Source organism: Pholis gunnellus, assembly GCF_910591455.1.
Source record: "Pholis gunnellus genome assembly, chromosome: 11".
Classification (NCBI taxonomy): Eukaryota; Metazoa; Chordata; class Actinopteri; order Perciformes; family Pholidae; genus Pholis; species Pholis gunnellus.
In genome coordinates, this window is record NC_136538.1 from 23737019 (window position 1) to 23879655 (window position 142637).

Sequence of the window (142637 nt, forward strand, 5' to 3'; positions counted from 1 at the left end):
TCAAGTGTTTAAATTTGGTCTTGGGTCCGACACAGTTCTGAGTCAAAGACTAATTACAGTTTAGTTGAAATATGCCTTTAATCTTACCCTTTTATTTTATGCACTCCTCACCAAAATGAATTGACACTTGAAGATTGCAGGTTGCTACTTCAGTAAAATTTCCATTTTAAATGAGACTCAAACAAATATCCTCTGAATAATTTTCCATTTTAATATTTAAACTCATTAAATATCAGTTGAAATGGCTTTTAATGTCCTTTGTGGCCAAAGGTACTCATATCAACACTTGCTAACATTAAGCTAATGCTAACTCTTACTGGTGAATTAAAAATAAACACAGGAGCGTGCACGCTAGGATGCTAATGCTACATTGTCCGTTCTCTTCGTACGTCAGTTATATACAGTCACCACACATTGTGCTGGCAGAATGCAGCCAAAAATTGGATCGCCGTGTATTATTCTTCATTAATTGGGTAAAATATCAAAGGTTCTCAGAAAGCAGTTTCATGCATTCATGCAAAAAATCAAATGTGAAGACGTGACAATCTCAATATCATTTTGTTTCATTAAATTTACGAGCAGATACGTTTATAGCTTTTGCATAAACATTGTAATAGAGGTGTGTACTATGAATGTAAATGTGCCATAGATAAACATATATATAACTGTTCAGATATACCACAATGAAAAGCTGTAGTAACAAGTTTATATTGCAAAGAGCAAAACCATATCAACAGCATCTGATCATTGATTATCACAAACACTCCTACACACACACACACACACACACACACACACACACACACACACACACACACAAACACACACACCCCTCCAGGTGGGCTTAAATCCTTAACAGGAAACAGGATGAAGCATTGAGCTCCAGCTGACTGTGTGTTTGTTTGTTTTCATAGGAGACAGAGTTGTTGGACCTGACCATCGTAAAAGATGTCAGAACGGGGAGAAGCACCAAAACACCCAAGGTACCTGATCACCTGATTACCTGCTGTTCACTTCTTTTGTACCTCGTAGTATTCATATCATATCATATACTATCATATGTGTTATTGAATGATCTCTTTAGGTGTGTTGTTTGAAAGGCACTCTATAGAAAATAAAGAATATGATATATATTGTTCAGCCGCTATCCAGCTGACTGTTGTTTTAAAAGGATTCTCAATCATGATCACAGTGGCTGCCTCTCAAATTTCCAATTATCCTCTGTTCCTTTCACTACCTCCGCATTAATTTTGTCATCCAGAAATTGATGTTCATGTGGTAACGTCGCAGAAGAAAACCTCCTCAAAAGCTGGAGGATTCCTCCTCACTCAGACTTGTCAGTTTGGGCAGAGGAGGGTAAACGTGTTGTGATCACTCCCACATTCTTAAAGAAAGATAAGGGACAACATGACAACATGCCGTGGATTATACGGGGTGTATATGTTGTCTTAATTCCAGTACAGAACAAAAACAAGTCAAAGCAGTTGGAATTATTTCCACTAATACAAGTTATATACAAAGGCAGGCTTACAGTAGCACTACCTTGACATTGATATTCGGGGGATTATATATATTTTATAAAATTTCATTGGATAAAAGGTGCCTGAGATTGTTTTGTACATTCATAACAAAATAAATGTTGTGTATTGAACATAATGGATAGTGCAGGGCCAACACTATGTGTGCACATTGGCAGTTTTCCACATGAAATGGCACATGCCAACTTAAACTGACAGCCTCTTCAGCCAAGAAGCAAAATACCACGTGTAGCATTAGCATCGTGAAACAACATATTCATCACATATGTTTCAGATGTCTTGTCAAGACTGATTATCGCCCACATAAACACGAACAGACAGCAGATTCAAATGATTTTATGTTTAACCGCCAGCGTGGCCTTTTAGCCGACGGCTTTGTTATTCTGTGTCGTCCAATAGGAGGCCAAGCTGCGGGAGCTGCTGGATGTGGGGAACCTGGTCGGCCGGCTTGAGAACCGCATGGTCACAGTGGTTACGGCCTCAGACCTCGTGAACGTCAACCAGCTGAACTTCATCGCTTCACAGGAGGACGAAGCCAAGGTGTGAAACTCACCACAGTGATGATGATGATGATGATGATGATGATGATGATGATGATGATGATGATGATGATGATGATGATGATGATGCAAATGAGTGTCTGATTTCGGTAGGTGTGGTGTGAGGAACTGTTTTCTCTGTCTTCCAACCTGCTGAGCCTCAATCTCAACAGAGATCACAGTCTATTAAAAGCGTGAGTAAACACACACACACACACACACACACACACACACACACACACACACACACACACACACAGACACTTTATCTTTAGTCTATTTGTACTGTCTGAGTATCCAAAGCCTCATATGTCATCTTCCTCTGTCCTGCATACACCGTCGTCCTGCTGCCTGAAATACTAACTAGATGTAGATTAAATGTTTGTTAATCCGCCGCTGAAAATAATCCCCAACAAATGCACAATTTCCTCCTGTTTTAGTAACGTTTGCTGAAAACTGCAATGCCCAGTATTTTTTTCAACAATAAAGCTAAATATTTGTGACCCATTTCTAAAGATTTACATCTTCAGTCAGAACAAAACAACCTGGACTAATGCATTGTTGGTAATGATCGTTTTAAGAGGAGCATCATTCGTTCATTTTAAGGTCTTTACTCACCCGGGGCGAATAAAGGCATCAACCAATCAAGTTGTTCCGAACGTGTTGAGTTACGTCTTTAAACAGAGGCTCAGTAGTCCCGAACCAATGCTGCAAACTTCATTAGTCCTTTCGTTCTTACCTTTCACAATAAAAGTCCTAGACATATAATATTCGGAGGGGAGTATTTTGCATTTTCGTGTTGTTTATTCGTCACGTCCCCGATGTGTGAAGGCGTTTAATGGGACCTTTTGTTTTTATTTTATATATACTCGTCAAGTTGCTTCAGATTTTAAGTAAATTTGTTTCATGGTTTCAGATTAAGAGACTGCAGACATACATTTGATGAAAACATTGAAGTCTACGTTCACCATCGTTTTGCACTTGGATCAGAAAACGTTGTAACATTCAGCTCCGAACTTGTGCGCTCTCTTTGTTTCAGGTACGTCAGGTTAACTCTCCATCCGAACGCAGAGGGGAGGATTCCTGTCAAGAAGTGAGCTCCCTGATTATCATTACCTTCCTAATCTTTAATCAATGGCTCTGTGTTAACGTTGAGGCACATGTTACAGTAGATGGTCTAGAAGATGTGAGAAAATAGCCCGAGGAAATCTGTAGAGACGCGCACAAACTGAAACTCTGCTCTTTCCTGTCCCTTGCTTCCAAAAATACACCTAATTCCATGTGCACTTGGGAAAGCAAAAACAGGGACAGGATTCATGAAGGTGCTTAATTCAGCACTGACCTGGTAATCAACCGCTGCCAGAGCATGAGATGGGATGATTTCCTTCAGTTATGGAGGAAAGCTGTACTTTAGAAGCAAAGCTGCTGCAGAATTAAGGTCAGCCGATATATCTTGGAAGTCGAGGTGAAGTTCTTAAGAACGCCAGGATGGTTTCGAAAGTTCGGGGAGTTGAAGGAGAGAGTTTTGGGGATGTTGAGAAGCAACGACTTCCATGTTGTCATCGTAAAACATTTGTTTAAAGGGACATTTTGAGAGAGCAGGAGGCTCGTGGGGTAAGTTGAGTACCTGTTGGGGAGTTAGAGGAGTACGTTTTGGGGTGGTTAATTAGAGGGAGGAGATATTTTAGGAAGTCAAAATGTACGTTTCGTATGAGTTGATAATGTTGTGATGTCACTGTCTGTTACAGCATTGTTCGACTGTTTTCGTCAGACAGAAAGAGAGTAGAGAATGCGCTGGAGAACTGCAGACTGCCCTACGGACGGGTAAACACTTCAAATCAGTTTGTGTTGTTATTAGTGGCAGTAAATACAGAAAGGAGTTCATTGTTTAAATATAAACTATGGTTACATGCTTTAAAAAGCCTTCCTTTTGGACACAGTCTCTTCAAACTCTGTCTTTCATTTTTCTCCATTTTCTATTTTGTGTCGAAGCTTCTATCTGATGCTTTTTGTCCAGAATGAGTCAGTGCATGGAGGGCTGGAACGAACTCAAATATCTGGGTCATCAAGTTTTCGAAGCAACCAGTGAAAAGCAGAAAAGTCTGATTCCCTGCTCACGCCGAGTCTCACATTTAATATTCCTGTGAGCACAGAACGCTTCATTTAAACGGAGGAGAGTTGGGGGAAATAAATCAAAGATGGAGGAGGAAAGTTTGATTATTTTCAAGGTATAAAAATATTTTACAGAAAGTAGGAAGAGGAGATGTTGGAAGCTGTCACACTGTCTTTGACGCTGGCAGTTTCCGTTCTTGCTAATTAAAAGCTGTGCTTGTGTTAATGTTCGTGTCCTACATATCTGACAGGGGGACAGTATCAAACTGGAGGACTTAACGCTGGAAGTTTACAGGAGCTTTTTGGACAGTCTGTGTCCTCGTCCTGAGCTCAGCAACATCTTCAAACTGCAGTAAGTATTTAGAAAATCTCCATGTTTACAGCTACCGTCACTGACCTCTGATCAGCTCAAAGACTTCATGTTAAACAAGCTGCTCTGCTTCTTTTCTTTTTTTAAAGTGTGTTGTTATTTGCTTCGGGCCAATTTCTTTGATATGAGAAGGATGATGAATAATGATTCATCTCCTGTCCCACTTGTACACAGAGAGGGATTAAAGAGAGAAGCAGTGTTTAACTTTGGAGTGGTAATCACAGTATTAGCTCGTATTATGCTCAGCGAATTATTGATTAATCAATCGATTATTTTCAATGTCTATTAGTCTATGAAATGTCCTTAGAGCTGAGTCCTCATCTTTTGCTTCATCGGTTTGAATAAAAACAGTTTAAACACACAAAGAGATTCAGTTTATGTTGATCAGAGTTTTAAAAAACCTGCAAATCCTTCCAACGACGACATGGTTCAGCTCTAATTCAAACAACATCATCTTAATCCCCTCTAATGAACGAGGTCCATTCATTTATCAAAACATGTGAATCAGCTTCACTGCCCTTAGCTTGCACTAATCTCTTTACATGTGGTTTAATTAACGAAGAAAGAAATAGCACGTGGACATACTGCAACTGTACTGGATCTCTATATGCTTCAGTGCCTTTGTAAGGATCATGTCAGGCGTTTCGCAGACTTCCTGTTGTACCCTGTGACCCCTCTGTTCTGTAGAGGATGGGGCGACGGGACGCTGTCACTCGATCAGATGACAGAGTTCATCAACAACAAGCAGAGAGACCCGAGGCTGAATGAGATCCTCTACCCGCCTCTTCGTCCTGCACAGACACTCGCTCTGATGGAGAGGTACCAAGACGACCAGGCACAGCTGAAGCAAGGTGCACACACACACACACACACACACACACACACACACACGCACTGTCTGGAGGATATTTGCTATTTTTCCACTGTATTCCTAAATAACTTGATGCCATTAGCTAGTCAGCTGCGTTTGCCAGCAACGTGTATTGTTCTACATGCGTTGGTACCAGAATACTCTTCCAACCCGCCCACACACCCGCAGAGGGTAAACCGCTCAAATAAGCTTGAGGTGCTCACATTTGTGTCGGATCCTGCCAGAAGAAAAATTGGCAACAACTTGAAATCCTTCACCACGTCTTTCATGATTTTATTTAATTTTTTTTACTACCTGTGAAATAGAATAGATATATTTTTGCACATTAATGAAGTCCAAATGAAGCTGGCAAAGATTGTTAGAAACTACTTTGGAACAAATGTGATTTAGGAAATGCCTCGTAGTGGTAATTTAGTGTCTCCACAAAATGATTTCACTGTTAAACGATAAGTGTTGATGTAAATGTTTATACTAGGCATGAAGAGAGTGTCAAGAAGAACCACTGCGTCGCTCATCTGTTGCAAGGATCATAGTGTATTAAAGGTCCTGTAGTTGTAAGAAATTATAATATTTAGCATTATGCATTATAAGTACTGTTAAAATGCAGTACAATGTGAATATAAGTGGCCATTGTTTTCTTTGAGTAAAGTGAAATTAAAACACATGAAACTCGTTTTAAATTTAATTTTTACTTTACTTAAAACAAGAAATGACCACTTACAGTAACTTATACTCTCATTATACTGCATTCTACATGATTATCATGCATAATAAAAAGATTATAATGTATTACAGCTATTGGAGTTATGACACACTATGACCCTTGCAAAAAAAAGATGTCAGTGAGTGACCAGCAAATATGAAGTAATATGATACCTGACCTTATAAGTCATCATAAAAAGCTTTATAGTGTGTTGTGATTATTGCTACAAAGCATGTGAATGTTTATGAGTGCTTGTATCTATAATTATACAGTGCTTGTAATTATAACAAGTTATGAGTGTGTGTATAATGCGTTATAGAAAGTGTTTCTCCCCTTTATGTCCTAATAATGTGTGTTTGTTACGTAGGCGTCATCACTCTCCAGGCGTTGTCCAGTTATCTGTCCAGTGACGAGAACGGAGTCATCCCACCAGAAAAACTGGATCAGTCTGAAGACATGAGCTACCCGCTGTCTCACTACATCATCAACTCATCACATAACACCTACCTTACAGGTACACACACACACACACACACACACACACACACACACACACAAAATGAAGTCCGTTCCACTGTCCAAGGATTTTTACAGGTGTGAGCGGACGGTTGAAGACATCCATCCAAGAAAATGAAGTGTGGGCAGACAGCAGCAGTTAATTTTATTTTAAATTTTGTATTATTCGTTGTGACGAGATGCCAGTTTGAATTCTGTAAATACTGTAAAAGCTGTCAGGGGAACATAAAGCTCCACTCTGTGAGCTGTTGTGCCCTTTTCGGATGGTGAAAACACATTTCTTCTGTGTTTATACTCCCTGACAATGTGGACCAGAGGCAGCCCTGCAGTTAACTCCGTCATAATGTCTTGTGCTTCAGCGGGCCAGCTGGCGGGGAGCTCCTCGGTGGAGATGTACAGGCAGGTTCTTCTGGCCGGGTGCCGCTGTGTGGAGTTAGACGTGTGGAAAGGACGAACTGCTGAGGAGGAACCCGTCATCACACACGGGTTCACCATGACGTCGGAAATCCCATTCAAGGTTTGTGTGTGTGCACATTGAAGCGTCAAAAGTCCTGCATGCTTCCTGTTAATATGGAGTCAATGTAGCAGCTTGTTGCCCATTGAACGTGTAAACCATTTTAGGTTAGTTGCTCACATGGACAACTTATCCATTGATTTCCAAAACAAAGCACACATTTCATCCAGAAAACTATCAGAAATGTTTGTAGTATGCTTTTGTCTTTTCTTCTGCCTACTCTCACTCATCATCTCACAACCCCACAGATGTATCTAGTGACCCCTTGAAGGGAGCTCGACCCCTATGTTTGGAATCACTGCAATAAAGTTGCTAAGAGTTTCAGGCTCCAGGGATCTTGGTTGCACACATTTCCCATCTTTTTCTTCCCTCATTTAATCTCGCTCCTGTCCATTCTAATAAAGGCATAAAACTCCTACAACAAAAAATCACCGGCCATCTGGCACAGATCGTCTGCTGTTCAAGAGATCGAAATGAAGTTCTGTTTACTGCTACTTTTCTTGGTACAGATGTAATTTCTTTTTTTTGTTTTGCATTTTCCAGGAAGTGATTGAAGCTATTGCAGAGTGTGCCTTCAAGACGTCACCTTTCCCTGTCATACTCTCCTTTGAGAACCACGTGGACTCGTAAGAATCTCTGTCATTATTGATTTGTTGATATATATATATGATCCATATAGATGGATTACAATGTAACATGTTTATCTATCTATCTATCTCTCTATATCTCTCTCTCTCTATCTATTTATCTATCCTTCTATCTATCCATCAGTTTGAAGCAGCAGGCAAAAATGGCTGAATATTGTCAATCTATTTTCGGAGATGCTCTGTTGATTGACCCTCTGGACAAATACCCTGTAAGTAACACACACACACACACACAGGACAAATGTTAAATATTTAATATTTACGTCTAATTATGTGTCCTTAGCTAGAGTAGGTTGTATGTTTGGATTATATTACTGGAGTGAATATCTTTTTTTTAATTTTGATATTTCAGTTAACCAGCAGAAATTAGCTTGAAGTCGTTAACAGCTTCTGCTAGTTTTTGCTAGCTAGCTGTTACCATGGGGGATGTGACGTGAGCTTGATGGAGCTGATTGAGGAGTTTTAATTTATCTATTTCTATCCATTTATTGTAAAACATGTCCTTTGTATATTAGTTGTTCACTTTAAATCCTAAGTTTGCACACAGCCCACACTACCTTTCCCCGCTAGATAGCTAACTCACATGGCACATTTCACACTGTATGTATTCATCAAATCTATGGATTTATTTGGTAAATTAATGGGTTATGTCTGTTTATGATATGGTAAAATGTTTGTTTCTATCTGCATATCACATGGAAAATACAGCCTGAGCAGATAACCCAAATATTTCCTTTTAATCCCCTATTAATACCTGTTAATTCCCGTTAATTCCCATTGAAATGATCCACCTTTGAATATTCCTGGAATCTTACAACCCTGTTCTAAACAGCAACTATCGATTGTGCTCTCATCTCCATCATGTCTGTTTGTAGCTGGAGTCTGGCGTCCCCCTGCCCAGTCCTCAGGAGCTGATGGGCAAAATTCTCATCAAGAACAAGAAATCCCACAAACCCTCCAATAACACGGACACCAAGCGACTGACGGACCAACCTGCCAATCAGAGCAACGAACCAGTGTCTCCTAGCAACATCACGGGAGGTAAGACACAAAGACAAAAGGACTTCTTGTTTTTCAGCCTAGAAATCATGTGAAATGTTTTCAGCTGTGACACACCGACGGTCTTTGTATGAAAACACATAACAAGCCGTAATGACTGGTGTTTTCTCAGGCTACAGGAACTGATGGCTGGACACTATTGTTACCAAAGAGCATTCAGGCTTTCATATAGTAGCACTAATTGTTTCTTTGTGTGGATCTTTAGAACTACATCTACACGCAGCGGACACGTATGTCCTCGCAAATATGAGTCACCACCAAATTAGCTCCAGTTTGAAAAGGTACAACGATGGCGCTGAAGCTTTGCCACCGAGGATTTGCATACAGAGATTCAGACAGCCGAGTTTATTTTTACATATTTATTGAACAAATCAAAGGAGAGAGGGAGAGAGACAAGAACAATTTAGAGAAAGAGGTCGAAATGTGACAAATATCACACACTTATTCAAAAGAATGGCAGTTACAGAGTCTGTCTGACTGCATCTTATAAAAACATGTTTTCAATTGAAGTTAAACCATGAAAATCAGCAAAAGTCTAATGCTATGATTACTCTACAAAAGGATTTCCTGGATTCAGAGGTCTCCTCAGAAGTGCCTTTGTCAGTGGACACGCATAATGTCCGTCAGGACTTTGGCCAAAGTGACAACCCCGCTCCTCCTGCTCACACTGGTGTCTTTGCTTTTCTTCTGCAGCTCATCGCACCTCATCAGGGATGTCTCAGTAATGAGCAGGACATCCCAGAAGAGGTCGGAAGCTCAGAACAGCAATTAGACAGCAGTGCAGGAGGAAATTAGGTTTAGCCTTATTGACACGTCTGGCGCGTGACATCGTGAAAACAGGTCTGGGGCCGAGAGCCCAGTCGTACACAAAGAGCAGACTAGTCGCTGCGCTGAAGTACGTACTCATACGCCGGCCGTGACCCAGTCGGTGAGCACTTGAGTGGGCTGAATAATCACCTGCAGAGCAGCTAAAGCAGTGGGTTGTTTACAGAACTACAGGCATCAGTTTGGTTTGTATTCTGATGTTTGGTGTATTTTCTACTTACAATCTAGCACAGATTATTGAGTTTGTCTGTATTACTCAGATATGTTACATTCATGTCTCCTGTTGGTTCATTGTTGGTTTGATTTTAATGTCTGCCTGAAGAAGAAATCATGCATACTGACAGAAAGTTTCTTATGTTTCTACAGAGGAAATATTTAACCAGTTTCAGGGCTCGACAGTAAGGGTTGCCTTTGTCATTGTCTCGTTAGACACTTGTCCTTTTTAAAACACATGAAAGCTTCAAAATCCACATGATTGGTATTTATTTACTGATGTATTTTATATTGTACATGAACATTAAAATCTCAAAAAACACATTGACTTCGAGACGAGGGAACACAGGTTTTAGGACTCATTCCTGCAGCGCTCTGTTGCAGTTCGGTGTCTGGATGATAATCTATAACACATTTGATCAGCTGTTTACTTACCCTACGTTTTCCCCATAGTTTTTATTTCTGATTCACCACCTTTAGGCTGCGTCTCAAGTGTGTATCTGATTGGTGTGTTCTGTACAGTGAGTGAGTGAAAAACCTTGTATTCCGACTTGTAATCAGTTATCTTGTGCACACAGTGTCAGCTGAACACACAGGGTCAGATTTCTTTTACTGCTCTTTGATGCTTGGAAAACAGAAGAAGGGTGACGAGACGATGAGGATGAAGAATTGTTTAACTTTAATTTTAACAGAGATCGAGGCTGAGAGTGAGGAAGAGGATGATGACGAAGATGATGATGGTAAAAAGGTCAGTGGTGACGTCACACAAAGCGGAGGGGCGGTCGCCCACGCTGCTGTCGCCATTTGTTGGTGTTTACAAGTGCTTCATTGTTTTGTTTATTCTTTATGCCATTGTCATCGTTAATCTTTTATGTCCCTTACTGTTATTGTCGGTAACACTAGCTGTCATCTGTGCTTTGTTTTTGCTGTTGTCTCCGCAGTGCGTTGCTGTCATTGCTTATTCTTACTGTGTGTTGTTGTTGCTATCTTGCTTTCTTGTCCTTAGTGTTCGCGGTGGGCCTGAGCTTCAGCCACACACGCGATGATGGCTCACTGTTTACTGGTTTGATCTGAGGCCAATTATTGTGTCATGATGGTTAAAAAATGATGAAAATTGTTGCAGCCATCGTCCTTTTTTACTCCACGTATTCTTTCCTTGTCAAAACGTGGAGCCTACATTACCCACAATGCAACTCGACCACAGACAGTTAGGTCAGAGGTTTAGTTGCATTATGCCGGTAGCGCATGAGGAGCGGGCTACAGAGGTCTGGCTAGCTCACTTCTGTCTAACTCCAGGTTGTGGTTTTTTCTAGTCTTCAGCGCCAACTGATGCTGACTCAAGTGACATCACATGAGGCAATTTATCAGATTTTGTGCAGCTTCCTCTGTAGCCACAAAAGGCTTAACACATTTTTTTCACATCAGGTTTGCAGTAGTGCTCCACAAGTGTTAAATCGGCAGAGTTCCCCTTTAAGTTTACAACAACAAAACAAGACACAATCTGGTGAAACTAAGAAGCAAACTGCTTGTAAAAAATGTCTCTTGTGTTTACACGCAATCCACCACAGAGGAGAACAGAGTAGGACGAAAACAAATGCAAACAATAACAAGAAAACTAGGCCTGCCGTGAGGTCTTGTTATGAGAGATCAGTGTGTTTGCACATTGTGTGTGTGTGTGTGTGTGTGTGTGTGTGTGTGTGTGTGTGTGTGTGAATGTCATGTTGTTTCGTTGGTATTTCTGCTCACTGATGCTGCTGCTTTTTGTCACTGAGTGCTGAAAACTCCTGACTACAGTTTGTTGGAGTACAAAACCAAAACAATGAAAAATGTGTTTCTGTTAAACCTGCTCCTCTGTTCCTTCCCCACATGTGTCCAGTATACATGTTTTGTGGAAATAATGCAGCCATCAGACCATTAAACCACCGCGTTTAACATGTGAAACTTTACCCTTAACCTGTGTTCTTGTTGTTATTTGTTCCAGGGCTCAGCGGAGCGGGAGGCTGTGGCTACAGAGGAAATGTCGACTCTGGTAAACTACGTCCAGCCAACCAAGTTCAACTCCTTCGAAGCATCCAAGAGTAAGAAAAGCAGATCAGAACGCAACACTTTGATACACACTCTCATTGGGCCTCGTGCAGCAGCATTTTCCTACATTTCCTTTCTCTTAATATTCTGTGAAAAGAAAAAAATTCCCCAGAGACCCCCCGTGTTAAAATGTCCAACTTTACAGCCGAAATGAACATGTTTACAGCCTGGTAAACAGGTTTGGTCTCTATAGACGAGACCTATGGGTGACATCACAGAGGCTGTGCCCATATTTCATACAGTCTGTTTGTTTGTTTTCGTCAAATTATGGATACAAACAAAAATAAAAATAAATTTGTTTTGCTATCCCTTCCTGCATGAGGCCCAAATTTAGATATTCCTCCGTCTGCAAGACAATCCTTGGAACAGTACTCCCACAAAAGCTGCTAAATCCTTCAATTTCATTTCATGCCTCACTTCTCTCTTTATACACGGATCAACATTTCACGTCTTAGAGGATATTCTTTGATTAAAATGTACAATGATTGAGCAGCTGTTCCTCTGTCGCTGGTCTTAGTGTGTCTTGAAAATGTCATTTTGACCTTTAGCATGTTTTAACACGAGGCATGCAAAGTTTGGCTCGTTGCTTTTTTACCACGGAAGCATAAAAATGACAGAAATACAGAAAATGTTGCTGAAAATGTCTCTGTGTGTGTGTGTGTGTGTGTGTGTGTGTGTGTGTAGAGGCAGCCCGCTGTTACCACATGTCCTCTTTCGTGGAGACCAAAGCTTTGGAGCACCTCACAAAGTCACCAGTGGAGTTTGTGGAGTATCCTTGGCAACGGTTACCGCAGCTACACCACACCATGGCAACCGCTTCTATACTTTCTGTTCCTCTTTTGATGCTTTTGCTTTTTGTACAAACCTCCAAAAATGTGTCTCAGGCACTCAGTTTTAATACGAATTTTAATTACAGCAGTTCTCTCTGTTAAAGTCTCTCTACCAGTGTGTACCAGGCATACACATTTACATTCAATATGATGTAATAATGAAACACATGTATGAGTCGTTGTAATATCTATACTAAGACATATTAGAAATGTACATTTTTTGTAATGATTCTTTGAAATACAACAGTGTCTTTGGCAGATATTGCACAACAGGTTAGAAAATGATTTAACCGACTCTATAATTGTTCTTAACCGCACGTTAACCAGATATAATAAATCACAGCTGAGTCGTATTTATCCAAAAGGAACCAGAGTCGACTCGTCCAACTTCATGCCGCAGCTCTTCTGGAACGCTGGCTGTCAGCTGGTGGCTCTCAACTACCAGACTATAGGTGAGGATGAGTATATGGGTGTCAACATGTTATGCAGCACACCAGTGACTCTAAACCTTTTCTTAAAGGTTGCATGTATCTACAGGCTGTAACCAGTTCAACCACAGTGTGATTGTTGAGGGCCTAACCTCTGGTTGGGATCTAATAAGTAAAGCAGCGGGTATTTTACTGTTACCTCTGTCACACAGGACTCTTCTGGGTGATTCAGTGCTAAAAGTGTTCTGTTCGGGCCAGTGGTGATATTGAAACACTTGCCCATGATCATGACCGGTTATTGAATCACTGCACCATCGTGGCTGAATTGACCCTGAAACAATAATGAATATTCATATTTCATATTTAATGAATTCAAAGTGTCAAAGCTCTGATTTTGAGCAGACATTAGTGGCATGGTAATATTATTCCAGTGACTGGATGTTCTTTGCTCATTTGGACCCATAATTGATGCGTCTCTTATTTATTTTTTTAATTGCATCAATCAAAGGTCTTTCATTCAGTGTCAGGACATTCAGTGCTCTGTAGCTCACAACAAGATGAAGATCCAAACACGTTTACGTACCTTTCCTTTTATTTAACCAATGAACCAGAGTTGGTTTATCTCAGTTGTGAATTGGTTGTACCCGAAACTTAAACTTGTTTGTTCCAGATTTGTCCATGCAGCTGAACCTCTTCATGTTCGAGTACAACGGTCGATGTGGCTACAGACTGAAGCCGGAGTTCATGAGACGACCGGACAAACACTTTGACCCGTTCACAGAAAACACGGTGGACGGCATCGTAGCCAACACCCTCTCTGTGAAGGTACAACGGCACAACGTTCCTTTAGCTACAGCCCTGAGAATGCTTCTGTGATTGCAGCATCTTACAACTTATGCTTGTGTACAATTCTTTGTATTCATTGCGTTATGTATAATGTAAACGTGTCCCTCCTGTAGTATATTAAATCACTGACACACGTTTGTATCCGTCTGTGCACGTCTCTGTGCATTGCAGGTGATTTCAGGCCAGTTTCTGACTGAACGGCGGGTGGGTGTGTATGTGGAGGTGGACATGTTTGGACTTCCTGCGGACACCAGGAGGAAAGCGCTGAAGACCAAAACCTCTCAGAACAACAACGCCGTCAACCCAGTGTGGGACGAGGAGCCGATCGTCTTCAAGAAGGTGAGAAGAACGTGTGTTGAGTGATTCATCTGATCTCACGCCACCGCTGTCTAATCAAACGGTGTGACGACTTTCTGACAGGTGATTCTTCCAACGCTGGCCTCTCTGAGAATCGCTGCTTTTGAGGAAGGAGGGAAGTTTATCGGTCATCGGATTATTCCAGTTTCTGCCATAAGACCAGGTAGTTATTTCAGTCACATTTCTTTCTTTCGTCTGTAAGTGCAGCTCTATGCTAGAAAACTAAACAGACATTAATTGATTAAAACTGTCAAGACTTTCCTGAACTGGAATTGTGATAAATTGTATTATATCTCAACTTCATTGTCTTTTGCCTTCAATGCCTTTAATGCCGGTGTAGACTCAAAATACACTGATGTATAAGTCACATTATTCAGAAACTACCAGTCTTACTTGTCTGACTTACCAAACCTCCGAGCTCAAACTGTTCTCAATAACCCTTTCAAACGGTTTAAATGAAATGATTTTAATACGTTTTTCTATTTTTGTCGTTGCACATCTGATGACCGCGTCTCTCTCTGTCTGTCTCCTAACTGCCAGATTCATACATTATTGCTGTTCACCCCAAATGATGTAACATCAGACTCTGTGTTGGTAACTGTTTCCTGTAGGTTATCGTTACATCAGCTTGAGGAATGAGAAGAACCAGCCTCTGATTCTACCAGTTGTGTTTGTCCACATCGAGGTCAAAGATTACGTCCCAGACACCTTTGCAGGTTCGATTTACATATTTACAAACACATGTTTACCTGCTGAAGAAACAGCTTTCATGAGCACATTCATGATCTCAATAGAAGATACCTTTCCTGGTTTAATGTCTCTATCCTAGACATTTAAAACATGACACAATGCTTAATAATAATATGCGGTGTGATGTTGCAGCATCAAGGGAGATTTTAGAGCAGTGTTGGAAGTATACTCAAATCTTTAAATTAAGCAAAACCAAGTAAAAGTCCTGCATTCAAAACTCTACTTGAGTAAAAGTACACAGTATTAGTATTATAGTATACTTGAAGCTATGATAATTAATCATGTATGTAATGTCACTTTAATTGTTATACCTCCAGATGTGATCGAGGCTTTGTCCAACCCTATTCGATACGTCAACCTCCTGGAGCAGAGGTCCAAACAGCTGGCGGCTCTGACTCTGGAGGACGTAGAGGAGGACACGCAGACCGAGGTCAGCCCTGTCTCTGGTGTTTCCTCCCTCTTTGTCCCGAAAGCAGAACATCCGGTTGTAATTCTGGTTGTGTTGTTGTTGTTCAGGATGAGGCAGACAGCGGTGCAGAGCGTAAGAACGACCTGAAATCGGCTCCACTGGAGAACGGGCTCAGCCCCGCCTCCGGCCCTGCGGGCCACACCCCCATGGCCACAACGCCCAAAGCTTCAGCAGCCAATCACCAAGTGGCTGCGACAGGTAACATGCACCTGCTAACAAAGGAGCGTGTAAAGTACATGTTAAAGTTACTACGAGGAACTATTTTGTGTTCATTTTGGCGGCCCCTGTGGACAAACAGAAGTGTTTCCATGAGCACCGATGTCAGGCTTATGTGGGTCATATGTAGGCATCAGTATTACACTGAGTCTGTTTCATAACCAGTTAAAAGTTCCTTGTAGTAACTTAAAATATGCTCATCTTGATCATTTTAGCTATAGTGCTAAAAGTCCTGTTCATCTTATCGTTGTTATTGATGTTGGTTGTGTCTTCTCTGCATTCTAGAAGCAGCCAAACCAGCTGCAAAGAGTGAAGACCTGGTTTTAAGTGTTTTGATAGGTCAGTATTTTCATGCATAGTAAAGACAACTAAACTAAAGGATTAAACAGCAAAAATAACATCTAAATTGCTGAAGTATATGTATAGTATCTAGCATATACCATCTATATTATCAAAAATCCTACTAAAGTACTGTATTCTTCTTGTAGCAAAGACTTTTTGAAGGTGATTGACTAAAAATGATACATTTCTTTAGTCTATTAGTCGTTTTTTATCCTTTTTTCAATGACTTGTTTCAACGAAACGTATGAGCACATCTCACAGCACAAGATTTAAAGTGCTGCTTTTGTCTGATTCTTTGTTGGAGAAACTCTCTTTTACAGATCTGTCGATTAAATCATGTATTATAAATGACGTTACGTAATAACATAGAAAAAAAGAACATCAGAGAAAGACGTTAGCGTTGCATTGAAATATGCTGTTTGATCATTGGTGGGAACAGACGTCCCAGTGTGCGCCATCGAGAGTCTGCAGCAGTCAAAGGTTTACCAGAAGGAGCAGAGACGTCAGTTTAAAGAGCTGAAGGAGTTGGTGAGGAGGCACCAGAAGAAAATCTCAGAGCTCCTCCGAGACTTCAACAACAAGTACAAGAAGGTGGCCAGGCAATGCAGCAAGAGCAGGTACACACACAAAATGTCCTCTCCTCATCTCATTACGTTAATATCGAGCCGACGTGTTGTTTTTAGTACAATTTACTGTGTTTTTTTGTACAATGCACTCATTTATTTATGTCATCAGGGCTTCGCGTTCCGACAGCGAGAAAGACGAGCGCCTCCAGCAGCTGAAAGACGAGCAGCAGCAGCAGCTTCTGGCTCTGAGGCAGGAACAGTACTACAGTCAGAAGTATCTACAGAGAGAGCACATTAAAATGGTAAAGTCTCACAAAACCAACTGCTACTGACTCCAACCCTTTCTCTAACGTTTTGGGTTATCTATATTTGGATTAACTAAATTAAAGCTCCCTTTCTGTTACAGAAGGTTTCTTAAACACAGGAAGTTCAAAATAAAATCCCTCTTTGAATGGTGGAAATAACAGAACATAAAAAAAAATGAATGTAAAATATAAAACGGTTGTTTGTGTTTCCTCCAGCTGACAGAGCGACTGAGCAGTCTGGCTGAGGAGAGTCACAACACCCAGATGAAGAAACTCAAAGACATCTGTGACAAGTGAGTAACATGTGGGACTTAAATGACACTTATTGGAGTGATTAGTTAAACGAAGAATGACATCGTTAAGAGCTGCTTTCATTTGAGACGTAGCTTGAAGAGCATTCCCCTCTGAGCTGTTCCAGGCAACTTAAATATCTGCTGCTCAATATAAAAACAAACTCTTCTCCATGCAGTTTTTGATTCAGCATGGCACAAAATCAGTGGAGCTCCCTCTAGTGGGATAACTGTGAACACCACTAACCCGAGAAAAATACAGAAATGAATCTTTGGGTTTATATGTTTGGGTATCTGAGGCTCGAGGGAGAGAACATGAGCAGGGAGAAGATGTGTTTGGGCACAGATATTAAGAATCAACCTAACCTAGTTTGTTTTGAGAGGTCTGTAAGTGGATATTCTCGCAAGAAATATGTTTTTTGATTGAACTTTGAGAGAATGTTTAATGCTTCACACTCACTTTTTTGTCTAATTTTCCCCGGCAGTAAGTAAGAACATCTTTTAAAATCAGGCAGTGAGCATCGTTTGTCTAATTAGCATTTTTAACAACTTCATCAGTTAATTCCTCTCATGGAACCCTCCCACTGAGCTCTAATGTCTGTCCTGCTGCCGTAGGGAGAAAAAAGAGTTGAAGAGGCAGATGGACCGAAGGAGAACAGAGAAGATCAACCAAGCGAAGACCAAGGAGAAACATCTGGCTGAAGAGTACGATCCATAAACACACATATATATCCACCCTAGATACCCGCTGTAGCTCTTTTATCTACTTCATGCTCTGATCCGTGCAGATGGTCTTGTCAGAAGATTTTCTTTTTAACTCAAACTGTGACTGTGTGTTCGCAGGGAGAAGATGGAGATCAATAAGTCCTACGTCAATGAAGTCGTCCAGAACATAAAACGGGTGAGAGGAGGAAGAAGAATCTGGGTTACAGGATTTATTTTGATTGGTTGTTCTATAGTCTGAAAAACTGCAGAGTCGATGATGAAAGTTTTATGTTAGCGACATTAACTCTCTGCCTGGAGCTGTATCCCCGTCTCTCTGCTATCATGAAACGCTTCATGAGACTCTTTAACTTTCTGTCTCCAGCTTGAGGAGACTCAGACAAAGCGCCACGATCAGCTGGTGGAGCAGCACAACGAGATGCTGCAGGAGATACAAGACCAGAAACCAAAGGTAAAGATACAAACAGTCTCTCTCCCATAGTCGCCTGTTTTTGTTCACTGTGAAATGTATTTCTTGTCCCAGTGAAAAGCACCTCCTACCACTTTGTGTGCTTCACGCTTCAATGCGCCACACAGCAAGAAAAAAAAAAAAAAAGGTCTCGTTCACGGGGCTCCAGGCTGCTGCTGCTGTCTGTGGCTCCACACCCACACAGTTTAGGATCGGTACTGACGTCAACGCGGGGCGTTTGAGTGATGCAACGTGCCCTCTGGCAGCCATCTTGGTGCTGCTCAGCTGTTGGCAGTAATGGCTGACAACAGCTGGTTGCATTTCTTAATGTGCTACCCGTCTGTCTCAACAGTAGGCAACTAAACAATGTGCATTTCTGTTTTTGACTTGAGTCATAACCAAGATATTTGACTGATTCTGTGTGTTTGTAATAATTTGGCAGCAGTAGCTCGTCGTGGTATCTGCTGGAGGAATCAGTCCGAAAGCCATCTGTCAATCAATGTCCATTTAATCCTCATGTGTTCCTCCAGCTGCAAGGAGCCGTGGAGGCCGAGTTTCAGGAGAAGTTCCAGTGTTTGCCCGGAGAGATTCAAGACTTCCTGCAGGACAGTAAGACGGAGGTCAGAGGTCACAGCAGGTCCCGACCATCGACCCCACACGAACCTCTGTCAGAGGAGGACTGAGGAGGAAGAAGAAGAAGAAGAAACTGTGTGGAGGAGTGACGAAGAAGAGAAAGGGCGGAGTGAATCCAGAAAAGTACAAAGGATCAAAACACAAGGAAATAAGACGGGGAACGTTGATGGAAGGTTAGAAGAGCGGAGATCTCAAGATCATAAAGACTGTTACGTTTCTTTTTATTTGGAAGAATGCTTTAATGATTTATTTTTTAATTCCATTCAAGCATGCACTTTGCTGTACTTCAGCGTTTAATCAGAACCCATTTAGTCTTATTTACCGCCATGTATTAATTTAACAGACGACTGAAACCCAACAGTTTGTACTGCATGACAAGCCTATCTATCTATCTATCTATCTATCTATCTATCTATCTATCTATCTATCTATCTATCTGTCTGTCTGTCTGTCTGTCTGTCTATCTATCTATCTATCTATCTATCTATCTATCTATCTATCCATCCATCCATCCATCCATCTATCTATCTATCTATCTATCTATCTATCTGTCTGTCTGTCTGTCTGTCTGTCTATCTATCTATCTATCTATCTATCTATCTATCCATCCATCCATCCATCCATCCATCTATCTATCTGTCTGTCTATCTATCTATCTATCTATCTATCTATCTATCTATCTATCTATCTATCTATCTATCTATCTATCTATCTATCTATCTATCTATCTATCTATCTATCTATCTATAAATCTATCTATCTATCTATAAATCTATCCATCTATCTATCTGTCTATCTATCTATCTATCTATCTATCTATCTATAAATCTATCTATCTATCTATCTATAAATCTATCCATCTATCAATATAGTCAACAACTGCAATAATATCTATGCTTAGAAAGAGCAGCTGGTTGTTTTACTTTGCTCAAGGGCACTTCGGTGGTGTTAATGAGTGAGAGGCATGTGTTCCTCTTTCACTTTTTACCCACTCAGATTTAACCACCACATCTTGCTAGACTAAAATTACGATTAGAAATGATGTTGCACACTATAACAACACAGGATGATGTGCACAGCAGCACAATAGAACACACACACACACACACACACACAGACAGCATAATGTGTATACAGTCATGGTTTTATGTTTCATCAATGCATCTAATGTCATCTAATATTTCAAGAGCATATTATCGGACCATTTTGGATTTTATTATTTTTTTTCCTACGGGTGATTGCTCATCCCTCGACCTTAACAGGTTTGAAGCTCATATTCAGAATATTAATGAGTACGTTGACACACTCTGAATTAGTTAAATGTGATTACAGAGGACAGAGACACCGGCACAGTCAATATCTGTCATTTGTATTTTACACTGTTTATGCTGAACTGCCACTGGATCATTTATTGAGTCCTCAAATTGTTTGATTATGCAATTATTTATTTATTTCACGAGATTCTGGGAGGAAAAATTTTATCTCAAAGTTAAGTTGTTAAAATATATGTATAATAGCATGACTGTTCGCCTGAGACATTTATGGACTTTTACTTCAATAATGTTTAAGGGAAGGAAGCGGATTTGCACAGAAGGATTATGGGATAAGTACAACGTTCTCGCGGATTCACCTGTTTTCGACTGATGATCAGTTTTCAGCAGCAGCGACGTCCAATCGGTTCCCATCAGACTGCAACACGACTGGACCGGCAGTCGGACGTCCTGCTAGATGTGGAGGAGCCTCAAAGTCTGCTGCCACCGCATGATTTATCTGTTTAGATGTGAAAGTTGTTTTAACACAGTTATCTAACTGATGATCTATTTATTTATTTACTGTTATTTATTTTCATGATAATTAAGGATCAAGAACATGAATCATCAAAGTCTACCTTTTTTGTAAAAATGAATGGAGCTCGTCACTCTTTTGTTCAGTGATCTTCCAGAAAATATTAGTTGGAGAAATGTTTTCATGTTTAGCTTTTTCCTCTGGACTAAAGCTTCAGCTGTGTTCAACAACCCTTTTTGCAGGGAACCGTTTCTTCAAATTTAAGCCACTGTTTAATCAGATTGAACAGCCTTCACCACGGCCTGTATCTGACCTCATAGAGGGAGCCTACACTGCAGTTTTAACGGCAATAGTTTAGACTGCTTTCATTAACGTACCACGTAAAACTGATCTGTTAAAAACATGTTCAAGTCTACAAAGTGGTTCTCCAACAAAATGCCTTGTTGAACGCACCCCTGCTTTACTGATTAAACTGGGCATGCTTTATTGTCTTGGATTTCTCCGCCAGTTGAATTGTTTCTTGGTTTCACTGAATGTTATTTTAAAACCAGTTGAAAATTAAAAAATATTTGATCTAAAAGAATTGGGGGTTTTTTCTCAGGTTACATTCCGTGTGTTATCGTCCAACATTGTTAGAGAAGATGCAGTGATGAGGAGTATGAGAGGAGGTAATTACTGTTGTCAACCACATCAAGACAAACCCACAGCATCGCACAAAGCTTTGCTCCGACTTTGTGCATGAGCACGATGACGTGGGCTTTCACAGAGAGGCAGTGTACTGCTGTCATGGGGGAGGAAGGGGGAGGTGGGCTTTCAAGCTGAGAGACTGTCTGTCATTATTTTGTTGAGTAGTTATTATATATATATATGTTGAACATGTTTTTAAGTGTTTTTGTGGATGACTTATTTGTTTATCAATGTATTTACCTTACAATTTGTATCTCTCTTGTATGCGTTACCTTTGTTTGTCTTGTTATTATTCTTAATATGTTCCATACGTTATATTAATTGTCCATTTTAAGCTCTTAAATGGTCCTTCTGTTGGCCCAGTTTAACAACATGTAGGTTGTTGGTGCAGGTATTGCTTGATTTTTCATTCATATCCCGTATATTTTGAAACAAAGTTTCAAAATATACTAAATATACAAAATATACTAAATATGTCAAGGTTATTTCCTTACAAATGTGTCTCTTATATTTTGTAACTCTAAAGTAACTGCACAGCCAATAGATGTAAAGCTCCACGAATCAATATGTTTTGTATTAAAAACAGATAATAACAACAATGACGAATGTAAAAGAAAGTTATCCGATACGGCCACTGTGGCCACTTCAATGTACAGAAAATATAAATTTAATTAAAGCTGCAAGCAGCGATGTACGGGCCCTCGTATCCTCCCGCACGTCGCAGGTACTGGCGGGATGCCGGCAGAAGCGGCCATAAATATCTGCGACCATCAGACAGCGAGCCCACAAGTTAGACTTATTTTTAATGATTGGACTGTGTGACACTGGAAATTATGTAGTGCAAATATTTCACCAGTTCCTGTATCCACTATGTGGCGCTAGAGAACACGCGCAAACATGCATTATGTTGCTCTATATCAAGTATAGACCACATCGTGTAAATCCAATTCAGTGTGTCACATAACGCTGTCTTCCTGTTGCCAGTAGGTGGCACTATGATTTTAAGTGGAAATTGGCTCATAGACATCCTCAGGCCATGACTATTATCAAGTATGGCAAGTTTGGAACAGATTTGAGCAAGTCCAGTGGAGTTACATCAGCTTGTTGTTTAACGGCGAATCACTTAAAATGGCCGCCATGCCACGGCTTCACCATTCCATCAAACGTAAAGCTTTGACTAACTTGTAATTGCAAAGTTCTTTAGATTGTACTGACCAAATTTGAAGTGGATCTGACAAAGTCCCTAGGAGGAGTTCGTTAAAGTATAGCGACTAGAAATCATGGGGAAATTCACACAAAAATCAATCTGGCCGACTTCCCGTTAAATTTAGAGCATGGTCCCAAGACACTTTTTTTTAAGTCTTCATGTGATACATGTGCCTCCTAAATTTCATACATGTAGGTCAAATGTAGCGCTGGGGCTGGGTTTTTGAATATTTGTACGGGGCGCTATCGAGGCAATTTGAAAGGGTCAAGCCAAAAAGCCATATGAAATATTTATTTCCATCACCTATGACACCTGTGCAAAGTTCCAAGGCTTGTTGAGCATCCTAAGTTACAGAAAAATAAGCTTCATTTTTCATGGCGAATGACGCGTTGCCACGGCAACAGCGTTTAACGACAACTCACAATATTCACGATGAAGCATCATCATGTCTTGCGGCTTACCTTACCAAATTTTAGACTGATATGGGAAACTTCCTCGTCGGAATACATCAAAGTATCAAACTTGTCATTTCCTTTTGCCAGTAGGTGGCGCTATGACTTTGTGAAAATGTTGGCATGGAAATGTGTTCAGGCCTGGACCAGCATCATGCATAACACATTTGGGGCAGATTGAATAAAGTACCTTGTAGTTACAACAACTTCCTCTTTCATGGCGAACAGCACGAAATGTGCCTGACATGGGCGCCACATAAAACGAAGGTCGTTCAATGTCAGTACACCATTTCAGTAACTTTTCATCATTAATGTCTTTAGATCATCTTGACCAAATTTTAAGTTGATTGTATAAATTCTGTGGGAGGAGTTAAAAGTAAAGTAACTAAAAAAGTAACTTTAAAAGTAAAGTAACTAAAAAAGTAACTAAAAAAGTAAAGTAACTTTAAAAGTAACTAAAAAAATAAAGTAACTAAAAAAGTAACTTTAAAAGTAAAGTAACTAAAAAGGTAAAGTAACTAAAAAAGTAACTTTAAAAGTAAAGTAACTAAAAAAGTAAAGTAACTAAAAAAGTAACTTTAAAAGTAAAGTAACTTTAAAAGTAACTAAAAAAGTAAAGTAACTAAAAAAGTAACTTTAAAAGTAAAGTAACTTTAAAAGTAACTAAAAAAGTAAAGTAACTAAAAAAGTAACTTTAAAAGTAAAGTAACTAAAAAAGCAACTTTAAAAATAAAGTAACTTAAGTAAAGTTATGACTTTTCGACATGGTACACTGACTTTTTCATGACTTTTTTCGACATCCTATACTATGCTGTTTATAACTCCGCAGCAACTCCCTTCATCAACATCGATTGTCTTCCTTCAGGATGGAGTCCAATCGCCAAAGACGTTGCACTATTCACATTTGTACAATGTGTAATAAATTATTGTGAAATTCTAATGAAGTCTTTCCTGATTGAATGACTTTTTTGACTGTTTTTCGACTTTAACCCCAGTAGAACAAACTGAAAAAACACAATTGGGTTTCATCATTAAATTCTTTTCGTTACTGCATTTGCACATAATTCACTGAACACACAGAAGTCCAGAAGCATCCAATACATAAACTGACCGATGAAAACAAGGTAAAAACAATACGTCTGTAATAAAATACACTTTCATGTTCTTATATGCATAATATAAAAACAATAAAGGGAAATATTTAAATTGCAGTAATTACTATTTACAAAAGGCATTTTCTTTTAAAAGGAACTTTTACAACTTCAGTACCTAAAATAAATCAAACTATATGCAGGTCAGGTGCAGTAGTACAAAAAGGCTTTGATATCAGGAGAGTAAGGTGACAGTTTTACAGCAGGACAGAAAGGCGGGATAAGGCCTGATGAACATTAGGTAGCCTGGAGGAGTTCACCAATGAGGAGCGAGTGCTTTTCCTCCGTTTCGTCTCTGGCCGGTCCAGGTTGCCTTCCAACCCAGCTGATATCACGCAGAAGTTCCAAATCATCAAGGTTGATAGGGTGAGGTCATCGCTAACGGAAATAACGAGCCTGTTGACGAGGGCATCTCCCATGCCATGCACATTATGCACTGAACACAGACTTCTATTCGCCAAACCTGTAAGGCAGTGTACTGTACTGTTTATATGTTGGTTGAAATTAAAGATATGTGTAGTTTTGGTTTTCCAAATGTGCAAGGTGTTGTAATTAATGCAGTACTTACTCTGAATCAACACTACAGGGATACGGAATAAAAGTTTTTCAAATAAAAATAAAGTAACTAAAAAAGTAACTTTAAAAGTAAAGTAACTTTAAAAGTAAAGTAACTAAAAAAGTAACTTTAAAAGTAAAGTAACTAAAGAAGTAACTCTGAAAGTAAAGTAACTAAAAAAGTAACTTTAAAAGTAAAGTAACTAAAAAAGTAAAGTAACTTTAAAAGTAACTAAAAAAGTAAAGTAACTAAAAAAGTAACTTTAAAAGTAAAGTAACTAAAAAAGTAAAGTAACTAAAAAAGTAACTTTAAAAGTAAAGTAACTAAAAAAGTAACTAAAAAAGTAAAGTAACTAAAAAAGTAACTTTAAAAGTAAAGTAACTAAAAAAGTAAAGTAACTAAAAAAGTAACTTTAAAAGTAAAGTAACTAAAAAAGTAACTTTAAAAGTAAAGTAACTTTAAAAGTAACTTTAAAAGTAAAGTAACTAAAGAAGTAACTCTAAAAGTAAAGTAACTAAAAAAGTTAAGTAACTTTAAAAGTAACTAAAAAAGTAAAGTAACTAAAAAAGTAACTTTAAAAGTAAAGTAACTAAAAAGTAACTAAAAAAGTAAAGTAACTAAAAAAGTAACTTTAAAAGTAAAGTAACTAAAAAAGTAAAGTAACTAAAAAAGTAACTAAAAAAGTAAAGTAACTAAAAAAGTAACTTTAAAAGTAAAGTAACTAAAAAAGTAAAGTAACTAAAAAAGTAACTTTAAAAGTAAAGTAACTTTAAAAGTAACTTTAAAAGTAAAGTAACTTTAAAAGTAACTAAAAAAGTAAAGTAACTAAAAAAGTAACTTTAAAAGTAAAGTAACTTTAAAAGTAACTAAAAAAGTAAAGTAACTAAAAAAGTAACTTTAAAAGTAAAGTAACTAAAAAAGTAACTTTAAAAGTAGAGTAACTTTAAAAGTAACTCAAAAAGTAAAGTAACTAAAAAAGTAACTTTAAAAGTAAAGTAACTAAAAAAGTAAAGTAACTAAAAAAGTAACTAAAAAAGTAAAGTAACTAAAAAAGTAACTTTAAAAGTAAAGTAACTAAAAAGTAACTAAAAAAGTAAAGTAACTAAAAAAGTAACTTTAAAAGTAAAGTAACTAAAAAAGTAAAGTAACTAAAAGTAACTTTAAAAGTAAAGTAACTAAAAAAGTAACTTTAAAAGTCCAATCGCCAAAGACGTTGCACTATTCACATTTGTACAATGTGTAATAAATTAGTGAAATTCTAATGAAGTCTCTCCTGATTGAATGACTTTTTTGACTGTTTTTCGACTTTAACCCCAGTAGAACAAACTGAAAAAACACAATTGGGTTTCATCATTAAATTCTTTTCGTTACTGCATTTGCACATAATTCACTGAACACACAGAAGTCCAGAAGCATCCAATACATAAACTGACCGATGAAAACAAGGTAAAAACAATACGTCTGTAATAAAATACACTTTCATGTTCTTATATGCATAATATAAAAACAATAAAGGGAAATATTTAAATTGCAGTAATTACTATTTACAAAAGGCATTTTCTTTTAAAAGGAACTTTTACAACTTCAGTACCTAAAATAAATCAAACTATATGCAGGTCAGGCGCAGTAGTACAAAAAGGCTTTGATATCAGGAGAGTAAGGTGACAGTTTTACAGCAGGACAGAAAGGCGGGATAAGGCCTGATGAACATTAGGTAGCCTGGAGGAGTTCACCAATGAGGAGCGAGTGCTTTTCCTCCGTTTCGTCTCTGGCCGGTCCAGGTTGCCTTCCAACCCAGCTGATATCACGCAGAAGTTCCAAATCATCAAGGTTGATAGGGTGAGGTCATCGCTAACGGAAATAACGAGCCTGTTGACGAGGGCATCTCCCATGCCATGCACATTATGCACTGAACACAGACTTCTATTCGCCAAACCTGTAAGGTAGTGTACTGTACTGTTTATATGTTGGTTGAAATTAAAGATATGTGTAGTTTTGGTTTTCCAAATGTGCAAGGTGTTGTAATTAATGCAGTACTTACTCTGAATCAACACTACAGGGATACGGAATAAAAGTTTTTCAAATAAAAATAAAGTAACTAAAAAAGTAACTTTAAAAGTAAAGTAACTTTAAAAGTAAAGTAACTAAAAAAGTAACTTTAAAAGTAAAGTAACTAAAGAAGTAACTCTGAAAGTAAAGTAACTAAAAAAGTAACTTTAAAAGTAAAGTAACTAAAAAAGTAAAGTAACTTTAAAAGTAACTAAAAAAGTAAAGTAACTAAAAAAGTAACTTTAAAAGTAAAGTAACTAAAAAAGTAAAGTAACTAAAAAAGTAACTTTAAAAGTAAAGTAACTAAAAAAGTAACTAAAAAAGTAAAGTAACTAAAAAAGTAACTTTAAAAGTAAAGTAACTAAAAAAGTAAAGTAACTAAAAAAGTAACTTTAAAAGTAAAGTAACTAAAAAAGTAACTTTAAAAGTAAAGTAACTTTAAAAGTAACTAAAAAAGTAAAGTAACTAAAAAAGTAACTTTAAAAGTAAAGTAACTAAAAAAGCAAGTTTAAAAATAAAGTAACTTAAGTAAAGTTATGACTTTTCGACATGGTACACTGACTTTTTTATGACTTTTTTCGACATCCTATACTATGCTGTTTATCACTCCGCAGCAACTCCCTTCATCAACATCGATTGTCTTCCTTCAGGATGGAGTCCAATCGCCAAAGACCTTGCACTATTCACATTTGTACAATGTGTAATAAATTATTGTGAAATTCTAATGAAGTCTCTCCTGATTGAATGACTTTTTTGACTGTTTTTCGACTTTAACCCCAGTAGAACAAACTGAAAAAACACAATTGGGTTTCATCATTAAATTCTTTTCTTTACTGCATTTGCACATAATTCACTGAACACACAGAAGTCCAGAAGCATCCAATACATAAACTGACCGATGAAAACAAGGTAAAAACAATACGTCTGTAATAAAATACACTTTCATGTTCTTATATGCATAATATAAAAACAATAAAGGGAAATATTTAAATTGCAGTAATTACTATTTACAAAAGGCATTTTCTTTTAAAAGGAACTTTTACAACTTCAGTACCTAAAATAAATCAAACTATATGCAGGTCAGGTGCAGTAGTACAAAAAGGCTTTGATATCAGGAGAGTAAGGTGACAGTTTTACAGCAGGACAGAAAGGCGGGATAAGGCCTGATGAACATTAGGTAGCCTGGAGGAGTTCACCAATGAGGAGCGAGTGCTTTTCCTCCGTTTCGTCTCTGGCCGGTCCAGGTTGCCTTCCAACCCAGCTGATATCACGCAGAAGTTCCAAATCATCAAGGTTGATAGGGTGAGGTCATCGCTAACGGAAATAACGAGCCTGTTGACGAGGGCATCTCCCATGCCATGCACATTATGCACTGAACACAGACTTCTATTCGCCAAACCTGTAAGGTAGTGTACTGTACTGTTTATATGTTGGTTGAAATTAAAGATATGTGTAGTTTTGGTTTTCCAAATGTGCAAGGTGTTGTAATTAATGCAGTACTTACTCTGAATCAACACTACAGGGATACGGAATAAAAGTTTTTCAAATAAAAATAAAGTAACTAAAAAAGTAACTTTAAAAGTAAAGTAACTTTAAAAGTAAAGTAACTAAAAAAGTAACTTTAAAAGTAAAGTAACTAAAGAAGTAACTCTGAAAGTAAAGTAACTAAAAAAGTAACTTTAAAAGTAAAGTAACTAAAAAAGTAAAGTAACTTTAAAAGTAACTAAAAAAGTAAAGTAACTAAAAAAGTAACTTTAAAAGTAAAGTAACTAAAAAAGTAAAGTAACTAAAAAAGTAACTTTAAAAGTAAAGTAACTAAAAAAGTAACTAAAAAAGTAAAGTAACTAAAAAAGTAACTTTAAAAGTAAAGTAACTAAAAAAGTAAAGTAACTAAAAAAGTAACTTTAAAAGTAAAGTAACTAAAAAAGTAACTTTAAAAGTAAAGTAACTTTAAAAGTAACTAAAAAAGTAAAGTAACTAAAAAAGTAACTTTAAAAGTAAAGTAACTAAAAAAGCAAGTTTAAAAATAAAGTAACTTAAGTAAAGTTATGACTTTTCGACATGGTACACTGACTTTTTTATGACTTTTTTCGACATCCTATACTATGCTGTTTATCACTCCGCAGCAACTCCCTTCATCAACATCGATTGTCTTCCTTCAGGATGGAGTCCAATCGCCAAAGACCTTGCACTATTCACATTTGTACAATGTGTAATAAATTATTGTGAAATTCTAATGAAGTCTCTCCTGATTGAATGACTTTTTTGACTGTTTTTCGACTTTAACCCCAGTAGAACAAACTGAAAAAACACAATTGGGTTTCATCATTAAATTCTTTTCTTTACTGCATTTGCACATAATTCACTGAACACACAGAAGTCCAGAAGCATCCAATACATAAACTGACCGATGAAAACAAGGTAAAAACAATACGTCTGTAATAAAATACACTTTCATGTTCTTATATGCATAATATAAAAACAATAAAGGGACATATTTAAATTGCAGTAATTACTATTTACAAAAGGCATTTTCTTTTAAAAGGAACTTTTACAACTTCAGTACCTAAAATAAATCAAACTATATGCAGGTCAGGTGCAGTAGTACAAAAAGGCTTTGATATCAGGAGAGTAAGGTGACAGTTTTACAGCAGGACAGAAAGGCGGGAGAAGGCCTGATGAACATTAGGTAGCCTGGAGGAGTTCACCAATGAGGAGCGAGCGCTTTTCCTCCGTTTCGTCTCTGGCCGGTCCAGGTTGCCTTCCAACCCAGCTGATATCACGCAGAAGTTCCAAATCATCAAGGTTGATAGGGTGAGGTCATCGCTAACGGAAATAACGAGCCTGTTGACGAGGGCATCTCCCATGCCATGCACATTATGCACTGAACACAGACTTCTATTCGCCAAACCTGTAAGGTAGTGTACTGTACTGTTTATATGTTGGTTGAAATTAAAGATATGTGTAGTTTTGGTTTTCCAAATGTGCAAGGTGTTGTAATTAATGCAGTACTTACTCTGAATCAACACTACAGGGATACGGAATAAAAGTTTTTCAAATAAAAATAAAGTAACTAAAAAAGTAACTTTAAAAGTAAAGTAACTTTAAAAGTAAAGTAACTAAAAAAGTAACTTTAAAAGTAAAGTAACTAAAGAAGTAACTCTGAAAGTAAAGTAACTAAAAAAGTAACTTTAAAAGTAAAGTAACTAAAAAAGTAAAGTAACTTTAAAAGTAACTAAAAAAGTAAAGTAACTAAAAAAGTAACTTTAAAAGTAAAGTAACTAAAAAAGTAAAGTAACTAAAAAAGTAACTTTAAAAGTAAAGTAACTAAAAAAGTAACTAAAAAAGTAAAGTAACTAAAAAAGTAACTTTAAAAGTAAAGTAACTAAAAAAGTAAAGTAACTAAAAAAGTAACTTTAAAAGTAAAGTAACTAAAAAAGTAACTTTAAAAGTAAAGTAACTTTAAAAGTAACTAAAAAAGTAAAGTAACTAAAAAAGTAACTTTAAAAGTAAAGTAACTAAAAAAGCAAGTTTAAAAATAAAGTAACTTAAGTAAAGTTATGACTTTTCGACATGGTACACTGACTTTTTTATGACTTTTTTCGACATCCTATACTATGCTGTTTATCACTCCGCAGCAACTCCCTTCATCAACATCGATTGTCTTCCTTCAGGATGGAGTCCAATCGCCAAAGACCTTGCACTATTCACATTTGTACAATGTGTAATAAATTATTGTGAAATTCTAATGAAGTCTCTCCTGATTGAATGACTTTTTTGACTGTTTTTCGACTTTAACCCCAGTAGAACAAACTGAAAAAACACAATTGGGTTTCATCATTAAATTCTTTTCTTTACTGCATTTGCACATAATTCACTGAACACACAGAAGTCCAGAAGCATCCAATACATAAACTGACCGATGAAAACAAGGTAAAAACAATACGTCTGTAATAAAATACACTTTCATGTTCTTATATGCATAATATAAAAACAATAAAGGGACATATTTAAATTGCAGTAATTACTATTTACAAAAGGCATTTTCTTTTAAAAGGAACTTTTACAACTTCAGTACCTAAAATAAATCAAACTATATGCAGGTCAGGTGCAGTAGTACAAAAAGGCTTTGATATCAGGAGAGTAAGGTGACAGTTTTACAGCAGGACAGAAAGGCGGGAGAAGGCCTGATGAACATTAGGTAGCCTGGAGGAGTTCACCAATGAGGAGCGAGCGCTTTTCCTCCGTTTCGTCTCTGGCCGGTCCAGGTTGCCTTCCAACCCAGCTGATATCACGCAGAAGTTCCAAATCATCAAGGTTGATAGGGTGAGGTCATCGCTAACGGAAATAACGAGCCTGTTGACGAGGGCAAACATATCAATAGTACAAACTACTAAACTTTTTCCCCCTATCATGTCCTACAGCCCGTCAACGGCCTCCCTACTGCACAGACCTGCTTCTTCCTGTTTCGCCTGCCCCCTTACACGAGCCAGGTCATCCTCGCTGAGCGTCTGAGTTACTCCATCCACAACTGCCCCTCCATCGACAACTACATGCTGACCCACAACACCGACGCAGCAGACAGCTCCGACACAGAGGAGTGAAGCGGCCAGCTGTGGTCAACCAGGTGATGAATGTATCTTCTCCCATGCCATGCACATTATGCACTGAACACAGACTTCTATTCGCCAAACCTGTAAGGCAGTGTACTGTACTGTTTATATGTTGGTTGAAATTAAAGATATGTGTAGTTTTGGTTTTCCAAATGTGCAAGGTGTTGTAATTAATGCAGTGCTTACTCTGAATCAACACTACAGGGATACGGAAAAAGAGTTTTTCAAATAAAAATAAAGTAACTAAAAAAGTAACTTTAAAAGTAAAATAACTTTAAAAGTAAAGTAACTAAAAAAGTAACTTTAAAAGTAAAGTAACTAAAAAAGTAAAGTAACTTTAAAAGTAACTAAAAAAGTAAAGTAACTAAAAAAGTAACTAAAAAAGTAAAGTAACTTTAAAAGTAACTAAAAAAGTAAAGTAACTAAAAAAGTAACTTTAAAAGTAAAGTAACTAAAAAAGTAACTAAAAAAGTAAAGTAACTAAAAAAGTAACTTTAAAAGTAAAGTAACTAAAAAAGTAACTAAAAAAGTAAAGTAACTAAAAAAGTAACTTTAAAAGTAAAGTAACTGAAAAAGTAACTAAAAAAGTAAAGTAACTAAAAAAGTAACTTTAAAAGAAAAGTAACTTTAAAAGTAACTAAAAAAGTAAAGTAACTAAAAAAGCAACTTTAAAAATAAAGTAACTTAAGTAAAGTTATGACTTTTCGACATGGTACACTGACTTTTTCATGACTTTTTTCGACATCCTATACTATGCTGTTTATAACTCCGCAGCAACTTTCTTCATCAACATCGATTGTCTTCCTTCAGGATGGAGTCCAATCGCCAAAGACGTTGCACTATTCACATTTGTACAATGTGTAATAAATTATTGTGAAATTCTAATGAAGTCTCTCCTGACTGAATGACTTTTTTGACTGTTTTTCGACTTTAACCCCAGTAGAACAAACTGAAAAAACACAATTGGGTTTCATCATTAAATTCTTTTCGTTACTGCATTTGCACATAATTCACTGAACACACAGAAGTCCAGAAGCATCCAATACATAAACTGACCGATGAAAACAAGGTAAAAACAATACGTCTGTAATAAAATACACTTTCATGTTCTTATATGCATAATATAAAAACAATAAAGGGAAATATTTAAATTGCAGTAATTACTATTTACAAAAGGCATTTTCTTTTAAAAGGAACTTTTACAACTTCAGTACCTAAAATAAATCAAACTATATGCAGGTCAGGTGCAGTAGTACAAAAAGGCTTTGATATCAGGAGAGTAAGGTGACAGTTTTACAGCAGGACAGAAAGGCGGGATAAGGCCTGATGAACATTAGGTAGCCTGGAGGAGTTCACCAATGAGGAGCGAGCGCTTTTCCTCCGTTTCGTCTCTGGCCGGTCCAGGTTGCCTTCCAACCCAGCTGATATCACGCAGAAGTTCCAAATCATCAAGGTTGATAGGGTGAGGTCATCGCTAACGGAAATAACGAGCCTGTTGACGAGGGCAAACATATCAATAGTACAAACTACTAAACTTTTTCCCCCTATCATGTCCTACAGCCCGTCAACGGCCTCCCTACTGCACAGACCTGCTTCTTCCTGTTTCGCCTGCCCCCTTACACGAGCCAGGTCATCCTCGCTGAGCGTCTGAGTTACTCCATCCACAACTGCCCCTCCATCGACAACTACATGCTGACCCACAACACCGACGCAGCAGACAGCTCCGACACAGAGGAGTGAAGCGGCCAGCTGTGGTCAACCTGGTGATGAATGTATCTTCTCCCATGCCATGCACATTATGCACTGAACACAGACTTCTATTCGCCAAACCTGTAAGGCAGTGTACTGTACTGTTTATATGTTGGTTGAAATTAAAGATATGTGTAGTTTTGGTTTTCCAAATGTGCAAGGTGTTGTAATTAATGCAGTGCTTACTCTGAATCAACACTACAGGGATACGGAAAAAGAGTTTTTCAAATAAAAATAAAGTAACTAAAAAAGTAACTTTAAAAGTAAAATAACTTTAAAAGTAAAGTAACTAAAAAAGTAACTTTAAAAGTAAGGTAACTAAAAAAGTAAAGTAACTTTAAAAGTAACTAAAAAAGTAAAGTAACTAAAAAAGTAACTTTAAAAGTAAAGTAACTAAAAAAGTAACTAAAAAAGTAAAGTAACTAAAAAAGTAACTAAAAAAGTAAAGTAACTTTAAAAGTAACTAAAAAAGTAAAGTAACTAAAAAAGTAACTTTAAAAGTAAAGTAACTAAAAAAGTAACTAAAAAAGTAAAGTAACTAAAAAAGTAACTTTAAAAGTAAAGTAACTAAAAAAGTAAAGTAACTAAAAAAGTAACTTTAAAAGTAAAGTAACTTTAAAAGTAACTAAAAAAGCAACTTTAAAAATAAAGTAACTTAAGTAAAGTTATGACTTTTCGACATGGTACACTGACTTTTTCATGACTTTTTTCGACATCCTATACTATGCTGTTTATAACTCCGCAGCAACTCCCTTCATCAACATCGATTGTCTTCCTTCAGGATGGAGTCCAATCGCCAAAGACCTTGCACTATTCACATTTGTACAATGTGTAATAAATTATTGTGAAATTCTAATGAAGTCTCTCCTGATTGAATGACTTTTTTGACTGTTTTTCGACTTTAACCCCAGTAGAACAAACTGAAAAAACACAATTGGGTTTCATCATTAAATTCTTTTCTTTACTGCATTTGCACATAATTCACTGAACACACAGAAGTCCAGAAGCATCCAATACATAAACTGACCGATGAAAACAAGGTAAAAACAATACGTCTGTAATAAAATACACTTTCATGTTCTTATATGCATAATATAAAAACAATAAAGGGAAATATTTAAATTGCAGTAATTACTATTTACAAAAGGCATTTTCTTTTAAAAGGAACTTTTACAACTTCAGTACCTATAAATAAATCAAACTATATGCAGGTCAGGTGCAGTAGTACAAAAAGGCTTTGATATCAGGAGAGTAAGGTGACAGTTTTACAGCAGGACAGAAAGGCGGGATAAGGCCTGATGAACATTAGGTAGCCTGGAGGAGTTCACCAATGAGGAGCGAGTGCTTTTCCTCCGTTTCGTCTCTGGCCGGTCCAGGTTGCCTTCCAACCCAGCTGATATCACGCAGAAGTTCCAAATCATCAAGGTTGATAGGGTGAGGTCATCGCTAACGGAAATAACGAGCCTGTTGACGAGGGCATCTCCCATGCCATGCACATTATGCACTGAACACAGACTTCTATTCGCCAAACCTGTAAGGCAGTGTACTGTACTGTTTATATGTTGGTTGAAATTAAAGATATGTGTAGTTTTGGTTTTCCAAATGTGCAAGGTGTTGTAATTAATGCAGTACTTACTCTGAATCAACACTACAGGGATACGGAATAAAAGTTTTTCAAAAAAAAATAAAGTAACTAAAAAAGTAACTTTAAAAGTAAAGTAACTTTAAAAGTAAAGTAACTAAAAAAGTAACTTTAAAAGTAAAGTAACTAAAGAAGTAACTCTGAAAGTAAAGTAACTAAAAAAGTAACTTTAAAAGTAAAGTAACTAAAAAAGTAAAGTAACTTTAAAAGTAACTAAAAAAGTAAAGTAACTAAAAAAGTAACTTTAAAAGTAAAGTAACTAAAAAAGTAAAGTAACTAAAAAAGTAACTTTAAAAGTAAAGTAACTAAAAAAGTAACTAAAAAAGTAAAGTAACTAAAAAAGTAACTTTAAAAGTAAAGTAACTAAAAAAGTAAAGTAACTAAAAAAGTAACTTTAAAAGTAAAGTAACTAAAAAAGTAACTTTAAAAGTAAAGTAACTTTAAAAGTAACTTTAAAAGTAAAGTAACTAAAGAAGTAACTCTAAAAGTAAAGTAACTAAAAAAGTTAAGTAACTTTAAAAGTAACTAAAAAAGTAAAGTAACTAAAAAAGTAACTTTAAAAGTAAAGTAACTAAAAAGTAACTAAAAAAGTAAAGTAACTAAAAAAGTAACTTTAAAAGTAAAGTAACTAAAAAAGTAAAGTAACTAAAAAAGTAACTAAAAAAGTAAAGTAACTAAAAAAGTAACTTTAAAAGTAAAGTAACTAAAAAAGTAAAGTAACTAAAAAAGTAACTTTAAAAGTAAAGTAACTTTAAAAGTAACTTTAAAAGTAAAGTAACTTTAAAAGTAACTAAAAAAGTAAAGTAACTAAAAAAGTAACTTTAAAAGTAAAGTAACTTTAAAAGTAACTAAAAAAGTAAAGTAACTAAAAAAGTAACTTTAAAAGTAAAGTAACTAAAAAAGTAACTTTAAAAGTAGAGTAACTTTAAAAGTAACTAAAAAAGTAAAGTAACTAAAAAAGTAACTTTAAAAGTAAAGTAACTAAAAAAGTAAAGTAACTAAAAAAGTAACTAAAAAAGTAAAGTAACTAAAAAAGTAACTTTAAAAGTAAAGTAACTAAAAAGTAACTAAAAAAGTAAAGTAACTAAAAAAGTAACTTTAAAAGTAAAGTAACTAAAAAAGTAAAGTAACTAAAAGTAACTTTAAAAGTAAAGTAACTAAAAAAGTAACTTTAAAAGTCCAATCGCCAAAGACGTTGCACTATTCACATTTGTACAATGTGTAATAAATTAGTGAAATTCTAATGAAGTCTCTCCTGATTGAATGACTTTTTTGACTGTTTTTCGACTTTAACCCCAGTAGAACAAACTGAAAAAACACAATTGGGTTTCATCATTAAATTCTTTACTGCATTTCAGTCAGGAACACTCTCGTTATAGATTTTAACCATTTATTGCAACAAATGGAATACAGTTAAACTTGGCGATAATGGCTCCGCTCTTTGAATGCTCCCCGGATTAGCCAGCAGCTACTGAGCTAAGACCGGGAGCACGAGCAATAACCCCCAAAAACAACGGAACCAAACGCCAAGACTGATAAGACGCCCATGCGAAGCATCAGCCAGACTACGGAAATCTATGTGTAGCAGCAAAGCCTGCTGCGGACCTCAGCAGACAACTATCATAAGATTAAGGGCGCAAGCATGCATCCCAAATGAGGCCATCCTACCTTTAATGTGAAAAGACTATGTGTAGCAGCAAAGCCTGCTGCGGACCTCAGCGTTTCTCTTTTTTAAATTATAATCAATAAAGGGCGCAAGCATGCATCCCCAAATGAGGTCCATCCTACGATTATGTGGACTATGTGTAGCAGCAAGCATGGTGCAGACCTCTGCGAACATTACGTTCCTATAAAGGAGCAAGCATGCATCCCAAAGAGGTCATACTACCTAAAACATGCAGTGAACCCCAGCCTACCACTCTAATGCAGCATTTTTATTAGCTTATTATTTTTCGTTTCTTATCGTGCATTGGGGTACTAATGATAGTCTGCCAGGTAGCGCTTATAGCTTTTTGAACAGCAATTATATTGATCCATTCATATCCGTACAGCCCAAAGTCACAAATTAGCCTCGGCGGGCTTTAAAATCCATACGCATCTGACATCCTATATTCCAGGACCCTCACATCGGACCAGGAAAACTCCCCCAAAAACATCTGTGGCTCCCAGGCGAACGCAAGATTCGTAAGCTGCTGAGGATCAGCGACCCATAGCTTCAGTGTAGCTGCTGGGAATAGAGCGGCTGCAGAGGTAGCTGCTCCGATGCGGAAGGGGTGCGAGGTGTATAGCTGAGGAGGATGTCCACATCGTTTGCAGAGTAGACTGAGTCAGGTGGTAAAGCCGGATTTTTGACGTGGCTTTTCTTTGTCGGTCAGAAACAAGGGTTCGTCTTGCCTCGCACCAGGACGCCGTTGCAGGTACCGGGTTATGGAAGATAGACAGAATGCAGAGTTAGTTAGAGAGATAACAACATTGGAACCTTTACCTTACCCGTCGACTGTGTTTCCTAGGTGAACGTGACCTGGCTTGATGGGTCTGAGGTGCCCTATTTCTCATTCCTGGTCCAAGTGAAAAGGGACCGGTCCAAGGACACAATTCTAGTTTCGCAGTCAGATGACGACATTTCTAGTTTCGTGGTCCGAATGTTGTGAGACCTGTCAAAAGCTTGACATACGTTCTAGTTTCCCGGGCGGTCCGGTCTGGTTGTGCTGAGGCAGCAAGACCCCAACCATGCTGTTCTGCTTTCTCCCTTGAACCCCCCTATTCTGCGCTGCGGTCTAAACGTGACCCCCGACTATCCTAAGCTGCGGTCTAACCTGACCCACCCTATCCTTGTCTGCGGTCTAGCTTGACCCTCACCTATCCCGTCCTGCGCTCGGGCCCTCCGCAGGGCCGACCTACCATATATTTCGGGATCTGTTGAAATCCTACCATACTTCACTATGGCTATCTAGACCCGCACAATCCTGTATCTGCGGTCTAACCTGTCCTAGTCTGCAGTCCGTCGTGACATTCTTCTATCCTTGGCTTTGACTAACCTTGACCTCTTACCTCTGGTCTAACATCTACTCACTCACGTTCTAGCCTTGAATTCCCTCGGTTTTTAAATGCTTGAGGTAGAAGGGGTAAATGCGAGCATCTATGATTATGTTAGAAATAGTAAGATCATGCAAAGGATCAAAAGACTCTGAGCTGGTTGCGAATTGACCGCACCGGAGGAACCCATAAAGCCGTGAAAAAAAAAAAAATAGTCTCCAGTCATGAATCTATCCAAAACACCCCGCCTTAATTGAGACATCAGTAGTGCACTAAAGCTATGAAAAGGGGAGACGCTTTATCGTTGCTTCCTGGATGCTCTTTTTTAAGCAGTTGAACAGGAGTCTCTGCGAATGAAGGATTTAAAATGTTAAAAATCCTTAAATTCCATTTAAATAACAAAAGCAATAAAAGGAGTTCCAGAGCAGGCTACATACTGAGGGATCTGCACATCTTAAAGACTGGAACTTTAATGAAAGAAGGTTGGATTTCCGGGATTCTTAACAGTGAGCAATAAAAGCTCGTTTTCGCTAGCTGTCTGCGAACCATTGATCGTTTTAGATTCCCCCAAACTGACAGAAGGAGCTACGAGAGTGACTGACGTTTTCTGTATAGTTGTAGAACAACGAGCTACAGTTCCAATATAACACGGCAAGTCCGATCTTAAAATCAGATCTACATCCTTCTCTTAAGGAGACAAGATCGTGGAGTTTGTCCACTGTTTTTAAGAGGTCAGGTAATCTAGATATGAATGATCTGTCTTGAGGAAGAATTCTCATAGTAGGTTTAAGGTGGCCTAACGACGAAAGTAAAGAATGTTTAGAAATAGACGCTGCATCCGACACGCTTCCTACTTCTCTAATACAAACCAACTTGGGAGGCAGTGACGCCTGCGTAGGATCGCTGTCTTTTGGAGACGGAATTTGTTAACGCTTTCAGTGCCTTGGGTTTTCACTGCAGGAGGAACACCCAAGCTAGAGTATGCTTGAGTACACTATTACATCGGCCTGTAGAAGCCACACTGAAGTCATCTAATAGATGAAGAACAAATGCAGTCGCAGTTATTCAACAACCCAACGAAGTGCTTCTGAAAGGGTGTATGAAAACACGGGGCCTACTACGACAGCCAAGTTTAGTCGGACTGAATATATTTTATCTCGTCATTTGACGCCGCTGCGACAGATGGAATATGTGGCATAAAGGTATGAGCAGTAAGCTTGGAGCTCTATCATGAGGGGCTGAGAATATGAAATATTCCGCTATATATATATATATTTTATTACAGCAGACCACTTTGAAGCAGCGTGTGGAGAAGTATAGATAGACAAAAGCAAGACAAGCAACAAATGCTATGCTAAGAGGATACAAACTGCAGGCCGATTAGTAATGAAGATGATGGTCTGAGGAACGTTTCTTAGGATTGCAACGAATGACGGCACGTATGGGCCACCCTCAAGATACACCATCACATGAGGATACACAAGGTTTATGAAAAGAAGAGACTACAAAGCGACGGCGTACAATGCACCAACTGTTCTCACTAAAGACTACTGGACATCGCTGGGTAACCATAATCACCTCGGAGTTACAGTGCATTATATTGATGAACCGTGGGAGCTGCGTTCACGTGCTCTGACTGCCATGAACCGATAGACGTTTTGCTGAAACGAGCGCGGAACATTTGATCATGTTGCTCAGCAGTGGAATGTTCCAAATAAAGTCGGCGCACTTAGCACAATAATTATGACCGCTGCTGCAAGACGTCTGCCTTTTGAACACTTACCCTACATAGCGCACAGTCTCCAGCGTTCTGCCAGTGTGTAAAGGAAATACTGCTGTTAAAACACACCCCATTTGCTGAAAGTGTTTGCAGACCAAATGTTATTGCACTTTTTGTTCATATAGCAGTACTTTTTAAATAAAAGTGCGCAATCATTACTTGTGAATTCGTATTGAATTTTGCACATAATGCGATCAATCGCAGAAAATCATGTGATTAATCGCAATTCAAATTGTAATAGCTGCCCGCACCATTATTTAAGTATTCAGAGTACTTTAAAAGCTTTACCTATGCATAATGCGGAAATAAGAAGGGAGGACGACCATAAGGCCCAGTCATGTAGCCCTTCGCAATTCTTGCCACTTGTCTGCTATTTCTGGTTCTTCGGAGCTTGTAAAGGTTTTTACCGACATGGGATACTTTAGAAGGACACTTTGAACTCGACCAGTAGTTAAATAATTAACTAAACTATTAGATGATTCTACTAGCTTTTCCGAAGCTGAGACGTTGACAGGTTTATACATTCTTGGCACGAGACGAGTGCCGCAGCGCGGTTGAACACAGCAGAATTTTAAATAAATTTATGTCATCACCTGAGAGGATTTGATTCCTTAGCTGAGGAGAAATTGTAGCTGCGGGTGGAAAGAATGGCACTCCAGAACCCAGCGTTCTATGCAGCAAGACGTCAAAGAGAGCGCCCGGCCCCGCGGTAGATCGTCGGTCGGCTCCGTCGTCGATCACCGGTCGGCTCCTTCGTCGACCTGGCTGCCGCTCCCTAGTGGTTCGCCGGCCGCCTTCGTCGGAGCGGGCCGTTTTAGCAGTGGAGCTGTTACCGTGTTAGCGGCGTGGAGTCCCGGAATCGAGCGGGTTTCCAGAACCAGGAGCGGACATCCATCTTGCTAAAAGAGGACTGAATGTATAGTGAGAGCGGCAAGGACCGAGTACTTCTCCTGAAGTTTGAAATGGATAGAGTCTTGCTCTTCTTAGCCAAGGTGCTATGTGCGTCAACTTCCGGGTTGCGATGAGACATAATAAGCGCAGATATGATGAGTAACGTGAATCGTTGATCTCGACGCTTCGCCAGCAGTGAGGTCTGTCAGCGTAGATGTAGAATGAATCAGTGAGAAGGAAGCCATATTTAAACAAACCTCCGTGAAGTGAGAGTGGGCTGTGATTGGTGCGTGGCCGATCGGAAGCTATGATTCAATCGGCCGGCTGTCAGCTGGTTACAGCTGGGGCGTATAACTTCCGTCTCCTGCATGAACTTACGCAAGCTTCATTTGCACATAATTCACTGAACACACGGAAGTCCAGAAGCATCCAATACATAAACTGACCGATGAAAACAAGGTAAAAACAATACGTCTGTAATAAAATACACTTTCATGTTCTTATATGCATAATATAAAAACAATAAAGGAAAATATTTAAATTGCAGTAATTACTATTTACAAAAGGCATTTTCTTTTAAAAGGAACTTTTACAACTTCAGTACCTATAAATAAATCAAACTATATGCAGGTCAGGTGCAGTAGTACAAAAAGGCTTTGATATCAGGAGAGTAAGGTGACAGTTTTACAGCAGGACAGAAAGGCGGGATAAGGCCTGATGAACATTAGGTAGCCTGGAGGAGTTCACCAATGAGGAGCGAGTGCTTTTCCTCCGTTTCGTTTCTGGCCGGTCCAGGTTGCCTTCCAACCCAGCTGATATCACGCAGAAGTTCCAAATCATCAAGGTTGATAGGGTGAGGTCATCGCTAACGGAAATAACGAGCCTGTTGACGAGGGCAAACATATCAATAGTACAAACTACTAAACTTTTTCCCCCTATCATGTCCTACAGCCCGTCAACGGCCTCCCTACTGCACAGACCTGCTTCTTCCTGTTTCGCCTGCCCCCTTACACGAGCCAGGTCATCCTCGCTGAGCGTCTGCGTTACTCCATCCACAACTGCCCCTCCATCGACAACTACATGCTGACCCACAACACCGACGCAGCAGACAGCTCCGACACAGAGGAGTGAAGCGGCCAGCTGTGGTCAACCTGGTGATGAATGTATCTTCTCCCATGCCATGCACATTATGCACTGAACACAGACTTCTATTCGCCAAACCTGTAAGGCAGTGTACTGTACTGTTTATATGTTGGTTGAAATTAAAGATATGTGTAGTTTTGGTTTTCCAACTGTGCAAGGTGTTGTAATTAATGCAGTGCTTACTCTGAATCAACACTACAGGGATACGGAATAAGAGTTTTTAAAATAAAAATAAAGTAACTAAAAAAGTAACTTTAAAAGTAAAGTAACTTTAAAAGTAAAGTAACTAAAAAAGTAACTTTAAAAGTAAAGTAACTAAAGAAGTAACTCTAAAAGTAAAGTAACTAAAAAAGTAACTTCAAAAGTAAAGTAACTTTAAAAGTAACTAAAAAAGTAAAGTAACTAAAAAAGTAACTTTAAAAGTAAAGTAACTAAAAAAGTAAAGTAACTAAAAAAGTAAATTTAAAAGTAAAGTAACTAAAAAAGTAAAGTAACTAAAAAAGTAACTTTAAAAGTAAAGTAACTAAAAAAGTAACTTTAAAAGTAAAGTAACTTTAAAAGTAAAGTAACTAAAAAAGTAACTTTAAAAGTAAAGTAACTAAAGAAGTAACTCTAAAAGTAAAGTAACTTTAAAAGTAACTAAAAAAGTAAAGTAACTAAAAAAGTAACTTTAAAAGTAAAGTAACTAAAAAAGTAAAGTAACTAAAAAAGTAAATTTAAAAATAAAGTAACTAAAAAAGTAACTTTAAAAGTAAAATAACTTTAAAAGTAAAGTAACTAAAAAAGTAACTTTAAAAGTAAAGTAACTAAAAAAGTAACTTTAAAAGTAAAGTAACTAAAAAAGTAACTAAAAAGTAAAGTAACTTTAAAAGTAACTAAAAAAGTAAAGTAACTAAAAAAGTAAAGTAACTAAAAAAGTAACTAAAAAAGTAAAGTAACTTTAAAAGTAACTAAAAAAGGAAAGTAACTAAAAAAGTAACTTTTAAAGTAAAGTAACTAAAAAAGTAACTAAAAAAGTAAAGTAACTAAAAAAGTAACTTTAAAAGTAAAGTAACTTTAAAAGTAACTAAAAAAGTAAAGTAACTAAAAAAGTAACTTTAAAAGTAAAGTAACTAAAAAGTAAATATATTGCTGTAGAAGGCCAACTCCTCATGAAATTCATTGGTCCATATATTCTTAATGCAATAAGATATCAAGAAACTTTTCATAACTGTTGATGATATATATCCAATAATGATTCACAGCAAATTTGGTACCAATCAGACCCAGGGTCTAGGAGAAGTGATTTTTTTTTTTTTTTACAAAATTCAAAATGGTGGAACATTTTGGTAGGCGGAGCTTAGGGTCCCAAGAGGATTTTTTGTAGAACTCATTCAGTTGCTCATGTCTGTAAAATCTTAAGTAATTTGGACATACGGGCTGTTGGGGCTTGCCTTTCCATTATCTAGGTGGCGCTAGCGAGTAATTTTGTATGCTCGAGCATTGGACCCATAAAATATCAAAATTTCCGCAGTCCCGATATGCTCGCCAAATATGGGGAGGTTGGGGACATGTCAGATACCCTTAAACGTTTTTTCATCATAGGGTATAATAATAATTCCTACAGATACAATAGGGACCTCGCGGACCCGACGTTGTCGGTGTTCTGGCCCTAAATATATTTAAAAGAGTAACAACAACAACACAATGCAATTTATAGTACAATAGTGCAATGATGCAGAGTGCAATGTGGGCTGTAATTAACATGGAATTATTAATAAAACAGGTTACTTTATATAGCTACATGAGATAGTTGGATTTGGTAGTAGCATACACTACCGTTCAAAAGTTTGGGGTCACTTAGAAATGTCCTTATTTCTCAAAGAAAAGCACTGTTTCTTTCAATGAAGATAACATTAAATTAATCAGAAATACACTCTATACATTGTTAATGTGGTTAATGACTATTCTAGGTGGAAACGTCTGGTTTTTAATGAAATATCTACATAGGTGTATAGAGGCCCATTTCCAGCAACTATCACTCCAGTGTTCTAATGGTACATTGTGTTTGCTAATCGCCTTAGAAGACTAATTGATGATTAGAAAACCCTTGAAAACAGTTATGCTGGTGAGAGAAGCTATAAAACTGGCCTTCCTTTGAGCTAGTTGAGTATCTGGAGCATCACATTTGTGGGTTGGATTATACTCTCAACATGGCCAGAAAAAGAGAGCTTTCATGAGAAACTCGCCAGTCTATTCTTGTTCTTAGAAATGAAGCTATTCCATGCGAGAAATTGCGAAGAAACTGAAAATTGACACGAAATTGTCTGGGTGACCCCAAACTTTTGAACGGTAGTGTATATACAGCATGTTTGTATTTATATTGATATTAATATAAACTTTTCCAGCGTTGCTACTTTTACTTAAAGCTCTAGTAGTGTGTAGGATCTGGCGGCATCTAGGTGAGGTTGCAGATCGATTACAACTAACTGAAACTACTCCGGTGCCAACTGTGTAGGAGAACTACGGTGGCCGACGCAAATGCACTAAAACGCGAATGGCCCTATCTGGAGCAGGTGTTTGGTTTGTCCCTTTTGGGCCCCTGTAGATACATGGCGGTCCTCCTCAATGGCGCAATCTAAGGTAACGGAAACACAACGGTTGGTGTTTTCTGGTGATTATACATTAAACTCCACACTGTACCTTTAAGTAAAATATTGTAATATATATATATATATATAATCACTGATAAATTACACCAGATGTAAGTAAAACAAATATAAATGTAACTTAATTTATTTTTACATCAATTTGAACCAGATAGTTGCATTTCCAGTTGTTTCCAGCAGATGGCGAAAACGAGCCGTAAATGACCCTTCTCTCTCACCGTAGAAGAAGAGCCCGCAGTCTGCCAGCATCAGCACCAGCAGAGACGTCGCTCTCTCTCTCTCTCTCTCTCTCTCTCTCTCTCTCTCTCTCTCTCTCTCCATCCTCCTCCGATCCGCTCCTTTCGCCTCCTCCTCTCAGTCCACTGCGGAACACATCGGCCCGTTTCTCCTCACAATCCCTCCCAGCTCGCCATGGACAACTCCGGCAAAGAGAAGGAGGCCATGCAGCTGATGGCTGAAGCCGACAAAAAGGTCAAGGCGTCCGGATCCTTCCTCGGGGGGATGTTCGGGTAAAAGATGTTCTCATTCTCCCTTTTTCTGTCTCTGTTTACCTCTCTCTCTCGTTTTGATATCCTGCACGCGCGGCCTATCAAAGCCCGTTAAGTGCTTCTGCTTTAAATAACCCGACTGCGTTTCTCTGGTGCACAATAACGAGCTGCTAAAACCTTGTTATGTTCTATTTGTACATATTATTCCATGCTATTCCTACAGTCTACTCTAAACATCCCTATATGAGCTGTTAGGCTATAACTTCCACTGTGACATTGAGTCCTTTTAAAAGATCTATCAAAGGATTATAATGGTGCCTTTTTTTTCCGTCAGCTTTATTTATGCCCCCCCCAAATAATACTAATAATAAAAAGAGGGCTGTCATCGCAGGTAATGTGGCCTACGTGTCGTGGCCTGTCGAGCCGAGAGAGACGTGAAATGCTGCAGCTGCTGCTGCGTGAATGTGAGCGCGGCTCGCACGGAGCGTGAGGCCGGGCTAGAGATGCAGGAGGGCGGGGAGAGTAGCGCAGTCAGGACGGAGTCGTTCGGTGGCGATGCGGGGGTTGTGTTTCATTTTTTTGTCGAGTGTGTGCGCGTGTGTGTGTGTGTGCGCGCGTGCGTGCGCGCGCGTGTGTGCGCGTGTGAGCGCGTGTGTGCGCGTGTGAGCGGATGGGAATGGGCTGTTGGCCTTCATGTGTGGGAGGGGCCCATATTTACATGTAAAATGGAAACATTGTAATATAAATTTGAGTATATCAAGTATCATAAATGTGATGCTTGATATGATGTAGCCTGAGATAGATAGATAGATAGATAGATAGATAGATAGATAGATAGATAGATAGATAGATAGATAGATAGATAGATAGATAGATAGACTGATTTACTGATTGATCAATCAACTTGCTGACTCAGGCTATTGATTGTGTGTGTTCCCTTTATCTACAGAATCGAATTGAGAGCAGTAGAGCCAGCATTATGTAGAATAGTTTCAACTAAAACCTTATAAATAGATAAATGCACCCTTAAGTCACACAATAGATACAACAAAGGGAATATTCAGTGTCTCTAAACCACGAGGTTCAAGACTCCATTTAGAGCTGAAACAATAAGTCGATGAGTCGATATATAGAAATGTAATCGGCATCTGTCAATTTAACATTTAAATCGATTGTCAAACAAACATTAAAGCTTTTGAATTCGTAGCTTTAGTTTGTCTAATGTGATTATAAAAGGGTTTTAGTTGTTGGTGGGACAAAACAAGACTTTATGTGACATAGCAGACAACTAATGGAGAAAATAATCTGCAGATTGAACAATCATGGAAATATGTTTTAGCTGCAGCCCTCATTTAATCTATTCATCCATGAAATCACATAAATGACAGTGTTCCGTTCTTATAAGTAACCAAGAAAACATTAAATAAAACCATAAATATAAATAAGACAACATAAAATCTCAGAAGTACAACTTTTAACCCAATTTGCCAATTAAGTCTGATATACGTTTCATTTCGACAGATGGTTGATGAACCAGTCTGGTCAGAAAATACAGAAATATTGCAGATCTCAAACTTGTATCAGGAAGCAGAGCAGATTGTTGTCAGTTTGACTTTTTGGACCCAAATTAGTTTAAATCCAGCTGCTGCATAATATCTCATGCTGTCCGTCGCCTTAACCACCTTTTCTAAGTCCGTGTCCACATTTAGCATCGTCATGATATGAAATCAATATTATAGATCAATAACACGACAACATCTTCTGGAATCAGGACTGAAATGGGTCACATCTGTTTTGCCCACATGGTTTCCAGCATGTTTTTTTAATGAGTTTAGAGATGAAGCAGACTCAGTTGGGGTCATTTTGTGGTTTCTGCAGGTTGTGACGATCCGCTGTAGACAATGTGACATTTATAGTATAAAATATGTGTGCTGGAAAGTTTACGACAAACAATAAAGATCCCACACGGTGAATCAATCATTCAGACTGTGTTTCAAACTGACAAAAACCCTCATTGATAAATAAAAGGAGCTCTGGTTTGTGAGTCTTGGACAGTGTGCAAATTCTGCATTATTGGTGTAATAATGAACATGTTTTAATATCTTTGTTTGCATCTTGTTTTTTTCTGCAGCAGGTGGATCCTTTAAAAGTTTCTGCCTGTCGCACTTTTACCTGAAGTAACAAAAGTTCTTGAAAACAACAAAATGATCAGCACAGAGAGACATCGACTTAATCAATCAACAAAGGCTGCGCGTCACGTTTAACAGATGAAGATGAACACAACATTGTGCACTTTATAATCACAGTTTATAACCGGGCTGTCCTCCGTGTGTTTCTGCTTCGGGAGATGTGACGTAAACACTGTGAGAACTAGTTCATGATGAAGTCACACGGACACAGATCTCATCTACATAGATTTTTACATTTTATTTATAAATGTAATGATTCATCACAACTTCATGAGCTTGAGGAGGCAAAATTAAATAAACAAAGAAATCAAATTGAAATGTATTTTGTTTGTCTGTGTGTGTGTGTGTGTGTGTGTGTGTGTGTGTTCTTTAGGGGAAACCATAAGGTGGAGGATGCCTGTGAAATATACGCCAGAGCAGCCAACATGTTTAAGATGGCAAAGAACTGGAGTGGTAGGTGACACACGCACACACATACATATACATATATATATATATATATGTATATATGTATATATATATATATATATATATATATATATATATATATATATATATATATATATAATTATACAGTATATATATATGTCACATACTAAACACTAAACAGAAAAAACATATAAATCTGTACACAAATAAACTCCCACACAAACACCCGCACACACACATTTATTTGAATGTTGGTTATTTTTCATGCACAGTTTAACAGGATATGAATGATTCAACCGCCTGCAGAGAGAGTTATATTATCACGTAGAGCAATGTGAGCTTTAAACATACACAAACGGTGGATCTAAATGTGACAATCCACGACAGATTAGGGCAGATGTGCCAATAATAGCTTGTGCTGTGCAGAATTTAGCTGGTTTAGATGTGTGTGTTGATGGTTCTGCTGCCTGTGAACACAAATCACGTAGTTCAGCGAGAGTAACAGTGACTGTGTGTGTGTGTGTGTGTGTGTGTGTGTGTGTGTGTGTGTGTGTGTGTGTGTGTGTCTAGCTGCGGGGAATGCGTTCTGTCAGGCTGCTGGGCTCCACATGCAGCTGCAGAACAAACTGGACTCAGCCACCAGCTTCGTCGACGCAGGAAACGCCTACAAGAAGGCCGACCCACAAGGTGAGCGCTGCTGTCTTATGCACACACACACACACACACACACACACACACACACACACACACACACACACACACACACACACACTATCCATCTCTCTTCTTGTGTTTGGAGAGGAAATCATATTGTAGTTTTGGCAGGAATCATTCTTTATGTTTGCTGTGTTTATTGTTTGATGATATTGTCACCTTGCTCCTCTAAAGAGAGGTTTACTACAGAGATGAGCTTTGTTTCCCTGATCAAGTGGAGTCTCTGTCTGTTGTACTCTGGACACAAATATGTGTCCGACTGATTTAATGTGTTACTTCCTGGATGCAGTGACGACCCAGATCACAGTATTTAAACATCTCACTGTCCATGTTTCTCTCCAGTCTAAACATGGACATTTAATGTGAAACTAGCAAATACATTTACTCAAGTACTGTACATGAGTACAACTGTGTGGTACTTATACTTTAATTGAGTATTTAAATTTGTTCTTATTCTTTACTAAATAATACTAAATATAACAAATACATTAAAGGTATTCTATGTATTATTATAGGTTAAGATATTAATCACATTAATGCATCAATATTTCTAAACCAATCGTATAACGTGTACTATTCAGAAAATCCATTCTGCATAACGACTACTTTTACTTTTGGTATTTTAAGTACATGTTGTCGCTAATACTTCAGTCCTTTAACTTAAAAATACTTGAATGCAGGACTTTTACTTTAAAGAGTGTATTTCCACGCTGAGCTCGTTCCACCTGATGATGAGGGGGAAGCCTCTGTATCACAGTCACAGCCGGGACCCCGAGGTCGTGTTCATGGAGGATTAAACTGGGTCCCTGAGTTAATATCCGAGTTATTCTGCCAACAGCCTCCATGTGATGAGCTTAATGAAACACTCTGGGTTAGCAGGTTAGCAGCCTCAGCGGGAGGGTTTTAGTTTGACGAAGCTTTGACTCTTTTCACTTGTATTCATAACGTCCTTCCTTTTCTCTCCTATCCGTCTCCTTGTAGAGGCCATCAACTGTCTAAATCAGGCCATCGACATCTACACCGACATGGTAAGCTCTGCCTCAACCGTAGAACGGCTCCCCGACAGCCACTCTGATCTTTAGATGATGCTAATGTGTGTGTGTGTGTGTGTGTGTGTGTGTGTGTTACAGGGTCGGTTTACCATCGCAGCCAAACATCACATCACTATAGCAGAGATTTACGAGGCTGAGCTGGTTGATATTGAGAAGGTAAGTGAGGGTTGGAGGGTCATTTCTTTCAGTTTTCTCCGTCTTTTAGGTTTTTCATTCATGTTTTTGTTGAATATAAATGTGCATCTTCTGTGCCGACTTGTTTTTTGTTCTGTTTTCAGGCCATTGCCCACTATGAGCAGGCTGCAGACTACTACAAGGGAGAAGAATCTAACAGGTATACGTGTCAAACTGTCGATTATTCAACCAGTCCGTCAACAGAATATCACTCTGCAGGTTTTTTAATAATCGTTATCGTCTAAAAAAAAGTCTGTAAAACATTTTAACAGTTGATTTGAATGTTCTGCTCCTCCTTTACGTACATTACGGTAATGTGAACATCTTTTGGGTTCTGGCCTGTTCGTCAGATGAAAATGAAATATTAGAAGATGTTCATTTGTTCAACTTTCACTATTTCCTGAAGTTTTCTAAATCATTTGAATAATTGGGAAAATGATTTTCAAATTGATGGATAATTAAAAAAATATTAGTTGTATATCTTTTCACTGTGATGCTAAATCTGCCAGTGAGAGTTCACTAGATGTCCTAATGAAGTGAGTCACGTTATAAAGATCAGCCCGGTAACAATAAGAGGAGTCGGTCGGTGAATGAAGCTGACTCACACTCCCGTAGATTTATTACAGCAGAGCCTGATGACCTTTACAGTAACACACCATCCATCATCTAAATGAGACTCTTCTACTAAATCTCTCTTTTATACTCTCAGGGTGTGAACACACTGGTGGAAAGAATAGTGACACACATGTTAGCCGTTAACTCGTGGGTTTCTCTGTTTTTTGCGTGTTTCAGCTCCGCCAACAAATGTCTCCTGAAGGTGGGACACTACAGCGCTCAGCTGGAGCAGTACCCGAAAGCTATCGAAATCTATGAGCAGGTAACAGCCGAGTACGCTTTATGGAGCGATTATGAAATGATTTCCACACACGTTTGGATCTTCTTTAGCTGACGCACAGCGGGAGCTGTTCCCCCTGGTGTCCACACACTGAAAACAATCATGAAATGTGTTTTTATACTATTGTTCTGTTGCGTCAGGGACTGTAGTTTGTGATGTGGTTTCATTTGATCGCATTTTATTGAGATGTGAAATAGGATTGTTAAATTCACTGTGAGGAACTTTAACTGGTTATGAAACAGAAACAATTTTATACTGATATTAAATGTCCTCGATATGACCTACTTCAGTAAATACGACCATCAGGGAGAAGATTGTCTTCATAGTTATTCTTAATGCTCGACATCGGTGCTACCGGGTCGGATTCTGGTGAAACCAGATGAAGTCATGCAGGTTCACTCAGACTCCAGCGGACACCGGTCCACCGTGGACAGACCCAGATCCTCTAACAGAGACCGGTCCACTGTGGACAGAACCAGGGAGAACCAGGACTGAGCGGGGCAGACTGTCAGACCGTGCTGCGGTGAAATTAGAGGTTGTCTGAAGAGACTCTGCTGCTCCTAAACACATCGTCCACAGGGGGCGCCAGAATCAACACAAATAAAAGATCCTTGTCGTAGCTTTAATGTTTCTACATCAGGAACGAACATATTCATATTATTAACATAACATATTTATATAGAACCTTCTTAGCAAAGTTGCTAATTGCTTTCAAACTGTAATACAGCAGCTTAAAGCACAGTCACAATAAATCATGAATATAACAACACATTAAAGAAACTGAAACTGTTTCTGCATTTGTGTGTTTCAGGTGGCCATGAACACCATGGACAATCCTCTGTTGAAGTACAACGCCAAAGAGTATTTCTTCAAGGCGTCACTGTGTCACTTCATAGTGGACGAGCTGAACGCCAAGGTACACACACACACACACACACACACACACACACACAGAGACACGCAGAGACAGAGAGAGACAGAGAGAGACACACCTGACATAAACATTACACGCTTGCTAATATGCTGATGCCAAGTGAGCTAACAAAAATACATTTATCTGTGTGTGTGTGTGTGTGTGTGTGTGTGTGTTGCAGTTGGCCATAGAGAAGTATGAGGAGATGTTTCCAGCCTTCTCAGACTCTAGAGAGCTCAAACTCTTAAAGGTAAATCTCTTTCTCTATCTCACCATTTCTATTCTTTAATGAAAGTTATTTTAAAAATGCTCAGCAGCTCAAACTAAAGCACAACTTGCTAAAATATGAGTTTGATTAGCTAGATGTGTTTATTACGTCATGTAATTTTATTTTATTGCATGCATGAATATTCTATTAAAGGTCATGTTTGCTGCTGTTGTGATCGTGAAAGTTTTATTTATCAGTTATATTAACAAATAAAAATAAAGAATGGATTTGAGCACTTCCATGTCATAGAGCAATGAGCGGTTGAGGTGATTATCCAGATGTAGATCATTTCATATCTCGATAACGATACGTTTTCTGGTAATTCAGTAAATAAATAGTTTATAGGAAATAACCAGATTGTTTTGTATCCTCTTGTGTGAAGAAAATACATCGCATTTAATTAAGAACTTTAGTGCAAAATGAACATAAATAGTTTCAAGTGTAATTATAGAGAATAACTTAATATTTTTGTATGTACTTTTGTTAATTGCATTGAATCAAACTGAGTGGTGATGTAAAAACCGTATACGCTACAAATGATTTTCTGAGAGATTTAAGTTATTTTGATTGTTATTGTCATTTAAATTGCTTACAAGATGTCTATTTGGGATGTCGTCACGATACGATTCTGTTGAAAGTCGATAAATCATCATATTTAATTACCGCCGAGCGCTTTTAGTCAAATCTGGCGTTGTGTGTCGCCACAGAAACTGCTCGACGCCCACGAGGAGCAGAACAGCGAGGCGTTCACGGAGGCCGTCAAGGACTTCGACTCTGTGTCTCGTCTGGACCAGTGGTTGACCACCATGCTGCTCCGCATCAAGAAGACCATCCAGGGAGACGCTGGGGACCTGAAATAGAGAAGTTTAGAGATGGGGGGGAGAAAAAGGGTGGGGCGGGGGAGACAAGGGGGAGAGAAGGAAGATCAGGGGAGAGGAGTTGTAATTAAATGAAAAGAAGGGTGAAGTGTTAAGATGTGTTCTGGTGTAAGAAAAGTAAAAAAAAAGAGAGAGACAGACGGATGAAAGGGGGGAGGGAGGGTGGGACTGAGGGAGTTTACAGTTGTACATATCTGCATGTGACCCCCATCTATAAACTTCACCTTTAAACCACCTTTAGATAATCCCGTGTCCCTGGTCCTTCAGTATTGTTCCCGTAACACTGGACCCAATTGTACTAAAAGAGAAAGAAATAAAACATGTGTATGAGAGAGAGAGAGAGAGAGAGTGTGTGTGTGTGTGTGTGTGTGTGAGAGAGAGAGAGAGAGTGTGTGTGTGTGTGTGTGTGTGTGTGTGTAAATGATACACTATTTGATGGGAAAGCGTGCTGCTCATATCAGATTTAAGGATATATGTTATTTAAAAAAGGGATAAAAATCTTATTTATGAGATTACTGATATATTTATTGTCGATACTAAAAAAAGATTATTTATGTTTATTATGGTACTCAGTGTTACAGTTTGTCTCAATATTTTAGGTATTAGCTCCTCTCCTCGCGTCTTTTATCCTCCTTCACTTCCTCTCCTCTTCTGTTCCTCCTCCTTCGTCTCCCCTCGTCCTCTCCTCACCCCTACCCTCCCCCCCTCATAGTCAGTGATATATCAGCCATTGTGATTGGTTGGTTCTTTGTGTTCTGGCCAGTGATTGGTCGGTGCAGTTAGCCACCAGTGCTTAACCCCCCGTCACTGCCTCGTTTGTGCATGTCTGTTGTCATGTTGATGTAAGTGTTCTCCGTGTTGTGCTAACGTGTGAAGAACATACATGTAGCCTGGTATCATTTGTGTGAAATCAGTAATTATGTACCGCAGAAACCGAGTTGAAATAAAAACATCATCGCTCCAGATATCTGACTGTTTTTTGGGTATTTCAAGGCGTTTAAGCCAAGGGCACATCATGACATCATCGCCATGATGTCACGCTGCAGCAATGACTGCTTTGGAGCTTGTTTTGTCCCTCAAAATGACGTATTCTACACCATTTAAAGGGGTTCTGGGTTGTTTAGATGAGGACTTTGGGACTACTTTACTTTATCTCTGCAAAGAAACTGTCAGCAAAGAGGCCAAAAGCAACTCTGAGCTGTAAAATAATGGTCGTAAAAAATGTGATGCTTCGGTATGGAGTCTTGAAATCAAATCCTGCTGACTCAGCGTTCTAAGGCCTTTTTGTTTAAATTGGTGTTTTTAAAGGTCTAAGCATTTTTATTGCCAACTGCAGGTAAATCTCACAACTACAAGGGGATGCTATTGCATTAAACAAATGAGGTTGAATAACAACAATAGAAGGATACTGAGGATTATGAATACAATGGACTAATGACGTTTATTTTATTTTATTTTATTTTATTTTATTTTATTTTATTTTATTTTATTTTATTTTATTTTATTTTATTTTATTTTATTTCATTTTATTTTATTTTTAATAAACCGTTTCTGATTCTGATTCTGTTCAACACCTCCAGGCCAGTAGGTGGCGCTAATGCTTCTCTGAGCTGGTTCACCGCCACCTAACTCTGAAGGGGAAGCATAATTCTGCGACACGGGTTTCCGGTGTGGTACACGTTCGTTGCTCACTCGCATTGGCTTTAGTTTGAGTGTAAATCGTGAACGCCACTTTTCTCCATAACTGGTACATTATCTGTACCAGCCGTTTTACTGAAGGAGGAAGAAGCAACGAGCCGCCAAGATGCCGCGAATTATGATTAAAGGAGGCGTCTGGCGCAACACGGAGGTACGTGTTTACATGGCTAGCTGCGTTAGCATGAAGCTAACCTCCGATATGGTTCGGACCTAGCACGAAGCTAGCACGAAGCTAGCTCTTGACTTAACGGGATTTAGCCCGCCTAGAAAGTTTTGGTTTATCTGTGTTTATGCCAGCGATGTCCAACGAATTTATTCAACGTGTTAGCAAGTCGGCTAATTAAAAGTCAAGTGAGGAAACCAGTGAGGATTGTCAGCTATGGAAGTGTCTCATAGATTAAAAGATTAAAGATGGATGAAGTACTTTATTACTCTGAAGTTTAGAAGAAAAAAAGACAAAAATAATGAGCAAAGCAAACTATAAAATACTTCTCAACAATATACAAAAGCGTTACTTGTTGTTGTCAACAATAACTAGAATAAGTGGAGTTATTGTACTCTACATATAATGTATACATGTGTAATGTGGATATAGTTCACGAAGTGTAAAATGAAATGCTAAGTAACGTTATGTAGAAGGTTGTAGTAAATATAAAGAGATGATTTGTACTAAATATCTTTAGGTTAGCTGCAACCTCAGCTGATTAATTTGTCTCTTATGTTGATGACTTGTGAAGGAGGTTTCGTAATGATTTTGATATTTTATGATTGTGTAATTTGCTTTATATAATATATATATTAATAATCTGCTTATTTATCCAGGATGAGATCCTCAAGGCAGCGGTGATGAAATATGGGAAAAACCAGTGGTCTCGAATCGCCTCCCTGCTGCACCGAAAGTCTGCCAAACAGTGTAAAGCCAGATGGTGAGTCTTGATACAAAGACATTTGATAGCAGGACTTATAGAAGTGTACACTATTTATTAACCGCTGCACTTGAGAACGCACCATAATAATGGAAGGAAAGGGTTGTAAAAACTCCAATTGCTATTTGTTTTGTGAGTCCTCTGCTCAACTTAAGTCTCCCATGAAAAAGAGTTCTTTGACTTCCTGTTTAGATAACTGTTTCTTAACCTTGTGTTTCTGTGTCCGTCTGCAGGTACGAGTGGTTGGACCCCAGCATCAAGAAAACCGAATGGTCCAGAGAAGAGGAGGAGAAGCTGCTCCATTTGGCCAAGCTGATGCCCACTCAGTGGAGGACCATTGCTCCCATCATAGGACGCACCGCTGCCCAGTGCCTGGAGCACTATGAATACCTGCTGTACGATTTTATGTTATTCTAAACACATTCATACACTACATAGGCTTAATATTTAGAATTATATACCGTGATTGTAGGATACTTTGCAATTCAATGTTTGAAGCACTTCAATTAAGTATATTAAATGCTGTTGATTCACAAATGATGTGTATTTGTGTGTTTAGAGACAAAGCGGCACAAAGAGACAATGAGGAAGAAGTGGGAGACGACCCCAGGAAGTTAAAACCAGGAGAGATCGACCCGAATCCCGAAACTAAGCCAGCCAGACCCGACCCTGTGGACATGGACGAAGGTTTGTTAACACACTTCAAACAATGACAAATGAGCTTTCCTGGAAACTTTAGTTTGAAGTGTTTCCCATCAAAGGGTACAGAATCTATTTAGTCCGTAAGAATATCAACTTGTGGGCTTCCATCGTCGTCTTTTACAATTACAGTTTTCATTTTACGCTTAAGAATAATTCAACATCCAGTTAATTGTGCTACAGTCATCATCTGGAAGGTTTAATCAGTTTAAATAAGTTCTCTTCCATGTTTGTGGTTGTAGGTGAAAGTTTATCATATGTGTCTGAACAGAATAAATTGATTGTGAGTCTCTCTCTCTCTCTCTCTCTCTCTGTCTGTCTGCAGATGAGCTGGAGATGCTGTCAGAGGCCAGGGCTCGACTGGCCAATACCCAGGGCAAGAAAGCCAAGAGGAAGGCCAGAGAGAAACAGCTGGAGGAAGCCAGGTCAGACAGACACACACACACACACACACACACACACACACACACACACACACACACACACACACACACACACACACACACACACACACACACACACACACACACACACACACACACAGTGTTTACCAATACTGTGTTATAATTGCTTTACTCAAAATACATTCACAGAAAATGTAATAAACAAAATGCCATGCTCGATGTTCTTAGCTGTACCTAAAGGGATGTGAAAATCTACGAAGGTGCATAAATAATCGATCTATTTGTGGTGCAGACGTTTGGCCGCTCTGCAGAAGCGCAGAGAGCTGAGAGCCGCCGGCATCGATGTTCAGAAGAAGAGGAAGAAGAAGAGAGGAGTCGACTACAATGCTGAGATCCCCTTCCAGAAGAAACCCGCACAGGTAACAGCCATCAGCTGTTGTCCTCCATTTCTATCCAAACCTACAACACCAGCACAGCAGGTGGGCTCAGCTTCACATCACAATTCATTCATTATTTCATTTTGTTCACTTTCAGGGTTTCTATGACACCAGCATGGAGCAGTACCACGCTCTGGAGCCAAACTTCAAACGACTCAGGCAGCAGCACTTGGAAGGAGAGCTACGCAAGTCAGTAACACTACACACACTTTACACACACATTCATGATGAACATCGGAACACACACAAAACCCCCCAAAAACATCAGGTTTACGGCTGTACAGAATGTCATTTTGTAACATTCGAAGCTTCTGTTGTTGAATGAAGCTTTGAATGTCACATTAGCATTGTTCAACATAAAACAGTTCTGGATACATGATCGATGCACATTGTACATCATAAGGAAACTCGCACTTGATGAGATCATGGTTTTCTCATTCATGAACTGTTTTGTGTGTGTGTGTGAGCAGTGAGCAAGAGGACAGGGATAGAAAGAAAGACAAAGCGAAGATCAAGAAGAAGAAGGAGAGCGATCTCCCGTCAGCCATCCTGCAGACCAGCGGAGTGGCCGAGTTCACCAAGAAACGCTCCAAGCTGGTGTTACCGACACCACAGGTAACCACGAACACCTGTACTGCTTTAATGTCGCCCGTCTGGTGCGTCCAACAACTTTTAATGCTGTGATTATTCATCTTTAATGTAACGTTCTTTATAGATCAGTGATGTTGAGCTGGAGGAAGTCGTCAAACTGGGTGTGGCCAGTGAGGTCGCCCGTCAGGCTGCAGAGGAGAGCGAGAGCGGTAACTCGGCCTCCTCCGCCCTCCTGTCGGAGTACAGCGTCACCAGCGCCATGAACGCCGGGCTACGTACCCCACGCACCCCCACCGTCCAGGACAGGATACTGCAGGTAACACACACACACACACTGAAGTTTGTAGATTCTCAACTGAAAGTATTACGAGTCAGATAACTACAAGGGGTCTTATTTTCTAATCTTTTTTTTCACACAAATATCAGCATGAGCTAAAGTCCTCCATCATACACAGTTCACATCTTTGGATATTAAAGATCTCTGTGTTTTAATATTTACTGTCTGTGTTTTTCAGGAAGCCCAGAACCTGATGGCTCTGACCAACATTGACACGCCTCTGAAGGGAGGCCTCAACACTCCGCTGCACGACAGCGACTTCAGCGGAGTGGCGCCTCAGCGGCAGCAGATTCAAACACCCAACACCGTTCTCACGACACCATTCAGGTAACGATACACATCGCCTCTGTGCTGTCACAGCACTGTGCAACTAGACGACAAACCAGCCGGTACTGTGAATGTTAACACTCAAGGTGGTTTTCCACAGAACCCCCGGACAAGGGCAGGGCCAGGAGGGCCTGACCCCTCAGGCTGGAGGAGTGATGACCCCGCGGGGGCCAGCGACCCCAGGTTTGACCCCGCTCCGCACTCCTCTGAGAGACAAACTGAATATTAACAGTGAGGAGCAACTGGCTGACCCTGCGTACACTAAACACATGGTAATTACACGCTTCTCATACACAACTCGCACTCTGAATATATGGAATTTAAACCGTAAAACAAGTTTTGAGGTGTCGTACATAAAGGAGCTCTCGATGCTGCGCTAGGGTTTTAGGGATCTATAATACTTAAAATGTATTAACAGCTGTCCCTCTTCCCTCACACACACAGCAAAGGGAGAGCCTGCAGCAGCTGAGGCAGGGCCTGCTGGGACTCCCTGTTCCCAAGAACGACTTTGAGATTGTTCTTCCTGAAAACGCGGAGAAGGACCTGGAAGAAACGGACGGGGAGACGGGATTCATAGAGGACTCTGCGGACATAGTAGCACGCAAGAAGGTAACACCAAACCACCTCTAAGTGACATAAACCCATGTGTGTGTGTACTTGTAGTTTACTATGCGTGTGTGTTTCAGGCGGTACGGGATGCAGAAAGAGAGAAGGAGCTGAAGCTGCGACACACTGCTGTTCAGAGGAGCCTCCCCAGACCCACCGAGGTAACAAACGCACTTCCTGCTGGGTTGGATTTTATAACTGTTGCTTGTGTTGGAATAATCCCGGAGAAAGATGGAACACGGTGCTTTTATTCTGGCACGATGTTGACATCCGCTCGTCTGTCTCTGAAAGGTAAACGAGTCGGTCCTGCGTCCGTCCTCCATGGAGCAGCTCTTGGACCTGCAGCTGGCCGAGGAGCTGATCAAGCAGGAAATGATCACCATGCTGCACCACGACTGCCTTCACCACCCGGGGGCCAACGCAGTCAGTCAGCTGCAGCGCGGCAAAATCAGAGGCCCCGCCTCCACGTCGAACAACGCTTCGCACATAGCGTACCTGGAATCGCATTCCTACAAGCCAATCAGCACGGAGGACATGGAGCAGGTAACGGACACGTCGTTTCAAAGTTACTCAAACAAATAACACGATTGTTTCAGTGCTAGTTCGGTTCATGGACTGTATGTAAGAAGTGGATGTTGCCATCGTGACGTCAATATTCTGCTTATTAATGATGGTTTGTACCGTTGTGTTAACGAACAGGCAAAGACGGTACTGGCAGCTGAAATGGAGGTGGTGAAGTCAGGAATGGGCCACGGTGATCTCAGCATGGAGGCCTACAGCCAGGTGTGGGAGGAATGCTACGGACAGGTGAGCATCCCTTCAGCTACCGTCAGCATCACATGAAACCAGTCTGTCTGTCAGCAGCAGTTGATTCATCTGGTCTGTTTCTCTCTCTTTCTGCAGGTTTTATATCTACCCGCTCAGAACAGGTACACCAGAGCCAACCTGGCGTCAAAGAAAGACCGCATTGAAAGCCTGGAGAAAAAGCTAGACGTGAGAAAGCACACAGACCCACAACTTTATCCTGAATTGTGCACTTTTCCATTTTAAAACTGCTGCTGCCTCTTTATCTGTCTCAGGTGAACCGTGGCCACATGACAGCGGAGGCCCGACGAGCAGCGAAACTGGAGAAGAAACTGAAGATCCTGCTGGGAGGCTTTCAGTCCAGAGCCCTGGGGCTCCTGAAGCAGCACGCTGAACTCTGGGAACAGGTACGGAATGTGATAAGAGTCTTAAAATCAGTCCCAGTTCATCCTCATTTAATCTTCTTCATGGAGGGAATACCAACATTTAATCTCAAGAGATTTGTTGCAGTTTAGAGGCTATTGATGAAGAATTAGCTGAAAGATGCTACAGTGAAATAATAAATCTACTTTGTAGTCCGTTCTCCTGTGTGTCTGAAACACTGTAATTCTTCATGTATTAATGCAATAATGTTGTACTCATGGTGTCCACCAGGTGGAGCAGTCGGCCACAGAGCTCGAGACCTTCAAACAGCTGAAGAAACAAGAGGACACTGCGATCCCCAGGAGGAAAGAGGTAATCCGTGCAACACTGACTGTAAAAGCATATATTCAATTCACTGTTGATTTCATCTTCTTAAATGTAAAGAAGCTTCACAGGCTAATTGTCATTGTGTGTGTTTTAGGCTCTGCGGGAGGACGTGGAGAGGCAGATGGAGCGTGAGCGAGAACTTCAGCAGAGATACGGAGAGACCGTGATGGAGAGGGAGGGGATGATCAACGGCGCTCAGAAATACTAACGCACACACTGAAGATACTCGTTGTGGATACGTTTATCAAGCAAGCAGCTGCATTTAGAAACCAGTCGTCGTATTGAAGCCGTCAGTCTTTTTATTTTTTTTGTTCAATATCTGCGTCAATTCCAGAGCTAAGCCCCGCCTCCATGTTGCTATAACGTCACAAGCTGAGTTGTGAGCATGCTCAGTAGTACCTTGTATTTCTGTATTCGTGACCAATAAAGTTTTTTTTCCAAACTGAAAATATTGCATCACGTGTCTTTTGTTTGTGTAAAATGTATTTGTGACAAATACTAACCTGGTGTATTCTAACAGAGTCTTAGTGAATCAGTCTGTTTCTCAGAAATACAAACAAGGGCTTAATGAAAAGTCTTGTATTACAACAAAAAATATTCATGCAGGTACTTTTATTACGGTTGATGTTCAGCAGGCGAGGAAGGCCATCCCACTCCTCCAATAAGCACTCTGAGACAGAGATTCAACAAACGTCAAGTCAGTCAAATAATACTGAAACAAAGAACTTTAAATATGACGGATAGTTGTGTGAATGTACTGTGTTGTGTACGTACTGTGTGTCTGTAGTTGTATCTCCTGATGGCCTCTCTGATGTGACAGGGCTGGATGGCTCCACTAGGAGGCTCCACTGTAGCCGGAGAGCTCTGAAACAAAGAGGATTATTACGTCACAGGACACCAGCGGCATGTCTGCATATGTCGGGTTCTAACAGACGAGTCAACACTGTCAGAAGATTATTCAGATATTCATTACATTCACTGTATTAGTCATTGAAAACATATTTTATTTATCAAATTAATTTGTCTATCAGAAATACATGTTTATACACAAACACTAGGTACATTATGACATTTTTCACTACATTTAAATAAAAATGTTTTAACACAAATTTGGTTACGCTAAAGATATTCCTGTGTGATCTAAAATATGGATATTTTGTTTTTATCCAAGATCTTTTTGTTTTGTTTACTACATAATCCCTCAAATTCTCGTAGTTTTGATGTGTTCAGTATTAATCTACAATGTAGAAAATAAAAAACACCTTTTTGCGTTTTCTCTGTCTTGTCCTGCCGTCGAGAGTGCCGTTACCCTGTGGGAGGGGCTTTGATGAGTGGGAGGAGCCTGGAGTAGAAGGGGGAGTGGCTTCAGGTGAGTCTGGATCCCTCTTTACCTGGAAAGATGGAAAACATGTTATTTTCTGACTAAAATGTAACTGTGTTATCCTAGTTTTAGTGATTAGGAACAACTGAATGTGAGATGATTACCGTAGTGTGTGTGTGTGTGTGTGTGTGTGTGTGTGTGTGTGTGTGTACCTCAGTATGAGTGTTGTACTGGATGTAGCTGGCAGAGATCACATGACTGATGGGATTTGTTTTTGCAGTCATTTCTTGCTTTACCAACAGAGACAAATCCACAATCTGGGAAAGGATAAAGAAAAGTGTTTAACCACACACACGTATAACGTAGGTCCATTAACTGTATATGTGTGACATCATGACTCAACAGGCTACCTGAGCAACGGTCTCATAGGCCAGGTAGGACAGGATCTCCATGGAGACGCTGTTGGGTTTTATCTCCAAACTGCTGCAGTCGAGCCAGTCTCGAAACTTCGACGCCTTCTTTGCTGGAAACATATTCACGTGCCCACAAAACACCGTTTAGTTGAGTTTAATACTGAAACAATTAATCAATCAGTCAATGGACAGAACAGTTTTGATACTGGTTTAACTGTCAATTAGCAAGTAAAATAAGTTCTAATTCCATCTTCTTTATTCCAATATTGTTTACTTTTCTCTTTTATATTGTAAACTGAATACATTTTGTGTTTTGGACTGAAATTTGAAGATGATTTGTATTTCTGGGACATTGTCGTGGGCTTTATTTCTTTAAATTTTCTGACATTTTACAAATCAAGAAAATAATCAACAGATTTATTGATCTTTGACACCTTGTAGTAATCATCTTTTACACATTTTTAATTAACTATATTTGGTCATCTGAAACTTTAGTCCTGTAGAACATGTTGAAATGCTTCGTTTCATTTAAACCGGCTGCATCATTAACGTGCACGCATTACAACAAAAGACAGCTCTACAAACTATCTCTCTTTGATTTTTATCTCTTTATTAGAGAGTCACATGATATCTTGATTAAAATCTCACCAAAACTGAGCTGTCGACTCTCACAGAACTCAGAGTACTGCCCCTGGTCCATAGTTCGAGTCTGACGCTCTAAACGCTGAAGATGCAAAGACAAACAAAACATGAACAATTAATAATCACAATAATCATCATCAATCTTAAAACGTGCTGGTTGTCTACAGTCAAATCAGCGCCGCACGCCAGTGTGTCATGACCATCCCGATGACCTCATACCTCCATGCGCTCCTGTTTGATGGGGTCTACTTCCTGCCGCTCAGCCAATGACAGGAGCTCTCCAGTCTGATCCATGCCCACCAGAAAGTCCTGAGCCAATCGCTGCCTCCGCTGGTTTCCGCCAGCAGCGGCGCCTGCAGCGCCTGCAGCGCCTGCAGCACCGGCCGACCTGTCTGCAAAGAGAAAAACATATATATGAAATTAAAAGTTCATATCTCAAACATATCGATGCCATTAAAAACTTTTTGTGTGTGTGAGCGTGCATGTACCCGTTTCTTGCTGCATCTCGTCGTCCTCCAGAGATTTGAGTAGTTTGGATTTATAATCTCTGAACTGGAGATATTTCAATAACCTCGCCACCTTCCTCTGGTCAGGAGACATCGAAGCATTGAAGCGAGACAAAAGGAAGGTGAGGAGATCCAATACATACACGGAGGCAATCCTTCAAATCACAGAGAGGCTCTGAATTTTGTTTTTGTTTTGTTTTGTTTTGTTTACCTTGTCCCGCCTCATCAGGAACAGGATGTCCTCGGCTGAAATGACCCTCGACCCACGAAGACACGCCCCCTCACAGGCCTGATGCAGCTGATAAATAAACACACGGGTTAAACTTGCACCATTAAATTACATTAATCATCAAGTGATTTACATTAACAATCTGAAGTTACCACGATGATAAACAGCCCGTACTCTGTATTCTCTCATCAGCTATAAACAGAAAGTTTGAGATTTTATATTTTAGATTGTTATCATGATCTTTCATTTCTGTGGAATCAAGTCTAAAGTCTGTTTAAACTCTGGAACGATCTATGACGAACATAAAAAATGCCAAATTTAAGCTTTCAGGTCTTAAAAAAAATTCTGAAACTAACATCTGCTTTTCAAAAAGGCTTAAAAATAAACTATTAACCACCACTGCACTGGTTTAAAAGATTAATAATATAAAATACTACTTAACAGAATGATGAACTATCACAGCTTGAGCTCCTAAAACTACTCAGCAGTAAATAAAGAAATACAATTAACTCCACTTTTAAGAGCTGCACATTTAAAGTGATATCTTTCCACTGTAGTATCACTGCTCCTCTACTTAGTTAAAACATCTGGATACTTGCTCCACCGTGGTGTCTGTGGTACGAGTGCACTGTGTCTATGTTACCATCGTGATGAGCTGCGTGTGCACAATGTCCTCCACCAGAGCTGCCGTCTCGTGCGGCGGCCTGCGAGCGTCTCCCAGCGCGAACCTGACGCACAAAAGACACAACGTGTTGATCAGCGACGCAGAGCCGGACCCTCTGAAGTCAGACTGCAGGTGATAAGTATTCTCAAAGCGTTTGAAGTGAAACTATTTGGCTTTTTCTTATCTGAGAGATAACTTGTAAATCTACGAGCTCAGTGCTGTGAGTTATTTTTATCATTATTTTCTGTTGAAGAAGACTTAAGCTGTCGCTGCTTATTATAACTTCTCAAGCTTGTCCATTTATTAGAATAAACGGACAAACAATAAAGAGAATCGATGTAGACATGAATTGCATTTATTCATATGTAAATATCTTGCATTATTTAATCTAATTACATAGAATTAACAGGAATAAACTGCGAGAAAGCTCTAGTAATTTAACAGCATTGAAGCTATTGTCATCAGAGGACCTGAGCTCGGTTTTAAACCTCAATACTTTTAAATACCTGCTGAAATGTCAAACACCGAAAACTGCCGTAAACCGGTACCGAGTGCAGCTTTGTGCTCTCTAAACATACTAAATGACATATCTGAAGTCTGCATCTCTAGTTCTCTATCAGTTTCTCTCTCGGACCCTCACTGACACACACACACACTGAACTCAACATGCCCCCCCCCCCCCCCCACACTCACTCACTCACTTTGACCACGATTTGGTCAAACCTCAATTTGCATCCAGAATAGCCACTTCCATGATGGCAGTCTAACCTAAACCCACATCCTGAAGCTCTTTCCTTCTCCATCCCTCCGTCTCTCTGTACAGACAAACAACAAACAGACCCCCCCGCCCCCTACCCTCCCCCCCCCACCCCTGTGCTGTGATTGGCTGTTTGCAGCTGTCAATCACACAGGTGAGAGAGGCTTTGGTTTGGGGTTGTGGGCAGGTTGGCTTCAGGCTGATCGTTGGTTTTAGGTTTTGGGGTTTAGTTTGGTTTCAGCCTCTCTGACCACCAACACCAGCTTTCTGCAGCTCACACACACACACACACGACACAAGGTGAGTACCCCAAAACACACACACACACACACACACACACACACACACACACACACACACACACACACACACACACACACACACACACACACACACTAATGAGGCCACACCACGCATGTGGCTTCTTTTGAAAAACCCAAAGAAAAACCTAATTTTGAGGCAGGAAATCAATTCCTTGTGGTTTTTCCCTCTACAGATAAAAAAACAGTGCACATTGTAAATATGTATGAAGTATCTGTAATCTTAATATTTAAACTATAAGGATGTATAGTCGACTCATGATAGCGGAAGATTCATTTCTAATATTTGTTTTCTTTTGATAAAGTGTTTTGAAGAGAACTACTGTGACTTTGTTCTTTAGTAACTATACATTGAGTTAAGTAGATGCAATGAAAGATTGTTTTTATTAATTCTTTGATAAATTGATGACGAGTTTTGTCTAGAAAACGTCAGAATGGTGAAAATCTATGATTGCAAAGACGTCTACCTGTTGTTCATGTTGTCTGACCAACAATCAGTTTACTGCAAAGAAAAACAAACGAACTAGATCATATTACAATGTCAGAAACGATTAATAAATGATCTAAATATATATATATAATATATTTGAATAGCTCATTAACTCTATGCTGATCGACTCATCGATCCATCGTTTCACCTCTACTGTGAAGATAGTTTAGTTAAATGTGGACATTAATTCAACTACATTTCATGTTAATCGTCTTCATTGTGTTCCTTCTCTACTTATTCCAATTAGTTCATACTTTGAGTCTTAACTAGTGATTTGAATCTTGTGAAGTAAAAGGGATGATATCTTAAATGTGCATTGATCTTTATTACGGGACGATGGTATCGTGATATTTCTTTCACACGCTTGTGAACTATTTACATTTGATTTAAAATGCCTTAACAACGCCAGTCACAGAAAGTGTTCCTTTCATTAGATCTCTTTCTTATTTAAGCTCATACTTTAGTCAGTAAAAAGGAATGCTTTGAGTGTAAACACAATGTATCAAAACGAAGGCTTGTGGACTGTTTAAGGACGTCTTTTAGTCTTTATTTACAGATTATAATAAACTGAAACACTTTCTCTGTCATTTGTTAAACAGGTTTTTATGGCTTCAAACAGTCTGTTCAGCAGCACCAGCCCGATGCTGTACTGGGGTGAGTCTTGTGTCTGTGTGTGTGTGTGTGTGTGTGTGTGTGTGTCTGTGTGTGTGCCTTACATCATGCTCTGCAGCTCTGGGATGAAACTGATCCTGGATGCTGGACGCTCTTTAGAACTGGAGGCAGCGGAGCCAGCCATGGGACTGCTCATCACCACAGCCACCTGATGAAAACACATCTGCATTAAACTAGCAGATCACATTTAACTGAAGGATCATTGTAGCTCACCGTGCAAGCAGAGAGCAACGCGTGTGTCACATTTTACAGGCTGCAGTTACTTTTACTTGAGTATTTCATGCAACTTGATACTTCTACTCCACTACATTTGTCTGACAGCTTTAGTTACTTTACAGATTACTTGCTACGTATCTCCGGATGTGATGATGTTGAATGTTTGTGATGAACTGAAGGATGAAGTGTTTCCTTCAATATGTAGAGAAAATCCTTCTTAAGCTAAACAAAGTGTTTTAAAAAGCCTCTTGGATCAGCTGGAAGACGCATCGTCACAAAGCTTGTGTTCTTTTTAGAGATACGTGGTTCTCACAGGACAGAGACGCTACAAACAATGATGATTGCTATAGTATATAAAAAGAGTTAAAATGCAACACACACATTAATACAGCTGTTGTATTCATTCAGAAACATCATATATTATAGTAAAACACTGACAGGGAACATTTTACTGCTTAATGAGAACTTATGCTCTAAGTACTAAGGTTTTGAATGCAGGACTTTAAACGTCTCTCATATGTGAAATTAAAAAAAAACTAAAATATTTCCTCCCAAAACACAAATACAATGTGTCAATGTCACTGTCACTGGTCAGTCACTGGTCTAAATATAGTCTGTAATGTAACACGTGAGCATCATTTAGTCTAAAAACACAACGAGTCATCAGAAGTGAAGCTGAGACTAAAATAACAAGATAGCAGAAGAGAGCTGAGGCACATCAACACACACACACACACACACACACACACAGAAACAAACACTAACACGCACACAGAAACAAACAAACAGGAACACACTAACACACACACACACACACACACACACACACACACACACACACACACACACACACACACACACACACACACACACACACACACACACACACACACACACACACACACATACAGGGTGGACAGGTGGACAGGTGGTGTGACCGCAGTAACTTCCCCTCCGGCAGTGGAATCTGAATGATAATACAGCGCAGCTCCCTCGTATTCAAACACTGCGGTGAAGGAAACACAATGAAGAGGAGAGAGAAAGAGAAACAGACACGATGAAGAGGAGAGGAAGACTAAAAGGTCCACAAATAGTTTGAAATGTTCACCTAACGTTAAGTCGTTCAGGAGAAAACGTTGTTGCCGCTCTTGTTGACGCTTTTTCGATTTCTTGTTATTTTCGGCGCGATTTTATGACGTAGATCGAATGAGGACGCGCTGCGTTTTTGGTAGTTGTAGTTTTCTACACTTCCTGGTCAAAAGACGTCTTCTTACTCCAAAACAATGGTTATTTAAATAGTTTCTGGTTTTGTTCTGTTCGTTAAAAAGAAAATACTAAGCATCCCATACTTCATATTTTCTAAAATGTATTGGATTTAGCAGCTAAAATGAGTGGTGAACAAAGGAAACAAACTTATATACAGTCAATGGAAACAATACTTTGCTCCAGACATGCAGTCCATAGTTACCGCTAATAACATAAGATACAACTTTATTCACCACGAGGGAAATTGTCGTGCAGCATTAGCAGTACAGTGTCGGACAGAGCACAAATATATAGAGTGCAAATAAAACAAAATATAAGAAAGATTATCAATTTGCACAAATTAGCCAGAGAAATGCAAGCTGAATCAATAAAGCCTACACATCAACGCATGGTTAATTGAATAATTCAGCCGTACCGAAATTATTTTGAAAGACCAGTTTAAATGAGATGTTAAAAACAAGCATATCATATTTAAAAAAAATGTACATTCCAGTCTATGAAGACTTGAGCTGAGTTTTATCATGAACTTAAACTAAAAAGGTTTTAAGAGTTTACTGTCTTATTAGAAGACATGTCATGAATTTTGATTTCAGCAAAAAAATAAATATATTTAAAGACAAATATGGCCAACATTTTAGAGAATTGATCTCTCTGTTGCTCCCTCTCAGATCCTGCGGTGAAGCGTCAGCCAACACCATCGCCCACCAGCCACCACCCGGACGACCAGGAGGTGAGGTCCCGCCACCAGCGCAGCACAGCGCCACCCAGAGGCCTGGTGCAGACCGACAGCCCAAACTTCCTCTGCAGCAGCCTGCCGCTGCACTGGAGGTGCAACAAGACGCTGCCGAGGGCCTTCACTGTGAGGAACCATCTGTCTGTCTGTCTGTCTGTCTGTCTGTCTGTCTGTCTGTCTGCCTAATGTCAAAGGTCATCACATGTCCTGTGGATATTTTGCCCCTGCAGAGTTTAGTATTCCATATTGACCATATTGACTGAAGGACCGGTCTCAACTCTTCCTGCATCCTCCAGGTGGTGTCCCTGGGGAACGACGTACCCGACGGCGTGGTCGTCACAGTGATGGCCGGCAACGACGACAACAGCAGCGCCGAGCTACGCAATGCCACGGCCACCATGAAGCAAGGCCACGCCCACTTTAATGACCTGCGCTTCATAGGCCGCAGCGGGAGAGGTAGTGATGCAATACTTACAGTAATAAACACAAACATGGAGTAGGAGACGTTTTGTAATTTAAACACCCTCCCTTACACAGAAATGAGACAGTCAATTAGAGGAGGTTTTGCCTTTTATCTCAGATGATAATCTTAAAGTTAGAAGGATAAACAGACAGAAGACAGGAATATTCAATCAGTGATCAATCTAAACCAGTTAACTTCATTTATATGACCCAAAATACAAAGTTTGTCTCAGACGGCAGTACATTTGTATGGTTTGTTGTTACCTTAAATTACTTCTAAAGCCTCTATTACTTTCCTGAACATGTGAATTGTTGTTGTTTTTTCCAGGCAAGAGCTTCACACTTTCCATCAATGTGCTGACGTCGCCGCCTCAGATCGCCACCGTGCACCGAGCCATAAAGGTCACCGTGGACGGACAGCGGCTGCCCAGACGTCAGTTCACACCGGAGAGAACAAACATGGTGGTTTAAATCCAACGCTTTCAGTCAGAATCACTCTTCACTGACTCTTCTTCTCTGCTTCTCTCTCAGGACAGAGGCAGAAGGAGGTGAAGTCAGGAGTTTTCCGGTTACCAAGCAGCAGCACTTCATCATCAGGTTTGTTGTTTAAAAGCATAATTATGTTAAACTTGAAAGACGGCTGCAGCATGAAGTTTATTACTGCGGAGGAAGACCATGCGATGCAGCTGAAAGCTCTGGAATAACCTCGTGGACCTATGTTCTACGACTTTCATGTTTGATATTATGTTTGTTTGTGTGATCAAACTGTTGTTGTTGTTGCCTCTCTCCAGATTGTAGATCATTTTCCTCTTCTCTGTGGACCAATGAGCCGTCGTTCCGTGGCCAGATGACCTCTCTGGCTTCCTCCTTCACTCCAAGTCCCAGAATGCACCACCTGCCCGCCCTCTCTTACTCCACCCAGCCCCCAGCGTACAGCTCCTTCTTGTCCTCTGCTCCTCCTCCCCCTCCGCTGAGCCACAGTGGTCCGTTCCAGCCGGGCAGCTTCTACTATGGACCGAACCAAACGTTCCAAACCACGGGGGAGGACCGCAACGTGGTCACAACTCTGGCCAATTACATTGAAGGGGCGTGTCTCTCTATAAGAGGGGAGGAGCCTGTCTGGAGGCCTTATTGATTACTGGATGATCATCTTTAAATAAAGTATTTTGCGAGTTTTGCGAGAAAAAAACTTTTGTTTGCCGTGATTTTGATGTTCTTATTTATTGCATTGTTATGAAAATATGTATTTGTTATTTTATTGTTTCTGATTATTATTCAATGATTATTTAACAATATACATTGGTTTAAACAATAAATAAAAAATATAACACAGTGTCACAGTTTCCCCCTTTCTATGAAAGTCTTTCAGGATTTCATAATTAATTTGTTAAACAATAAAGTGTTTATAAGTTTATTAGAGCAACAGTTCATTTGCAACATTAATTTCTCAAACTGACTACACAAAATAAAGTATTTCATTTACAATGAAACAATTAACAATGAGTCAACCTTCTGAATATTGCTGTGTTCTGCTGTTTGCAAAAATAAATAAATAGTGTATTTATAAACTTTTTATTACAACTTAAGGAGACTAATGATGAATGGGTTACAGGTTCAGTGTTGACTGTCTTCCTGTAAAGCGTTGAGTTCGGCCACTCTCCTGCTCCACTCCTCTTCTGTCATTTCTTCTTCTGCTCCTTCCTTAACGTCCTCCTCTACCTGATGCTCTCCTGAAATACAGATCATCACGTCGCAAAGAAATAAAAACACACACAGCAGCTGATGGAAAAGAAAAAGCCCATGAGCTCCAAATATTATATCCAAACAGGCTAACTATTATAAATATATATATTTGCGTGTGTGTCCTCACCGTTGCAGGTCAGAGCGGTGCAGACCCAGTTTCCACAAGCACACACACACTTGTTACACTCCATCTGAGTTTCAGCTCCGTCCTCGAGCACCTCATCCTCCAGAGCACACTCTTCACACACACACACACACACACACACGCACACACAGAAGAACACACGCAGGTAAGAAAAACACAACTAGTGAACCTCTTAAACAATCTGATACGGTTGAGTTTTTCAGTCTTCAGGTTCAAATTTATTTTTTAAATAATAAATAAACATCGCTATTCGAACGTGGATACTTCATGTGTGTTTCGTTACTTCTCTCATATGGATGGTAGGTGGGGGTCAGACAGTTGATGAACTCCGTTAAACTCAGCTTCCAGTCTGCGTTTTCATCCGACAGCTCAATCAAAGCATCGACACACAGAGACCTGAGACACAGACAGAGAGTGAGCGACCTTAACTACTGATTCAAATGTTTTGTTTACAGAAAATCATATTTAACACAAATCAAATTTGCTGTTAAGTTGTTTTCCGTTTGTATAAAATAGAAATTATGCTTGTAACGTCTTAACAACCACACTCCCAACCTTTATCTTCTTCTGTGTGTGTGTGTGTGTGTGTGTGTGTGTGTGTGTGTGTGTGTGTGTGTGTGTGTGTACCTCAGCAGCGTGTTAGTCTCCAGAGTATTAGAGTACGTGAGGTTGAGGGCCGTCTCATTGTGCTTCAGGAAGCTCAGGAACTCTTTGGAGTCGAGCACTGAATCCCCGTCATCGTACGTCTGTAACACACAAACACAGTAAGTTAGATCTTAAATATCTCTTTCAGTTATTCTCCTACAGCTCATAATTTCTCAGGTTGTCCAGTCGTCAAAAAGTTGTACCTTGAAGTAGGTTTGCAGGAGCGTATCGGCTGAGGTCACATTTGAGGCCAAGTTGTCAGATTCAACCTCCTCCTGAACCCACTGGATCGCTCTCTCTCTCAGCCAATCACGGTCCGACAGGAAGCACACCACTACACGCACAAATAAAACGCTTAACGTCAATAAATGAGAGTTCTCTTAAAGGGAAACTTCTGTCATTTTCAAGCTGCAGACTTACTGGGGCTCACATCTGTCTTTGTTGGTTTCTCTGCAAATAGAAACACACAAATAATTGTCACAACTCACACACACACTGCTTTAACTGTCTGTAGGTGTGTGTGAAGGATGTATTTGTGTGTGTGTGTGTGTGTGTGCACTGACCCAGACAGTGTCCTCTGTGCTCCACATGTATCTTGGTCTGGGTGATGCAGGCGTCTCTGTGCAGCTCACAGTGGTTCCTGTAGGATCTGCCGTTGCTGCCACAGACCCAGTTCTCCCTCACGTCACACTGCTGCAGAGAAAGAGGAGGAAGAAGACAACTATGCAGAAACAGTATCTGCTGAACAGTGGTGAACAGGTACATGTATTTTCTCCTATCTGCTCAACTACATCTCAGGGGTAATGTTTTATTTCACCACAATCATTTTATATATATAGTTACTAGTTACAGCAGTTTGATAGATTTCCAATTCACGACAATTAGTCTTTGTGCTATGAGGCTACATAATGCTATTGCTTTCTTTTGTGCATTTGTGGCACTTAAGTAACATTTTCAGTCCAGGACTTTCACTTGTAATGGAGTATTTTAACTCCACCACTGGTATTCAGCAGCTTTTACCTGTAAACAGCGACAGACGGGTTCTCCTCTGTCGGTCGACACACACTCTCGACCTGCACCGCAGAAAGTCCTGGCACACACTGACTGATCCTGACACACACACACACACACACACACACACACACACACACACACACACACACACACACACACACACACACACACACACACACACACACACACACACACACACATACAGAGAAAGCTGTATCACGTTTTCATTTATTTCTGGTTTATATAGGAAACAATGAAAAGAAGTGAAAAGTGTGTGTTTCAGACTCCAGATGGTGACCTTTAACCTCCCTCTGAGACCCACGCCGTTTTGAATGACAATGACTCTTTCTCAACTCACACACACACACACACACACACACACACACACACACACTTGTTATTATTGAGCCAGCTGCACAGCGATGCAGCTCATTGTTGAATTTTTGATTTAAAGCTGGGTCTCCTAAAACTGCCTCTCCAAAACTGAACATTGTAACCTTCCTGCAGGATTTATAGCAGGCCTGCATTAGCTTTAGCTAGGTGTGCCCAATAAACTGGCAGTGTACGATACACACACCTCAACACACGCAACTTTAGAAACATAGATTCTCCTAAACGGATGATTACGTTCAAACTCCACACATTCCTGTAAACTTACAGGTCAGCACACATACATGTTTGCACATGTGAGGACCCTCAGTTACATGACGCATTCCCTCCTGACTTTAATCATCACAACTACATGTCTGACTCTGACCCCTAAATCAAGAAAATTATAGTAATTCTAATCTGAATCCTACATCTAAACGGTCCACAGAAGAAGAGAAGATTGCACGAAAAGTGGTCACTTTTCCAAAAATATTCCTTTTTTTTATATTTTCATCTCAGGGCCTAAACCTCAAATTGCTGCACACAAAGATGAGACAAGAACACACTCTCACACACACACACACACACACACACACACACACACACACACACACACACACACACGCACACTCACTCACTCACTAACAATAGATACATCTGCCACCTCCAGCTGACATCTGCTGCACCGCAAACCTGCTGTTAGTAAACAGCTGACTGGAGCAAAACACACACACACACACACACACACACACACACACACACACACACACACACACACACACACTGCAGTGGTGTGTTGGAGTAATAACAAGTTCATGTCTGATCCTGTTAAACAATTTCTCCTCCTCATTTTGAATCTTCTGTCCTCTCAGTCTCTCTCGTTCCTCTGCTCTCGTCCTCCCTCTACATTCATCTTTTCATCCTCATTATTTTATATATTCATGCTTCCTTTTTGACTTCGTTATTTCTCCATCTGTTCTCTTGTTGCCTTTTATATATAGTTATTTTACCCTCTCTCTTTACTAAATTACAGATTTGTTGTCTGTTTTGTTCAGTCAATATAAGTCCAACAGGTTGTTAATCCTTTACTTCCAACTAATACGATATATTGTATTTTATTTTATTTCACTGTGCTGCTGCAATGACACAACTCTACCATAAGATCATAAAGGGATTTTTATCTTTTTATTAGGTTTTAGTCCTTTTTATTTTGCATAAATGTTTAATTTTACTTAAATTTGTATTTTCGGTATTTTCGATAGTAATGGTATTTTGTTTTGGTGTAAGATAGAGTCAAATCAGTTTGTGCACTACGAAGATTAAAATGCAGATACAGTTAAAAAATAATAAGTTTAGTAACAAGACTAAGTCTACAGCTAGCACCGGCAAGCTAACATGCTCACAATGACAATGCTAACATGCTAACGTCCACGTATAATGTTTATCATGTTGTACGTCTTAAGTTAGCTTGTTAGCATGCTAACGTTTACACAATTACCACTAAAATACAAAGTATAACTGAGGCTGATGAGAGTGTCATTCATTTTTTAGGTATGTCGTCATAAATAAGTACACATGTTGGACAAACTGAGGTTTTGACCTGATGGTGGCGCTAGAGGAACAGTCAGAAGATCACCAACGTTTTTACTCTTTATCCAGATGGGAACAATGAATGTGTTCACCAAATGTCATCCAATAGTTGTGGAGATATTTCAGTCAAAATATTAAATGTCGATCTCACGATGGTGCTGGATCATGAATGTCTACAACAAATGTTCTGCTAATACATTCAGTCGTTTTTGAGATCTTTCAGTCTGGACCAAAGTGGTGGACGCACAGACCGACTTTGCCGTCTCTAGCCACATCTTTTTATATTTTACTAGTTTGAGCTCAGTCTCACAAATGTGATGAATGATTTTGCATTTGTGACTCAAAGGTGATAAAACAGCTGCCGAGGAAACAAAGTGAGTGTGTTTAAAGCTGGATTACAGCTGGAGGGGCTGACAGTAAAGATGAGCTGCTGACAGCCATAATCACACACATACCTGAGGAGCTGCTTCAGCAACAGTTTCAGAGCAAACACACATTTCACATTTCACCTCCACATACCAACTTCACCCTAAACAACCTAGCGCAGCATCGATGACATGTTTCTACAAAACATTAAATAAGTTTCATATAAATGGAAAAAAAACGTTTGTCATTGGACATCAAATATGGTATGCTCAGTGACTTTACAACAGAAATATATGTTCCCCTGAACACTGGACACTGACTGAAATAAGCTTAAGGTTAAGTTGTGCGAACTAAACACACACACACAAACACACACACACACACACACTTCAGGCAATATTCCATGTTTAGTTTATTTTCCTGCTGTCAGAGGTCAACATCAGTCTTTTCTAAAGAGACAACTTGTGATTTTACACTCGAGAAAAGTGGGAAATTAAAAGAAAATTGTAAATGTCATCACTGGAAATATGTTTCAAAGTTTCCCCGTTTTTTCTTTAATATATGCTTTTAATCTGAATGCTTGTCTTGTTTTCATGTGTAGCTTCTCAGAAACACAAGAAGACGTAACAGGAACATCAATCTGCTCAGCTTTAATTAACCCACGCGGTGATTTATTTAATGCGTCATGATTAGTGAAAGTCAACAGTATCTCATATATTTGTTTTAAGTACAAAACAAACAAAAAACAACTGATTCACACTTTGAGTTTACCTTGGCCAGAGGAGAGGAGGAGACGGGAGGAGAGGAGAGGAGCAACTGCAGCAGGAGCACTGAGACGGTCAACATCTGGAGGAGAGAGGAGACGAGACGAGACGGGGGAAGAGGAGGATAGAAGAAGAGGAAAGAGGAGAGAGGAGAGGAGATGAGAGGAGAAAAAAAAAAGGTAAGAGATGAGATGAAAGGAGAGAAGAGGTGAAGAGAGGTGATGAGAGGAGGAACCAAGAGAGGAGATGAGAAAATGAGAAAACAGAAGAGAGGACAGGAGAGGATAGAGGAGAGGAGGACAAAGGGTAGGAGATGAGATGTGATGAAATTAAAGGAGAGAGGACGAGAAGAGAGGAGACAAGAGGAGGAATGAAGAGAGGAGAAGAGAAAAGGACAGGAGAGAAGAAGGGAAAAGAGGAGAGTTAAATAATCATTAAATTAACTGAATATAAGGCAAATATTTACAATTTTAACAATAAAACTACTTATTTTACTAATGCCAGCACTACCACTAATATTACCATTACTATGAACACCAATACTACTATTAATACTACTACTAATAATAATAATAATGATATAGCAGGCGTACCGTGCCAGTCTAACCACAGTTCGTCCAGAAGCTGTTGCTCTGTAATCAACCAGTCAGCATTAAAACAGCCTGTAAGAAGCAGTAACTCCACAGTTTTTGTTCAGCGGCCAAAAGTAATCAATGAACCAGTCAGTCAGTCAGTCAGTCAATCGGGAGGTTAATTCATATCCAGATATCCAGAATGTCAGTATGGATCCATTTAGATGAAGAGTTTTATATCCAGCCAACGATCAGTGAAGCCGTCTGCTTCGCTCTGCAGTGAAACAACGTCTGAGTTAGGAATGAGGAGGGATGCTGAGGGAGAAAGGAGACCAGCTGTCCAGAGTCAACCCCCCCCCCTCCCTTCCTCTTTCCCTCCCTCCTTCCCTCCTCCCTCCTCTGAAACACACATAAAACACACAATCTGTCTTCTTGAGGAATGATGAGTTAAAGACACACGACCAGCTGACATGTTGAGACAACGTTAAACAGCCAAAAGGGAAGAGGAAGGGAAGTTACACTGTTTAGCCTTACATTTTACACTTAAATACCACAAAATGCTCAATAAACCTACAAAAAAACATCTTTAATGTTCATAACAGAAAGATATATAATGTAATTTGTATAGCACTAGTAATTTACTGTAATTAACACGTTCAAATATTTAAAAAGGCCACATAACAGTCACTTCTGAGGTCAAATTAACCGAAATATGCCACTAGAGGAGCAGAGTTACACAGCAACAACTGTGAAAAGAACATTTTGATTTAATGCATAATGGGAGTGAGACTCTAACTAACTTTGATGTTATTGTTGACCGCTACATCTCCGCCCCAAATAATCCCGTCTCATCTGGATGAACTGTAGTCATGTCTGTCTTTTCATAGGAATTATCGACACACAAAAATATATAGTAAGTATTTTTAAAGGAACCGTTTTTTCACACATCTATCTATCTAATATCTATCTATCTATCTATCTGTCTATCCTTTAAACTCTCAAACAGTATGTTGTATTGTCACACTGTGACCAGCAGGGGACAGAGTCTCCTTATTGGTTTTTATTTTCATCAAAACTTTCTTTCTCTCTCTCTCTCCCTACACATTTAAAATGTAAGTGGACCATTGATTCCTGGCCACAACTTTTTCTTTCTATGAATTTGTTTGTTGTATATTTGAATAAACACAGCATGAACAAAGATTTGTAGGCCTATAATGCTTTAACAAGTCAGAGACACGAAAACGTTATAATGCTAGCTGCCTTAAATTTGCAATTAAGTTAACTAAATTACCAAAACCAGAGAGACGACAGACTTAAAACAAACAAACTAGAAAATTGCACCAATCAAAGAATTGTACATTCAGTGCTCCTGATTTTAAAATGTAAATGTTCTGGTTTTAGATGTCTTAGCTCACGCCAAGATGAAGGTCCAAAAACATTAAAAACACATTAAAAACAAAGATGCTGCAGAGTTAAGGAGTCAGTAGAACACGAGACGAGGAGGCAGTTCATGTCATGTGACCTTATACACTAAAATGTTCCAGAGACAAATCGTAGAGCAGCATGATTTCCTGAAACTAACATTTTTAAAGAGGATGACTTTTTGAGTTTTTTTTGTCAAGTTCAATCAAGTTTTTCCCAATTTGTCCCGCTCTGTCTCTCTCTCTGGTGTGACAGGCAGCTGTGCGTCAGAAGATGAGGTTCAGATGAACCCACCCGCCTGGTGTGTGCTGTAACACCAATGGTGCGCTCTCTAAAAATACAACAGAGAGGTCAGCCAGAGTGTGAGCACATCTTTTGCTTGTGTGTGTGTGTGTGTGTGTGTGTGGGGGCTCTTTTAAGGAAAGGTATGTTAATGCAAGACGATAACAGAGGTGTGAAACATGCAAAGACACACTGAAATGTGCACACACACACACACACACACACACATACAGACAAACACGATTACACAAACACACACGTGAGGTGTGAGAGGCAGGAGTTTGGAGATGATGACAAGAGATAAAAGTCTGCTCACACTCTCTTCGTGTCTCTGCGTCGTTGAATCTCTTCAGAACAGAACAAGACACGATACATTATTAGTGTAGGGGCTTCCACAACAACAAGCATGCACGTAAACACACACACATATAAAGTCCTGCAACATCATTCTTAAAACTCCATTTTTTTCCATTCATCTTTTAAGCTATGTCTTGAGAACCCAGCACGAGTACGTCAGATTCACAAAGCTGGCAACACAGACAGACCTTCAGACCTTCCTCCAAAGCCACTCCCCCAAAATGATCGTTATGAACGTGAACAACAAACGTGGCTATTGTTAGCTTTCACAGCTGCTGCAGCTACAGAAAAAAAAACCCTGTAAATGTGAAAGTTTATCTTGATAAATTAGTTAATCGTAAAAAAAAATTATGTAAAATGTGTGTGACTCGACTAAAGATGTATTGATTCCCGGGACAATGTCGACTACATCTTCAAGAAAGCGAGACAGCAGCTCCCTCAGGAAACTGAGGAGCTTTGAAAGCAGCCAGCACACCAAAGTCTGTGGTGTTCTCACATTCAACATTGTCTCATTGTTTGGAAGCCTCTCAGTTAAACAAAAAGACAAACTGATCATTGGAGACAAACAACTCCAACTCAAGGATTTATTCTCTTCACAGCCTAAAAGGCGAGGCACGCCGCAGACTGAAAGTCCCAACGTCCGGAAAATGACAACAGACTTTTATCACTGCTCCGGTCACTTTAAGATTTTAGGATGCATCATTGTCGTGTATTGTTGTGTTTTCTTATCTTCCAGTGGCAAAGACAGTTTTCCATTTTATGCAAGGTTAATAGACAATAAAGTAATCTGAATCTGTTTGAAGCCGTGTGCAGCAGAAAACATTGTGATATAAAATAAAAATGTTAAATGCAAAACCGCTAAATTTGCATATTCGGAAAATAAACACAAAAAACATTTAAAATGAAACTCCGTTGGTCGCAGAGGAAATGTCCGCGCAACGCCACTGCTAAACTGACATCAAATATTCCATGTTTGAATTTTTTAAGCGAGGCAAATGACAATCGACAAATAACAAGAAGATGAAAGTCAAAAAAATGTGGTGGATCAAATCTTTCCAAATTCACCTCAAGATGGCAAAACCGTTTCACACAGAGATTCATTGTGGCGGTTTTATGAGTCTGGCACCAGCTCTTTTCACCGGAAGCTGTTTGGAACAAGATAAAGCCTTTTTTTTTTTTTTTAAGCAGTCTTGTGGTGTCATGCAGACTTTGTAAAGAGCGTTAATTGTTATTTAAAGGTTCTGCTTCAACGGAAAAAAGTCATGAGTTGAAAGAAAAAAGTAGTTTCAAAAATCAAAAATGATATAAATCTTTCCGAGAATCTGTAGTTTCCCAGTGTTTTGTTGTCCTTATGTACCCAGAGGAGGCTCATTGTCCTCATTCTAATTGTATGTGGTAATAATTGTAATATTATGAGACATGCTTTCTAGATTTCATGAAAAAGTGGAGCTCACTGCATCATTAAGATACAATAAAGACATGGATATAGTGGAGCAGTTTCTACCTGAGAAGAGAATGAAGTCACTCTCTCTCTCTCTGTCGTTAGCAGAGCTTTGTTGACATGCTGCTGCTTTTAGTGCATGTTCGTCCATGCGAGCGGGATCCGCTAGCTAGCTAACGGTCGCCGCTTTGCACTGCTTTCATACGGCGGTTACAGTTGATAACGAAGTCCCGACCGACAGCGTTGCCGCCGAGGCGTGGCACCCAAACCTCCGGTTCCCTTTAAGGTAAACCATGTTAGCTCTGTCAGCACTTTTGCCGTAGTTTGCACTGTTAGCGCTCTTAGCACCGTTAGCTATGAGCCGCCGGCTCGCTGCCGACATGTTGAGAGCCGTTGAGAGACAATCGAAACGCTCCCAATCTCGCATTTAAACCAGTGGCGTTGTGTCAGTGTTAGAGACACAATGCCATCCCGTTTGAAAGGAGAATTGTTAATGTGTTGTCACATGGTGCAACCACTGATTCACGCGAATCGAGGGGAACTCTCCTCTTCACTACATCACGTACACACACACACACACACACACACACTGATAATGGCCCAGAGGAAACCAGTTGACATTGGCAGTTGGCATTTGACACTATCACAAGTTCTCTAGAAAGCGACCACAAATTTTCCAAGCTGATAAAAGAAGCCCGGAGCGTCGCAATAGCTAATAATGAGTAACCCCTCTGTCAACCTGCAGTTGTGAATTGTCGTCACTTCACTGCTCTGACTTAGAGTACATCTTGCGTTATTTTATCTGTGAGTAAAGACACAGTTTTGAGTATTTTACCATATTACTTTAGTGGCTTTTTTATCGCACAAAAAAAAATGTACGATAGTCACCGTCAGACTCTTTAGCAGCCGAGAAGAGAAAGAACGATCGAGACCTGTTGCCCTCGTTACTTCAACGTGTTTTATGACAAAATGAGACTTTCTTGTCTTTCTAAATTGTTCATTTAAATTGAAAAACATCACATGTGTAATTCATGGCAATATTCAAACGGGATCAAATAATTATTTGTCTCTCTCTCCGTTGACTACCGTACAGTTTTTACCGAAATAAGGTCCCACAATGGTCAACACAGAGGGGCGGGACTTTGCCTTTCTAGACCCTTTTTGAATTTTCATTCATAAAATGTTCATAAAAGTTGATGAAAGCATTTTCAGAGTAAACGGTGATGCTGAAGGACTCACTTCTTCCTCTTCTTCTTTCATATTCAGCAGTATATGTATACAAGCAAACATAAACCTTCTCTACAACCAATTGTTTTTAAATTGCAGAAATGTAACATGTATATAATATACATACATTAGCTTTCTTGCCCAGAGTAAAATGAGAAGATTGAGATTGAGATTGGAGGTGCAAGTGAGAATTATTTTGTTTCTGTTGGACAGAGCCAGGCTAGCTGTTTCCCCCTGTTTCCAGTCTTTATGCTAAGCTAAGCTAACCAGCTGCTGACCATACGGCGTACAGACAGTTATGAGAGCGTATCATGGACATTAACCCGGGTTATCAACAGAGACTCACAGTCATCCGTAAACTCAAGTCAGCCCAACCCCATTTATTTCTCCTGTACCGAAGCATTATCACCTGTTTTTTATATAAATAAACAAATTTAGCCAGAAAACTCACTGATATTCCCACCCAAACACAAAAACACTAATCACACCTGACCCGGATCACCAATCACGTCACCTCCCTTCTCTCTTCATGTACATGAAAGGCCAATTTTAGCAAGAGCTTTGTACCTACAGCCACACGAGCTTAAAATAAATAACCTCTTCTTAAGTTACAAGAAACCCAGTCTGTGGTTTAGAGTGATAATCCATGTCTGTCTGTCTGTCTGTCTGTCTTCTCATCTAACTCTAACTAGTCATTTAATATGGAAAATGTTTCTTTCGTGTCTGGGCAAGACGGCAAATGTGACTATTTCTTTCATTTGAAATGTTATGTTACTTTCACAGATGAACGTGCTTGTTTAAATGATTCTGAGTGACGTTTCTGCAAATAAATGTTGTTTTTGGCCCGTAGTGGAGGTATATATAAAGCCTAAATACTGCTGCATGAAAAGAATAATAATTATTATTTTGTCCAACTATTCTTTAAAATGATAGGCAGCAGTGATATTATGTATTCCTGAGAGGCATAGAGTTACTCCTCTTTAAATTAGTATTATTATCCGTAGTTGGTTGTCTGCAACTAGTTGATGGAAACAACAATTATTGACTGATTGGTTTACTGACTTTGCGCTTCAAATGTCTCCAGAATGTTTTATAGAAACTATCTACAAAGTGTGTTCCTGCCTCACAGCGAAGGTATAAACTGATGTCTGTGGATTTTACATGTAAGCTTGTTTTCACAACAATATACCAACCGAACAGAGAGACGTATAGAGAAGAATAGAGCGACATGGAGGAATGCATGACTGGGACCTGCAGCCATTGTGTCCAAATACAATATCAGACTTCCTTGAGATGCCAGACTCCACAAACACACACATGCATGCCTAAGAGTTGAATAGCAGGCAGCGAGGCACCAGGCCCACTTCCTCTGCTGTGGGGGGGACAAAGAGAGAGAGAGGGGGGGGGGGGTAAAGAAAGAGAGAGAGAGAGAGAGAGAGAGAGAGAGAGAGAGAGAGAGAGAGAGGAGGCTGGTACAAACTAGAGGCTCACACTCATTTCGGGTCAGTCCTCTGGACACAAACTGCTCTCATCTGTCTGCTGCTGCACCGACTGTCTCACTGTCAACTCATCTGAATGAACGTTGCATTTGTTCATCTGTCTGTCTCTCTCACCCGTCTCTTTAAGCCGTCTCAGGGTCACATTCTGCAGCTCAAGTTGTGAGAACAATGCACAAACTTGTGGCTGAAAACAACAACAAAAAAAACAACAACACCTTAAACAACTAGAAGACATCTGGACCGGTGCAAACTACCTCACATACGAACAGCTTCTGCTGCTGCTGAGGATCAGGGGAAAGGAAGCTCCTTGCTCAAAGTAGCTGCTGAGGAAGAGGAGAGCAGCCACTTCACCAACGTTGTTGAGATTTTCTCAGGCCAACTGCAATCCTAAATCAGGTAAAGTGTGTGTGTGTGTGTGTGTGTGTGTGTGTGTGTGTGTGTGTGTGTGTGTGTGTGTGTGTGTGTTTGTGCGTCCATCTGGTGGATTCTTGAACACAACGTGCCGCCCACAACAACAAACTTCAAGGTTAATGTTGGTTTGATTCAGTGTTTTCTCGTTATTTTTGTCCCCATCATGGAAACTCCTCTGAAACAGCAAATTCTCCTCTGAAACTCTCAGTGCGAGGCCTATAAATCAAGTTTTTACCACAAAACTATGACTAAAAAAACATTTAAATGCAGGAATAATAAGATCGAAGATAAGATAAGAAGTAGATGTGCTCAGGAATGAGCCGCTGTCATCATAAACCAAGCGCACCTCAAATATCTGATATTCTATTAAAGACCAAATTAATTTGTTTCAGGACAACATCTAATGAGGCACATGGCCAAAAAACAGCTCACGCTTTTGATAGCTCACATTTGTATTATGTCGACACTTTTAATTGGGGAATATTAATCGTGTAAATTATAAATAACGTTTATTATCAGATTAAAAACATCCTCATGTCTGAGCGAGGTCAATGGTTCCTAATTTATTATCCATCAATAACCAGCATAGGAAAGAGATGTGTGTGTGTGTGTGTGTGTGTGTGTGTGTGTGTGTGTGTGTGTGTGTGTGTGTGTGTGTGTGTGTCTGTGTGTGTGTTATAAAGACAGGATGCAGAACAATACTGAGTGCTGGATAGTCGACACACACACACACATGCACGTAAAGGTCGAGGGGAAGTCTATAGAAGGAAGTAATATTGTTATTAATGATGCTGGGAGCACTTGTGAAAGACATACATACACACACACATACACACACACACACACAGTTAGTAAAAGCCTTCAGGTTTCATAAAAACAGGAAGGGAGGGGCGTTTAGGGGCGTTTAATAAATAAGGGAATTTTAGGCTCACAAAAGATTAAATGAAAAAAATGCCTTTTACACTCTGTATCACTGGTCATATTTTGGACCTATAAAACAATATATGCAAAAAAAGTCTCTGTATTTTTGTACTAAATCTTCCTGTAAAACAATATATCGTGTGTGCTTATGTAAGCTGGTACCAACCAATTTCAGCCAATAATATCATGACATCCATCCATCCATCCATCAATCAATCCAGGAGGTGTGTGTGGAGCCACAGTCCTCTGTAGCTTCGTATCGCGCAACATAAACCTGCCCACCTTTTTTTCCACCAGTAGCTCCTCGCAGGACGTTTCACTCGGGAACACGTCACAATACAGAAGCTGAAGATGCTCTAACTTCCTTTTTATTGTGACTTAAAATTCATGAGATTGTCCGTGATATCTCCCAGGTTTAATGGGACCCAAGATGTAGTTATGTCTTTTCTTTTCCCACAGGGAGATTAAGTTCATCTTATTTTAGTTTTTCATGAGAATGTCATAAGAACGCAGCTTCTGAAACAGACTTTAAAAACTAAACGTTACATAAAAAGTATAAATAACAAGTTGTAGTTGTCTATAAATTATTCATTAATTTATCATAATTCTGCTGCAGCGTGTTAAAGTCCCGATCCACTCAAAAACATGTGTTCTGCTTATTGTTGTTTGATCTCCACTGTGCAGACTGATGTATGTGTGTGCAGAGTTTGACCTTCATCTGCTAGAGGAGGGAAGTTTAAATCTGGGTTTAAGACGTGCACGTACGAGCTCGATCATGTCACATTACAACAATCCTGTAAGCCAATCATGTTCCAGTGTGAAACACACACACGTGTGATGAGGAAACTTGAAACCTCCAGTGCACACACACACACACACACACACGCATATTTGACTTTTCAGTGAAGTAGGAGACATGTTGCAGGAGTTAAACATATTAATATAGATTGTGGACTTTTTCAATGAGGGAAAAGGTGTGGATGTAATTTTAAAACAATATGAAAATGTAATTGATCTTTTTTTGTGGAAAATAAAAATGTATGAGACACAAATTATCGTTCAAAGCAAAGAATATTTATGTCTTTGAAAAGAGCTTAGAATAGAAAAAAGTGAGCATTGCAGTTTTAAGTTGTTCAGTCAATAGAAATAATAAAATGAAAGAAATGATCGGGAACAAAGTGGCAGCAGCTTAATCACATTAATAAGTATGTAATCAATTAATTCGATCACTCCAAAATGATCTCTCTTTGTTCTTTGGTTGTGTGCTTTTCTTTCTCCTCTCAATAATCTAAATATTCTACCATAAGTGCCTCTTATATCAGTTGTTTCTATAGTTTTGGTTACAAACTAATTAATTTGCCAAAAAAGAGACCAAATGCACAATAAACAAAGTTAAAGATGAACTTAACCGATAGCATTATTATGTCTTTTACACATTTTCAATAGATATCGCGACAGTGAATTATTTCAGGCTGGTCTTATACAGCGTTCATAGCTATACCTATGAAAAATAATGTGTTGTAATTTGTCAATTATCCACAAAATCATGACCAAGGAAATATAAGAACCGCTAGACACATCAGTTGGGAGTGGGGGTGGATGAGTCCAACAAAATACGACCTTTTACCCAGAAGACCGCTGTTTGTTCCCCGTGTGAAACAAGAAGTCAACGTTGAATTATTTATCACGTAACTTCCGTAGTTATCTTAACCCAAATGGCAAATCTTTTGGCAAACTACATATTTTACGATATTTTACGAAACCTAACTACGTAGTTTTGTTGCCTAAACCGAGTATTTTTTACTGTGAAGACGGAACTTTATTTTGAAAAGTGTGTATGCATGTAACGAACTGTGATACAACTCTTATCAATACATTTAACCTTTTAGTCGAAGATAATCCCCTAAATCTGAGAATCGCTGGTCTGTAGGGACATTCTTTGTCTTTTTCCCTTTTCGATCATTTTGGCTGTGATAATTCATATGGCACAATTATTTTGAGGATTTATTCTAATTTTGGAAGTTCAACCATAGCTTCCAATCATCTAATAATAAACTGCGTAACCAAAGTACAAACACTCATTGAGGAGTAAAATGTCCCCATTAAAACCACATGTTTTGATCCCACGGTACATTACAGCATAACATAATGCCTGCGGTTATATCAGACCTTCAATTGGGAGCCCTGGCTACAATATCTACAAACAAGAGAAGAGAAGGCAACAAAATATCATACGAGGAGGTTTCCTCTCATGAAGTCTGACTGGAACGAACCAGACAGGCAGGTTATGAAATTGACTGAGATCATTCCCGTTCCCAAAGAGATGGATTATTTAAGTTGTATTGACTTATTAGCAAGCACTTTCTCTCAGGACCAACACTTACTGAACTCCACTGCTGCTTCAAGAACAGAGAAACAATATGTTAGTATTATTATATTTGGGTTTTTTTCTTAACAAAACTCTCATATTGTTGAGTGAAATGAACATCAGAGCCTCTATAAACTGCTGGCCGAGCTTTGGACTTCTAGCATTGTTTGGATTTTACAGGGAAGAAAATAATAGCAGTAGTAATACACATCGCATGTCACATATCAAAATGTGTGTGTGTGTGTGTGTGTGTTTACAGTAGACATCTAGTTTTCCTTCCCCAGAGACAGACGGAGTGGAGTGTGGGAACCGAGAGTGAAGCTAAACTAAGACATGGGCACAGACGTTTGTATTAATGGGGTCGGGGCCGGGCCGGAGAGAGGGTCAGATAATACAAGAACACACACACACACACACACACACACACTCATACACACTTGCTAACACACCAACCAGCACAAACGGTATTCTTCAATCTTTTACTTTTTTCAACAAAATTTCAGAAAATTGGCAAAAGAAAACGCAAATAAACATGTTTAATCCACTACTTTCATATTAAGAGTTGATTCATGGAGATAAACAGCAGGTGCCATTTTTTATTATTGCAGAAAAGGAAGCTTTTGAAAGAGCAAAGAGAAACGTTTCATGTATCAATTTGAAGAACATTAAAACATCATAACTGGACGGCACAGATCTGGGCCCAGTTTCCTGATAATAATAAATAAACGTCTCAGAATGAAAACAGAGCTCGATGTGCAGTAAACTGTGAACAGCTTAAAGCTTGTTTGCCTTTATAATTCATGTTACCGGGCAGAAGTAACGTAAGAAACTTTGGTTTAGCTGCTACTTAATGCAGATTTTACGTTTACACTCATATTATTATTAAATGAACCAGTAACGGTTCCTTAAAGTTTCCTAAACATTTGTTATCGATTGTGAATTTCATTGTTATTTATACTGTATGTGTTGCAAACAACAGACACATCATCAATAAGAAGAACAGATACAGAACCTGAAGACAAGTGAAATTTAAGTCAATAGATATGAAAATATATGTCTTCTTATTGTCTAATTGAAAAAAGGTCTTAAAAACAAAACAATGAAACATGTAGTTTTTAGTTCCTCCTGCAGCTTCTGCAGCTTCTTAAGATGCTCTCAGCTACGGGTTTAATCACTGATCGTTGTTCCCGGACATTCTCACCTCATACAAACCTTTGTCTTTGCCTTTTGTTTAAATCAACCACAGAGGAGATTAGGAGAAGCCTAAACGTGACCCTGCTCATGAAACCTGTCTGTGCTCTCTGATCTTCAGGTGGACTTTAATTCCTGCTGAGAGACAAATAAATACAAAAGTCTGTGCTGAGCTGTCATGGCAGACTGGAGCCTGCTGGGAAACTTCCTGGAGGAAGTACAGGAGCACTCTACCTCTGTTGGCAAGGTTACAACACACACACACACACACACACACACACACACACACACACACACACATACACACACACACACACACACACACACACACACACACACACACACACACACACACGTACACACTGCACACATTGCATGCCAGGCAACATGGCACATGGTGGAAATAAACATTCGTATTCACTCTCAAAATAAAACAATATTGCAGATTGTTTGTTGACAAATGCTGAAGAAGTTATTAAGTCCTAATATATGTAAAATATAAGTTTACCTCCCAATAAAATAATATAAATAACTATATACCTTAAATTAATATTCTAAGGGTGTCACTAGAGTCCTTAAACAATTCCTCCTCTTGCATTATTCTTATTTCTAAGCCAGCAGTACGTTTCATTTAAACTTTATTAGCCCCGACTTATAAAACAAAATACACGAGAAACATCTGCAGCTGACACGAACAACTGAAAGTAGGAGACATTTGTTCAGACCTCTTATAGCATTTTCAAATGTTGTCACAGAAGTCAATAGGTCCTGATCATAATCATTATTTCTTTCTATATCATTGTTTCTGAGGGTTTCATACATCTTTCTCTGTTGTTTTTGGCCTCACAGGTGTGGCTGACCATCCTGTTTATCTTTCGTATCCTGGTGCTCGGGACGGCGGCTGAGTCGTCGTGGGGAGACGAGCAGGAAGATTTCAACTGTGACACCGAACAGCCGGGCTGCGAGAACGTTTGTTACGACCGAGCTTTCCCCATAGCTCACATACGATACTGGGTAATGTACAAACTAATGCAGAACATTTTCCTTGCAGCTATAGTTGGTATTTTTTTTTAATCATTTCTAACATTAAGTCCTTTTTTAACGTATGCCGGGTTCAGACGACACAATATTCAACGTATCCTCATGATATGATATAAGCAAAAGTTATTCCTCATTTTTGTGCGTTTTTTCCTACGAAAGTCCAGCAACTTCTGTCTTCACAGGAAACAACTTAGTTAGGTTTACGCAACAAATCTACTTAGTTTTCGGAAATATAACTACCGAAGTGCCGTTACTGAAGTACGCAAGTTACTTAACAAATAAATCAACGTTGACTTCACGTTTCGCATGCAGCATGAATAGCGATCGAATCTCTCCTACTTCCCGCCCAACGTGGGTTTTTGTGGGGTTTATACTTTGTTCATGATTTCATGGATGACATACGGTTTGATTTTGTGGGATATCTATGATACCTACATACGTTTTCATAGCTACGAATGCTGATTTCAAGCATCACTAACCTTTGATTCAACTGTTTTTTTTTAAATCGTAAATCTGGCTGCTCTCCTCGCAGGTGCTCCAGATCGTGTTCGTGTCCACTCCCAGTCTGATCTACATGGGCCACGCCATGCACACTGTCCGCATGGAGGAGAAGAGGAGGAGCAGAGAGGAGGAGGAGGGAGAGGGCGGAGAGAGGGAGGAGGACCAAGGAGGGGGTGAAGGAGAGGGAGGAGAAGAGAAACACGGGAGGAAAGGAGAGAAAGTCAGAGGAAAGGAGGATAAAGGTCAATCGGCTGGTCGAGTCCGTCTGAGGGGAGCGCTGCTGCAGACGTACATCCTGAGTATAGTGCTACGAAGCGTCATGGAGGTACATGCTAGTCCTACAGACCAGGGCCCAGTCCCAATGTCCCCCATAAGGCCTTAAACCCTGAACCCTGAAAGGCTGCAAGGGCTTGAAAGGGTATAAACATGAACAGCGAAATATCCCAATACTTTGATTACTCCAAAACATGTTACGTTTAAATGTCTCTTGCCATACGAGACAAACAGTAATCGGCAAATCTATTTCCTCGTTTTAGTCAAAAAAGAAAAGGTTGATGAATAAACCAGGTGTGTAAAATATAATCTATGCTTGCAGTCCTCTGATTTCATATGTTTTTATGGACTCTCCTTAAATCATTAATGTTAACGTTTCTGTATCAAATATTTTGAATGCCTCCAGGCTTCCTCTGGGAACCCCGCCGTTTTAGCGCCACAACAGTATGAATTGTGGGTAATTACCTGATGCAATTTCTGTAGAAAATGCGTGGATTTATAACAAGACATCCGAGTATAAAATAATAAAACCATAAAGCAAGCGCACTAGTGTTTCCTTTAAATAACTCTATTGTGCTATTACTGCATTTTACATCTTTAAGAACCTAATGACTTAAATAAAGGCTATTCAAGTGCTCGTACCGGGAAGTTGATTTACCTTCAAAAGATAAGTTGTAATTCCACCATTTAGGCCATTACGTCAAATTAGCTTCACAGCCCACCACCACAAATGCGGACTGTGGTGGTGCGCATGAAGGCCCACAAACCCTGACGGACTTTTCATGAACGAGCCTCAAAGTCTGTGAGTGTGGACATTGGGATTGAGCCTGGATAAGAATTACCTCTTATACGTGTTTCATTTTGTAGTACATTTTATACATGACCATATATTATACTGCATGGTATATCATGATGAGGAGGTAAAATGGAGACGGTGAAATGTGTATTTCTACGACTCAACGTTGAATGAATTCGGCTGACTGTGATTGGACCTCCATACAGGTGGTGTTTCTGATTCTCCAGTACATCATGTACGGAGTCTTCCTCAACCCTCTGTATGTCTGCAAGGTAAAACCAGAAACCTAAACCATGTTGAGTTCTTTCTGACATATGAAATGTGATATTCAGGTCCCACAGTCGTATTCTCTCTCTCTCTCTCTCAGGCCTGGCCGTGTCCGCATCCAGTGAACTGTTACGTCTCCAGGCCGACAGAGAAAAACGTCTTCATAGTGTTCATGATGGCTGTGTCCGCCGTCTCTCTGGCCCTCAGCGTGCTCGAACTGCATCACCTGGCGTGGAGACACTGCTGCAGGTACACGTGTTGGAGCTTAAGAGACCAGATGATGCATGTTTTTGAGTTTCCAGGTGCATTTTTACAAAATCTAAAATGCCACAATGTGTATGTTTGTTGAGTTCTTTCAAGTCTAGAGAAATTAAAGACACTGTTGGCTGTCACCAGTGGTGGAAAGTACAAATTTACTCATGAACTGCACTCATGTACCATTTTGAAGTACTTGAGTAATTCCATTTTCTGCTACTTTGTACTTCAATTTAACTTAATTTCAGAGGCAAATATAGTACTTTGTATTCCGCTCCATTGATTTTTAAAGCTTTACTAGATAGACTTCACATTTAACTGATATACACAAGCATGATAATCCAATAATATAATACTAAATACACAGGGAGCGGAGGGAGATAACGAGGGACAGGTGAGAGCAGGTGTGACGAGCAATCAGGTGAAACTCCTAAAGGGCGACAATCACACAGGCGGCAAACAAAGGAAGGCAGGAAGTGGCACTGCAAATCCGTTGTACTCGGGACACAAAAAAATGCGACAGAATGGTCCAAATCAGAAACTAAAGGAAGACTTATGTAGCAACAAGTTAGCGCTCACATTGAATTACCTTTTCATAGTTTTTTACTGTGTGTTATGGAGTGTTTGAAACCGTCATTTCCTTTTCTGTTCAGTTGATCTGTGTAGATCTTTGCAAGCCTCTCGTCTCTTTTAACAGGGCTCTCGAGGATCCTTGAAATGTCTTCGCTGAGATATTCAGAAATATTTACCCACAGGATTCTTTAGTTGTTGATTTTAAAGACGGCTACTTTATACACTGCTTCTTTTGGTTAAAGGTGCTGTAGTTATTGATGTAGGTCCTCTGTAGATGCTTGTGAAGCTCAGAGACGGGGATTAAAGACTTGGAATTTGACTTGGATTTGGAAGGATTGCAGCTTAAAACACAAGAGACAAAGACTTTCAAACAGGGAACAAATTATAGCAAAAACCATAAGACAATGACAGTTTCATGATTTCCAAAGCTGATTTTACAAACGTAGTTCAAACAAATGCAACCTTGTTAAAAAGGATGAAATCAACAGTAGTGGTAATGAATATACACTTTTTAGAGGAAGGGGAAGTCCAAAGATTTTACACAAGGAGCACCATTTAGTGAAAACAGAAGGTTACGATGTGTGCCGGAGCCTCATAATGTCCAGAGACAAATCTGATGATATTATCTTGTGCTGCAAATTTATAATTTATGACCTTAAAAGCTGGGGGCACCAAGACAGAAAAATATAAGCATTTATCAGCGAGGGGCTACCAAAAACATACTGTTGGTCATTGATGTAGGACTCTGTGGTTCAGAATCAGGATGCAGAGCAGCGTATGTGCAGGATCTTTGTATTAGTCGTGTAGAGTCAGATTAAACAAAGCTCTTGCAACAACTAAAGTGCATTTCTCGTCTATTTTGGGCATTCAGTGATTCAGCTTTTACTTCCTGGAAATGAACGTAAAGGTCAAACTGTCTGAGGATAAAAAAAAAAACCCTAAAGAGCTGAAATGTAACTTTGCATTTCCTCTGGAAATAAAAAGACAACTTTGAGTAAAATTAAGGTTCTTCAAGAGCACAAGACATTGTTTCACAGCCTCTTCATTGAGTAGGAGGTTAGTTGTGATCAGAGTTTAGCAAAATAAGGTTTAAAATGAGTAAATCAAGATTTAAAATGAAGCAGAGCTCTAACTAACTAAAACTAATCTGTTTAGTAAATTCAGGTTTCAACCAACATTAAATAGTTTAAACAATATAGAGTTGCTTGCTTACCCAAAGTAAAATAAATACATTTGTATGCTCTGTATTCCTTAATTTATTTTGCTCGGTAGTTAAAAAGACTTGTTAGCCGAGCGTCACTCAGCAGAGAAACTTTAATTACTTGTTGAGCGAACTAATGGAGCAAAATGGCCAAATAATAAAACACACACAAAATAATAGAGACCATGGCACCATGGCCACCATTATTTAATATAGACTTTATTGTCTTAACTGGTATCTTAATCCAGCTGCAGCTTCGTAAAACTCAACTGGTTTGAGTGTGTTCCTTCATTTTCTTCAACTTGATTATTTTTGTTCAATCCGTCTCAAAAAGGCAATTTTAAAATGTAAAACCTCCTCAAGTGTACGTTTAAAATTAATATTTGATCACAGTTTGAATTGGAGTTTAAAGTTTTGGTGCAACAGAATTTAATTTATTCTAGATTTACAACGAAGTTCACAGAAAGGTTTGAATTGAATCTTAATTTTAAGATAGTTTTAAAGTGAAACCTTGATTTAATCAGGTTTATAAATGAATCGTTGTTGGTGCAACCTATTTATTGTTAATCTAATTCTTCATGGTGAGGCGTTAACTGTCTAAATCTCTTCATTGCAGGCGGTACTTCTTAAAAGTGAAGGCCGTCCCTCCGGCTAACGTCTCGCGGGCTCGTCCTCTCTCTCTGTCCCCTCCCCCGCCGTCGACCCCTCCCCCGGACTTCAGCCAGTGTGTGATCGGCTCCTCGCACTTCCTGCCCCTCCCTTTCCCCAACCACCGCCTCGCTAACCAACAAAACTCGGAGAACATGGCCACCGAGAAGCACAAAATGGCCGCCGCCGCCGAGGAGGTGAACCTCCTCCAGATGAGCTGCTACCCGCCCGCGTGGCAGGGCGCGGGCAACGGTCAGATCCAAGATGGCGGATACCTGAGGACCGACACCAGCTCCTTGGAGATGAACGGCGGCCCGGACGGGCTGCTGCTCTGCCCGAACGGAGGGCTCTGTCACAAGGACAAACGGAGGTTCAGCAGAACGAGCCGAACGAGCAGCCGAACGAGAGCAGACGACCTCTCTGTGTAGAAAATTTGACTTCTCACACTCCTGCTGAATAAACTGAGACACATTTGATGCATGAACATGTGCACATATATACGCATTTAAGACAGTTGGAGGAATCATCTTTTACATTTCCATTAGGAAGCTATTCCTTTTGACATTATGCTTTTTCAATTTATTCTCATACAACATTTTGTATATCTTTTTTTTTCGCAAACAGCTGTCTCCTTGATGAAAGACCAGTTTCGTCTTTGCACAGGAAGCAATATTTTACCATTTCTACCTGTTCTGTTTGCTACATCGTGATTTGAAATGTATAGATTTACATTTTTAATTTAAGAGCAGCAGATACAAAAATACTTCATGCAACATGTGGACACACCAGTAAAGGACTGTAATGTCAAACGTTAAACTGTTTAGTAATGGTGAGTAGTTATTTTGATAGAAAATTAATTTTCTGGTCTAGAAACACAGTTTAGTTAAAAACTTTGCATTTACAATTGTTTGGCCTGCGACTCCTTTTACTGCAGATCTAAATGCAGACGATCAGAGATGAAATCTGTGCTCTAATCACAGCACCAGATATTTCACTCAAGGCCTTTTGAAAAGATTATTTTTTGCAGAGTGAAATCAGTGGATGTTAATATGAAGCACAAATGCCGATTCCATCTTCACACCAGCACTTCTTCACTTTTTAAAATTTATGCTCAAATTTCTGATATATATTTTCAAAACTGTGTCTTTCGTTTGACTTCTTAGTCCGTTTTGAGAAATACTGGCGAGTGTATTTATGTTAATGTCTCATTATGACTATGAACATCTGGACTGAAACACAATGGACGACAATCTTTGCAATCTGAAATGTTTGTTGTGTGTTTTATTTGCAGATTGTACTGTAGTTTGACAAATTACACTGATTATACTATCAGTGATGATTTGACATTGCTGGATATTTACTATATTGTAGTTTTGTATTTATTATTCCACTTCGATAATGTGAATGCTGTATATGTTTAAAAAGCTTTGCAAAATCAGTTTGAGTCTATTTCTCTCTCTAAAAGGCTGATGAGTAAAATAAAATGCAGTTTTGTTTACATGATGGACACAATAAGAGGAACACCGTAGTCCTGGCATGCTCACTCTTTTCTTTATCTGACTCCTGCTGATTAGTATTTAACCTAACGAGACTATGTTGTGGAGCGGCCTTGATATAAATTACTGTCGTAAATGCTTTTCACAGCAGACATTTTGACATTTTATAGTAGGAAAAGCACATAATAAGTGTGACAATAATGAAGCCTCGGTTCTATTCGGGTGTCTCAGTTGTAGGAACGATACCAGGACACTGAAACTGAAGCAGCAAAATGGATTTTAGCCATCCGTTTTATTTTTTTGTCATCTCAAAATGTTTCTTATGGGAAAAAAAGGCCTGTTGTCAATTTTGGGATGCCACGTTCTCCCTTTGTCATAATATCATATCAATATTTCCTCCGGTATTTTGATCAAGTAGGTGTGTAACAGCTACAGCTGTCAGACACATTTAAACAACAAATAAACTCTGTATCTGTATCAGTCAGTATTAAAGGACTCAGTTCAGTAATAAACACCCAATAAACACAAATGTGCATGTCGTGAATTAGACATTTGTACCCTTGACACACTTAAATAACTTCTAAACATTGATAATTTGTTTGCATATATATCACAACAGAAACTATCCAACATTGTATTCATTCAAAGAAAACACAATGTTGTGTTTAACAGTCAAAACCTCAAGTTTATCTCCACATCAAGTTATTGTTGCTGCCAATTTAGCATCGACACTGTATGAGAGAGTGACATCATTTAATTATATTAATTTAAAGGAATTAATTATGTAATTTAACACTAATTTGAGGTAACAAACTAAGTGATCTGAGTTTATAATTTGTGCACATACATTATGATAAATTACCTGCGATATGTGTAGTTGAGAAATGCCCAAACGGTTGTTCCTGTGAAGCATCGTTATGAAAACTAGAGATCACATTGCATCGCCTAAAGACTCGTCATATTTCCCTTTGACCCCTCGGTTTATTTCTAATAAGACAGTTAGACAGTTGGCAGCTGAGAAACGCTGGATAGTTTCAGAAAGGGGCACTCTGGTATTTAAAAACAAAGTTGTGCCTCGTTCCCATGGCAAAGGTCCAGCTTGGACAAGGAGCCGATGGGAGAATTTCCATTCAGGTCATCTGGATGCATCAGGAATGTTTGGGAACTCTGATAGGTTTTCTGTTTTTCTTTCCCTCTCTTCCTCTCCTCTCCTCCCATCTGTGGCAGCCATGTTTACGCCACGATCCTGCTGTGTGAGCGAAGTGATTCTCCACATGAGGCTGTGTGTTGAATGGTAAACCGTTATTGAATTAAACTGCCGTACATGCAGGTGATTGATTGTGGACATCTGATGAGCTCACCTGCTGACATTAACAACACATGGGGTAAAATATCAGACATCATACCTGGAGAATAGTTGGAGCTTTATGTAAAATTAAAAACGAAAGAGTTGATGGCAAATAATAATTTATTCTACTATTAAGGATAAATATTCCTTATTTAAATGTTTAAAAGAAAAAGGAAGACATTGAAGCACCTAATGCAAATGGAAAATGTGACATTGAATATGGCAAAGCAACAGAAATGAAAAGGAAACCATAAATGAACGACACGGAGGAGCGTTCTTTGAAAAGATTGAAATTGAAAGTTACAATAGAAAAGGAAACAAACATGTTTAAAGGAAAAGTGGAAAGGAAATATAGCAAACCACTTTTCAATAGTAGTTGGATCAAAATTGTTAAACAAGTATTAAATTAAACGTGTAACAAAGTTCTATCTGAGATGCATTCACTAATAAACACAGTAACACAAAAGAAATGCTGTTAGTTCAAAACAATTCTGTGGCAGTGGTGCCCTCTTGTGGCCAAATATATAACTGCATGGTGAAGACGCCACATCTTTGACATTCGTGTGGGGGTTGTATTTCTCCAGTAGCATTATGAAAGATTTGATTTAGGTGCACCAGTTCTTCTACTGGATGAAAGTTAAGGGATTACTTTTGATTTGCCAGAATTAATGTAGCTGAATTGTCAACATGTTATTTTAACAAGCTTAACAATGAGCTGAAAGTCACTATGAAGCTCTATAAAGCCGAAGAGAACTGAAGATTCTTACTAATAATTCTCTGTAGATTCAGCACTACGAGCGACACCGTTCACATTGTCATTTTAATACGTCCTTTATTATAAAAGTTTACGTTTAGGGGCCAAGGACCTTCAATGACGGTCCCCACGAGTCAAGAAAGACAAACGTGTGTGTGTGTGTGTGTGTGTGTGTGTTTGTAGTCAAAGCAGTACTGGTGTTTCCTGTTTCAACACTGACACAAACTTTTGGTGTAAATAGTATTGTAAGCCCATAAAGCCTCACATGACCTCAGATGTAAACTGAGTTATGTGTATCACACACACACACACACACACACGCACACATATAAACACAGTCACACACCTGTTATCCATAATTCTGTACTTTGGTCACGTGTCAGCTGTATTTATATATCAAAAGGGAGACCCTCGTTTACTTGTGTAAGTGTGTGTGTGTGTGTGTGTGTGTGTGTGTGCGTGTGCGTGTACCTTGTTATGTCGCTCTCTTTAAATGTCACAGTGTCATTTTAAAGTATCATGTGACATTGGTTTTTTTTCATGTCATACCAAACACACACACATAACACACTTTAAACTTGTGATTGACTCAAAATCTGTTTTAGAGGTCCGTTTTCCAGTCAACACATAAAATAATGTCAAATAATTGGATTGTAAATGTTGCATTTTTCTCCCTTGTGAGTCAAACACACACAGCTCTAAACATGAACATGTCTTATTGCATATAACTGTTTTTTTAATTACATCATATGTACTTTTGTCCTTGAACACAAAACGTTTCGTAACACACGTTTTATTGTGAAACTTACACAATAAGTCATCTCAAGTGTGATAACCCTCCTCCTACATTTTCATTATCCACATTAAGCTTTTCTTTGTTCCTCCTCCTTGTGGTCTACAAAAGTACGATGCGTTTTATTTTGATAGTTTTAAACATTTTAAAGATGCTGCACCTCCCTCATTCAGTCACAAGGTATATTATTCAAGAGGGGACTGTACTGTACAACACGGAGTTAGCAAGTCTCCTCAATCAGAGCCACCAGCAACTGGAACATTCTTCATATTGAATTAATAAGAAAGAGCACTAATCACCTGAAGCATAAAATAAAAAGATGGCTGATCACACGACCTCATCTCTGGCGTACTCTTTGTTTTTACTTCTACTTCTGTATTGCATTTACGTATTTTAATGTATTGTATCATTATTGTTTTGTGCTCTACAGTGTGCTACAAAAGTGCTCGCTGTAGCATTGCATTAACGATATTAGGCAATCAATATGTAATAACCTGCCCAGGACGAAAAATTAGCTCTCTATCTAAGTTACATTTACATTGAGGTGGAAACTGAAAGTCCCTGGTAAATAAATGAATGAATTATTAATTAATAAATAAATAGATGGATAAATAAATAAATGAAGGAAGGAATGAAGAAAAGAACAAATGAAGGAATAAAGGAATACAAAATTAAAAAATTAAAAAATTAAAAAATAAAGAAATAAAAAAATATAAAAATTAATTTGGCTTTTTGAAATGAGCCAAATGAAAAATGTATTTATTATTTATTCTCTTATATAAATACAAGTAATCACTATCACGGATTATATTCTTAAAATCTGATGATTCTTCTCATGACTGTGTCTCTTTGGTTGAGGTTGAGGTTATTGTTTAGTTGTTCTTGCAGGTTTGGGATCTTCTGATCTGACACTGATGACCCAGAGGTAACTGTTCATCCTCAGCAGCCTGACTTCTCTGCTGTCCTTGGTTCGCCCTTGTTTTCCAGGTCGTCTCCTCTGTAGAGACTCGTCACTACTACTTTTATTTGTATCTGCCACCTGCTGACGCCGTCTGTGAACTTAACTGTCTGTGGCTCCTCTTTCATGAGCCAGTTATGAAAAGAGTTCTTTTGTCTTTCATTACAGAAGCGTTACTGTGTAATACCAGCTTTCACCACCAGGTGTCACTAACTCCCCATGAATCATTTAATCTTACACAAAGACACCCCTGAAGGAAAAAGACATTTAACAACAATTCTGATCATCAGAGCTACTTTATATACATTATAAACTGCAGTTAATAGCTTTCTCCTTATGAAAAACACATGAAGAGTAACTGCAGGTGTATAATATTCTATGGTGGAAAGTAACTAAGTACATTTACCCAAGTAGTACTTATAAGTATAATTCTGACGTATACTTGGAACAAAACATTTCAGAGGAAATTAATTTACTTTTTACTCCACTTATTTTATATATATATATATATATATATATATATATATATATATAAAGCCCATATAAAATATATATTAATAAATTAAAATCAGCCCCATATTTACCAGCTGATGCACACATTAATGTATTATATTATAATAATCCAATAATATAATTAACATTATACTGAAATGACTTTTGATACCCTACGTATATTATACGTATACTTTGATGCTGCTACTTTTGTACTTTTACATGAGAAACATTTTAAACGCATGACTTTTCAACGTGAGTACTTCTTCTGTATGACATTAGAATGTAGGAGGAACATCCTCAACAGCTGCTTATCTTAATTGTATTTTGTCCACAAACTAGAGTCTCATATAATCGAATGAGTTTACAGCCTAACAGCACAAACAGAGATCCAGACACGTCTCTGCTGTCAACTGAGCTTTGATCGGAGGGGAGACGTGAACTCAGCTGCCCTCAGATAGCTCAGTTCCTAGAAAGATGTCACGGGAAGCGAAAGGATTATATAACATGCAACACGCTCAGTGAACGACACAGGTGTGGCCCTCCAGAGCGACTGAAGTCCAACTCGTGTACACAAAATGCAGGACAAACGTGTAGTTGTAGATCTACGATTCTCTAAACAGGAAACAATTAAGACTCCAAAGAGTTTTATCTTGTTTAAACAGTCAGAGGATCAGATTAGCTTCAAAGCACTCAAAATGCCAGACTCAGGAGATTAAAGAAGACTTCATATAATGAATTTAATAAGAAGATTCAGCATTTGTCTTTTATAAAATGTGATTCAAAACACCTGCAGAGATATATGATCCTGACTGAAGAGTCATTTAGTAAAGATACAAGTTTAACTAGATAAATGTTAAAAAATGGTTCATTATATTTAATTTGAGTAATTTACTATTTTATTCTTCGTCGTTCTTTCAGCTTATGCGTTTTATTGTTCCCAAATAAAAGCTTCAGTTAAACTTTAACAGCTATGGAGCACTGGAAACATAGTATTAACATCAGATTCTGAATTGTATTGTTTATCACTTCAAAGAGGAGACAAGCAGTCATGTGTATATTTCTGTACATTTTCTTTTAATTTAGTCTTCATCCATCCTGTCCACAACCACACAACACAGCATTATATTGTTCATGTGCATACAGTGTTTTGCTGATTACATTGACAACAAGCAGCCCCTTCAAAACGTATCACAGATGTCAAATTACAGTAAAATAAGTTAAAACGATATTCTCTCAGGCCTGTGAAACCAGGTAAATAACAAAATCTTCCTTCAACTCAGATAGTTGCTGTAAGTCGTACAGTAGCTCCGTACCAGAGGTCAGCTGATTTCACACTGCTGGTGGTTCTGAAGGCATTCATATATACTGTATATATATATATATATATATTTATAGCCCACAATTCTTAGCTGTAAGGAGGCAGTTATCAGCAGTGTCACTCTAGTTAAGAACAAACTTGTACCGAGTCTGATGACTGGTTAAAAACAGGAACTGAGAGGGGCTGCTTCAGTAACACACCAGGCTCTGTTAGGGGTCTTTGAACGCAACACGCTTTTCAGCATTCGTGACAAGTGGTAGTTTCTGACCACCGACATACGAGGACGGGCGAAAGAGAGCGTAGAAAAGTCACACCGTCACATTTTCTAAAAGGTCAGAAACTCCAGTTGGCATGAAAGCTGGGAGTAGATTGAGAGTCGGCACCTTGTTGACCACCAAAGATCCAGATTCTCACCCTGTTTCACTTTGATTTACCGGAATTTAGGTTACTTCTTTTTTCAGTAATAAGTTTAAAAATGAATGAAATGAGGGAGAATGGCTCTGCAAGCAGGAAGTACCAGACATGTGTTGTCGTGGAAAAGCAGAATGAGTGGCAGGTCAGGTGACCTATCGACATTAGACATTTTAAACAATGGGCTTAGTTAGTACAGTAAAATAAAACTGACTTTTTTTTAATGTTTGTTCATTTGAACTTAAAGTGACAGTAGCCACTTTTTTAACCTTTAGACAACATAAATTAACCTCGAGAGCAAAACATAAAACTGTATATTCAGCATGTGTAAGTAAAAATAAAATAACGTGACATTAAATATTCTGTATTTAATGACTACTTCATGATGTTGCCGATTTAAGGTAGGCAATGAGGTCCGTGCGCTCTCCCTTCTTTTTGATGCCGGCGAAGATCATTTTGGTTCCAGGAATGTACTTCTTGGGGTTCTCCAGGTACTCCATCAAGGTGCCCTCAGCCCACACAATACCTGGGGAAGGACAGAGATTGGTGACGAAAGCGGGATAAAAAAATAAAAAATCTGATCTCCAGGCTGGAGGGATAAGAGACGACGTATCAGTGGCCAAAGTTCCACCAAAAGGTAATCATTCAAAAATGTTTAATCTTAAAAGAAACGGCTAAAGTTACAGGTTATGACACAATTACCCTCAGAAAACTACATTAAATGATGTATGCTTCATACTAGTTGTATAACTAAAGATTTATTACTCAGACAATGATTCCTCCCACTTCACTTGATCTACATACCGAAGGAGACGGTTATTCAGAGCCTCGTTTAACCACCAGTCGACTGACCTTTACTCTTGTTGGCGTCCGTGTACGAGTAGCCCTCGGCCTGCCCGGTCTTGCGTCCGAACAGACCCCAGAGGTTGGGGCCCACCTTGTGCTTGCCCCCCTGCTCTACTGAGTGGCACTGAGCACACTTCTGGACAAAAGCCTTCTTTCCCTTTGCGATGTCTCCCATAATCAGCTGCAGAAAACACAAAGAGAACAAGTCAGATGCATAGTTATGACAGTGTGATACATACTTAACACTAATGTGTGACTTCAGATCCATAAATACTGTGGATCTACTAATCATAGCCCGTAGATATGGCAGGGAGCTCACTCACTGCACAAGTCTGACTGGCGCCATTTTGTGAAGGTTGTTTAAGGTGACAACTGTTTTATCTGCACCTGTAGCGACGCATTCTTCACGCTGCATGCAGACAAGTTATGACTTTCCCCTGAGCGCTGGCACCCTGCCGAGGTCATTATAGTGAAATGTGACGGGAAACATGTACAGGAAACCGCTCCAAAACCAGCCTCCGCTCCCGTTACATCACTGTAAATATAGCGCCTCAGCTCGGGTTACACCACGAGAACAGATGCCAGTCTTCTGGAGTAAATACGGTTTGTTTTTAACAGCATCCCGCCATGACGCTCTACCTTTTACGTGTCTCCTTTTACTCCTGTCAAGGAGACCAACAGTAAAGTACTAAATCTAAAGTTTGTGTTAACGACACTCCGCCGACGTGACAGATAACCGGTGTAATGCCAAAATGTGTTCCTTTGCCCTCAAACCCGTGCACTCATCAGAATCAGCTTTATGGGCCATGTATGCGTATGGTTTACACAGCTCTCAACGTACATACATAAAATATACAAATAAACAAGAAAAATATAAAAAACAAGGACATTAAAGACAACAAAGTAGAACAGATAAGCCAAGTATAAACATGTAACTACTATGTACAATATAAATATATATCGAAGAATATATATGAACATAAAGAACAATGGATTTGGGATATTAGTGCAAATGGAGGTAATAGGGCAAATGGAGGTGCACAACTAGCTAATATACTTTCAATAAGCTCAACATCTGTCCACAATCAGTAGGCACTTCCAATATACAGCTATTAATACTGTTGTTATGAAATAAAGACTTAATTGTCGCAGGAGTAGACATTTAATTAAAGGGGGTGACTGTCCTCACATGACCTGAGTTAACAGCAACGAGACCGTCACGTTAGCTGGTCGTTATCTAACGTTACATGACAGGACTGACACAATTACATCACTTATAACTTGCTCATTATATATTCTTATGGGGCCATAGGACATAGAAGACCTGATACATTTATACCTTTTAGAAGTTAAATAAAAGGGAACATACAATTAGCATAAATGCCCCAGCCTTTAGCGGCCTAGCATCCTTTCCTACAAGGACACACACAGACCACCAAAGCAGCTTCCATAAGCAGAGCAGCTTATTAACTTAGCTTATTAACGCACCTATTATATTCTACACAGCGCACAGCACTGTATTACGGTAGCGTTAGCTTGAACTGTGGCTACAATGCTGGTAAGGTTAGCCCCGGAAGATGGGTCAGAGTGTCAAGGATGCTTCAATGTCGACCTCCGAACATCCACCGCAGTGTTAGCTTAACACTTTTAACCGACTCCACGAGACATTAAGAACGCGCTTGAGTGTACACCTTTCAAACAATAACCAAATCTAACATTGAATTGTCGCATTACGCTTGAATAACAGGTTGATTTACCCTTTTGGTTTACGCAAAGAGCGTAACCGAACTATTCACCAACGTTAGCGCTAACGTTAGCAACGTTACCACTAAACCGTTAGGGCTCTTTTATTCTTCTCTTGTCACCTTTCTGTTGTGTTTGTATAATACAATCTCAAAACCGATATATATTTGATATAAATGCTCCATAAGAAATGTAAATAATTACCTTTGTATTAAAATATGCGGGGTTAAAATCCCTCCGGTTCAGGTATAGAAGCTGCTTCTTCTCTCGGCCGGTTGAGCGGTGGGTTTCTGGCGGACGTAAAGAAGGTCACTTCACTTTTAGAGGCACCGGCTTTTGACGTCATCATCCAAATCACGTGCCGCGGGCGTTTAGATCCTGACGTAGCCGCCTTCAATCCGGGCTGAGTTCTATTTCGACAAATGAAGGTTTCCTTACCCGACTTCATATCTTTACATTGATTTGAAAATCGCTTTTGGGGACACAAAGCTCAAAATACACACTGATAAATCAGTCCTTTTTTTAAATTTTATATATGACGTTGTAAATGGGTCGCTATTCTCCTAGAAGACGAGACGAGGGATTAAGAACGACGCGTTACATGTAGTTTTGTACACGTACAAGAGTCGCATTCCCCAGCTTCCTTTATTGAGCAAAAGGAACCTGCTGGAGTAGCCCTATAAGGAGATCCATAGCCTATACACATTCAAATGTAGTATGTAGATTTATATAGTGTCATTATGGACAGAGTGAAGTACATTTCACGTACAGAACAAAGTAAGACGTGAAATAGTGACAATATATGGGTAAGAAATATGAAACTAAAGGTGACCACTATGTCCTCAAGGGTAACAGCTGGAGTGAACACCTGAAATGCAACGTCACCTTTAGTGTACAAGTTGGTGTAAGAGTTCAGATTAGGTGGCAACCCAACACAAGCCTCCGACGCAATATCATCAGCTGACGACCGTGTTACGTGTTGAGTCAATGACGTAATAGATAGATATGTAGATAGATAGATAGATAGGTAGGTAGGTAAGTAGATACTTTATTAATCCCGCAAGGGCAAATCTTTTTGCTACAGCAGCATTTATGGTACAGGTAAAGCAATACAAATAACAGAGTAAAAATATTAAATATAGAAATGCAATATATCCAATAAAATATAATAATATTAAATTAACCAACTAAACAATAGTGGCTTAAAGAAAGCTCTCTGAGCCAGATGGTTTGTGACCATAGTTTATTACCACAATTTATCTTTGTTACTTAAATATTTGCACCGGAGATTCTCAAATGATATCGCGAGAGTTCCAGCTGCAAGGTGAGTTATGTGCAGCATCCTTTAGTAACAGAGAACAGGAGAGTGCTGTTACAACTCCCACACATTAGATGGCGGTAAACGTTCATTCTCTTTTGATATCAGCTCTACCGATAGCTTCAGAGATATGGGAATTTAAAGAATTACCTTACTACACTTTGCCAAGATATGAGTAAACTAACGAATTAAGCAACCAGTGCAGTTCGAAACTAAGTATGTACGAATATGAATGTATGACATTACTACATATATGGAGTCACGAATAAATAACGAAAGTAGCCGTTTTTGGATCTCGGTCAACCTAGTTTTAACGTCACTGCTTTACATTTGCGATTGCCACGTTTCCGGAAGAAGTGTCAAGCTTCCGAGGCGCACTGAAGGCAGCACAAACGGATACTTCCAGCCGCACAGTTCATTTAGAAAACAAAAAAGCAAGATGGAGGAGTATCCCACAAACACCAACACCAAACAAACCGAAAACCTCGACGAACCGCCCAACAGTCGGCTTTTCGTGGTCACAAGTCGGTCCATAACCGAGGATGAGCTTCGGGAAAGTTTCGCCGTTTACGGCGACATCCACGGAGTTTGGGTCGTCAAAGACAAGCAGACAAAGGAGTCCAAAGGCATCGCTTATGTGAAATTCGCCAAGTCATCCCAGGCCTGCATGGCCATGGAGGACATGCACGGCAAAGTGCTGATGGAAGGAACTAAACCCGTCAAGGTAACGTTAGTGGCTAGGTCGCGAGAATCAACCATTGCAAGATTGTCAGTTGAAACTGTTGACTGAACGTCTGGTCAGTAACGTAAGACCAACGGTCGAAAACTTTTTTTAATTTTCGTTTTAAAAACACTTGGGCCAGTGGATGCAAAATAGTTAGAAACATATAAATAACATTTAAGATAAACTATACTCGTGTGTTTTTTATTTTTCATGACCCAAGCCTAGCGTCTGTTTTGTGACGCATTTTTTAGTGAAACTGAATATTTGAGCAGTTAGAAGAGCGGTGATTGGCTTGTTAAAGAGTAGGCGTGGTTTGAGTTCAGCGCGAGGGAGAGACGAAAGGGAAACTTCCGGGTTTTTAACCAGACTCCAGAAAGTCATAAAATACACTAAACCTATATTTAATTTTCATATACTTGTATTTGTATTTCCCATGTATTAATCTAATATATATATATATATATATATATGTATATATATATATATATATATATATATATATAACATTTTATTATTTTCATATACTTGTATTTGTACAACATTTCCCAGAGAGTCATCTTTGCCATTGTCCATGAACAATACTGTTTTTGATAAGTTGAATCACCTTTTGGGCAAATTCAGTCGTACACATCAAGCCATAAATCTTCATAATACGTACATTGGAAAATTGAATGAGTAATCTCAGTAACATCACAAAATTGTTGTTATAGAAATGGATGTTCATGGGTAATTGTACATATTAAGTTAGTGCGGGAAGGTTTATTAGGTTGCAGTTGTCACGTGTTCTCTCTGGTTGGTTGTGTAGGTGTTCATCGCTCAGTCACGCTCTTCAACAAGACACCGAGACGTCGAGGATGAGGAGTTGACCAGGATCTTCGTCATGATCCCAAAATCTTTCTCGGAGGAGGACCTCAAGGACACGTTCAAAGTAACTTCTCCCGTTTCATCTTCATCTGCCGTCACCACTGCTTATATGTAACATAAGAACAACATGTCGGGTAAATTAGATGGAGATTTGCACGTTTGATGTTTATTCCTGTGCTTATTTAAACTGACGGACTTCATGTAATTTTGTATCTCATTTTATCTTGATTATAACAGTCTACATTTTAATTGAATGTACTCTGAAATAGTAAAATAACCTAGAATATCGTCTATTACCGCCATTTCGTGCCACCGTATGCAATAGGAGAAGTTGAATAATGTGTCATCCGACATAACCAGTTCAGCAGGATGACTACAGATCTATTCATCCCTTGCTTTGTCTCTCTCTCTCTTCAGGAGTACGGTGATATTGAGTATTGTGTGATCATCAAGAATAAGTCCACAGGGGAGAGTAAAGGCCTGGGCTACGTCAGATACTACAAACCCTCCCAAGCTGCCGTCGCTATCGAGAACTGTGACAAAAGTAAGATGCAATCCAAAAATAAATGTTTCACAGTCAACATTTTTTGTGTCTTGAAAGCTGTTATTGATGATGACGGTGGTGTTATTAGCTTACAGGGCCATCCTGGCTGAACCCCGCACCAAGGCGCCAGCAACAGAAGACTACTCCGGGGGAATGTCCAGAGGCGATTACTCCGGAGGCGGAGGTGGTGGTGGCGGTGGCGGTGGTGGGGTTGACTCCTCTAACCAATATGCCTTCCCTATGGGTACGCAGTTGTTTGACATCCGTATTCAGTATTTCGCGTAGTATTCATCGGGGGTTAAGTTGTCACTTCTAAGCCCGTGATCGCATTATTCCACGGATCTACAGGTGGCGGTAACGCGCCCAGAAACACAGCAAAGCAGCAGGAAAGGCAGGGAAGAAGACCGCTAGCAAGTAATCATAGATTTAAACAATGTGGGCTGCAAATTGACACTGTTGGGGAGCCCAATAATGAATAACTGGGAATTAAATATATCAGTCACAATACAAATTCAAGTAGCTGATGAGTTCAGGTCCAAGTGAGTTATGAGTTGTTTAGGGGGCTCATTGTGGCCACAGGGACGTATGGAGATTAACTAACTAAGGAAATATAACTTTCTTTATTAACACTGACGCACTGTCATTTACAAAGTCCTGTTCCCGGTGTGCCTCTGCAGCCGACCCTGGTAACTACCCGGCCATGGACTACCGTTCCACCAGCGGTGACTTCACGCGGTGCCTGATGATGTCGACGCGGGCCGCTCTGAGCCAGGAGCAGGTTTTCGCTCTCTTTGACATCATTCCTTGCATGGAATACTGTGAGCTGCAGAGAGACGCTTATGGAATGAGCAAAGGTGAGTGATGAACACAAAGTATGGGCTTTACTCACCTGGGAGCCACAAAACTAAGGTGCCTCCCTGTGACAGAAGAACCGAGTATCAGTTGTTTATTTGCTTTCTTTTAGGGCGACTATACTGAAGTGGTCTTTGATTAGTCCGTACCGTAACTTAAATACATTCTCCTGACTGGTCAAAAAGGGATTTTCTTGATTGTAATTTAAGGTCGAGACAAAAAGATCAACTTGTTTTACTGTCGTTGTCTGTGAATGTTGATGTCTTCTAGCTACTGTTATTCATTTTGATGACTGTAAACTTAAAACTCATCCTGTTCCTCAGGTCATGCTCTGATTCGCTACGCCAATCTTGGATCAGCGGTTTATGCTAAGGAGAAGCTGAATGGCTTTGAATATCCGCCCGGCAACAGACTCTCAGTCAATTTTGTTGATGACGGAGAGGACCGCAGCAGGTACACACACATGCCTGTATATACTTAATACACACAACAGCATACACTTACTGTGTGTCTGCACAATAGTCCAAAGTTAAAGGAGGAATGCAGCAGAAATGCTCTTTAAAATTAATGTAGTCATTCAATAATTGGAACCAAAATGCCCCTGATGATTAACTGTAACCATCTCTACATGTCTTCTTGTTACCCTTCTATCTGTTGTCACATATTCATTGGTGAATGACTGTTTCCCCTCTGGGGCACAGCTCTCTTTATATAGTAAACAACTAGGTACGTAGCCTAAGAAGTAAAAGTTGTTGGCACCACACAGTGAGGCGTGGAGGAAAACCCCACGTCAACCGTTGTGTTAACAAAATGTTGTTCAAGAGGCAGCCGGGACAGTAAGCTGGTCTGGGTTGGTTACACACTAACAACTTAATCAGTATAAACCAGTGAAGACCATCTTGGATCAGACGGTGCTCTTGTTGTTGTAGTCCTGTAGGTCGGATGGCGATGCAGTTTGTTGCAACTCAGATGATGTCTGCGCCGTGGAACGGACCGTCCTCCAGCCAATCAATGAAGCCTCCTGTAAGTGCATGAAGTAGATGCCCTATTGTATCGTTAAACGCTGCAATTTTATACAGTTAGGTGTAGAGAGTCTAAATGTTTAAGCTGAGTCACTCATCCTGGGTGTGTTTGTGGATGTCCTCCAGAGTTTCCCCGTCTCCCCAATGCTCCGGATTCAGACCGACGTCAACCTGCCGCCTCTGAAGAAGCTCGCTCCGCCCGACAGCAAGACCAAGGAGCGCTTGTTCGTCGTGTTCAGTCCGTCTCCGCTGCCCCCGGATGTGCTGGAGGACGTTTACTGGTAGGTCTCTCACTCGTACATCATACTTTATTTATAACAACACAACATTGTGTGCAATTATGCTCCAGACAATCAGCATTAACCAATGATTGGGTCACCCTCTGTCTCTTTGTAGTCGATATGGCTCTCTTATTGAGGTCCATTTGGTTCCTGGAAGGAAGGTTGGATACATGAAGTATGCAGAGAAACAGGTGAGACTTTGAACTGTTTAACAGTATAATGGTAGCATAGCAAGCAGGGATGGATAAATACAGTCTTTGGGTGAGGAATAAACAGAAATACAGATGGAGGGATGCATAGAGGCAGACAAATGGACAAGAGGAAGTCACACGTTCACCCCGGTCTCTCCTCTCAGTGTGCGGATGATGCCATGGCAGCGCTCCACGGTCAGGTGGTCAACGGTGTGAAGATGAAGGTGATGCTGGCCGACCCTCCCAGAGAGGAATCCCACAAACGTCCTCGGAACTTCTAGGACCCACGTGACCGCCCCCCGCCCCCAAACGACCGGTAAGTTCTCTGCTGACAACTGAAGAATTGGGTACCAAAGTATTTCACTGTAAACGTATCCTTTTGTAACGCCTGGTGTTTGAACGCTACACATACACAGAGCAGAAAGCGGTATTCCTCTAATGCAGCACCAGTGTGAGTGTGTGTGTAGACACGATACATGAGCACTTACAGAAGTTCTTCATCAAGCAAAGTCTTATCCAGCATATTAAATACTGTTAGAGCGTAATCCGTCTGGAGTTGTACACACACACACACGCACACGCACACCTGTGAACACCTGTTTCTGATGAGTTAACTTGTTTCTCTCCCTGTGAATAACACTGCAGCTTCTTGTTCCCTAGGCGACTGTTGTCATGACACAATGACACCTGACCCGACCCGACCGACCGATATCAAGACCGTCTCCCGACCACTGACCCGACCTTTGACACCTGTCTGACCAGTGACCTTGCTGTGACTCGCTGATAACAGTAAACAAACTGCTGAAATGAGTCTGAATCATGTTCATGTGTCGTCTGTGTAGTCTGAGCTGAGCGTTCATTGTTTTCATTGTTTTTTTTAAGTTCAGAAATCTCTCGAGTTGCATCTTAGTTCAGGTAGTTTGCAGCATTTTTTATCCTGAAAAGATTTACGGTGGATTTAGACAGTTGTTTTCCTCTCTTATGGTATATCCTGTTAACCCCCCCATGTTGAGCTTAGTTCAACGGTGTTAATCAGACTGTGAACCTTTTTTGTATCAGTACAAATAAAAATCATTTTAACACCACATTCAGCTGATCTCGTCTCTTCTGTAGCTGCTAGCTGCTGATGAACAGTCAGTTCATTAAGTCATATTTTGAATTATCTGAAAATATTCTATATATGTTTTACTTTGATCAATTGTTGGATATCGTGTGGTTGTTTTGCAAAATAGTTTATTCTACAGTATAGTGATTGAATAATGTTAACAATCCTAAAATTATTTAGAAATAAATGTTTTCAATTTATTTCAACTTGACCAGCAACTAAACTGTCTCACGGTGTCAGTTGCTTTTTGGTAATTGAATCACATCCATAATTGGTTTTGGGAGGAGCAACTGCGTCCTGGCTTGCAGAGGCCAAATTTATGTTTTACAAATCTTTTATTTTAATTTTATATTTTACTCTAATGGTACACAATCCGAAATAGTGCCGTGTTTCATCAAACTACCACAAACAGACTGGAGAGTACATGTGTATCTGTTGGTGTCTGAGTGCAAAATGTGAAATATAAAATGAATCTGTTGTACTTGATGGGAACCATAACCCTCAACAGGTATCATGTACATTCAAACCTGCAATAATAGATTTATTTCATCATACAAGACACACACTGGATGTACAGTCATCTTTTATTTCTTCAGGAGGCATCATGAGAACATTATTTACATTTCTGGGTTTATAATGGGATCATTTGGGGTTTTATTATGGTCTGGTCAACGTATTAGAAGCTTGATCTGGAAATAGAATTTCCAGAACAATTTTTAAACTCTTATTTTGGTGTGAGAGCAGGTGAACAGATTCAGTTTCTTACAACAGAATCCCTCCTGTTCATTTCCCTCCACTGTATAACTTCAGTACTCAAACATCCCACGATGTTTCCTCTATTGAAGTGCCACCGTACACGTGTGGTGCTTTCATTTTAATGTCTCACTCTGCAAATCACTATATTCACTATTTAACTGATTTATTTTAGAAGTAAACTTTCAAAACGTAAGTCGTCGAGTTCGTCGGGCAACAAAAAGCGGACAAAACTCTCTTTTAATGGTAAATTCTGACGGGCCACGACGTGGAGCTGACCCCGGTGTGGAGACGTGGACACCCGAATGGAGAAAAAGCCGAGGACGTGGTGGGATGTGAGAGGAGGCGATACAGAAAACGGAAGGCGTCAAGAGACGGGGCAGTGATGTCATGAGATAATCAGGCTTTTATTACTGGAGTCTCTGAAAGTTAAAATCATTCAAACGTCTGGTCTCTTTGTTGTTTAGCTCCATGCATCCTTCGGTCGGTCCCTTAGTCCCTTTGTCCTTTAGTCCGTCCTAACTCCCACCTCCTCCTCCCCCCCTCTCTCACGGGCTCCCTCTCAGTCTTCCATCGCCAGTGTGTTGAGTTCCTCGTCGAGCTCCTCCAGATCTTCGCCCGTGAACAGGTTCTCATCCACCGGTACCTCCTCCTCTTCCTCCTCCTCTTCTTCTTCTTCATCATCGTCCTCTCCGCTTCCCTCTGCTCCCAGAAGCCCGTTGGCCTCGGCGCCACCGCAAGCTCCGTTCAGCTGCTCCTCTGTGGAGGGGCAGAGAAAGATATCTTTAATTATGCTCGTTTGTTATTTGAGTAAAAAGCAGAAGTTGAACAAAATGTCGTTACAAATTTTCTCTTACCATTGTCGGTTACCGTCGGCCGAGTCTTATTCCTCCCGGTGAAGCGGTCCGTGGATGCTACAGTAATGCCTGTGTTGTCGACCTCTTGTGGAACAAAACGGGATAGGTCTATGTCCTGGAACTCTGTACAATCGACCTGAAATAAAACATTGGAAATAAGGTTTCGACGTGAGCGTGACGCAGGAAAGCAGTTAAAAAAAAAAAAACATGTAGAGAAGCGAGGGAACGCTGAGGCGGTTGAATAAATAGTGACCATGCTTTTTATCTACTTAGTATAAAATAACACCGAATGTTAAGTAACGAGTGTTGTAATACACAGTGACAAGGAGTCACTTTGCCGCTGGACGTTTCTTTTGTTGTGAATAATTTGTATTAATAAGGTAACATCTGTAATAAGCGCTAAAAGGATTTCTGCAGTTTTTCAGTCAGTCATTCATTTAAAAAACAGGAAATGAACTAAGGGACAAAAGGCAAAGCTGTGTTCAATCAAGTTAAGATGAATTAAAGAGAAACGTTCCCTTGTTGCCTATAACCGGTTTCACAGCCTGAACCTACGACGGGGAAAACAAGAGCACAACAGGTGCAGACGATTAGCAGGCTGATTATCTGCTGTGTGAACAGGCGGTCTGGGGACTGCACCAAACACTCTGCACCACCTGGAAGAAAGATCCTTAATAATTGCTTATGGATGAGGCAAAAATGTGGCCGAGTGTCTCATCGCTGAGACGTGGAAACTGTGGAGATTGTGTTTCGCCCACGTGACCGAGAAGACACCAGCGCAGGTTATTGTGCTGGGACGTCTCACTTGGAGCACAAATCACACGAAGCCAAACTAAATAAGCATCGACTCGACTGCCTGAACTAATTGTGCGATTGTTACCGTTTCCTCTTCTTCTTCTTCGTCTTCGCTGTCGTACTCAGCGTCTGCGGCTTCGTCGTCGTCTTCGTCGATCAAATCCGGTCGGAACTCGAACACCTCACGGCCGCTCACCTACAGATACATGAGATTTACATTTAATCCTAAAGTACACTCATGAAGTGACCACAGAGAACCTAAACCCAGACTCACCACTAGCGATTTCCCCGACTTAAAGTCGGCCTTCTTCCTCTCCATCTCCACCGTGGCTTTGTCGATCTGTTAATCAAACAGCACACACAGAGAGAAACGTAAGAGACACGTCAAACTAAACCTTCCTGCTGCCGCACGGACAAACTGATGTTAATGTAAAAAAAAGATTCAACTTGTTCCAACCTTGTCCTGCCGTTTCCTCTTCTTCCAAGCCAGGAAAGTCTCCAGAGTTATCCGAGTCACGTTGGCACCCAGAGCTGCTCGCTGCAGAGAGACAGAGGACAGACAGGCGTCAGGACGAGGACAGTAGAGACAGACATGAGAGACAGATGTCAGGAGGAGAGGAGAGACAGACAGACAGGACGAGGAGAGGAGAGACAGACAGACAGGACGAGGAGAGGAGAGACAGACGTCAGGACGAGGAGAGGAGATGACAGACAGGATGAGGAGATGAGACAGACAGACAGGACGAGGAGAGACAGACGGACAAGGAAAGGACAGACGGACAGACATACAGGAGAGGAGAGACAGGACGAGGACAGTAGAGACAGACGTCAGGACGAGGACAGTGAGACACGTCCAGGGTAACATCGGTCACATGGAGTATTTACAGATTTAGGGTTATTTATGCGTCGTGTTCGACCAGTCATCGTTCTCGTGGTCTTTCTAGATAGACCTCCGTTTCATTAAGCTCATCTTCAAAAGGTTTCACTGTATTTTATATTTAATGTGTACAAGTGAAGCTCTTTGGAACGGTTGTTAAAGGTGCGTGCAATAGCAATAAAGTTGACTTACTTACTACCAGTAGTAATGGTAGTACAGCTAATGTCTGAATGCTAAGCTAACCACCACTGACTCGTTAACACATCTGATTTGTTCAACTTATTGACCCTAAACACCACTACTAGCTCCTAACGCGCTCCAGCAGAGACGTTCTCCTCCCTCCATCCTCACCTCGTTTTCTATCAGCTCCTCCAGTGAGATCTTCTCCTCCTCTTTCTCCTCCTTCTTCTTGTCCGTCTTCAGCACAAAGCCGGGCGGCAGAGCGTGCCGGTACATGCACACGTCGCCCCCCGATGGACACGCCCAGAACCAGCCGTACTTGTTGTTCTCTATGGCGTCCAGGAAGTGCTTACACACCTGCAGACGACACCGCGGGGCAGAAGTTACACAGAGAGGACAGCGTTTGTGATACGAGTACAGTTTAGGCGTCTATTTTTAGAAAACAATTGGTCATTATGATCAAATGATAATGCAGTTCCCCTCCATTCATCTTCCTCTATTGTTCTTTTTTTCTCCATCATCAGAATAGACTTACAATATGCGTTTTGGCTTTCTTCAGCTCCGCCTCTCCGTGCTTCTTGGCGATCACCTCCTCCAGCTTCTTCTCATCCCAGTTCTCCATCGTGTCTAAACCTGGAACCATAAATCATTCAAACACAAGTCACGAAGCGTTTTTCAATAAAACCAAGTCAGTCATTCTCTGGAAGAAGACCAATACATACACATTGATTCGTTACTTCACGGCCAGTATGGAGGCTGACTTTCAGGTGGCTATAAAGTTTCGGGTGTTTATCTCTGCCTCTCTAATTATAATGTTAAACAACAAGCCATCCCCACAAACCATCAAACTTTGTACGAGACGGACAACTTATTTAAGCTTTATCGCAGCCATTTAGGGACGATTATATCAAACACTACTAGACACGAACCTTTGTCCAGCTCGTCGTCTCTCTTGTCCACGTAGAGGCTCCTCTTCTCACATTTCCTCTCCATCGACAAGTCATGGCTGAACTTGCACTTATCCCCTTTAGTGCACTGGCCCTGCTTAAAGAAGGCACACAGCACCGACTTCGGATCGACGCCTGCGGAAAAGCAGAGAAGATCGATTAGTATATCAAATATATAATCAAGAGTTAAAGTTCAGTCTTCGGTCACTTTCACGGCGGCGTCGTTTACCTTTGGCGACTTTCTGAGCAGCGACTATGGGTTTAAAGAGCTCGTTGAGTTCGTCCAGCTCCTTCTTCTTGTCGGTCTTCTTGTTGGCTTTGTCTCCCTCACCCTGACACACACACAAGAGGCAGAGTGAGAAACAGGGAGACGAGAACGTTTGAGATGGTTACAGACATGAAGGGATAGAAGAAGAAGAAGAAGAATTTCCTCCTCACCGGTTTGGTTAGCGGTTTGACTTGCTGAGTAACGTTCTTGATGAATTTCTGCTGCTTCCCCCCTTTCTTGTTCTTCAAGCCAAATGTCTTGTCCTGGAAAATAAAAACAAAATATTACAACTTTGAATATCATCCCTGATGCAAGCCGTTGTTTTCCGTTATTACAAAACCCACAAAATACAAAGGATGCAGCAGCACAGAACTTAAAGGCTCTTATACACTTCTTAAAAGGTTTTAGAAGCATCGGTAAGTTTCATTAAAAACATTTTATTCATTATTTTCTCTATATCGCTCTCCCAGAATCCTCTCTGATTTCCACACTGAGATTGTGAATATAAAGTTTCATTGTTAAAAGAGACAGTTGACACCAAAAATCAATGTACATTTCTTTTATTTTGAGGTCAAAAGGGCCTCTGGTATTTCCGGGAAAAGTTGGCCATTGTAGTTCTTAAACAAACATGACTCAAGCAGAGGTAACTAGTGAATTAGACGAACACGTTAGTGGAGCCCACATGAGTTCTCAATAGTTCCTGGACAACAAAGGAGGTCTGTGGCATAAAGACTGAGCTACATACACAGACAATACTTATTAATAACAGATTATGTTAATTTTTATGGGATTTGTAGGCAATCAACTCTCCTCCTTTATCCATCCGAGCACATACATAGCACCCAGTGCTCATACAGAGTACCTGTTGTGTATTTAGACAGGTGATAAATAGACTTGTGGCACCTGAAATCCCCTAAAATCACAACTCAACGACACGTGACATTAACACGTAGCAGCAGCAGCACAATCTGTGACTGTAACAGCAGCTAAGAGGCGGCTAACGCTGACAAGCCGGTACGGAAACCCGTAGAGATATATATAGGACACTACTTTATAGTCAAAGCTGCGACATCGGCACTCACACGTGACAACACACGAGCTTAGTTTTGAAAAAAAAAGAACTTTTCACCAGTTTTAGCTCAAATGTGGCCTCTCGTCTCATGTCCTGTGAGGCCGAGCGGCAGCAGGCCCGTCGGACCGCACTACGATCCCCGCTCATGGCACGTTATATAAGTGGTATATATAATATACATCTATATATATATATTATATGGTGATTATCGTTATTGTTGGGGCAACTTAAATTAATCACAACAACTAATGAACAGTCGGAAAACGTTGACAACTGTCAAGAGGCCGGTGTAACTTAACCAGCTACTTGCGTTAGCTTCGGTTAGCATGCTCAAGCTAACTCGTGTTATCTTCCCTTTACCTCAATTATCTTTTCCTTCTTCTTCTCTTGGGTTTTTTTACCGGCCGCCGGCTGGACGGGTTTCTTCGGAGGCATGTTGTCTCTCGGGTGCGGCTGTGTTACAAAACGCGATTATCCGTGTGGTATTTATTTTAAACGGGGGTGTTTCAGCTCCACATTTACCCGGTTGATGCTAGCGCAGCACAGCAGCGGCGTCTCTAGGCCACATGTGAGTGTGTTGATGTTCTGTGGCGTCATCACGCACCGCGAGAGGCATGATGGGAACTGTAGTCCACACGAGAGAGAAAAACGGACTCTATCCATGCTGCTAACCAAAACCTGCTATAGTAGAATAACACAAGTATACATTGATTTAACTTTTTACTCCAACGTGGTAAAGGTGGGAATTATATTATATATATACTTTCATAATTATCTATAAGTCTTATCTGTATCCATAATAATACATCCTTGTTTATTTACTGGTAATATTTTGTATTAGGAATCTGAATCTGCAAAGTAACTTTTAATACAAATTATCAAATAAATGCACTTTCGTAAAAAGTACAATATTTGCCTCTAAAATTAATGAGTATAAAGTAGCTGAAGTACCTTAAAATTACACTTAAGTACAGTGCTTGAGTGTACGTAGTTACTCTCCTTTATAACAAAATAAAAACGTTCCTCTTGGAGTAGGCACCAGGAAAACCCTGATTAATTCAGAATTTAAGTTTTATATCCACAGTACATATTTAAAAAATGTGTATACCCTGATATTAGCAAAGCTAAGCCAGTATTTGGTATTTCTACAGTTATCACGCTGCTTTGTATTCTATTTTGTTTGATTTTGCAGCATTTTGTTACCTTTTTAATCTGTAACCAGGTAAAAGTGTAACGTCGGTGTGTTTGAGATATAAATGGCTATGACAGACAACACAAATAAGCCAATAATACTGTCACACAGATGAAAAGATCATTCATAATACACTAGATATTATATTAGATATACTAGACTAAAATCTTGTATGTTCCTTTATAATATTATAATTAAGTGGGCTGTATAGGAGAGATCATATATCTGACTGATGTACAATAAAAGGATCTCCAATATTATGTATTTTGTTATTTATAATATTTATTTGTGAACTCCTGCACTGGGGTTTCACTCAGGGTCCACTGTCATTTTATTGCAGTGTTAGTATTTCACCGCCAGGTGTCAGTGTTGCAGTATCTGCCAGTTGAGGTGAGCCGTATAAGAGAGGTACTGACTAGTGTAGTGGTCAAGAAGTACAACCAAAATCCTTATATATATTCTTAGAGAGCATAGCATTGATGTGGAAACGAGAAGAAGAAGACGTTTAGTCCGTAGAAGCAACTGGCTGATTGTCTTTTTTAGTATCATGGAGATTTGACTGAGCAGATTTAGTTTGAAAGAAGCATGAGGGAGTTACGAGTATCTTAATTCCTTGAAATGCAGTCAGATGATAAAATGACAACGTTTCAAGACCTTACTTTGCGTTAACAGGTAACAGTTTTTTATTCACCTGTCGCAATTAGAACTGATTGACCCACAGCCCCCAAATGATCAGGACGAGCAAAAATATTGTGGCTCGAGCGGAGAGAAGCAGAACGCTCGGAAGTTGCAGATGACTGGATGAATTATTTAGGAGTTTACACACAAATACAAATATGATGCAGAATCCTGTGTGGCACAGAAACTTAATGTTCCAAAGTGAGAAAAGGGTGAAATGAATAGAAACCATGAGTGGTGTACAAATAATTGTCCTAAGCATAAAAAGAAAAAAAAAGGTTGTTAATGAGCCACCATCTGGCCAGTGGACATAAGACTGTTTTATTAGCATTTTGCCTCTATTTAACAGTTTGATTGTATAGGCTGCTGGTCAATTAAGACACCCCTGGTAGGGCTTTTACTGCCTGGATGAAATTGTAGACATATCTGGAAACCTTGGCTGTGGAGGTTGTGTGGTCTCTCAGCTCAAAGGGCTTCGGAGGGGGTAATTACGGGAAAGCAAAAGAAGAAGGAGAAGAAGAAGAAGAAGAAGAAGAAGAAGAAGAAGAAGAAGAAGAGCAACATCCCTTTGCAACACCACTGCTGCAGAAGAAAACCCTCTTTTGTTACCAGAAGCATGAGATCGTGTCATGGCTGCAGGGCAGAGAGCCAAACCAGCAGTGGCTCCTGATTCTAATTAAATTTCATTTAAGTTACAAATGTGATTTCATTTGGCACATTTGACATGTGTGGCCTTCATCCACATCCTGTCTTAGTTCACTGTTTCGGATGTGTGTGTGTTTGTGTGTGTGTCGTACAGCAGAGGCGTAGTCACGAGCTAAAATGGGTCACGTGCTTGCTGCTCCTTTTGGGCTCTCGTTTGCTCTCGTGTGTTTTAATGAGCCCCGTTTTTTTAAACTTTTTTCGAGGGTAAGGGACAACATTTACTCAGTTTGGGGGCCCACATAATGACAGTACTAGTAGAGCGCTTTAATGAGTCCCAGAGTGAGACAATGAATTTATTCTTGCAGCATCCATGGCTGCAAACGTGTCACCGAGCCATGTGTTAGCATCCTCTCTGCTCGCATGCTCTGATGCGACTTTGTGTAATTTAATCGCATGTGAAAATATGTATTTGTAACACGTTTTGTCGTGCAGGGCGCCCTTTACACCTTGCAGCTCAGTTAGCTGGCAAATGAATGCGTGCATTTATGATGACCTGCATTGACACAGCTCCTGAGTGCATGGCTAAAGGCTAGATTTAACCATGCACTTGACGACAGAGGTGGGCTTTATTGCCTCGAGCAAACTTTCTCTGTCCTACACTCCTTCTCTCCCTCTTCCTGTAAGGATCTGTGTGTGTGTGTGTGTGTGTGTGTGTGTGTGTGTGTGTGTGTGTGTGTGTGTGTGTGTGTGAGAGTGAGTGTGAGAGAGAGCAGTCTAATAAATCACTATATCTGCTACGAGACCATTTTTCTCCATAACCGCCTTCTTCATATTCATACAAACATCGATCTTTTTCTGCAGAGGGCATGCATGTCATGTGCACACACATACACACACACGCATAAACACCAGCACACACATGACTGCACATGGAATCCACTGACTGCCTGCTGATGGAAAGAAAACATCTCCCGCCTAATTAGGAAAGCACAGCAGTTGCTCTTCCCGTGGCATCTGAGAAAACTTGACACAGCGCAACCTATCCCAGCCCAATTCCTTTTTTCCGAGGCAATAATCGAAAGCGTCCCGGTATGGCGTCCTCCTGCTTCCAAGGACAAACTGCAGCACCTTGTCTGCACCGCCGACTGCTGAGCAGGTCATCGGCTGTCAGCTGCTCCCCATCGAGGAGCCGCACGACACTGGGGGCTGAAAAAGGGCGGGAAAAGATTGGCTCCAACCAGGCCCACCCAGGCAACTATACCTGCAAAAAAAGAGCGATGCTGCATAAAGACCCAGACCTCCCATCACCTCACCGTCTCTCTCCCGGCCCACCGCTGAGATCTCATCAGTCTGCGATGCTCCTCGCAATCCAGGAGTTATTTTGTGCCGTTTGTGAATCCCACTCTCCCCTTTCGAAATGACTCGTCTACATTTACTTTAGATGATTTGACTACATTTAACACAATGACTCCCAAGGCCCCAAGAGAGCCGGTGTGAACCTGTTTTATTTTAGCTTTGTTTTTTTATGTTCAGGTAATGAGCGATGAGTGTAGTGATACTGACAGCGAGAGAGCACGCTTTTCTTTTTTCTTTTTTCATCCTAGAAGAGGGAGAATCGTATCCTTTTACTGATAACGCTTCTTGTGTGCTGGATGCATTGTACTCTGCTCCCTCGGGGCTACTGTAGGTGGAGAGATTGCGGTGTATTCCTCCTGTCTTGGTGGATTCCTTTCTCCCCGTGTGACGGTTGAATGAGCAAAATGAAGTTTTGAAAGGAGCGCTTTGCTCGATAATCCTGAGGGACTGACACCAAAACAGGATGTTTAGCCTACTGTTGATGTTTTTGATAACTGACAGATCTTGTGCTGCATTTGTAGTCTTTATATATATATATATATATATATATATATATATCATAGCTACACTGGATATATGTCATGATATCCACAGTTATCCACAGAGAAACAGAGCAACAAACAATAAGACTTCAAGTTGCTATTTTTAAACCATGTTAAACTGTTTTCCGGAGGATTTCTCCTTTAACAAGCTGCCCCATTATTCACTTACTGCAGAAAGAAATGTCTAGACTCCCTCTCACAACTGAATTGAGCTGTTTGTAAACCTTATTACTGTCATTCATACGTCACCAATTCATTTTGGTGGATGCACCGGCAGCACTGATGACTGTTTTTTTATATTATAGTGTATTCAGCTCCCTGCAGGTTGTTTGTTTTATCCGCATAAAACTGTTGGTTGTTTTATTATGATTTTAGAACTTTTATATTCCTGCTACGCCTTTTTATTGTGTTTCTATTTCATTATTTTATTGTTAACTCCATCTGCAATCCATATTCATCTCAAGGGACAATAAAGATTGAATTGAACTGCACACAGTCACTCAGGGAGGAATGAATTGTGATGGTACACCGGCAGATAACTGGAAACGATGGGAACATTGATGAGTAAGGTCATAACCGAAGAGTTGTAAGGAAAACAATCTCACTCCAAGGTTTCGGTTTAGTAACTTCTGGGCTTCTGAACACATCATATTATCTTGAATAAACAATGAGGAGTCCTTGAAGTGCTCAGGAAAAAGTGGAAATTTGAATCTACAATTGGTCAAAATCCATCTGCTGCTGAAGATCATGTAATATGACCGAAAGCTCCAGAACCACTACGAAATGGACTAAATCATACAACAATCAAAATCAACGTGTTGAGCCTTTAGACGTCCACATCTTTGATTCTTTATGTGATTCAAACAGTTATACCAGGTGGAAAAAAGTTGAATGTACTAGAAGCTTAAAATTATTGTATGATGATGTAAGTTATCACAAACGAGTCATAACCAAAATAACAAATAGGCGTAAATGTGTAATTATACAAAACCCGTAAATCAAAAACTTCTTCTGACACGCATACAAATGAACCCACATTGTTGTTGTTGTTTTTAAAGCAACGGCAACAAGTTTTGTGATAGATTACTATTGTAAAATAAAATGACAGACGGAAATACACAAAGCATGACTGGCTGGAAAGAGGTCACGTGAGCATACACGTGAAAACACAGACGTAGTTTATCCATGTTTTGATATCCGTCAAATTGACTCTTCGCTAAGTCCCGCCCCTTGCACGCAGACTGGCCAATCACGGCAAAGAGTTAAAGGATTACATTTAACAAATGGAGGCTAAAAAACACTTCTAATCCTAAGTGTGACAAAATGGTTAAATTACTTAATAAACATTATGGCATTTTTTATAATTATGGATCGTACAAAAACAATCGTACATCTGGCTGCTGATAGGTCTGGTGTTGAATCAGCTCATAATTAGTAATAACTTTTATTTCATCTTTTCACAGATCTTAAGAGTTGGCACAGATATTACACATTTTACATTTTGTTTCAGCCAAATGTTTGTTAGTCTTTCTATTTATTTTTACATTGATGTAATCAGTTGAAGTTGGCACTGAAATGGACTAGAACTCATGTCCACGTGGTCCAAACTGTTCCCAGTTGGAATAACAGCCAGGCCAACCAGAGAGCTTTGTAGGCGGGATCTAGAACTAAATGGTGACCCCAGCATTAAACGCAGCTGTACAGGTTGTTGTAAGTCTGCTAAAGATCATCATATAGGCAAAACCTCCAGTACGGCGACTACATGGAGCTAAACGTGCTGTTTCTAAGGATGAGAATAAACTTTGAACCGCAGCCTTTTAGCCAACATGGATGAGAAGTCTGTGAAGTGCTCGGGGAAAAATGTCTAGAATTCCACGACAGCTGTTGAAGATCAGGACAGACAGACAGACAGAACGAACTCTTCTCAGATCAAAATTAAATAAAAAGATTTGCTCTCTGCTCTCACAGCGTCCGTGTCGACTGAAAACAACCGGACGGATAACCAGTCGGTCACAACTTATTGATCAGGGCAAAATAACAAACAGGAAACCTCCAAAATAAACACGTCAGACTGAATAATTAAGTGAAAACAAAATGGCAATGAAGTCTGAATGCCAGCCAACAAAAGTATTATTAATACAATAAACGTGTGATTATTTTCTTATTATTTTATCAGCCTGTAGTCTGCACAATAATAATCTCTTCTACATGATATTATGTGTGACGGATAACTAAATTTCTTCACATTAAAAATGCATACGTTGAATGCAGCCCTCCTTCATTATTGATACCAAAAAGACACAGTTAGGGATCATGAACCAAAATCTACTGAGCGCCTCCGTTTTGCAGATGGATTTGGCAAATGAAGTGTTTGCCGCAGTAAGAACGGAAAATGTGACATAATTGTCTCTACAATACACTTGTATGATTGAAATCTCAGAGTGTTCATAAGCAGTGTATATATATCATATATATATATATATATATATATATATTATGCGCCCACTAGCAGATGAGGATGAAGTTCTGCACTGCTGGAGTTAAGAGTCGTGTCACGTTTGCTCTGCAAATTGTTACGATTTAAGGACTTAATAAACTATGTTTCTGAAATATTAACAGATGAATTTCAGACGGTAAAGACAAATTTATCGCGGCTTGAAATGAAACCTGTAAATCAGTTTCAGATCCATGACTGAGGCTCTTGTTATTGCCAATAAAACAATACAGATGAACATTTCACCTGCTGTCATTCACAGCTTGTCGGAGCCCTGCGGGCATGCCTGCATTTTAATTCGCCTTTTGGCTTTTATTAAGGCAACACGGAAAATAATTTACACACATAAACTGCTATCTCAAACTTTGAATAAATAAAGAGAATGGTCCTTTTGTGAAGTGCAGTCACGTCCCGTGTGAACGGCGGCGCAGCTCAACTCAAACTGTTTTGATTAGAGTTGGAATGAACTCTGCTTTAATGATCTGAGCGTTTCAGTTAAGATTTGCAATCAGCTAAATGGCTCAATTTAGAACAACTGAAATAAACCTAATAATTAATTTGGAAGCGTTTTTTTTTTAAGAAAACGCCGAAAGACTAATTGTGAGAGTGGAGAAGAAGTAAATGATTCATCTGAGCAGGAGTGGAAGGAGCTTAATGTTGAATGGAAGCAAGTGATTCATTCAGAGGAGTCAGTTCGAAATGACTCTGAGCCAGTTTCACCCAGAAGTTAAAAATAGATTTTCTGTGGTTGAAGAAGATCACACACACACACACACACACACGCACACACACACACAGACACTTGCATGCATGTTGGTACACATACTGTCACCAATGCATGTGCACAAACACATGAAGAAGAAGAAGAAGCAGAAGAAGAAGAAGAAGATATACACGCACAAACAGGGATGCAGGGACCTAAAAACACCACAATTATATTTTTTAGATTTTCAAACCCCCCCCCCCTAAAAAGTACACAAACACACACACACACGTACACACACACACACACACACACACACACACACACACACACACACACACACACACTCACAGACTGTGTCACACTTTCTGTCACCAGCTCTCTTTTTTGTTCTTTCACTTGCTGACACACAAATACACACACACATGTTCTCTGACACCGTCTCACACAGACACACACACACACACACACACACACACACACACACACACACACACACACACACACACACACACACACAATCACACACACTCTCGCACTCTGGCTCATGAATTAAAGAGCAGAGCTGGTCCAGGGGGAAGAAATTATTCAGGCAGATCTGCTCTCTGACAGAGGAGTGGGAGGGAGGGAGCAGTGGAGAGGAAAGGAGAGGAAAGGAGAGGAAAGGAGAGGAGAGGGACGAGGGGAGGAAGGTGGAAGGAAGAGGAGGAGAAGACGGGAGGGAAAAAAGAAGAGAGAGAAAAGAGGGGGGGACGAGAAGAAAAAGCCTGTTAATAAGGAATGAATTGATTTGACATAGAGAGAGGATCAAACTCCCAATGGCCCCCTGTGTGTGTATGTGTGTGTGTGTGTGTGTGTGTGCGTGTGTGTGTGTGCGTGTGTTTCAGTTCAGTTGTGTGTCTCTCCCCACTCTTCCCCAATGTGTGTGTGTGTGTACTTCTTCATTGATTGTGTGAGTGTAATGGATGTGGGAATGTATCAATATCTTTCGAGTGCGCACGTGTTCACAGTGTGTATCCATGTGTGTGTGTGTGTGTGTGTGTGTGTGTGTGTGGGTGTGTGTGTCGACGCCACTTTCATGTTATTGAATGACAAGCTTCTCGTCACATGTTGCAGTGAAAAAGGTGATGAAAGAGGGTTTTTTCTGTCTGAGCTCCCTGATGAGGTGAAAATTAGAAGCAGACTTATAAACCAGCTGAAAATCCATCTAACAGTCGTGAGTTTATCAAAGATAACTTTGCTACAACTTCTGTGCACATAACACACACACACACTCCACACTTACTTGAGTCCTCAGCAACACAAATGTGAAGTCGATCGGATGAAACAGTTGTCCAGAAATTATTGTTTTTTTAAAGGAAATTACATCTAAATCTTATTTCTTTAACAATTTATAGGCTTACGAGTCGGCAGCGACATTATTTAAGTAAATTATACTCATAATGACTCGTTTAGGACTTGAAACACAAGGCTTAGATTTAGACTTGACGTGGGACTCACACGCTCGGTCTCACGCCTCATAACACATTTCATTCCTGAGATGATGCGATCCACCTTGTGATGAATGCTAATAAACACATTGGCACACAGAATGGTAAACATGTTCAAATGATTTACCTAAAAGTACAAATAGTCCCTACAAGTCATGCATTTGAAATAGTAAAGGCAGAAAAAAAAAATCTAACTACTTATTATACTGTTTGGTAATTCAATCAATAACAATGTATCATACTTTATAAGGCGGTCATGTACTGATATGTGGAATTTAGTTCCTACACACGCAGGTGTTTTTACTTATGTGGCCCAATTAGACCTCTCAGGGAGAGTGCAGCAGGCTTTTCTGGTTATTCTGACCCACGAGTCTCTGCACAGCAGATATATGAGCAAGAGGGTTTAAAGTTCAAGGTGCAATGGCCTGACGATATACTGTATGCCCCAAGTGAATGCATACTGCACGCAACAGCAAGTACTTTGTAAGGGCAGCAGCAGTACTAAAAGGGAGATGAAAAAGTAGAACAGGCCCATTAAGAGATGTAAGCAGTTGCTTAGGGCCAAGGGAAAAGACAAACCAAATAACAAAATAAATATTTAACTTGTAAAAACTTCTTTTAGTGCCGTTTTTGTGACAAAACATAAGCTCAGAAATGGGTGAAATGGACTTTTTAGGTATAGGCTGAAGCCTTTACATACATATGTTTATGTATACATACATAATACAAACATAATTATATATATATATACGTTCATATTAAACTTATATGAGAAAGGGCTTCTCCTCTGAAGTTGTGAAACAGCGCCCCTCTGGAATGTAACCGCAGGTACATGTTAGTCTACCTGTGTGGTGAAACAGGGTACTGCAGCTCCGCTAACGTCCAGGTGGAGTGGAGACTACCTGAGGGAAGCCAGCTGCCGTTTGAAAGTCTTTGATTAGGTAATTAAATACTATCGAACAGTCGGGACTCTGTCAAAGATATTGTGAAGTGAACTTTGAAGCCAAATAAAACAAAAACGGGATAGTTAATGTCAGTTGCCATGTTTAGTGAGCTAGGTGGACACGAGGACTTGGGAATGTCATGACGTGGATATTCACCACTTCACCTGCATGAAGAAAAGGCCTTCAGCATCAGATAAAGTGAGTCACAAACACCATCTGTCTCTCTTTTCTCTGCTTTTGTCTTTTTAAACGTGGATGTGCAGATTGAACTGCTGCTGTTTACCTAATTGAGCCTTTAATGGCTTCAGTCACCTGTTGACTGTGTGAGTTGAGACTCATAGCAGTGCAGAAGGTCTGCTGGATGCTCGTGACAATGTTGCTTTAATTTAATATAATACTACTTTGTTGGCTATGTTTTGTACTTTAACCGTACAGATAAGAGTGTAAGTCGTGTATTTGATAAACACGCACTCGAATGTTGTCCCTTTTCAAAATAAAACTCCAATCTGTATTTGTATCTAATAACAAATATGTTTAACTATTCAACATGTGTAATCTTCAATCTCTGGTTAATTTTATTATCGTTTTTTTAAAAAGGTTTGTAAATGGAAGATGGTTCATTGAACGTTTGAAATATTGAGCACAATATCAGTAAATACTTTAAATATAGTAGCCTCATGGCATCAATGCTAATAGCACAAGAACACCAAGCACCTCAACGGGGTTTACAAATGCTACATATATAAAACGTTGAGCTTGACTTTATCAGTCACGCTTACAATATGATGAATGTGGAAAAATACAGAAAAACAGTGTGAGACACTACTTTTGTTCTTCCAAATCAAAAGACGCTACTTCCTGTTGATCATGTGACTTTTAGAGGGGGCATTTCTCAGGGTAACACAACTAAAATGTATATATATTAACTAACGTATCCATTTCTGATGAGGAAATGTATTTACATGTCTAAATTTGAAATAGAGTTGCACAATAAGGTTTTGCTCAACGTATCTTCAAACTGCATTAGGACAAATGTAATTTATTCTAAACCTTTTATGCATATTTATGAATGTAATGTTCAGGGGACTGAAAAAAGCACAAATTTTGTTTATCTTTTTATTCTTATCTACAGCAAGAACACATCATGTATCTATGATGTGCATTGTTTGTCTATGATGTGCGCATAAATCCGTTGTTTACAAGTCTGGATTTTTGTGATAAGATGTTCCAAAGATTTTCTGGAGTTTTCAACCATTGTACACAGCTTCCAGTTGGGACGTCCCAAGCTGATATCGGGGCCAATCAAAAGTAGTCGCTCCACCTGTTATTTCATTGTGTCAGATACATATTTAACCGGCATTCAGGTAAATATGAATATCCCATCAGACCATATTAAAGCACTCAGATTGCGATTGGGGGAAGAAAACAAAAACGTGATTGGGACGTTCCTCGCCTCCAGTGTTCCTTCAGTCTCCAGCTTCACACATGTGGCGGTCCTCACAGCTGTTGCAGGTGATTTCATTCAGCAGTCTCGTCTCCATGATCCTGTCTTCAGGGTGTACAAGGACGAGGTGTTGAAGGGTGTGTGGCAGGTGTTGACTTCTGTGTCGTTGTGACACTTCGAGTATTTCGTCACACACAGTTCAAGGATGCACACGCTCACATCTGAATTTTAAAAGGGTAAAAATGACACAGTGTCCCAATTCTTACTTTATAAACTCTCTAATTTGCCTTTTTTTTGTTGAAACTACGCCGCTGCTAAAAGGAGCACTTAGTCTCACAGTTAAATTAAAAACCCTCTCTAAAAGGATCGGACTACATTTCCCAGATATTAAAGGCACTTACGTAAACTTGCAATTGTGTTTCTGTACACACATTAATGTAATGTTTCTCCTGTGCAAAGAACAGACACGGAAGCGTTTTTAAATTGTGTTAATGTTTCAGGTGTAGGTGCAAAAATGCAAATGCTGCTACAAAGAGGGAAGCAGTCACTTCCGCGCCCGACGTGTGTAACTGCTGCAGCTGCTAATGACTGCTGAGTGGTCTCAGTCGCTGAGTACCTCGGTACGACAGCCGCGCTTGTCACCGCTAATTGGAGGTGCAACATAAAGAAAGAGATTGTCAAAATGTGACGCTGATACCTGAAGACGTGGGGAAAAAAAAAGCTTCTCTTCAGTGGATCTGAGGGACCAAACAAAAGAGCGAAAATTCCCCCCGTCTCGTATTCTTGACTCTCGTGATATCTGCTTTCAGATATAAAAACCTTTTGAGAGTTTTAGATGTGCAGCTGAGTCCGTACAGACATTAAAACACAAAACAAACCACCACAGGATCAGTAGGTCAATCGCCCTTCACTCCTTTGACCACACTGAAATAAGTCTGTGAAAATCATATCCGAAGATAGTTAATCACTCACAGCATGCCGTGCCCTTTTATATCAATAACTAATAAACACATTTCTGTCTTAATCAATCAGGACATGGAGACACACGTTCCTTCTGTTTTCTATATCAGAGTGTTGTTTATGCCATGGCAACAAAAGAAAACAAGATCATTTCTTTGGAAATCTTTTTCTCTCCCAGTCAACCCAATTAGTATTTTTCTTTACTTTCACAGTCACCATCAGCAGAGTTGGAAGCAGCAGCATAAAGTTTCAGATAAAACACATTTATTCTCTCTGAGTGTTTCTTTTTTTTCTTGGTTGGCATGTGATGGCTTTTTCTGTAGCTTTCAATATCAAATGTGTGCAGACTGGGGACCATTCCTCTTGAAAAGTACGACCCTGGGCACAGAGACAAACAATATTACTATCGCGTTTGTGTTCAGTGTGTCCAGAAAGGTTTTTAAAATGAATGAAAGTGACTGTTGGTCCCCAGAGCAGCAAATACAGCAGCTGATTATTTCTAAACGCCTGCAGAGAAAGCATTAAAATGTCCTGCCAAAGGTAGACACAACATTAAATCCATTTTTTATAATCTCGTCTTGCTTATGTTTCTGTTTTTTTTTTATTTTTATAAAACCAGTTATTTGGATTATGCTAGCGGGGTTGTGCTGGGCAGCTCCCAGAGCTTAAATCTAGAGCTCATCTGCAGCATCAATATCTGGACCAATCACTGTATATTGCAGTGATTGCTATCGGCTGAGTAAAGCCTGCCAAATCCATTTTCAGTTGTTATTGTAACCCATAGTGCCCCTAAAGAAGCGCTTTATTTTTGCTCTGTTTCAACACCAGATCAGTTTCTAACCCGGAGACTTCCCTGTGGAGATAAACAGCAGCCTGTAGTTCCAAAGAAATATCCACACTCTCCACATGCGTCACTGAGCAATGCGAGCAGAGCAATTTGGGTTAAAAACAGCAACATTTTACAGGTGAACAATTCCTCTGAAGAGCTGCTCCTGGTTGAAACCTTCTTCTCATTCTGGAGAAAAGAAGAGCGCCTTCCTCAACGTTAGAAGAGAAGCTTCGGGGAAGGACAGTACAGTCTGTTTGATGAGTTAGGCCACCTCTTTTCAGCTCTTAAAACCTCTATAAATTATGCACTGGGGTAAAGCTCGCTGGTGCCAGTGGGGTGTTAAATTCTGAATTCCCTTTCAGTTTGTGTTTTTTTTATTTGCTCCACATAATCGGACGTCTCTGTCGCACTGTGGCGTTGGTTTGAGATGCGATTCCAATCAGATTTCTACAGACGCGTCTTTGTCCGGACGCTCCGGCTGCTGAAATCCGATTTCAAAGTGTGGAAGTGTCGAGCAGAATCAACATTCTGTGGACAGATGCCAAAATAAATTGTCTGCCGGCACTTTCTCTTTCTCTCTGCTTTCACGTTCTACTGCTTCCCCCCAATGGCAGCGTGTACCAGCCTCCTCCGTCACTTGGTTTGTCTGGTGCATTGGAGGAGTTCTGCTCCGTGATTGGACAGTGCGAGAGGACGGAAGGTTTCCTCGTTAACATGCTGCTTCACCAGCGTAGTTATCGGCGCCTTCGTCATTGCCACAGCAATCCATGCAGATGGATTGGGCATGTCTGGACCATAGACTGTATATAAGAAGTCTAAATCTAGTGTACTCCTGCTGGTTTGTCCAGTTCACCAACCCTAGCTTTAACATCAGGGGTTAAATCCTGGTTATGGTTAATAATAAAGAGGAAACATCAATTGCAGGTCTCTTACGGGACGTGAACTCTGGTTTCCTACATGCATCGTGAATCCACCACCCTGAACAGTCCAATCTTGGGCTACACGAATAGACTTGATTTGACCGGACTAATGACTGTAAGTCTAAATCACCTGAGCTCTAACCCCAAACCATGAATGGCAGTACTACGCTGAACACTATTTAACATGGAAACAAGATTTGACAGGTTTGTGTAGAGGGGGCGTGGAGCAGGAGCCTCTTTAACACCAAGTCGCTGTGCTTTGGTTACAGACGTCGACACGGTAGTCAGAAGATTTTGGCTGAATATGACTGAGGCTTCTATGTTTTACAGCCAGCCAGTGCTTTCAGCTGACCCTCGCTGATTTATCTGACAAAGACAAATTTTATGGCCATTTTCCTCTTGATGGGCTGTAATTTTGAACCTCGTCCGTAACCAAGAGTGTAATGAACATGTCCGGTTTATATTGAGGATCGTAAAAATAATGTCAGTTGCTCTTGTGGTGTATAAAGGGGCTTTCAGATACGACGCGGTGTCCAGTAAGATGTCGTTAAATGAAGCAAGGTACAAAGGAGAGGGCAGGAGAAAGGAAACCCTCACATTACAGTGTGTGCATAAGTTAATTGTGATAAAGTGGCGAGAAATGTATACAAACATATTTCAAAGCTTCAATCCATATTTGGTGTGCAGTGTACTTCATATGTGGGAAGTATGAAAGCTCAGGTACAAGACTGGATCTCCATGCACACCTGGTGAACCTGTTAAGTTGGACATTTCTCCCATCGTCTGAATACATCTGAACATATCGTGAATATTTTATTCGTGCCACAGCCAGAATCCACTTGTCTTCCATTTTGTTAGGTTTGATGCTCAGTTTGGATGTTTTCTTCTTTGCTTTAAAGAGAATTACTTTCTGGGTTTACGCCACTTCTTTTCCTGAGAAACCTCTTGCTTAACACAACTTGAAGCTGCCAAAATCAATATCTTTATATTAACAATGGATCAGATGACTAAATGATTAAAACTGTGTTATTTTTGGAGGCAGCAGGCAGCTGTTGAACTTAATGAAGCATTTAGAAGCTAAAGGGCTATTTTTCTTCATGAACAACCACATACCAGGATTGCAATTCCTCAGCTTCCCCATGGACACCTCCTTACTTTTGTACGTTTGGAGGTTTTGCCACAGTGAACGATGCAATGTGAAGCTTATCTGCCAGCGACTTCAGGATCAAAGCTCCGCTGGTGTGAATACTTTGGTCGTATCGTGGCTTTGAGTCCCAGCTCTGACTGCGAGGGTTCATCTCGCGTTTGGAGCGACGCCTCTCGGTGTGATCGAGACATTTTTAGGCGACCAAAAGATTATGAACTGAAAACTCACTGTGAAAGGTTTAAAGTTCAAGACGAAAACACGGACAACTAGATCGGAAAACGCCGTGTGAGCAAAAGGTAGCCCCGCCCTAAAGCATCCCCTGCTTTATGGTCTGTTTGACTCTCAATAGACCGTAATTTACTAAATGAACATCATGCTGTATTGAAGAAGACCTGAAACTAGAGATTGAGACCATAAACTCATGTTTACAATGTTTACTGAGGTAATAAATCAAGAGAGAAGTAGAGTCATTTTCTCATAGACTTCTATACAACCAGAGGAGTCGCCCCCTGGTGGTCACTAGAGAGAATGCAGCTTTAAGACACTTCAGCTTCACTTTTGCAACCCAGAGGTTGCCGCCTGATATAAACGGCTGCTCGCGTTTTGGTCCCCATCATCACCCATCTCATTACCTGCAGCATTATTCATCAATACTCCCACCTCGGTACCCCACTCCCTCACCAGCAGCTCACATATACCCCCACTGGGAAGGATGGCAGCATCTGACAAGCCCTGAGTAAATGGGCACCTCGTCTTAGTGTGTGTGTGTGTGTGTGTGTGTGTGTGTGTGTGTGTGTGTGTGTGTGTGTGTGTGTGTGTGTGTGTGTGTGTGTGTGTGTGTGTGTGTGTGTGTGTGTGTGTGTGTGTGTGTGTGTGTGTGTGTGTGTGTGTGTGTGTGTGTGTGTGTGTATGTATGCGTGTGTGACAAGTGCTGACAGTCCAGGAGCCTGGCCTCGTACAAGGTCAGCATCTGTGAGCTTCATCAGTGTGTATGTGTGTGTGGCTACAAACAATATACCACCTGTGCCCCCCTGCCATGCCCGCACCCAGCAGATGCTCTGAAAGTCATACTCAGTCTTATATATATACACACACACACACACACACACACACACATACACACACACACACACACACACATACACACCTAGTCATGAATACCATGCAGAGTTATCAAAGTCAGCCGAGGTTAGTTGTGGTGTTATGAGTGTGATAAATATGATAAAATATGGACTATAAATTCAGGTCATATGGAGGGAGGACAGGCCTAAAGGCTCACCAACACAACTCACTGTGGTGAGCTTTGACTTAAATGTGGATACAAACAATGAAACACTCAATCAAATCTGGAAGTAGTAACATTGTGAAGGCCCTGAAACCTCCTAAGAGGGGACATGATTTAAACGTCGAAACAAAATGTTAGGGGAAGAGCCTTCTCAACATCCGACTGATTGATGATTGCACTGGTTCTGCATCATGTTTCTAGTTTTCAACCACAGCATTGAGCAGAACTATCACTTTGTCAACTGTTTGTCTCTTTCTTAAAAGCAATTAACACCACGGGGCTAATTCTGGTTCACGTCGTCGTGGTCGTATGTAGTATCTTTATTTGCTACAGAGACTTTAACACACCAAATGTGTCGAGTATATAAAAATATCCAAAATAGATGTAAAGTCACATGAAAGGAAACAAAACGTAGGCCTCTTCAAATGTATTTCCCTGAAAATCTACCATGCATCTACTCGTTTATAGATCAAGACACATTCTTTAACAAATAAGCTAGAAAATAAAAATAAAAACCACAACAAGAGTTCAAAAGTGTTTTCCTATAAACCTCAGTCTGGGTGTTTTGAGGTGGGGTTGTGTGAGGCCTTTCTTCTAGGTGTCTAAAATTAATTTATCTGCTGCCCTCGTCCACAGCAGTACATTGCTTTTGCTCCTGCTGACAACGGATGAAGTACCTTATACACCTTATACTTAAAACACACGAGGCTCCTCTGGTAATACTGGTCCCATGCCAATGGGCGGTTAAAGGTGCACGGTGACATTTAGCAGATTGCAACCAACTGAAACGGCTCCCGTAGGAGAAGTACGGTGAAAATGCAAAGCGTTTGGTTTGTCCTTTCTGGGCTGCTGTAGAAACATGAGGATCCGCTCCGTATGTAGATATAAACGGCTCATAAAGAAAACACAATGATTCTTATTGCCAGGTGATAAAACATACTCATATTTAATTTCTGGCAATAGATCCCCTAGATGCTACACACCTTTCCTTTTAAGTATAACAGACATTTTTTAACTATGACAATTCCATTTCCCTCTTGATAGGATTAAACACTCTTTCCCTCCTTTTTAAAAACAACTATTTTGTTGTCCTGGCAGGTCAGGACAACAGCCTCCAACTACATAAAACGAGACACAAAAAATTGATTTGAATTTTATTAACACTTCGATAAAAGCGTCTGGCATGTCAAGACAACATGTCTGAATTTTAAGCGAGCCGAAAAAACCAACCAAAACTCCGCGGGAGGGCCACGCTGTGACAGCCAGAGCCAGAGGGAGGCATTATTGTTATTGTCTCCCTTGGTGGCGACTCGCTCGCAATGTTGCTTTGCTATTAGAGAGCAGCGTAAAAACAAAATCAGATGAAATGCACATGACAGGAGGCGAAGTCTCCAACCGGAGTCAACTTTATGACCAGCGTGTGTCGTTTACCGTGACTGCATGATTTATTTGGCCTCGCTGGGAGTTTTCTAATTCCTTTCCCCATCAGTCAACGCTGCAGAGAGCTAAATGTGAACGCTCGATAAATGGGCTGTTAATGCTGCCAGGTCTGCATTTCCAGCCTTTGTTGTTTCAAGCCTCGTTGGAGATTTACGTTTCTGAACCTCTGCATACTTGTTTTAGCCTTTTCTTTTATCACGACTGACAGCTCTGGCTCTAATGTTTATCTCCCTCTCTGTGGTTTCCCGTGCTGGGCGAGTGCCAGAGGTTAGTCAGCAGTTCAGACCGCCGTGACACCTAGTTTGGAATTATGGGACCCAAAAAACCTCATCCGCCCATTCATCACAGTTTATCGTGTGCAGGATGCAGCATGTGTTGGGTGGTGGGGAGCAGACTACACCCTGGCAAGCTGTCTATGGAACGCTGTCGTTTCAGCTTAATTTAGTTCAACTGACGGTGTAATCGAATAAAAAAATGTTCAGTCTCTCGTTTCAGCTTCTGAATTGTGAGGATATGATACAAATGGTTATATCTCAAAAGCAAAGTAAATATCTGCGTTTTTGACGTCTCTAAAGTGGACCGTCTTTACTCTCTTTGGACTCTTTATACCAAATGATTCATCGATTTATGGAGAAACAAAACGGCAGATCAATCAAAAATTGCAGCCCTGTTGCACTATTTTTTGCGTTTTCCTCAAAGCTTTAGCCAAATATTACATTTCATTTAAGTGTAATATTGTCCCGTGATGTTTGCAGAGAGGCTCTACTCGACACTGTGGGAACCAGGGAAACTTGCTTACTCCAACTAACAGCAACCTATTTTTGCATCTGGGAAATGTGTTTTAAAACGCATTTAAATGAGTTTTTATATCTCTGGTTTTCCTGATCGTTTCCTTTGTGTGTTTTCTCCGGCTAAATCGCACCAACACAGTTTGTTATTCAACATTCAAAGACGTGTTTATTTCTGTTCAGAGCTTCAAACTGTGGTTGTTGGACATTTAATTAAAATCTATGAAAAGCTGGTGTTTTTAATTATCAAAATAATCTATTAAGGGTTTATTCATAAGTAATATTGGTTCAGATGGTCTTAATTTAGAGCGGGGTGTCTTTTAAGTGCTCACTAAGAGACCATCATGAAATTGTTTCACACAAAAGGCGAAGAAATAAAAAAAGAACCCAAACTAAATAAATGTTCTAACCCTGCGGACAGATTCCTCTGAATACATTTGAGTAAAGTGCAGGAGCATCGACAGCAAATACAAATGAACGGAGAGAAATTATGCGTTAGACAAATGTTTATTAATATAACGCTTGATAAACAAAGAAGAATGTGAAAGACCATATTGTACATTAAGACACAGAAGAAGCATTTTATAAACTTTATTAACCTTCAAATATCCACTGGTGGTGCTTTTTTAAATAAATTGTACTTTTTACTCTCACTCGAGTACATTTGTGATAAAATATCTTCTACTGATACATTTATCTATAGATTATTCATCTGTAGTGCTCACATGCATCAGATCAATTGTCCGACAGCGAGGCATATGATGGCCTGTATACACACACACACACACACACACACACACACACACACACACACACACACACACACACACACACACACACACACACACACACACACACACACACGATGCAGACTTTGTCCAACTCTCTCCTTTAAGAATTCATGAAGTAAAATCTTTCAGCCAGGAGACCGCTGCCTGATCCATATGTGAAACGAGAAGTCCACATTTATTTATTTTTCACATAACTTGCGTAATGTAGTAACGACACTTCCGACAAAACAATCTATCTTTAAACCTAACTAAGTCGTTTTGTTGCCTAAACCTGTTCATTTATTTGTGGGAAGCGATAGTCGTGATTAACATTCGATTCATTGTGCCGCCCTTTGTTCATTTATAGTTAAAGAGTCTATAGACAGAACCACAGTAGTTCACTGCTTCATAGAGATCAACACACTTCTCTGACCTCGCCTAACACACACACACACACACACACACACTCTCACACACATCACACCGTCCGTATTTATCTTGTAGTACAAACGGAGAAAGTGTTCAAATGCTATTACTGTTTCATTTCTTTCAGACGTTCACCAGCACAAACATTCACGTGATGCACACGCTGTAGCGTTGCTGTTCCGTTTTAAACTCCCACCATCTCTTAGTTTAATCTCATGCTGACTTGACCTCATATTAAGAATTCATTTAGCCTAGAAAAAAACTAAAACTCGCTCAGGAGCTTAAAACTTTTACTTCCACTTGTGGTGAGGCCGAACTTTAGCTTTGGATGAGCGGTATTCCTTCCTGGAGTCAGACACATGAAATCAGGGTCTCTTCTTCTTCTGCCATCTCATACTCTTCTTTGATTTCTCACCCTTTTTCTCCCTCATTCATGTGTTCATCTGTCTCTTTATGGACATGTTCACCACGAGCATGTCCAGGAATGCAGAAATTAATTTGTTGGTGTCATGAGGAGGAAGATCAAAGACACTATTGGAGCTTTGTACCTCCTTAAGGAAACATTTACCATCAGTAAATCTACGAGGAATCCTCTTTTACAAAGCGGTTCAGACGCTTCTAAAGAAATGAAGTCACCTGATGCGACTCACATTTCTGAGAGAGAAAATAACAACGTTCCTCAAAGACACAGATTGGATTCAAACTTTGAGTCCACGCCACAGAAAACAAGAGAGTCTTAATTTAAAACAAAGATACAACTGTGAACATTTGGAGCGTATCAATTGTATTTAGACTCAAAGCTCCGAGAGCATGTATGCATATTCTGTTTTACTGGGTGTAGTTAAAACAAAAAAATAAGAACTCAGAACACTCAGTAATCCGGATTAGATCAGGTTTTGCATGTGAAGTTGAGTTTAGGCAACAAAAGCTGCTGTTGTCTTCAAGTCCTTTAGCATTACGAACGCTGTCCAGCGCTCTCTAACTATTAGAGTTTAGTAATGCCTTGAACAGATATTGTAGGAAAAACAAAAGAAACATGTTGTCACTGAATGTGTTCCACATACTGTATATTTGTTTGAACATTTCACGACTGTCATTTGAAACGTTTATTTGTTATTTTGATAGAAAACATAATGTGACCGGTGCTGCGTTTCCTCCAAAATGTATTTGCTGTCGGAAATGATAGTATATAAACTATTAATAGTTTGATAATATTTCATATACCCAATATCTCAAATCCCCACATGGACCGATTAGGGAGTGTGGACTGGAAGCTGCCCTGCCGATGAGCAAGGCACCGGACCCCCAAACTGCCCCCTGGGTGCTGTACAGTAGCAACTTTCAACCTGATTCTCATGTATTACTGTTAACAGATTATTCATTCTAATGCCCCCTGACGAGCTTTCAAAGCTTTCCTTATCCAACATGTTAAAATGCTCATATTGTTCCAACTGCATGTTCGCTTTGCGCTCCATACAATGTGATCAGGTCCTGAGCCACATACATAAATATATAAAATGAATGAATTCAGGGGAAGAACAAAGAGAAAAAATAAGAGTAATTTTCACGTCAGTCAGTTTTGATTTGTGCAGTTGAGAGCGATTACATTCAAACTGAGATGTTAAAATGGAGAAACGTAATGCAAACCTCCAACAGGAAACAGCTGGAGACAGAGTTTCTGACTGTAAGGGAATTGATGTTGGCATCTGACAGACAGCAGCAGCTTCAAGAGACTAAACACTTGAATTGATGCTCACTGTATATTCAGCTCTTTCCTCAGCAGCAAATTACAGCAAGAAGTGCCCGACAGCTCTCCTCATCCCCACTGCCAAAAATGTTGAAAATGCTGACAGGTTACCGGGAACTTTATTTATTTTTTCCCCGGTACAGACGCTGCTGCTGGTGAGTCTTTACAGTTGTTTACAAGCCTCTGGTTCGCTGGTAATTGGGCAGAACAAATGTAGAACCAAACCACACTGGTGTTTCTGCCGTCGGTGTTTGGAGGAGTGAGGTCCTCACAAACATGCTAAAAATGCAGATGCAGTTGTCATTATAAATGTTAGGATTTGGAGTTGGAGAATTTTCAATGATAAAGTGTCTTCACAGGTGCAGTGATACAAAAAAAACAAGACAAGTGCTGCATGTGTACGTGTGAGAGTTGTTGATATTTCTGTGTGTGTGTGTGTGTGTGTGTGTGTGTAGGTGTGTGACAGTGCAGCATATGGCTAGCCCCGCATGTAGTGAAATATTAAAAAGCAGTGTCAGCAAGAAGGGCACTGTGTGTTTTGAGTGTGTGTGTGAGTGAGTTCGTGTCTTTCCCATGGGGAGTAGAAATCTGCCGGACATAGACAACTGGGAATGACAAGCTCCAACTGTGAGACACACACACACACACACACACACACACTCTCACTCTCTCTCCTCTGACTCTGCCAATTTGTCCAGTTGGCCTTATCTGCTGGTGAGAGTAAATGCCATCTCTCTCTCTCTCTCTCTCTCTCTCTCTCTCTCTCTCTCTCTCTCTCTCTCTCTCTCTCTCTCTCTCTCTGTCTCTGTCTCTGTCTCTGTCTCTCTCTCTCTCTCTCACACTTTTTCGCACATGTCAAGGGCCTCATAAACACTGTGCATCAGAAAGTCTTCATCACAGTGAAACTATTCATATGCATCAGGAGGAGAGAGAGTGTGTGTGTCTGTGTGTGTGTGTGAGAGAGAGAGAGAGAGAGAGGCTTTCTATTTTTAATCATTTTTTACCTCCCCCTCTCCTCTCTGAATCACACACTTCTGCCATGAAGTGATATTTAAAAATCTGTTCTTACAGGATGATTTTGGGGTCAAAGGAATATTTTGTCACCATTTGGTGTCTATTTTTGGGAGACGTCATGTTCGGACTAAATTACACTCCTCTGCTCGTAATGCTTGATCCGCACGGAGAGGCGAGGCAACACCTTAATGGCTTCTGTAGATTTCTGAAGTTGTCCCACTCGTCGACTTCCTCTTGAGCCGTCTGTCTTTTGACTTGTGGATGCCACAGATTAAGAAAATCTGCTCCTTCCTTTATGTCGACATCTACACCTGTAGAGTACAATACAAATCACACAAGATGGAGTTTAATTAAGGGGAAAACAAGCATCACTATCACTGTACTTTGTTTTAAATAATAAAGATTTCCCGCGTAAGAGAAAACATGATGCAGAATAAAATAAACACCTGTGATTAAATGCCAGAGTTAGGACCTGTTTAATATCCTAAGCAGCTTATAATACATAATTAAAACTATTAATGCCAAGATTTTCTAAATTAAAGCAAATAAATACAATCATTTATTTCCTAATCTTCTGGATTGTGTGTTTTTATCCAAATAACCACTATAGATGACAAATAAAGTAAAAGGATAACATTTAGAAGTTTTGATGTTCGTTCGTCAGGAGCGTTGTATACGAACGTATAAATACACCAAAAGTTATGAACACAATGTAAAGAGGTCATTCTCTGGGAAACATGAACGTCCTCGGTAAATGTTGAAATTCTGGCCTGGAGGTCAAAGGTGTCACCAAAACCATTAGGAATGATCCTCGGGGGACTGTGAATATTCAGAGCAAATGTAATGGCAATCTGTTGGACCCACCGCCTGACAGACGGACCAAACAACTGACAGTGACATCTGCTAGCAGGGCAGCGAAAACATGTTGAACTGGCAGAAACGGGGACGCTGGAAGCGAGGAGGAAGTAATGTCGGAAGGCATTTATCTGTCTGTATGTTGCGGTGGAAGACGCGAAGCAGTAACACTCTGTTTTGTGGACTGGTGAGTTATTCGACCATCCTGAATCCTCCATGGTTTGAAAGCCCCTGATCTGTGGCAGGCAGAATTTGACAAGGCTTTAGCGAGCCAATTAGCTCTGCACACTCGCAGAAAAGTGAAAATGTCAGTGTGTTGTATCGATTATTTTAATAGACTTCCTGTTTTGCAGGTCTGAAAGCACTGGCAAAAACTGTAGGTTAAACCACAACCCGCACATGAGTGACAGTAAAATGAATCAATCACAAGCATTAACTACGTGATAATCGATGTGTTTCGGCGTGTGGACCTCATTAGTTTGTATCTCACTGTGCGTCTACAGTAAGCTTCATATTTTTATGTTTTTGGCTCTTTATTATTTCCACTTTGGTAAAACAAGGCCATGAGGTTAAAAGAGTTTATATTCAAATAGGGAAGCAGCTGTTTCAAATTTGTGTAGATTGCAGAAGTATTTTAAAACTTGCATTCTCTCGACTGACCAGCAGGGGGCGACTCCTCTGGTGGCAAAAAAGAAGTCTGATTGTATAGAAGTCTATGAGAAAATGACTCTACGTCTCATTATGGTCTCGATCTTTAGTTTCAAGTCTTCTTCAATACTGGCTCACTGTGATTTACAGGTCGCTACAAGTATCTCTGATGTTATTCCTCCATTATTCCATCGATTGTTTGGTCTGTAAAAATAGTGAGAAAATGCCGCCAAAATGACCCAAAGTGACAGCTTGCCAATGTTTGTTTTGTCCAAAATTCACAATTGGATAATTAAGACAGATTAAGATTATCCAAATAGTTAAAAGGAAAAGCATCAAATCTTCACAGTAAAGGTGGAACCTGTAAAAATGGGTTTTGAGAAGTGATTTAAAGGAGAACTGATCATCTTATCTCCTCAGACAGGTCGTTCCACAGCTGAGGGGCGCTGATGGAAAACGTACGGTCACCTTTTAGTTTTGAGTCTTGACTTTATAACAGCCAGAAGTGCCTTCCTGAGGATCTGAGGCCGCGGGCCGGCTCATACGCTCTCAGCATTTCTTCAATATATTTTGGGGCCAAATCCAGACGTACTTTAAAATTGATCAATAAAATCTTGGGAGCCAATGGAGAAAAGCCAGGATTGGGGTGATAACTTAATTCTCTGTCTCTCTCTGTCTCTCTCTTTCTCTCTCTCTCTTTCTCTCTCTCTCTCTCCCTCCCTCTCCCGACGCTCACTAACTTACAATACACTGTCAGAGACCCAGGCAGACACACGGCTTACAACCTCACAGCTAAACTAATTGATGCGTTGGAGACTAGAGTTTCACAGATTTAACCTTTTTTGTGCATCATCGTTGCAGCATGGGCGACTTAAGAGGTTCAACTGACGAGAGGTTAACGTCACGTTGCCGCAGTGGCGTCCTGTTGGGTTCTATCAGAGTACATGAGCACAGTACCCGACCAAAAGCATCCCTTCCTGAGAAATGCCCTTTTATTTTTGCATCAGAACGTTCAGAAGATAAGTGGCTTAGGATGATAATGGGTCCAACATTTACTTCGTCGGCTATGAGGAGAACTAATCGGTCCCAATCTGTGTTTACGTTCATTCCTCCCATTGGACTGAATTAGACTGAAGAAACAGGAAATGGCTCTGAAGAGCTCCGCCTCCTCTCTGCACCGTCTCTGGCACAGATTCACAAAATCTCTCCTGGGAATTAAAACGCTGCGCTTCTAACTTCTGGCAGATAATGGCGTGTTCGTGTGTCGTCGTTCATCATCACTTGTGGTGAAAGTGTGAGAGGGGAAACTTTAATAATTTCATGTATGAGCACTAAAACATGTCTCTGCAGGAAGTAGCAGCTGCTGAACTCATCGTTGGGATTCTGTAAGCATAGTTTACAGACAGCAGGAGCCTCTTTTTTCTCTCTAATGGCCGCAATAACTCACACACATACACACACACACACACACACACACACACACGCACACACGGGGCTTAATGGCTTTTATAATGAATGGGCCAAGATAGTGGGCTAAATGGCGGTTGCCATGGTGATAGGGTCAATCGATCAGAAAGTATTGATCGGCCATCGATAAGTTCCAGACGGCAAGCTAGTGGAATAGAGAATGAGTAGTTGTTTGTGTGTGTGTGTGTGTGTGTGTGAAGGGGTAGGGATGAGCTGTGTGTACATGTAAGTGTGTGTGTGTGTGTGTTTTGAACAGACGTTAGACATTCCTCCGCAGCAGTTTGGATATTGCTGTAATAGATTTCATGTGTCATGGCGTCACCTCCTGCACCCGGAGTCTGGCTGACGTAAACGTCTGCACCATAGTTCAATTTGGCCCCGTTGGTCACCTGGCTCGGCACCCGAGACGGGAGGATGGAGCCAGAACCGGTGTGTTGAGCTTCAGAGGCCGGCGCGTGAAAAGAGGTGAAACAGTGAGATTATAGAGCCGACAAAAGAATTAATGATGTGCTAAAATGTTGCCACGGTTGCAAACTACAAATCCCAGAGCTGTCCTCGATGTTGTTGGCACAGTTTGTCTCTGCAGTGCAGCAATGTTGGTTCAAAGAAAGTGTGTTTGTCTCTTCATTTATAATTATTGTTATTAAATGTTTATTACTTTCTCCTTTTTGGGATAACGGTTATCGCTTTAATTCTTCTAGAGTTTCTCTGAGCTTTGACAACGTGAATTAAGGCATCACGTTGTGCGTAACGGACATAAACAACATTGTAAAACCACACGGAGACTCCGTAGTTCAAACTATAGACTGTTTAGTGACGTAGTCGTCGTGACGTCACCCATTGGTTTGTGGACTGCGATTAGGCCGTCGCCATGTTGTCTTTTTTTGCAACCAGTAAACGGGAAGTGACCATATTTGGACGGCGGAGGAGTATATGACGCCGTATATGTCCCTGTCAATCACAGTAGCCCCGCCCTATACCCTGCTTTATGGTCTGTGTGACTCTAAATGGACCATCATTTACTAAATGAACATCATGCTGTATTGAAGAAGACTTGAAACTAGAGATTGAGACCATAAACTCATGTTTACAATGTTTACTGAGGTAATAAATCAAGAGAGAAGTAGAGTCATTTTCTCATAGACTTCTATACAATCTGACTTCTTTTTGCTAAAAATGTAACTCATAAAGCAGCTTACAATGGCTCAGGCTACACAACAATGTACCTCAGACGGACTTAAAATCTCTATTGTCATGATAAACCTGCTCAAGTATGCAACATACAACAATTAATACAAACAGCTT

General features: G+C 39.9%; 10 protein-coding genes across 14 annotated transcripts in view; 6 read left to right on the forward strand and 4 right to left on the reverse strand.

Annotated features, from left to right (window-relative positions):
* The window catches only part of LOC306702893 (1-phosphatidylinositol 4,5-bisphosphate phosphodiesterase beta-1-like), a gene marked incomplete at both ends in the record, with an annotated part of 22841 nt that extends 3596 nt beyond the window's left edge, over positions 1 to 19245 (forward strand). The window contains 30 exons of the mRNA XM_079168646.1: positions 915 to 983; positions 1938 to 2078; positions 2192 to 2271; positions 3117 to 3170; positions 3826 to 3901; positions 4441 to 4541; positions 5247 to 5410; positions 6501 to 6647; positions 7009 to 7166; positions 7707 to 7789; positions 7935 to 8019; positions 8686 to 8851; positions 10600 to 10655; positions 11889 to 11985; positions 12677 to 12761; positions 13150 to 13274; positions 13921 to 14075; positions 14268 to 14435; positions 14517 to 14616; positions 15065 to 15169; positions 15521 to 15633; positions 15720 to 15870; positions 16174 to 16227; positions 16670 to 16847; positions 16966 to 17098; positions 17318 to 17394; positions 18007 to 18096; positions 18235 to 18292; positions 18479 to 18565; positions 19093 to 19245. Of these exons, the coding sequence (XP_079024772.1) occupies positions 915 to 983; positions 1938 to 2078; positions 2192 to 2271; positions 3117 to 3170; positions 3826 to 3901; positions 4441 to 4541; positions 5247 to 5410; positions 6501 to 6647; positions 7009 to 7166; positions 7707 to 7789; positions 7935 to 8019; positions 8686 to 8851; positions 10600 to 10655; positions 11889 to 11985; positions 12677 to 12761; positions 13150 to 13274; positions 13921 to 14075; positions 14268 to 14435; positions 14517 to 14616; positions 15065 to 15169; positions 15521 to 15633; positions 15720 to 15870; positions 16174 to 16227; positions 16670 to 16847; positions 16966 to 17098; positions 17318 to 17394; positions 18007 to 18096; positions 18235 to 18292; positions 18479 to 18565; positions 19093 to 19245 (3309 nt within the window). The remainder of the gene's footprint in view (positions 1 to 914; positions 984 to 1937; positions 2079 to 2191; positions 2272 to 3116; positions 3171 to 3825; positions 3902 to 4440; positions 4542 to 5246; positions 5411 to 6500; positions 6648 to 7008; positions 7167 to 7706; positions 7790 to 7934; positions 8020 to 8685; positions 8852 to 10599; positions 10656 to 11888; positions 11986 to 12676; positions 12762 to 13149; positions 13275 to 13920; positions 14076 to 14267; positions 14436 to 14516; positions 14617 to 15064; positions 15170 to 15520; positions 15634 to 15719; positions 15871 to 16173; positions 16228 to 16669; positions 16848 to 16965; positions 17099 to 17317; positions 17395 to 18006; positions 18097 to 18234; positions 18293 to 18478; positions 18566 to 19092) is intronic.
* Positions 19246 to 44988: 25743 nt separating this feature from the next.
* napba (N-ethylmaleimide-sensitive factor attachment protein, beta a) lies at positions 44989 to 52566 on the forward strand (the record flags this gene model as incomplete). Of its 2 annotated transcripts, XM_079169464.1 has the most annotated exons (10): positions 44989 to 45093; positions 47635 to 47714; positions 48261 to 48377; positions 49386 to 49432; positions 49535 to 49612; positions 49735 to 49790; positions 50423 to 50507; positions 51337 to 51441; positions 51620 to 51688; positions 52414 to 52566. In XM_079169464.1, the coding sequence occupies 10 exons, from the start codon at positions 44996 to 44998 to the stop codon at positions 52564 to 52566; spliced, it is 888 nt and encodes a 295-aa protein (XP_079025590.1). The 2 variants fall into 2 exon arrangements, with proteins under 2 accessions (XP_079025590.1, XP_079025591.1); XM_079169465.1 differs by lacking the exons at positions 44989 to 45093; positions 47635 to 47714; positions 49386 to 49432 and having other exon boundaries at positions 48270 to 48377.
* Positions 52567 to 54257: 1691 nt separating this feature from the next.
* On the forward strand, positions 54258 to 60650 carry cdc5l (CDC5 cell division cycle 5-like (S. pombe)). Its single transcript, XM_079169156.1, has 19 exons — positions 54258 to 54433; positions 55105 to 55208; positions 55442 to 55603; positions 55768 to 55895; positions 56233 to 56332; positions 56604 to 56730; positions 56846 to 56937; positions 57219 to 57363; positions 57464 to 57655; positions 57855 to 58003; positions 58104 to 58275; positions 58448 to 58612; positions 58690 to 58770; positions 58901 to 59152; positions 59309 to 59416; positions 59513 to 59602; positions 59689 to 59820; positions 60068 to 60148; positions 60258 to 60650. The coding sequence occupies exons 1-19, from the start codon at positions 54389 to 54391 to the stop codon at positions 60369 to 60371; spliced, it is 2439 nt and encodes an 812-aa protein (XP_079025282.1). The 5' UTR covers positions 54258 to 54388; the 3' UTR covers positions 60372 to 60650.
* Positions 60651 to 60705: 55 nt separating this feature from the next.
* On the reverse strand, positions 60706 to 67586 carry supt3h (SPT3 homolog, SAGA and STAGA complex component). Of its 2 annotated transcripts, XM_079169158.1 has the most exons (13): positions 67502 to 67547; positions 67303 to 67399; positions 66222 to 66325; positions 63918 to 64002; positions 63257 to 63343; positions 63028 to 63124; positions 62759 to 62931; positions 62546 to 62621; positions 61895 to 62007; positions 61697 to 61801; positions 61426 to 61554; positions 60938 to 61027; positions 60706 to 60833 (listed from the first exon to the last, which is right to left on the reverse strand). In XM_079169158.1, the coding sequence occupies exons 3-13, from the start codon at positions 66311 to 66313 to the stop codon at positions 60792 to 60794; spliced, it is 1089 nt and encodes a 362-aa protein (XP_079025284.1). In that variant the 5' UTR covers positions 66314 to 66325; positions 67303 to 67399; positions 67502 to 67547; the 3' UTR covers positions 60706 to 60791. The 2 variants fall into 2 exon arrangements, with proteins under 2 accessions (XP_079025284.1, XP_079025283.1); XM_079169157.1 differs by lacking the exon at positions 67303 to 67399 and having other exon boundaries at positions 67502 to 67586.
* Positions 67587 to 67780: 194 nt separating this feature from the next.
* runx2a (RUNX family transcription factor 2a) lies at positions 67781 to 69989 on the forward strand (the record flags this gene model as incomplete). The annotated part of the gene is made up of 6 exons (XM_079168437.1): positions 67781 to 67787; positions 68328 to 68518; positions 68689 to 68848; positions 69183 to 69287; positions 69386 to 69451; positions 69646 to 69989. The coding sequence occupies 6 exons, from the start codon at positions 67781 to 67783 to the stop codon at positions 69987 to 69989; spliced, it is 873 nt and encodes a 290-aa protein (XP_079024563.1).
* A 393-nt stretch (positions 69990 to 70382) lies between these two features.
* On the reverse strand, positions 70383 to 76185 carry LOC306702842 (follistatin-related protein 1-like). Its single transcript, XM_079168557.1, has 10 exons — positions 76084 to 76185; positions 75498 to 75572; positions 72408 to 72497; positions 71951 to 72080; positions 71808 to 71837; positions 71591 to 71721; positions 71370 to 71488; positions 71026 to 71138; positions 70725 to 70835; positions 70383 to 70584 (listed from the first exon to the last, which is right to left on the reverse strand). The coding sequence occupies exons 2-10, from the start codon at positions 75570 to 75572 to the stop codon at positions 70469 to 70471; spliced, it is 915 nt and encodes a 304-aa protein (XP_079024683.1). The 5' UTR covers positions 76084 to 76185; the 3' UTR covers positions 70383 to 70468.
* Positions 76186 to 82561: 6376 nt separating this feature from the next.
* LOC306702914 (gap junction alpha-5 protein-like) lies at positions 82562 to 93351 on the forward strand. The gene is made up of 7 exons (XM_079168670.1): positions 82562 to 82686; positions 87303 to 87428; positions 88031 to 88195; positions 88755 to 89048; positions 89999 to 90064; positions 90160 to 90308; positions 92705 to 93351. The coding sequence occupies exons 2-7, from the start codon at positions 87360 to 87362 to the stop codon at positions 93162 to 93164; spliced, it is 1203 nt and encodes a 400-aa protein (XP_079024796.1). The 5' UTR covers positions 82562 to 82686; positions 87303 to 87359; the 3' UTR covers positions 93165 to 93351.
* A 6282-nt stretch (positions 93352 to 99633) lies between these two features.
* cycsb (cytochrome c, somatic b) lies at positions 99634 to 103246 on the reverse strand. The gene is made up of 3 exons (XM_079169004.1): positions 103103 to 103246; positions 101162 to 101336; positions 99634 to 100835 (listed from the first exon to the last, which is right to left on the reverse strand). The coding sequence occupies exons 2-3, from the start codon at positions 101328 to 101330 to the stop codon at positions 100690 to 100692; spliced, it is 315 nt and encodes a 104-aa protein (XP_079025130.1). The 5' UTR covers positions 101331 to 101336; positions 103103 to 103246; the 3' UTR covers positions 99634 to 100689.
* A 1253-nt stretch (positions 103247 to 104499) lies between these two features.
* On the forward strand, positions 104500 to 109779 carry rbm45 (RNA binding motif protein 45). Of its 2 annotated transcripts, XM_079169000.1 has the most exons (11): positions 104501 to 104940; positions 105746 to 105868; positions 106222 to 106348; positions 106437 to 106592; positions 107026 to 107202; positions 107524 to 107653; positions 108130 to 108223; positions 108349 to 108503; positions 108619 to 108694; positions 108859 to 109010; positions 109355 to 109779. In XM_079169000.1, the coding sequence occupies exons 1-10, from the start codon at positions 104656 to 104658 to the stop codon at positions 108973 to 108975; spliced, it is 1440 nt and encodes a 479-aa protein (XP_079025126.1). In that variant the 5' UTR covers positions 104501 to 104655; the 3' UTR covers positions 108976 to 109010; positions 109355 to 109779. The 2 variants fall into 2 exon arrangements, with proteins under 2 accessions (XP_079025125.1, XP_079025126.1); XM_079168999.1 differs by having other exon boundaries at positions 104500 to 104940; positions 108859 to 109779.
* A 594-nt stretch (positions 109780 to 110373) lies between these two features.
* On the reverse strand, positions 110374 to 116103 carry zc3h15 (zinc finger CCCH-type containing 15). 2 transcript variants are annotated; one of them, XM_079169134.1, is made up of 11 exons: positions 115909 to 116103; positions 114647 to 114739; positions 114438 to 114540; positions 114191 to 114343; positions 113797 to 113894; positions 113433 to 113618; positions 112662 to 112742; positions 112479 to 112544; positions 112290 to 112400; positions 111410 to 111545; positions 110374 to 111311 (listed from the first exon to the last, which is right to left on the reverse strand). In XM_079169134.1, the coding sequence occupies exons 1-11, from the start codon at positions 115981 to 115983 to the stop codon at positions 111115 to 111117; spliced, it is 1299 nt and encodes a 432-aa protein (XP_079025260.1). In that variant the 5' UTR covers positions 115984 to 116103; the 3' UTR covers positions 110374 to 111114. The 2 variants fall into 2 exon arrangements, with proteins under 2 accessions (XP_079025260.1, XP_079025259.1); XM_079169133.1 differs by having other exon boundaries at positions 110374 to 111335.
* Between the last annotated feature and the right edge of the window lie 26534 nt (positions 116104 to 142637).

Coding starts and splice junctions, on each gene's coding strand:
- LOC306702914 (XM_079168670.1), top strand. CDS start 87,360: ATGGCAGACTGGAGCCTGCTGGGAAACTTCCTGGAGGAAGTACAGGAG. Junction 90,065..90,159: donor ACCCTCTGTATGTCTGCAAG/GTAAAACCAGAA, acceptor TCTCTCTCTCAG/GCCTGGCCGTGTCCGCATCC. Junction 90,309..92,704: donor GCGTGGAGACACTGCTGCAG/GTACACGTGTTG, acceptor TCTTCATTGCAG/GCGGTACTTCTTAAAAGTGA.
- cycsb (XM_079169004.1), bottom strand. CDS start 101,330: ATGGGAGACATCGCAAAGGGAAAGAAGGCTTTTGTCCAGAAGTGTGCT. Junction 100,836..101,161: donor GGACGCCAACAAGAGTAAAG/GTCAGTCGACTG, acceptor GTCCTTCCCCAG/GTATTGTGTGGGCTGAGGGC.
- rbm45 (XM_079168999.1), top strand. CDS start 104,656: ATGGAGGAGTATCCCACAAACACCAACACCAAACAAACCGAAAACCTC. Junction 106,349..106,436: donor TATCGAGAACTGTGACAAAA/GTAAGATGCAAT, acceptor TGGTGTTATTAG/CTTACAGGGCCATCCTGGCT. Junction 108,695..108,858: donor TGAAGTATGCAGAGAAACAG/GTGAGACTTTGA, acceptor CTCTCCTCTCAG/TGTGCGGATGATGCCATGGC.
- supt3h (XM_079169157.1), bottom strand. CDS start 66,313: ATGAGCAGTCCCATGGCTGGCTCCGCTGCCTCCAGTTCTAAAGAGCGT. Junction 62,932..63,027: donor CGAGATGCAGCAAGAAACGG/GTACATGCACGC, acceptor TTCTCTTTGCAG/ACAGGTCGGCCGGTGCTGCA. Junction 61,028..61,425: donor GACAGAGAAAACGCAAAAAG/GTGTTTTTTATT, acceptor TCTTTGTTTCAG/AGCTCTCCGGCTACAGTGGA.
- cdc5l (XM_079169156.1), top strand. CDS start 54,389: ATGCCGCGAATTATGATTAAAGGAGGCGTCTGGCGCAACACGGAG. Junction 55,604..55,767: donor GAGCACTATGAATACCTGCT/GTACGATTTTAT, acceptor TTGTGTGTTTAG/AGACAAAGCGGCACAAAGAG. Junction 60,149..60,257: donor CGATCCCCAGGAGGAAAGAG/GTAATCCGTGCA, acceptor TGTGTGTTTTAG/GCTCTGCGGGAGGACGTGGA.
- LOC306702842 (XM_079168557.1), bottom strand. CDS start 75,572: ATGTTGACCGTCTCAGTGCTCCTGCTGCAGTTGCTCCTCTCCTCTCCT. Junction 72,498..75,497: donor CCTCCTCTCCTCTGGCCAAG/GTAAACTCAAAG, acceptor TGTGTGTGTCAG/GATCAGTCAGTGTGTGCCAG. Junction 70,585..70,724: donor CACCGCTCTGACCTGCAACG/GTGAGGACACAC, acceptor TCTGTATTTCAG/GAGAGCATCAGGTAGAGGAG.
- zc3h15 (XM_079169133.1), bottom strand. CDS start 115,983: ATGCCTCCGAAGAAACCCGTCCAGCCGGCGGCCGGTAAAAAAACCCAA. Junction 114,541..114,646: donor TCAAACCGCTAACCAAACCG/GTGAGGAGGAAA, acceptor TGTGTGTGTCAG/GGTGAGGGAGACAAAGCCAA. Junction 113,619..113,796: donor AGAAAGCCAAAACGCATATT/GTAAGTCTATTC, acceptor TGTCGTCTGCAG/GTGTGTAAGCACTTCCTGGA.